This window comes from Dryobates pubescens, chromosome 11 (genome assembly GCF_014839835.1).
Source record: "Dryobates pubescens isolate bDryPub1 chromosome 11, bDryPub1.pri, whole genome shotgun sequence".
In the NCBI taxonomy this organism is placed as follows: Eukaryota; Metazoa; Chordata; class Aves; order Piciformes; family Picidae; genus Dryobates; species Dryobates pubescens.
The window spans coordinates 9,629,706-9,770,633 of record NC_071622.1 but is presented as its reverse complement, the minus strand read 5'-3'; the positions used below and the strand labels follow the sequence as shown (position 1 = coordinate 9,770,633).

General features: G+C 45.9%; 7 protein-coding genes across 7 annotated transcripts; 3 read left to right on the top strand and 4 right to left on the bottom strand.

The window, feature by feature from the left end:
- Window positions 1-2,894: 2,894 nt before the first annotated feature.
- RXRG (retinoid X receptor gamma) lies at window positions 2,895-16,080 on the bottom strand. Its single transcript, XM_009901928.2, has 9 exons — window positions 15,763-16,080; window positions 11,991-12,135; window positions 11,096-11,275; window positions 7,726-7,886; window positions 6,829-6,958; window positions 5,995-6,127; window positions 5,147-5,238; window positions 4,331-4,436; window positions 2,895-3,279 (listed from the first exon to the last, which is right to left on the bottom strand). The coding sequence occupies exons 1-9, from the start codon at window positions 16,078-16,080 to the stop codon at window positions 3,132-3,134; spliced, it is 1,413 nt and encodes a 470-aa protein (XP_009900230.2). The 3' UTR covers window positions 2,895-3,131.
- A 38,960-nt stretch (window positions 16,081-55,040) lies between these two features.
- SELE (selectin E) lies at window positions 55,041-61,488 on the bottom strand. The gene is made up of 12 exons (XM_054165414.1): window positions 61,410-61,488; window positions 60,578-60,964; window positions 59,675-59,782; window positions 59,363-59,548; window positions 58,541-58,726; window positions 58,248-58,433; window positions 57,507-57,692; window positions 57,214-57,399; window positions 56,746-56,931; window positions 55,700-55,807; window positions 55,209-55,230; window positions 55,041-55,098 (listed from the first exon to the last, which is right to left on the bottom strand). The coding sequence occupies exons 1-12, from the start codon at window positions 61,444-61,446 to the stop codon at window positions 55,041-55,043; spliced, it is 1,836 nt and encodes a 611-aa protein (XP_054021389.1). The 5' UTR covers window positions 61,447-61,488.
- A 17,846-nt stretch (window positions 61,489-79,334) lies between these two features.
- LOC104301606 (actin-related protein 2/3 complex subunit 5) lies at window positions 79,335-85,151 on the top strand. Its single transcript, XM_054165494.1, has 4 exons — window positions 79,335-79,507; window positions 80,278-80,349; window positions 82,804-82,980; window positions 83,901-85,151. Exons 1-4 carry the CDS (start codon window positions 79,364-79,366, stop codon window positions 83,961-83,963), a joined length of 456 nt encoding a protein of 151 aa, XP_054021469.1. The 5' UTR covers window positions 79,335-79,363; the 3' UTR covers window positions 83,964-85,151.
- Window positions 85,152-87,911: 2,760 nt separating this feature from the next.
- LOC104301607 (14 kDa phosphohistidine phosphatase) lies at window positions 87,912-92,542 on the top strand. The gene is made up of 3 exons (XM_054165266.1): window positions 87,912-88,107; window positions 88,862-88,986; window positions 91,552-92,542. Exons 1-3 carry the CDS (start codon window positions 87,978-87,980, stop codon window positions 91,642-91,644), a joined length of 348 nt encoding a protein of 115 aa, XP_054021241.1. The 5' UTR covers window positions 87,912-87,977; the 3' UTR covers window positions 91,645-92,542.
- Window positions 92,543-96,315: 3,773 nt separating this feature from the next.
- Window positions 96,316-97,786, bottom strand: METTL18 (methyltransferase like 18). The gene has a single exon (XM_009909314.2). It carries the CDS (start codon window positions 97,674-97,676, stop codon window positions 96,669-96,671), a length of 1,008 nt encoding a protein of 335 aa, XP_009907616.2. The 5' UTR covers window positions 97,677-97,786; the 3' UTR covers window positions 96,316-96,668.
- Window positions 97,787-98,882: 1,096 nt separating this feature from the next.
- Window positions 98,883-117,628, top strand: FIRRM (FIGNL1 interacting regulator of recombination and mitosis). The gene is made up of 23 exons (XM_009902014.2): window positions 98,883-98,922; window positions 99,541-99,629; window positions 100,332-100,436; window positions 100,970-101,110; window positions 102,311-102,473; window positions 103,041-103,125; window positions 103,641-103,779; window positions 104,613-104,693; window positions 105,639-105,703; window positions 107,384-107,532; window positions 108,390-108,498; window positions 109,008-109,194; window positions 110,190-110,272; window positions 110,848-110,899; window positions 111,217-111,306; window positions 111,900-112,085; window positions 112,946-113,068; window positions 113,914-114,009; window positions 115,104-115,217; window positions 115,653-115,757; window positions 116,052-116,132; window positions 116,897-117,007; window positions 117,303-117,628. The coding sequence occupies exons 2-23, from the start codon at window positions 99,564-99,566 to the stop codon at window positions 117,486-117,488; spliced, it is 2,517 nt and encodes an 838-aa protein (XP_009900316.2). The 5' UTR covers window positions 98,883-98,922; window positions 99,541-99,563; the 3' UTR covers window positions 117,489-117,628.
- A 603-nt stretch (window positions 117,629-118,231) lies between these two features.
- SCYL3 (SCY1 like pseudokinase 3) lies at window positions 118,232-136,978 on the bottom strand. Its single transcript, XM_054165151.1, has 14 exons — window positions 136,916-136,978; window positions 133,040-133,330; window positions 132,370-132,555; window positions 131,572-131,685; window positions 130,091-130,147; window positions 129,299-129,401; window positions 128,627-128,738; window positions 127,910-127,987; window positions 125,641-125,780; window positions 124,537-124,724; window positions 123,577-123,748; window positions 121,602-121,745; window positions 120,294-121,024; window positions 118,232-118,681 (listed from the first exon to the last, which is right to left on the bottom strand). The coding sequence occupies exons 2-14, from the start codon at window positions 133,202-133,204 to the stop codon at window positions 118,619-118,621; spliced, it is 2,253 nt and encodes a 750-aa protein (XP_054021126.1). The 5' UTR covers window positions 133,205-133,330; window positions 136,916-136,978; the 3' UTR covers window positions 118,232-118,618.
- Between the last annotated feature and the right edge of the window lie 3,950 nt (window positions 136,979-140,928).

Genomic DNA, 140,928 nt, shown 5'->3' with positions numbered 1-140,928 from the left:
AGCATTTTGTTGCTGTTGTTTAAAGGTCCACAACATGAATGAGGAATGTGAGGGTTAGCACCAAATCTGGGAGAGTACATCAAGCCTCAGGTCCTCAACGACTGCAGACAGAGCTCCTTTATTTAAAACACTAAACCTGAGAGCAGGCAAGTCAAGAGAGAAACTCAAGGTTTTACAACCAGTAAAGAGCTCAGCTGCTCAATGACTTCTTACCTCTGCATAGGACAGCTGTCCACTACTGACATTTTCAGATGATAAGTAGTTTCTTAATTACAGAAGCCATACTCTGTGTCTCATGGTCTCACTGCCCTACTAAACAGAGGGTGGGGACTGTGTGGTGGGGCAGATGTTAAGCAGATGATTGAGCACACACAGTTTTTAAAAAGCCCACTAGTCATCTGGAGAAAGAGGACAAGCCCTTCTTAAAGTGCAACCTGGAGACCTCATGGCCCAGAACCCAGAGACCACCTTCCTGGGTCTCAAGAAAAGCTGCTAAGAGTAGGGGTGTCCAGGAGCTGTAAGGGGCTACTTTGTGACTTCCTGCCCCAGTCCTGATTATTATAACCAATTACTTCCAACTTCAAAAAGTGACTGTTGATGCAGTCAGTTTTGGATTAGTGGTTTGGATCTGCCTGAAGTCAGTAGAGATCAGCATCAAGACAGTCAAGATGAATCACTCATGGGACTTAGCAAGCTCTGCCTGCATGCACATGTGCTGGATCCCACTCTTCTGCCCAGTTTGTTTTTCTCTGTTGCCCACAGGTCAAGCTGTTCTGCCAATGTGGAGTATCAGGGACTCTGATTGTGGACTCAAATTAAGCCACCAAGAAGCATCACACTGTCTCCTTTAAAACCTTATCAGAGAGGCTTGGCTGTTGCCCAAAACTCCTCTGGATGTCTTGGCCAAACTAAACTCCAACCTTGCAGCTCCATGCACTTAGGATCACAGCTGCAACAACTCTGCTGAGGACATCTTCAGAGCTCCTGAAAGAGACAGCTCTTGGAGGGGGAAGCCTGCAGTGGCCCAGGCTGGAGGCAACCTGATGCATGGTATGGGTACCATCCCAGCACAGTCTGCCTGCAGTGACTCAGACTCTAGCAAAGGTTTTATGGTGAGCAGACTGAACATTTTTTGCCTTTATGTATTTCTCTTTTAATGGGAAAAAGAAATAAATACATCACCTTTTCAATTAAAAACCTTGGCCACTGCTTTTCATCTCTCTTGAAATTCTCTGGGGCTTTTTCAAGGTCACCAGAAGGGAGGGGGGGAATAATAAAAAGGAATATTAGTTTTCGTAATTTTGGGTTGTTTTTTGTTTCCTCCTCTTTTGATTCCCTTTCTCCTCCTCACAGTGAAACACTGGAGAATGAATCTTGTGTCCCCATGTGGGAGTTTTAACAAAATGTTTCGATTTTTACCCTTCTTTCTTTGCCGTTGTCACTGCTCCTCTCCCTCGAACTTCGCCGAGTCACAGCGTTGCAATCTGTCACGCGGACAGACGAAGCACGGCTGCATCTCACCGCTCTGTCTGCTGAGAGGGTCAGAAGGGGCAGATCACTTAACACTACACCTGTTTTATGAATAATAATACAGACAGTTTTGCTGGGTTCCTGGGAGGACATTTTCCCACCAGGATAAGCTCCACATATTGAACAAATTAATGTCTTTAACTCGTTTGACTCTGGTTAGCTTGGTTGCGACGGGAAGCTCCAGCAGTGCCATGTGAGCAGGGGGAAGACCAGGCAGACTTTTGAGACAGGCATGTTAGAGTGTTTTCTGCTTTCCTTCTCTGCAAGTTTCACTTACGAAGGTATGAGATTATAAATTTGGGGTTGGAGAGCTGGCTTCCAGTGCAAAAACACAGAGAGGGGAAAAAAAGAAAAAACAAGAGAGAGAGAGAGAGAGAATTTAATAAAGCTTCAGAAAAAATGAAAATTATCCACGAGCATGCCAGGTTTGGGTCACCCAAAAAATACTCCACCTGGATCAAATGGAAGCACTTTGGTTCTTCCCTAAGTGTCTGGACTAACCACAGGGAAAAAAAAAAAAGGGGGGGGGGGGTGGTTAAAAAAAATGGGGGGGGGGGGGGGGGGAAGGAATGAAAGAAAAGAAAAAAAAGATTAGAAAGCCAGTCTTTAAATTACTTTAAGAAGGACATTGAGACACTTGAACATGTCCAGAGAAGGGTAACGAGGCTGGGGAGAGGCCTTGAGCACAAGCCCTACGAGGAGAGGCTGAGGGAGCTGGGATTGTTTAGCCTGGAGAAGAGGAGGCTCAGGGGAGACTTTATTGCTGTCTACAACTACCTGAAGGGAGGTTGTAGCCAGGAGGGAGTTGGTCTCTTCTCTCAAGCAACCAGCAGCAGAACGAGAGGACACAGTCTCAAGCTGCACCAGGGGAAGTTTAGGCTCGAGGTGAGGAGAAAGTTCTTCACTGAGAGAGTCATTCACCATTGGAATGTGCTGCCCAGGGAGGTGGTGGAATCACCATCGCTGGAGGTGTTCAAGAGGGGATTGGACGTGGCACTTGGTGCCATGATTTAGTCATGAGGTCTGTGGTGACAGGTTGGACTCCAGCAGGTTTCTCCACATCTCTCCTTAGCAGGATCAAGAAGTAACAATACCAGAAAACCAAGAGGACTCTGCCCATCAGCACAAGCAGCACTACCCCAAGTGATGTCTCTGCCCTGATTTGTGCTGCCCAAGGGTCTCAGGAGGGTCCCTCAGGCCCATCCCAAGCTGGACCTGTGACCACAGCAAAAGAGGACACTGCTCTGCCAGCTCCAGTCAGTGCCTCTCTCATATATAATTTTATTTGTTTTGTTGACTTTTATTGAGAGTGAAAAAATAATTTAAAGCAATTATCTGTACAGGGGGGAAGGGGCGGGGGGGGGGGGGGGGGGGGGGGGCAGGGGTATGGTTAGCTGGTCAGAGGATCTGTGACCCCCCCACGGCCAGGCCAGGGAGGGTTAGAGGGAGTGATTTACAGCTGTACAAAAACACGACAATCCCACCAAGGAGGAGGGGAGGGTGGAGGACAGTTCTTGAGCTCTCTCAGGCTCAATGAGAGGTGGGAGATTGTGCAGGGGCGTGGGGAGGGGGCAGACTCTGGCCAGAAAGGGGCCAGATCCTCAAGTGACCTGCAGGGGTGTCTCCAGCATCTCCATCAGGAAGGTATCAATAGGGGTGTCCCCAATCAACTTGAAGAAGAAGAGGTGCTCCAGGCACTTCAGCCCGATGGACCTCAGTGCTGGCAGACGCAGGAGGAGTTTGGCGAACCTGGAAAAGAGCAGAGTCAGAGGCACACGGGAAGCACTGGCTGCTTTCTCCCACCTGTTTCCAAGCCTGCCCCAGGAGCTCAGGACAGCAGAGTCCAAATTCTCCCCAAAAATGCCTTAGAGATTTCAGTGTCTCAAATTTCTCTATGCTTTCAAAAGAGGCATTTCTCTCCATGTGGGGGAGGCAATGTGCATGTCTTCAAAACAGGATCGAGCACTTTTAAAAACTTGCCCCCACCACCACCCCAATAAAAAATGGGAAACATTAAATCACAAACGAAAAACATACATCCAAATTCTCTCCAAGACTGGGACTAGTGACTTACATCTCCATGGTGCCATTTAAATCCTTCTTGAAACTGCCTTTGAAAATGCCCATCCTCTCGAGGGGGTGCAGAATCCCTCAGCAGGGCCTCTGCCAGCCAGTACCTCCTGTTCTGAGGTGCAGCTGCACGGGGGGGCAGCAGGCAGATGCCTCCCCCACTGCCCTCTCCTATGTCCCGCATCCAGCGCTCACACCCACAAATAGCAGATGCCGTGGGTGAGTATCGCACGGCTGCCGGCGATGGGGACAGACCCAGCCGCCGGCGTTTCGAGAGCTCGGCCAGCAGAGGGTAGGATTGGATTGAAATGCGTGGCAATTGCATCTCACCGGCACCCTGGCTCAGGATTACAGAGCCATGCAGAATCTCAGTATGGTGGGGTTGGGAAAGGACCTCTGAAGATCACCTAGTCCAACCCCCCTGCTAGAGCAGGATCACCCAGAGACGTGTCCAGGTGGGTCCTGAATGCCTCCAGAGATGGAGACTCTACAACCTCTCTGGGCAGCCTGTTCCAGTGCCCTGGCACCCTTGAAGAATATCGCTTACAGCGCTAAAAGGACAGGCCAGTCTGCAGCAGCTGGGCTGCTCAGGCTGTATTGGCTAGTGTCTTGCCCTTGCTTTGAGGGTGGCTCAAGCAGAAGTAGCACAGAGACTCCAGCCTCTGTCTCCTCTTTCCAAGATGGGTGTTGTGCTGCCCTGAGCCATCTGCCTTGCTTGGGAACAACTCACCGCCCTGGCTGCTCAGGGTACTTCTGCTTCGTGTAGGCTTCCAGTGTGGCGTAGACCTTCTCCCTCAGCGATTCCACTTCTGAGGGGCTGGACAAACCCTTGGCATCTGGACAAGGAAGAGAATACAAGTAGAATTATAATATGCTTTGGGTTGAAAAGGACCTTTAAAGGTCACCTAGACCAATCCCCGCCCCTGCAGTGACTAGGGGCATCAGAGCCCTGTCTAACCTCACTTTGAATGCTCCCAGGGTTGGGGCTATCTACCACCTCTCTGGGCAACTTGGGCCAGTGTTTCACCACCATCATTATACAAAACATCTTCCTTCTACCTAGTTTAAATCTCCCTCTTTTAGTTTAAAACCATCACCCCTTGTCCTGTCACAATAGACCATCTTTCTTATAGGTCTTCTTTAAGTATTAACAGGCACAATAAGGTCTTCCTGAGCCTTCTCTTTTCCGGGCTGAACAACCTCAACTCTCTCAGCCTTTCTCCATAGAAGAGGTGTTGCAGCCCTCTGATTATTTTCATGGCTTCCTTTGGATTCACTCCAACAGGTCCATGTCTTTCTTGTGCTGAGGACTCCAGAGCTGCACACATCACTGCAGGTGGGGTCTCCCTCTTCTAGGTAGGCAAGGAATTACTGCAGTGGAGACCTTTACCCTTCCAGCAGAGTGACTTTGAGCATGGGCAGGACAGGACTTGGGCTCTCTTTAATCATGGACCCTGTGGCTGGGACAAATCTCTCTGTAGCCCTGCTGCCTGTGACCTGCCATGGCCTAGATGGTGTGCACCTCAGTCCCAGGTCTCAGACTTACCTGGGTTAAACAGGACAATGGCTCGCAGGCATCCCAGCTCTGACTTATCCATCTGCATGTCTTTCATTTTGGACACCAGCTCTGTCAAAACCCTGCATGTGGGGACATTGGCAGGCAGATGATCAGAGACAGGTATAGAGAACAAGGCTAGGGGCTGAAAAGCATCTGGGACAGGCACTGGAAATACCTCCAATACCTCTCTGCAGGAAGAGGCATCTTTGAGGGACAGCCATGCCATATACTGCTCTTCCACGTGTGTATTAGTTGCATCCAAGGACTGGAGCATCACATTTGCTCCTGTTCTCACTTTGCTCAGCACACAACCTCTCTGCTCAGTGGGGACTATGGAGAACAATTTGCACTCACTTGAGGAAAGCTTCATGGATTCTTCCCACATTTCACTGTGCAAAGCTTGGGCACTGCCATTACATGTGCCAGCTGTGACAGAGTGGTGATGCAGTGTCCTACCAGGCAGGGAGCAGGCATGGCACAGCACATGTGCGGTTGTATGAGCAAGCTCAGCTTTAAGGCTTTGCCAGCTAAGGCTCTTGGTGATGAGTATTAGCTCTAGATCCAGTTACAGCAAACTCTTGAGAAGACAGAGAAGCATTCCTCCTCTGGCATATCCAGCCAAAGATCTACAGCTACAAATCCCCTTCCAAAGAGCTTTCAGCCTGTTCTTGGTTTCTAAGCCAGTCATATGTCCCCTCCTCATTCTAATCTACTTCTGCCCCAAATCACCATGGATTTGCTCTGCTTCTTGTTAAGGACATGTTTCTCATTCAGAGGGGAAAGACAGAGCCAGCCTGGCCAGCACTGCTGGGAGATGGCAGAAACAGGCTATGTACCTGTCAAAGATGGAGCCCACGCCAGCACTGTGAGCACTGCTGCGGTGCACATGCAAGCCCGTGGCCAGAAGGATGCCGTCTTGCACCGATACGGAGCGATGGGAGAAAGAGGCAATGAGCAGCTCATTCCAACCTGTGAGAGGAGGCATGCAGGACACAACAGGAAACTAAGAAAAAAACCCCAAACAGCAAACAAACAAACCCCAGCAACTCCCCACTCCCAACTGAAAAAAAAACCCAACCAAACACAAGCCATTAAAAAGTAAAACTAAACCAGTGGAGCAGGAAGCTGATTTGTCCCTTCTGGCTTCAAACTCAGCTTACAGGACAGATAGGATCCTAAATGCCAACTGCACCCTTGCCAATACTGCAAGGGCTGGCAAACCCTGGCCAGCAGAAAGGTGAAGAAAGAGACCCAAAGGGTGGGGGGTGGAAAGAATAAGAAAAAGAGAGAAATTACTGGTTTTCCTCCTAGGAAAACTTATTCCTTCCATCAGCAACCCCTTTACATTATTTTGCATGTTACACACTGTGTATCCCACACATCCTAAGTTCTGTAGTTATGGGAATTGTATTAACAAGGCACATTTATTCCCTTTGCTCTCCTACACATCTGTGTGAAGAGGGGACCAAACAGCAGATTCCACTGCCCCATCCACAGCCTCTGCCAAGTGCACGTCATGGCTCAGGATAGGCAGTTTGCCCTGGGGCAGCAGAGATGGATCAGCTCAGGATGTCCCATTCACCATCCAGTCTGGGTGGCACAGCACACAGGCCAGAGAAAGGACAGGAGTACTGAGAATAGCCCCAGAGGCCATAGGCAGGGGACATTACCTGCCCGAAGGAGAATGACTTGGTCTTCCAGGGTCAGGTCAGAGAAGTGGGGGATTCGCTTGGCCCACTCGACGAGTGTGAAGAGCTGCTTGTCAGCAGCATGGCATATGTTGGTGACAGGGTCATTTGTCTGATTAAGAGCAATATCAAAAGGAAAATCACAGAGGAAAAGGGAATTTGTCATTGAAAAAAATCTTTGACAATCACCACCTGCACTGAAAGCAGCTAACTATACTAAGTTAACTATACTAAGAGTATACAAGTTAACTATACTAAGAACAAGTAAACTATACTAAGAGCCACTATGAAAATGATCAAGCTGCCAATAATCTCACCTGTGCATTGATGGGAAGAGAGTTATTATTACTATCCCCTCTACAACCAGCCAAATCCACTGGTTGCTCAACTTTTCTATTTGCTTGCTGCTCTTTCCAAACCATGTCCTGCATGGCAGGCTGCAGTCCTGCTCCCAGGGGCACATCTCAAAGCCATCAATAGCTTCTACATGAGCATGAGCACCAGTTTTATCCAAACCAGTAAAACCACAGCAGTAGCCCTGCTATGTCCAGGTCCATTCTAGTCCTGGGCACTGGGGCAGACAAGCATTGCTCTAGGCTGTGCAAATATGGAAGCCAACACAGGGCTCAGACTCTCTGGCATCTGGCTGTTACCCATCTGCTCAGGAACTGGAAAAAATGCTAGGAAAATAATGCCTGGACTGCTTTCTTGTTGTCATTCAGAGGAGATTCAGAAGAATCATTGTTGGTGATTCTCAGGCAGTGAGAAGCAAAAACTTCCCTTGCAAAATGCTAGCCTTTCATGTGGGGTTTATCTTTCTTTTCAGATCACACCCCAAAGGTACTCATCTCAAGCTGCAGGTGATGTAGGGCCCCTTACCGAGCTCTCTGTGTTCATGTCACTGTATGCCTCTGTCTTGGGTTCCACTGCCAGCTCAGCTTCCAGGATCCTCTCCACAGGCATGTCCTCACTGCCGTTGCTTGTGGATTCAGCCTCATTGTCATTTCGCTCCCTGCTCCTCTGCCTCTCCTCCTGCACAGCTGCAGGACAGAAATGTGGCTCTTTACACCCACACAAACACTCACCTGCCTGCCATGGGTCTCCCTTCCCTCTGGAAAGAGCGATGAGAAACCTGCTTAGAAGAGGGAGAACACACAACAAATGGATATTTCAGATGTGCCCCCATTCAAATGGCTGCCCCTGCTGCTTCTCAGTAATTTTGAGGCTGCTGTAGACTAGTGACATTCAACTTTGACACAAGGTTGTGATTTCCAAGGCACGAAGCTCCAGACAGAGGAAACAGCAGTTGATACCTCCAGGTGGCAGCCTGGACTCGGTTGTCACTAGATGCTGGGAGGAAGCAGGAGGGACCCAGAACCCAGATATTGAGGTTTTCTGTGCTCATAGTGTGCTTCAGAGTACCACACTGGACAGAGCATCCAGCAGCAGGGCTAGATAGTCCTTTACCCCAATCTAGATCAACACATGCTGCCTACCTGAGCAAAAGCTTACCCAGCCTAGCCCAGCCCTGGTGTCACCTCTCCTTCTGCCACCTCTCTTCCCAATCCTCTCCACCAGAAAGCATTTCCTCTGAATGCTCCAAGGCCTTCAGTCTTTTCTTATGCACATTTTCCAAAATACCCACTGTCTGGAAGAAGAGAATCACTGACATTCTCTCCAGATCACACCTAGCAACTCCCAGAGCTGCTGGATATTTGGAGGACAGGCTGCTGTAGGATGTGTACGTGGCATGCCAAGACCTGTGCTCAATAGAAGTCCTGGGTGCACATTTTTGTTGGTGAAATCCCAAAGGGAAATCAGAAAATCCTGCTAAAAAAAAAAACAGTGAGCAGCAAGTATTATATGGCTTTAGCTCACTTCTGGGAAGAAGTGTTCCAAACCTACAGTCCCCAAATATTCCACAACCCCTATGGGACAGGTAGCAGCTGGCCTGCTCTCAAAGTACAGCCTGTACTGAGCAACAGGCAGTTATACATCTGAAATGGAAGGTTCAGTGGGGAAGAAACTGGCTGCAAAGCTGGCCCCTGCCACACTGACATTGGTGCTTCTCTATTCAACAGCTCAATGGCTTTGCCACCCATTAGCCAAGCACCAGCCAGTCAGTATCCAGAGGAGTGGGAAAACCATCAAGGTTGAGGGATAAAAAAAAGTCCTTTAAGAGGTGAGTGGACCTGCATAAACCCCAGGGACAGAAAGCCCACAGCTCATGCAAGCCTGTACAAGAATGTGCTCCCCTTTTCTCAGTTAGGTAAGTGCTGCTGGAAGAAGGGTGTGACAGGCTTTTGTGTCAAATGCTTGGATCAAGAGATTTCTTTTCCATTTGTCATTACTCCTCTGCTGTTTGCAGTGATGTCAGGAAACAATCCCCCACATCATCCTTGTCTTACCTGGCTTAAGTTAGGGTGATTTCATGAGAAGGGCCAAACCATGGCAGGTTCCTCAGTACTGACATTCATGACCACTTTGCAATGCCCACTACTTCACTGCTTTTCTCCCATCTGGGAGGTTGTGCTTCCCAGCACTGCCCAGCTGCTAGGGAAGTGGCAGCACCCAAGGAGATGGCTCAATGGAGCATCCAGTCCAGTGCTGGTGAGGGAGGGCCACATGGGATGCACATATGTGCCAGCCAGCTGGGGGAAACATTTGTTCTCCTTAGGGTAATGGACAGGAAGAAGCCAGGGAAGTGTTTCTAAAGTCATCAAAATCTTAGTGGAAGAAAGAACGTGTCAGGAAAATATCAGTCCCATCACTCAGCCCCCAAACTCATCCAGGATTCCTTGTTCAAGCTACAATCTGTCCCCAGTTCCTGCAGCTCCCAGAAAGCCCCTGTGATTATTTTAGAGCCAAACCCCTGCAGGGTCGACCAGGATCCTAGGGTTTAAATTTTCACGCTCTGCAAAGGGAAGATGCTTGACACCCCGGTCCCCTGAACCACTTTGCACCCAGCTGGAAAGGAAAGATGTGCCTGGGATTAGATTTTTGAATCAAGCTTGACATGTTGCAGCACCCTGCTGCCCCAAGCAGTTGAGGCAACACAGCACTGAGGATGGAACAGGACGAGGCTTAGCCTGTGCCCAATGAAGGAGCAGAGGCTCCTTCCCCAGCCTCTGCCCTGCAAGTCTAAGCTCTTTCACAGGGAGAAGCTTGTGTGCTTCATACGGGCAGTGTGGCCTCCGAGAAGGGAGAGCGACACTGCCTGCTAGCATTCAGCTCTGGAGGTGACAGTTATTCCATCTTGGGCAAAAGCAGGTTAAATGCTGGCTGGTTGTCTCTACTTGTCAGCTTCATTTGGAAGACAAGGCAGCTGAGGGGTATTTGCTCCACCGAGGGGGAGCAGCTAACTGCAGGGGGCAGACTTGGACAGATTAACACTATGGGCTTGCCTTCCACTGTAGCAGACAGAAGAAACTCACTTGGTGGTGGCTTATACAAAGACTTCCATACTCCAGAGTTGCGTGGGAGAGAGGCAGGGGTGCAGGATCTGTTGCAGATGCACGCCACCCTTAGCAGCTCTTGGGGACTTCCTTCAAGACAGTGCAAAGTCCCTCTAAGTCCAACTACCTCAGGTCAAATCCTTGCTCCAGTTCAACACCTTAGGTGGCTTAGGTCAGAAACATAGTCCTTTGGGGGCTGCAGTGAGTACAGGTGAAGTGTGGAAGAGACTGTATCAACTGATTCCATACAGCTCTCTCCTGCAGCAGCAAAATACCACAGGATGTCAGCTGTGCCAGAGCTCACCTCCAAAGGTGGGGTTGAGTAGAAATGGCAGAGAGCTACAGAATAAAAAGTGAAAATAAATAATCCACTCTCCTCTTCCAGTGCAAGAATTAGGTGATGAGAAATGAAGCCAGCAGGCTGAGGTTGCTCTTCACACAAGAAACAAGCACACTGCAGGACTCCTCACTGCCAGGTGCTGTCCACAGCAGAAGTTTACAGGGGTCCAAGCAGTCCAGATCATTAAAGACCACTAACTAAAAGCAAACTTGTGTCAAAATCACTTGACAGATGTGACAGTCACCAGTATGTGTGTTTAGGTGGAATGGGAAGAAAAATACAGTGTACTAAGTTCCCCATCAGCCTCACTTCCATTATGAAATGAGATCAAACACACTCTGAATCTCTCTCAGTGTGGGGTTTTATCATTGTGGGCTCACCAAGAGCCAGATTTACCCTAATAAATGTAAGGGAAATTTCTGTAAGTGCATTCCTTCCAGCAGCCCACACATACCTTCCCTCTTCATGCCCATTGCGAGGCACTTCTGATAGCGGCAGTACTGGCAGCGGTTGCGTTGGCGCTTGTCTATGAGGCAGTCTTTGTTGTCACGGCAGGTGTAGATCAGGTCCTTCCTGATCGTCCTCTTGAAGAAGCCTTTGCAGCCCTCACAGCTGTACACCCCATAGTGCTTCCCTGGGGAGCAAGGGGAGGCCATCAGTTGCCAGGCAGGCATCTGCCCTTCCCTTCAGCATGGAAGAGCTTGAACCCAACTCAAAGGTGGGAAAAAAAAGGCTGCAGTTAACATCTTGGAAAACCTGACTAGGCTTTAGTGGCTTTGCACAGGAATAGTGACCAGTGGCAAAGTATAGGACCACTGCTTTCCTGGAGGGACTTTATCCCAGGGGAAGGATATGGAGCCACATCTCTGCTGCAGTGCAAGTGCAGAAAAGCCATAGGTAGCAGGGCCACACTGATATGGAGGGGGTCTGCAAGGCACAGCCAAGGCTGCCAGTCTTTGGAGCAGGAGGGAAAACACAGGTCCAGCTAACACAAAGCACAGGGAAATAAGAACTCAGCAGTTTTGATCTATTTACCTTTGATAAACAAGGACAAAATATAAAATGAGGTTTTACATGTAAGGGAGAAGAGCATGGCTTTTAGGTTTGCTCTCTCTTGGGCACAACACAAATAATCTGTAAAACAGACAGCCTGCCCTTGGGTAAGCCAGACCCAGCTGTGGGTCTGGCTGCAATGCCAGGAAGGCTCCAGCAAGCCTCTGCACTGCTCTTCCCATATAAGCCTTGCCTCAGAGCAGCGGGATGGGGTGGGGGGTCGGGGGTGGGGGAGGGCTGTTTGTTGCACAAAACCTTCCCCAGGAAGAAAAAGCAACCAACCAAACACCTCCTACCTGAGGACCTGTCCCCACAGATGGCACAGATGTGTTTGGCTAAGGATCCTGGGCTTGTAGATGGATAATTCATGTTCCCAATCCCTGGGAGACCTGGCAAGGGCTTGACGTCCTCCAAGCTGCTGACATTGTTCAGGACATTGAGCTGCAGAAGCAGAAGCCACAAGACAGGTTAGAGGGTTGAGACTTAATGAAACCATCCCCAAATTGAGCTGACCCCGCCCTTGCTGCTCCTGCTGGGCTCGTCCCACAAGCTTATCCCCATCAGCTCCATGGAGCTGCCATGGGCAGAGAGACATCCTCTGGTGAATCCAGCTGGAGGGATTTAAGCAGATGCCTGGTAAGCAGATATCGTCTCTTACCCTGCCCGGATGTTGTGACCAAAGCCAGAACTAAGCAGAGCTGGAAAAGGGCAGGCAGCAGCTCTCAGCTGCTCAGTTACAGCCTCCCAGCGACAAGGCTGGTGGGATCCTGCCTCCTTCATTAGAGGGTGCTGATCTCTGGCTGCTTGTGGCCTCAAGCACTAACAGCTTAGTAAGGAAGGGCTTCGCAACCAGGCAATTTGCTGCAATTAAGCCTGCACTGCTGCATGGCTAGGGAAGCTGTAATGATGTTTTAAAGCAAGAAAAAAAAGAAGTGTTAAGTTTGTGAGTTTCCCTGCCTTAGGATAAGCAAATCTGCGTAAATACACAAAAACATGGTCAGCTTGGACACTCCCTGTGATTTCTGTTCCCAAACACTATCACAGGCTCGAGAATGGAGCAAATTCAGGGTTAACAGATTTAAAAAGCAGAGGAGCAGGCTGAGCATCTAAAAATCAGCTACTGTGAGATGCAGGCAAACGGCCCAGAGCCCCCAGCTGAGATCCCCGGAAGCTGCTCACGGCTGCTGCAAGTTAAAGGTTACAAACCCACATCGATTAGAGACCAAAGCCTGATGTTGCCCAGGGCTTCCTTTTGTTGCTGTTTGCTTTCGAGTTGTTGTTGGCAGGGCAGCAAGGATTAGGGACCATTGAGAGCATCCTGTCAAAAGCTGTCTGGACAGAGCAACCTCTCTCCAAAACCACTATTGTGTCTTCTTTCTCACCATCAAGCTTTGAGGGCTGGGGATGGTTTCTTCATCATTGAGCTTGTTTTTAACAGTCACCCCAGCCTATCAGCTGAAGTTATTCTTGCCAGCAAAAGGGCAGGAACAGGGACAGAAGACAAGGCTTGGGATGAAAATCCAGCTACAGTCTCCACAACACCTAAACCACTACATTTCATGCATACTGTTGCAAGTGCTCCACTTGCCCTAATAATTTGCTCATTTTCCATGAAAAAGTATAATAATTTCCACAGGGAATTTCAGCAAACCATAGGAAGGGTTCATTCCATGTCATTAGAAAAATTAAAAGGTGAAGCTTGTTTTCACCTTCTCTCCTCCGCTGTCCCTTCAGTGATCTGATAGCATTGAAAATACAAATTGTCTAGCAAAAAAATTACCACATTTGGGGTCAAGTTGTTTTGTCCCACTGGAAAACTAAAGTGTATAGGGAAAAACTTCCCAGAGGAAGCAGAGACCCAGCCCAGGTGCTGGCAGATCTAAATCCTAATGCTTCAAAATCTGAACCTAGCCCAAGGAAAGGAGAAATCAACCTCATCCTCCCCACAAGTGGTCCAGCCACCTTTTTTACCCTGGAAACTTCTTGGAAAGATGCTGAGCCAAGAGGAAATTTTTATGGTTTGAAATGTTACTCAGAGGTCAGGTGCCACCTTTTCTTTCTGGCTGCACTTTGAGACAGTAACAGGGAGAGAGGGTGTATGGGCCGCCAGTGGGGCAGTTTTAGTCATCGCTGTCCTTGGAGCTTGACTCCTTCAGGTTAAGTGCAATCATGTATGATATCTGGGACAACTGCTTGAACCCAAATCCATTAGCTGCCTCCTTGCTGAATCCCCAAGGCCCAACTGTCTCCTTGCATTAGAGGCAACACAAATGAAACCTGCTCCTTGGAGCCAGGAATTTGGCACAGTGCCTGGATTAGGAAAACTGCTTCCCAGAGCATCTCCAACCCCAAAGGAAAGGTTTTCATGCAGCCAATGCTGCCACCAGCTCTACCCCCACAAAGTACATAGAATCACAGCGTGGCAGATGTTGGAAGGGACCTCTGGAGATTGTCTAGTCCAACTCCCCTGCTAATGCAGGTACGTCTAGGTCAGACTGCACAGGAATGCATCCAGGCGGGTTTTGAAAGTCTCCAGAGAAGAAGACTCCACAACCTCTCTGGGCAGCCTATTCCAACACTTGGGCATCCTTGGCGTAACAGTTTCTCCTTAAGTTCAAATGAAACCTCCTGTGTTCTAGTTTGTACCCATTGTCCCTTGTCCTATCACTGACCACCAGGGAAAAAGGCCCAGCTCCATCCTCCTGACTTCCACCTTTTAGATATTTATATGCGTTGTTAAGATCCCCTCTAAATCTGCTCTCTTCTGGGCTAAAGAGCTCCAGGTTTCTGTCTTCCCCTCATAAGAGAGATGTTTGTCCCCTGATCATCCTCATGGCTGGTCACTGCACTCTCTCTGGTAGTTCCCTGTCTTTCCTGAACTGGGAAGCCCAGAACTAGACACAGTATTCCAGGTGCAGCTTCACCAGGGCAGAGCAGAGGGAGAAGAGAACCTCTCTCAACCTACTGGGCATAGTCTTTGCAATGCACCCTGAATACTGTGAATACATGCCCTGAATGCCATAGGCACAAACATTATCAGGTCGATGGAGGACAACTGGATGGTGCAAAGGAAGAAGGATGCCCAGCACACACACTGCTGACAGCCCAGACCCATGCAGGAGTTGAGGATGGTGGTAAGAGTTAAGTCAAACCTGCCAAACCACCCTTACACTCTTCTCAGAGCTCTTCAGGGGCTCCTCCATACCATACTCTCCCAGCTTCAGTGGCAAGTGCTAGGAAGAACTTCAGATAGTCCATCAAGAAGCAACAGGGTATGGGGTAGAGAGGGTTCAGGGATCTTCAGAAGAAGCAATGAGACTCTTGAGTATGCCCTACCCTGAAGTCCCACTAATAAAATGCAAGTCTTGTTAATAAAAGGCACTATCAAATTCCACACTGCCACCTTGGCCCCAGCCATATCAGAGGGGTTGTCAGGCTCCTGGGGCAGCATGTCCCTGTCCCTGCTCCACAGAGCTCTCCTGGAAGGCTCCTATCTCACAGTTCTAGGGAGGAACTGACTCTAATGTCTGTATATTAGAGTGGAAGCCTCAGGACCTGAGTGAGCCCAGGCAGTAAGGATGGGAGTGCTTCGTTTTCCTGCAGGCAAAGTTTATACATACCACAGAATACATGGCTGGCATTTAGCATGAATGTTTGTCCCTCTCTGGAAAGACTGTCTCCTTTACAATTAAGGACACAAAGCAGATACCCTCTTGCAGGAAGAAGTGGTGTGCCTCACATGCTGCACCCTTTGGCTTGCTCCACACACAGCAGTGACACACTGCAATGGACGCAGCAGAGGGGAATTGGATTGCACCCATGGTGCAAGCAGACATAGGAATTGGCTTTCTCCCCTTATCAAAGCATACACAGGTGACTTCTCTGTGTCTGTGCCAGGAGAATTTGTGCAGAAAGATTCACATGCTGGAAAACGCTCTCTATAGCTGATCTCCCTATGTGGCCAGGTGCACCAGACTCCCTGCCAGCCAACCCACTCCTCAAACACTGGGACCTTACCCGCTCTGAGCACCAGGAACTGTAGCAAAGCAATCATGCACGTCTGCCTACCTGCGGGCTGGCATGTGTCACGAAGTTCATGCCCGGGGCTGAGGACAGAGTGACAGGGTGTGAGCCAATGGAGGAGGCAATGACTCTGTAGGGTGAGCCCAGCGTGTTCACCGGAGTCCCGATGGCGTTCATGGGGGACGGCAGCGCCCGGGAGGTGTTTGCGGGGGCCTCGAGGTAGTTGTGGTGCCCGTCCACCGAGTTCCCTGTGGAAAGGCTTGATGATGGGCTCACGGATGTGGAGCTGGCATGAGCAGGGGAATCTACAAGGAGAAGCAGAAAGATTAAGTACACTATGAGCAAGGCTGGCTGTACAGCCATCAGCTGCCCAGCCTTGGTTGCGCCAGCTTAGATGCTGGCCAAGGCTTGAAGACAACCAGCAAGCGTGACTTATGCTATGAAGGGAAAGAGTGAAACACTGGTTATAGTATGGGAAATGGAGCTATCTGTAGCAATAAAACACATTATGAAGACAAGTACTTTATAATTAAATCTTCATTCATTGCTTCAGTGCTTCAGCTGACATGGAAGAAGTCACCACTGGCTTCCTGCCTCAAAATAGTCTTCTCTGAACTATTTCCCAATATCTTGTTTCTTTTGTCCAAGCTGGTTCTAGAGACAGAGCACATCTGAAACCAACCAGGCTGGATGCTCCCTACATTTTATGAAGCACCTTTGCTCCCTGTGATGGCTCTGGCATTGTCTTCAGCAGGCTTTTCTTCCTCTTCCCATGGTTCAGTTCTTTCCCTTCTCACCCACACAGTTCCCCACCATGCCATTTCACATATTCTTGCAGCTCTCAAAACTTGATGGCAGCATCTTCAGGAGGAGCTGGAGTAGCGCAGGACAGTAACTGCCCATGACATGCTAGCAATGCAGATGACAAGATAAGGCACTTACAAAATATGTTGCCCATTACTTTTCCTCACACAGTATGTGACAGAACAGAGACTGGCCACACAAATGTGCCACGGCCACAAGGAAAGAGCATTTTCTCCTTCCACACCAGAGCTCTATTGCACATTGACAAACTGAGCCTCACACATAACCCCATGAGACCAGTCTGCTCCTGAACCCCACTAGGGAAGGAGTGGCCTAGAAAAGCAATCTAACTTTGATCATTGCCACTTCAGGGCAGTCTCTGATGCAGAACATCTCACCCAAGGCCTAATTGCTGTCTTCTATAAGCCCAGTTTCAAATATTCAGAGGGTATCTGGGCATCAAATGCCCACTCATCTTGATGGGTTATGTATCTGGCTGTATTTTAAGGATTTATATGACCTTTTCTCCCTCCCCTAGAATTTACCAACCCCAGCTAACATTATCTGTCATTAACATTTCAATGAACCATTGTTTCCCTGGTGTTTTTTTTCTAACACAGGAGATCATTCCCTGGAGTAGCAGGGCAAAGACATTGTGTGGGAAGGTCACACAGTTGGTTTTCCATGGCTGGCACAGAGGATGATTGTTTCCGTCGCATTTGCAAGCATGGCAGTGCTTTGGTGGTTTGTTTGTTTGTTTTTCTCCTCCTTTTAACATTATTGCAAAGTTATTTACGTGACAGTGTTTGTTATTTTACCTGAAGTAACAATCAAATCTGATTCAAAGGGAAGATGCACAATAAAGACAGGAAAAGGTCAGCTTGCTGAATAACATTAAAGACATTTGTCAGAGTCAAGGAGGACTCGATCCGCTGTTATCAACCCACTTCAGACTTAATTCTGCAGAGGGAGGGGGAGAAAAGGTCTTTGTCAATTCTTGCTTTGGCTTTTTGGATCAATTCTCCCAGTGGGAAAGCGATGTGCAGCAAGAGCAAGTCGGCTCAATGACAACAGCAGAAGCCTTGGAGGCAGCGAGGCAATCTGGAGGCAGGGCCAGGGCTCCTGTGTGCTGCTGGAAAGAGTTACCCCACGTACCCCTGCTGCCACCATGGGACACACAGCCTGTTTCCTGTTGGTCAACAGCAAAATGCATACCTTGTAATGGCTTCCAAGTGCAAAAGCCTTTCACCCCAGAGACAGCTGCCAGGAGAGCCTTGAGCAGCAGGAAGATGTGCCACTTGCCTGGCCCCCACCTCACCTAAGTGCTCAGCTGTCACGGGTTAAGAGGCACCTCAGTTGTTTCCTGGGACTTAAAAGGACCATCCTGACTTGTGCCATTATCAGCTTCAGAGAAGAGTAAATGCATATTTCATCACCTGTGAGCAGTCTGGTACCATAGCATGCAGTTCTCCCCATCATCTGCAGCATAGGCTTGGAAGGAAATTGGTTTTATGCCTCTTTAAACAACTAGATGAAAACATTGCCTTTGAGGATTCTTCAGCTTGGAAAATGAGCCACTGAAGGGGAGATTGGGCAGAAATCTATCATACTAGGACAGTCAAGGAGAAGAAAGATTCTTCATTCTTTTCCATTAACAGAGAAAAGGGCATATTTTGAAAGTGTCATGCAGAAGATTTAAACCAATAAGACTCCCAGGAGAGAGTTATTTAACTGTTTCTATTTATACCAGACTTTACAGAAAGAGCCAACGCTAAGATTCTCCATTAGAAAGGCTCCAAGTTTCATAAGGACCCAGAGCAAGGCTTTCACCCAAGAAAACTGCTAACCAGAGCAAGCCCCATGGCACTCTTCTGTTCATGCCAAGAGGTGACTGTCCAAGGGCTATGGCCAGGGGAATCCCCTGCGTCCCCAGGATAGGATCAAAGGTTGAAGCCAGGAAACCTGAAAGGCTTGTGCTTACCTTTTACCCCAACAATGAAACACCAAAGTGGAAGCATGAATGCACAAAGGAGTGTTTACTAAGCGGAAGTGGATGGATAAATGAAAATATCTACTGGAGAGCACACAGGCGTAAATCCAGGCTCTGTCAGAGCCAGATGGCAAACACAAGTTAACAAGCTTGTTTCCACAGCACAGTATCTGCCCATGCTGTCCTGCTTGGGCTGTGACAAAACAGTTAGTCAAAATCATCAGCATTAACTTTTCCTTTACCAATGAACAATTTTATCCTTCTGTTATAAACTGCACTACAAACCCCACTCAGAAAAGCAAAACCAGAACAGAAGTATCAAAAGCAAAGCAATCCTGCAAGGTGGTCCAGACTCTGACTTCTAGTCCCTCCTTGGGATAAGTTTGCTGAGCTGATCCTTGAGGGAGCAGAAATGCAACCTCCCACACCTGAGGAAATGCTCCTCTCAGCTTCTCATTTTCAGGCTGAGAGGGATAGAAGATGTGTCAGCTACCAGGTTATCAGATTGTGTGAGGAATAATTTGGATGGCTGACAGAAGGTGTGTGCAGGAAGAGCCATGTCAAAGCATCCTTGACACCAGTGTTAACTACTCACTAGCTGAGTATCCTCAAAATCGTTTCGGTCCACAGAAGTCAGGGTGTACAAAGTAAACAGTAGAGGTTGCATGCCTGATTAATTTTGGTTCCAAATTATTAAATTTAATGTTCTGCAGGAAAATATGTCTATGTCCTGCATCTCCCAGCAGAAATTAACCAGAAAGGCCCTGGGTTTGCTGGGATGGTATAGCTTCCCTAGAGGTATTTTCTCCCATCATTTGGGCGACCAACACAAACAGCAGCAGAGCTAGGCCATCAGGGAGCTGCTCTGCAGCAGGGCAGCAGCTCTAGGACAGAGCAGGGAGGACTGGAGAGATGACACTCGGTCCTGCATGCCAGCTACAGCTGGCCACCTCTGCCCCTCCACCAGCATTTGGCACAGGTGACATTTACGGAGGCCAAAGCGGGCCCGGAGTCTGTCCATCAGGTAATGCGAGGTGACAAGCGATGCCGGGGCTCAGCCCGCTGCGGCGGGGCCCCGCGGAGCAGAGGGCAGCCCTGCATCAGGAGGCGAGGGCTCTGTGGCTGGTGCAGCCCCTGCCTGCAAGCTCCAAACACAGCTCCCACACTGGCCAGATCCCCCATGTCTGCTGAGATGTACCAGACCTGAGGCTGAGGCTCTCCGTTAAGCATCAGGGCTTGCTACTGCATTTAACCACCTACTCCAGACTCAAGGCTAGCTGATTTCTGATCCACAAGTGGGGCTGTTTGTGGCTTTATCCTGTCTCCCTCCTCCTAATAATGCTTAGACAGGTAGTTTCCTGAAGAAAGGTACAGGGAACCCTAATATTGGATCTTTTTTTTCTCCTGGAGGAGAAGAGAAAGAAGGGTCAGGAGGGAACAGCCCTGTATGAATTAGAATCAAAGAATCACAGAACTGCTGAGGTTGGAATGGACCTTTGAGGTCATCATGTCCAACTGCTTGCCTTAAGCTTGCAGTCCCACCACTACTTCTAAACCACTATCACTAAACCACATCCCTAACTGCCACATCCACTCATCTTATAAATAACCTCCAGGGATGGTGACTACACCACCTCCCTGGGCATCCTGTTCCAATGTTTGATAACCCTTTCTGTCGATCCTCTGATGTCTCCATTGCAAACATGCGGTGTCCAGAGAGCCCACTGCCTCAATGAACCTCTCAATGAAGCGTTCTCCAGCCTTCTCCTTGGAGAAAGCACATTTTAAAAAGAGGAAACTTCCTTCTGGGTGCTTCACTGTTTCAAACTGCCTCTGTTAAGAGCCACTGTGTTCCCTGCATGTCAAAAAGAGTGCCCTTGAGGACATGAGTAACCCATCAGCCACTGAAGCTGAGCAAGCACAGAAAGCTTCCACCTCCACTGGAGCAAAATTCTAGTTCAGGGATGGGAAACTTGGATGAACAGCCTTATAAAATCAGGGATAGAAGAACACTGTCTACAGCAGAGCAAATGTGTGGGTGTCCAGCAGATGTACTTGCAGAGCACACAAGTCCAGGTCCACCACACCAATGCTAAACAGCCGGGTCTGGGCTAACACAGATAAACTGGTCCAGGATGAATGTTAGCTCAATAAAGCCAGCTTAGATACCTCTCTGCTTCATAAATAGAACTAAGGCAGGTATGGAAGCAAAGACCACCTGCAAGAGTATGCAACTGACCCCAAATGCCTTGTCAAAGGCAGTGAGGAGAGAAGCGTCCAGGCTGCAAGGTGCAAGTACAGCTGTCTTGATTTTCACCTAACTAATGGCAGAAACCAGCAGTCTGAGCAACTGCATTTGAGTAGAAAGTGGAGCAAGAATAAAGACCAGAAGCATTCAAGTCCTATGCACACTATTTAACCAAGACAGGTTGCAAGTTTGTTTTGGTTAATGCTCCTTCAGCTCTAACACCAAGCAAAGCCCTCAGAAGAAAGGTGTCTGTGTTAAATGCTGGAGTCATCCTCCAACTAAGGCCTGAAGCAACCCTACCTTCTGAGACCTGCAAATCTCTAGCAAACCTAAAGATGATGATACTTCCAACCTTCCAAATACTGAGAAGCACACTTGTTCTTTTGAGGGCTCAGATACACACAGTGAGGATTCATTCCATCAGCATGAACACTTAGAGGTGCAGGTTGACCTGCCTGACATGACTAGCAAAACTTTGCAGATACTTCATCCTCCGCAGATCAGAGAGCACCAAGAAGTGGGAAGAGACATGCAGAGAAGGACTGATTACAGCAGAGGAGCACGGGTGTGCGTGGGAAGCACAACTTGGCAGGCAGCTTGTCCTTGGGGACGACCTTCAAGGGGAGATACCTGTGAGAAATGCTCTTGAAACTGGATGCATTATGTAGCAGGGAACCCACGTTAACTGGAATCAAACAAAGTTTTGTTGCTATGACTGCAGAAGTAGTTTTTATTTAATACATGGAAGCTAAATTGAAACGCTGCTCCCTTTCTGATGATATTTTTACCTGTCCAAGCAAATTTCCACAGGCAGTACAGACTGCCAGACGGAAAGGTTACGGGTTCTGCCTTGTTTTTAAGGTCCAGTAACCTTTGTGCTTCCATCTTCCTGCTCAGCTCCAAGTCAATAAATAATGCAGTCCTCCCCTGACAGCTAACATCATGGAGGAACAAGAGTTTTGGAGGTGTACTGGCACATATGTGAGCAGGGGCTTCTGCAACGAGGATCTGCGCAGGAAAGGAGAAATATTCCCTCAGTTCTCCAGGTGGCAGGAAAAGCTGCTCCCTCACCTATCAGGTAAAGCTCCCATGTCATCTTTGCAAATAGGGGACACTCATAACCTGGCCTACAAGAAGCCACGGACTGGAAGCAAACAACAGCTTCACCTGCCCTGGTGCACGCTCAGCATCAGATGCTATTTTGAGATCTTGGTCTGCTTTGACTGAAATTGGGCAGTGGGTCAATAGCTTAATATGTCCAAGGACATTTGGAGACACATACCTGCAGTACAACCACATATTCACCTCCCCAAGAAGCCAAGCTAAGGAAGAGGGAAGGACAAAGCAAAATCTACAGAAACTACACAAGCTTTGCCATGACTTTGACAGGAGCCATGCATTATAGGGTAACTCTATGGCTACAATGATCTTGCCAACCAAAGATGTTAGCAACAGCTTGTCAGAAAATTAGGACCACAAGCCACATTTACTCACCCTAACAAGGCATCACATCCCCCTGGTGACCACAGCAACACACCTGAGCTGGATAGTTTCTCATCTCCAAAGAAATCAAAGCTGTTGAGTTTGAGGCCTGAAGGGGTTTTCCCATGATTGCCTGGTCAGATTCCCCACCAGACCAGTGGGATTTCCAGCACAGCATCCATCAGGAAAAAACATGCACTAATTCCTATAGTGGTCTTCAAACTCCTGCAGAGGCCACAAGTCCCCATCAGAAAGCAACCCAACAGCTGCAGGGTTTGTGGCTGCACCAGGCAGTTTAAGGCAACTGTCTCCTGCTTTAAAAATAATAATAATTTAGACATTAAATATCTGCACTTATCTAGCTGCAGAAATTGCCCAGTCACTGAATTTTCTCACACCTTTGCTGGGTCATAGAGCCCTCTTCCAACTTCACGTGCTCAGTTACAGACCTGGCAAACCAAGCCATGACATGTATCCTGCAGGTCACGAGATCTGGGACCATCACAGGTGAAAAAGGTGCCAGGCAGCAGCTCCCCTCCAGGCACAACCCAGGTTTTCCTCTCTCTATCCCCCAAATGACCTGGCCTAACCCCACTTTGCCTGGGAGAGCTGACAAGATTGCAGCCGGAGGTGGCGTGGCTGCAGGCCAGGTTACATGAGTACTAATAAAAGAGACTCTGTGGAGGAGCCAAGTTAGTTCTTGTCCCCAACCAACTGTGCCAGAGAGTGCTCAGGGAGAGAGGACAGCCAGCACAGCATCTTTCCTTGCCCTGCAAGCTGGGCTCTGGATGAAATGCATCCTTCTGGAGCATGAAAAACATTTTCCTTGCATTGCATCCTGGGCAGTGTGTTCTGCCCTGTGCTCAGAGCTGGGCACAGAATACAGAATTTTGAAGCCCTTTCTTTATTCCTATAGCCCAGGCTGTGAAGACACATCCATTTGCCTTTATCTCCTGCTTTAGATGTCTAAGGGTGACTCATCTGAATGCTTTCTCTGCTACTCTAGAAACTCATCTGAAACATTTTATAGTGGGATTGTCACAAACCATGTGCTTATGACCAGTTTGTGTGGGGACATTCTCAGATAAGTATGATGGTGTTATATTCAGACATTCAAGACAAGAGTGACAGTCATACACACCACCAAACACCCCAACCTTGTTTCTAATCTGAGCACAGAGAAAAATCAAATTAAAGCACATGTAACTGTTCTCTGAATGGAAAAAAATAAAAAGGAAAGCAAATACATGTTTGGGCTTTTTTTTGCTGCTATGCTCAAAACAAAGCCCAGAATTTCAGAGCTAATGGATATGTGAATGCAGTAAGATCTAAAGATGCCAAACAGCAGCAGCCACATTACTTTAACTCTGCTCTCCAGCAGCAAGGTGCAAGAACAATGAATGCAACAAGCTGACAGCCTAGTGTGGACACTGCCCTCTTCCCCCATCCTCTTCCCCTTCATGGTGCCAGTGAAGGCAGAACCAGTTTTATAGCTAGGTGGAAGAAGCTGCAAAGACTGTGAACGTACTACAGGCCTGATGGAGATGAAGGTTGCCTGCACAGGCTTTGTGGTGAGGACACCAAGGCAGGCAGGAGCCTCTACATACTGCCTTCATCAGTGGTCCCCATCATACATCCTGTTTCATCCCTCTCAAAGCCTGACTTTCCTCACAGAGCCCATGAGCCCTAAAGTAGTCTGGACAGAGAAGCAATTTCCTTCTCAGCCAGATAAAAATCCCTCTCTGCAGACTAAACAACTCAAGGAGGGGCAGTGATCAGCGCCACTCACAGACCCCACTGAAATGCCTCAGGCGCATAGAAACCCTCTGGCTTTGAGGGGAGTGTAGATGTGAATGGCAGCCTGCAAGCTTAAAGCATTTGGGGAGCATAGGACAGGCCAGAGTGACTGTTTCAGAGCGGCCCAAACAAAACTTGGCCAATACTTTTGCACCTCCACCAGCAAACAGAAAACACCTCTGCTTTTCCAAGCCAAGTTAGCAGCAGGTTAAAACACCAGTTAAATACACTTTGAAATGAATGTTGGTGGGCTGGAGAATAGTCACTTTGCCTTTACTACCAACTTCTTTTCTTAGAAATACCCCAGAGGTTCTGCTGACTGCTGTGACCCCTGTCTCTACAGGGATCTGTGCCTGCTTCCTACGAAGATCAGTACGAATGTCTCTTCATTTTCTCTTCCTTGCAGATTTGTAATTCTCAAACAGAAGTAACACTTTCACTGTTTCACTGTTATTGCAGCAATAAGAGAGGGTTTGGCTTGTCTTTGCCTGCTCCTTAAAAACACCAGTAAGCATGAGATCCTTCCAACAAATTCTCTTTTCGCAGAAACTGCTTAAAAAGGTATTATGGTAAGTCAGGGACTTGTGAAACTTGGGAATGACTTGATGCAATACCAATGACTTTTCTGGAGTTGGAGAATTACCAGAGGTGGGCATCTGGTGAAAGAGAGAAAAAAAACCAAAGCTACACAGATAGCAGGAATATTCCATATGCAATTCAATGTCTCCACAAACCTCTGCCCTAGCAGAGAAATAACAGGCTGATGTACACAGCCTGGGGGCCTCCAGAGCAAGTCCTGGAGGCATTTACTCACCCTAAAGGGCTGGCAACAACTTAAGGATTTTTCCAGAGATACTAAGACTTTGCACATCCTTAAAAAACCATGCACTTCAGCCTCCTTGGAGAAGCATCAATATTTTGTCAGTAGTTGATACCTGGGCCCCCTCAGCCCCTTACAGCCAAGCATTCCAACCTGCCCGCTCCCTGCTGTGGTTGGGTATCCACCTACAGCTCCTCTACCCACTCCCCATGTTAGGACAAAAGGAATAACTTCAGACAAAAATAACATGTGGCCCTAGCAATTGCAAAGCCTGTTTCCCAAGAGCAGTTCTGGTTTCTGCAACCAAGGCTCCTTCATGGCTGGCCTGCTTGGGGATATTGCAGCTCACGGCCACAGCCCTTCACAGCCTCGCCATGGCTGTCTCACCATGCAGCCTCATTTGGCTAATCCGGCACAGCTTCACACATTTATGGTGGTATCTGTGTCACAAGGGCAGCAGACAGCCAGTGAGCAAGGAAGGAGCCCTCTTCAAATTTCCTTGGTGGGTGGTTTATGTTTTTAATGTAATTTCTTCCTTCAACAACTTAACAAAAATGCAATTGGAAAGACATCTGCTTGGTTTGTTCCTGTTCTTTCAACAGACAGACTCAGCCCATCGCACACAAACACACACATGCACCTCTCAAATGCCATACACTAAACTTCAGGGCAAGGAGTCACAGTTTGGTTCAAGGCTGCATGATTTCAGGCAGCTTCGTTTGGCTGTGCTGAAGTTCACAGCACATATAATCACAGGGCAACTTCAGTCATACCAGGAAACATCTTCACTGAAAAGGTTCTCAAATACTGGAATAGGCCCCCCAGGGGGGTGGCTGAGTCCCCACTCCTGGAGGTGTTTCAAAGACACAGAGATGTGGTGCTGAGGGACATGGTTTAGCACCAGACTTGGCAGACTTGGACTCAATGACCCTGAAGGTCTTTTCTGTGGTTCTGTAAGTAAGTACACAGGCACCACAGGTCACAGCTACATACGAGTTCGGTTAAACACGCTTTAAAATCCTCTTTACTCCTGCCCTACCACCACCACCTCCTACACCTCCTGTGAGATCAGTTCCTCTGCCTAACCCAGAAGGCACAGATTGCAAACACAAGTAAAATACTTACTGCCAAAGCCCGCAGGAAACTTAATGAAGTGAGGATAATTCCCATACATGTTTAATCTTCAGTTCATCTCTTGCCTTTCTAAACACAACTGCTTCCTCTAACTTCAAAGCTGCCCGGAGCGCCGCGCAGCCCGCTGGGGTCGGGACATCGCTCTGCAGGAGCAGGGGCTCTCGGAGGGTGCCGGGGCAGCTGCCTTCTCCCGTGGGCTCATCCTCGCTTCACGCCGGCAGCAGCTGCTGGCCGGGATGAGACATGCTCTTGTTCTCCAGCGCTCAGGGCTGGCTCCCGCGCTCAGCTGTCTCGGTTCCCCGCGGATCCACGGCCGACAGTCCCAGCGGCATAATCGCCCGGGTAAGAGACGCCGATCAATGCACAGCGGCTCCGGTATAGATCAGAAATTGGGAGGAGGTGGGGAGGTTAAGTTGTTTAGGGGAGGAGCATCGTGGGGAAGGAGGGGGGTGCTTTGCTTTTCAACCAGTGAAGACTCGGTGCAGTTTATTAAGTTATCCTAGCCCCAGCCATGTGCAGGGGGGTTATGAACACGCGAAGGATCAGCCCTCAGGACAGACTGGCTGACACAGGGTACAGCAGCACACCTGCAACCGTCCCAGCATTTGAGGGCTAGGGTTGTGTGGGGCACGGAGCTCCATGCTCCCATCCCACACCAAGCCTTGCCTCAGCTGCATCCTGTCCTGGTTCCTGCAGTGTCCCTGATGCCTCATAGCACCAAGTCATGGTCCCTGTGGCAATAGACTTGTCATTCCTGGGAAATACTGAGACCGAGGTGGACTAGGACCTTCCTGGGGCTAGAAGAGCTGGAATTCAACTCCCCTCCCTAACCCCATCCAAATGAGTCAAAAAAACACCCTAGCCACCTCAAATCAGCATCATTATCTGATTACTAAAGCTGTGTGGAATGAGAAGAGATGGGGACATGGGACAGAGCCCAGAGGGCTCAATCTGTGCCACATAAAGTAGGTAAAATGGTCACAGCCATTTCAGCAGAGTGCAGGAGACTCCACAAACAGTTCCATATGTATATCCACATCTTCAGTTTAATTCCCACCCACCCTGACAATGCTCTACTGCAGGAAATAGGCAGAAACAGCCAGCCAGTTGCCAGACTGAGGCAAAACCACTGCCTCTCTCCAGTGACTGGTACTCTGAAGGGGCACCAATCCCAGTTCCCTGCCCAGAAAGCCCCCTACCTGTCTATTGCAGTTTGGGGGAGAGGCAGGGATGCAAACAATAGCACAACCCACTGCTTCTGGTTTCTGATCTGGGTGACCTTGGATGAAGTCATCTCAAAGGAATGGAGGAAAGAGGAATTTTGCCTGAGGTCATAAATCGAGCAGAGCGAGGTCTGCACTGACTTACTTGTGTGTTGGAAAAGGCGGGCTGCAGTCCTGACATTGGCACCAGCCACGTGGCAGAAAAGGGAGGTACAGAGCCAGCAAGGGGGCTTGCCTTCACAGGGAGATCATAAACCACCCCTGTTTACAGGATGGAGACCATGCCATGCAAGTAGCAAGACAAAACAATAGCAGAACAGCATCCTTTAAGGGCCTGTTGGTGCTTGGTCCCCTCCAGGTCACCCAAGAGCCCATGGTACCCCTTGACACTAAGCATGCTACAAGGGGAAGGAATGCAATGTGCAGCATGGAGTTGTGCACAGCATCCAGCCACAGCTCAGGTGGATTCTGACTGAGGTGCTGTCAGCCTCGAGGTGTATGCAGGGGAAGGAAAGGTTACTTTTGTTGGCTGTTTCTTCTTTCCCTCCCAGACATTGCCATACCTATTTCTCTCTAGCCAGAGCATTTAAGGAAAGCTTTTTCCTTCCTCATATTAACAACTTTTAAGTTATTTTTTAAAAGTGATGTAGTACCATGAATTTTTACTGACCACACAGGATCTCAGCAGTTTAAATTCCATGATAATGAATTATTTTCATCTCTTCAGAGCAAAGACCCTGATTTTAGTTCAGCTCCTCTGCTTCCTTGTTTCTACTCTGCATCTGTGCACAAGGACCTGGTAAGGTGCAATATCAGGAGGATACCACCACATGGACACACAGCACTTTATGGGTAAGAGGCACATCAGATCAGCACCAGGACTTGGTGTTTACCTGGGCACAGGAACCTACCATTTGAGAGAGCATCTCCAAGTAGCAGAACAAATGGATAACCAGACTGCTGTCAGGAGCCAGGAATTTTGCAGGCAATAGTATCAGCACTCAGCGTAGCCCATTAGCTGTAATCTATGTATACATGTGCTGGCTTTTCTCACATTTAAAAAAAAATCCAAAAGATCAGTATTCAGAGTAGGTTCTTGTAGTCTTTTAGGGGGGAAACAAGCAGAAGAGATCACCCTGGTATTTTCTATCCAGCCATCCTTCAAATCCCATTTGCTTTATTGCACAAACAGAAATGGCACTGCAGAACTTTCAGAGGAGGAGAGGAACCAAGCAGCATCCTCACACACCCTGCTCACAGGCCACAGATTTTGAGCTCCAAGGAAGTGAGATTAGAGGGGCTGAGAACCAGCATAAGAGCATAGCACAGCAGCATCTGACTGTGGTGCTGCGTCCATTCCTCTCTCTGTGCAGCTGAGCTTGTGTATTCCCCTGCCACCACCACAACATATGAGGATGTCCCAAATGAGCATCCTCAGCCAGGGCCAGTCCTCCTCCAAGTGTTTACAACTGCATCCAGGTGCAGGAGCCGTAGGCACAGCTCCTGAAGCACAGGAGCCATGCTCTTAACCACCCATGGGACTTTCCAAAACCATCCCTACCCTGCACTAATCCAGCTGGCATCAACTCACTGGCAACTGTAGGGATTTCTAACCTGTAGGCAAAGTTTGCTGTTTCAGGATAATGCTGGCTTTGCCTCTGGTGTTGTCCTTTAACAGCCACACTGGGGATTCTTGCTAGGGGGAGGATGCAAGAGCAAGGTGTGCAGCAGGGATGTCCCAAGGCTCCACATGCAGAGACCCAGGGCACTGCAGAGGATCCAGCTGCAGGATGACTTTCTTTTTTTCAGTCTTTGGATAGAAAATTGGATTTCTCAGCAGGGCAGATTTTTTTATCTCTGCAACAAGACTGAAAGAAACACTTTTCAATCAAAAATGCCAACAAAAAAATCTACTTGCAAAAAAAAGTGTTTTCCACACTCAAACCCCCAGTACAATCCAAGACTTCCACAGAAGAGAGGGACTTGGTGCAGCCCCACATACAGCCTGCCAGAGGGATATTTCTCTGATCCAGTGTCAGAGAAAAGTTCTGGCATGATGGGAAGTCTGCCTGTCCAGCATTCCCCTTGAGATCTTTCATCTGTCCATCACCCCACAGAGATGTATCAAGGCCACCTACCCTCAGTGCCCAAATGCCCACCTGCACTCAGAAATGAGCCACTGCTTTGAAGCAAATCCACTCTTGCGTAACAGTTTTGCTTCCACCTGCTTGAGCCACACCTCACTGCCATTCCAGCCTGGCTTGTCCCTTGCCTGCAGGCTGGATGAAAGGCTTGTGGCCTTGACAAACAGCCATGGGGCAGAGCAGGAGCAAGGCCACTTCAGCCCCAGCAGCACTGGGATGGGAAGGTGTGAGCAACAAAGCAGCTTTGTGTTTTAAACACTAACCATGCCAAGATTTAGTAGTGCCATTAATTCTTACTGACCACACAGGATCTCAGCAGCTTTAATTCCATGCTAATGAAGTTTTAATGGGGTATTATTTTTATTGATCTGTTCAGAGCAAAGAGCCTGATTTTAGTTCAGCTCTGCCTGCACCCCCTTCCCCATCCCTCTTTTCTTCTTCCAGCTTAGAAGAAAGGAGAGAGCAAAGAAGACAAAACAGCCCTGAGCTCCTTAAAAAATGTTTGCAGTCCCAAGCAGTAAGTGGATTACTTTATTGATTTTTAGCAGATCTGGGTTAGTGAGTGCTTAGTGCTGCAGAACACATGCACACACTGAGCAACTCTAATGAAGCCTCTCCAGGCCCTTTCCTCAGGCAAAGCAAACATCAGGCAATTCAGTTAGGGGACCATCATGGGGTTTGGGGTATGGAGAAGCTCCAGCCTCCGTACCCAAGTCAGTCTGTGCAGACTTTAGGAATCAGCTCAGTCTCTCTTAAGAAGTAGTGCCAGATCATACAGAAGCAGCCCTTCAAGTTTTGCTACAAAGTAGCACAAGTTGCTGCTTCAAATTTTTGGATGCTTTTTATGCCACTCGCCCTTGCTATGTAAAAGAAGATATGATGACTGCCAAGGTTATTTTATGAAGGAAAACCATTGCCATGCTGCCCCCAGATGGGACTTAGTGCTGATTCCAGCAGCCATACCATAGGGGTGTCAGAGCAGGACCCTTGAGACAGCAGCTGATTCCAGCCAAGTGAGATGCTAACATTGTGTTGCGGTTCCTGACTCGCTCGCATCCCAGCTAGCTTTCCAAGGACACTGTACCTCAGCAAATACCTCAGCAAAAGGTTGGAATATACCTCCCAGTACTACTCCACCAAGCCTTTTGAGATGCTGGTCAGTGGAGCCAGATCCTAAATGAGTAAAGGCCTAAAATGGAATAATCTTATCCCACCCAGGCCTAGAACCAGGAAAAACAGAGATTAAACACGGTCCTTTTTCCTTGTACATTGGATTGAACCAGGAAAACCCCAAACATTACCAAGAATCCCATCAGTCCCTCATTCCATCTCTGTTTAAATGCAGAAGCATTCTGTGGTCCTGCATGTGGCAACAGCATATGCAAATAAAAAGGTTGTGGTGCTTGTAACCCTACAGCTGTAAGTGCATCTTCCTCCTGATGCACTGCTTCAGAGCTGCAGAGTCTGAGAGAAACCTCACTGCCCACAGGGTGCTGGCATTAGAGCCCCTTGGGCCCAGGAGCCAAAATGCTCATTCCCTCCCTTCTTGCCTCCTAAGGGAGGACACACGAACAACATGCTCAGGGGTAAAGAGCGGGGACTTGAAACTAGGTTTCTCCAGGCTGATGGACAAATCCAGCCCCATCTATCTGCTGTACTGGTTGGCATTGTCCTGGGACAGACAAAAGTCACCAAAAGCAAGGTACATCCACTGGAAATGGCAAAGGAGAGCTATGGCATCAGCCCTTCTTCATCCAGCCCTGCCCTTTCTCACCACTATTCCCTGTAAAGCAATAACCACAGACACCAAGCTAATGAAATTAGCCCCAGAGCCCCACTGGGCTAATGCAATTACCAGCAGCAGCACATTCAAACAGCAGCACCACAAATACACCTGCAGTAACGCAGCCTGCCCTCTTCTTCTTCCCAGGCCTTCCCCATCTCTCCCTGAGCCCCACAGCTGCCACCCAATGTGGGTCCCCTCCCCAGGGTCTGAAAGGCATAGGTCACCATGCCCAGAGTGAGGCTGCTCCAAGGAGGGCACTGCCTACCTTGCAGAAAGCACCGTCCCATGCAGCCAAGAGCAGCCTCTGAGGACAGATAATTCCCAGCCTGTTTAAACCTTGGGAGACCTTCAATTACCAGCACAGTAATGAGGTCCTCAACACTAATCAGCAGTGTCACCGAATCCTCTTATGCCTGCCTAAGCGCCTCCAGCAGCTTTGCTGTTTGTAGGGCCCAGCTGCCCACTCCTCCAGGGAATTACCTCCTCAGGCAGGCACCGGTGGTGGCACAAGCACAGTTTGACACCCATGCAGGTGAGATGCTCTCAGGCACCAGTGCCAGATGGCAGAGTGACAAAGATACCTGAGCAAGATCTCTGCCTATCCCAGAGGGCATCTGGCACTAAGCTCACACTGAAGATGCACTGGAGTAAACCGAAAGAAAATTAATAATACTAGAGGAGGTATTTTAATGCCAGTGGTTCCTGTTTGAGACGCAAAGGGCTGGTTTGCATCTGTCCATTTCTGCATAAGAAGTGTCATGTCTACCAAGCTCATTCGCTGGGATGCTCCCAGCAACTTCTCCTCCCCTAGTTGCGGGTGGCAGGTGACCCCGTCCCGCTCGGCTCCTCTGCGCTGGCCCTCGTTCACGGGGCGGCAGGCAGCTCCCTCCGCACATCCGTTCTGACTCACGCTTTCTGCTCCAACAATGCACTTTTTAATATCACTCGAGGAGCAAAAACAACAGGTCCACTATAATGCCGAGATATCCTGAGGCAGAAAATCCATTTGGAGCCCAGCTAGAGAGAGTCAAGTCAATTAGACACTTTCTGGGGCGTCAAGCTGCCAACAATCCCAGCCTTTGTAACAGCGAAGAATCGCTGCCTATGTGCTTCCCCACAACTCCCCCTTGCCAGAGCAGAAAGGTCAGCAGCAGTAGCGTCATGGAAAACCATGCAGCAAAGTATTCCTGGGAAGGTGGGTCCAGAAGAATAGCCATTTGGACCCTCTGGAGAATATTTTTTGTCCAAAGCATCTGCTGCTTTAGGTTGGCTTTGCAGGGGAATAAGCAAACCTGTAATACAGGAGATTTGTACTACACCATGCAGAGGTTTGGAAATGCATCGTATTGAGAAGGAATGGCTGGGCCGACACACTGCTGGCTCAGGGTTTGGGAGACTGTGGTTTCCTTGCTGTCAGACAAGTTGCTCCACCTTTTTGGCTTTGGAATTAAGATCACAGATGAAAAAGGAACTACAGTACTACGAGTGGGAGATCCACACATCCCTCTGCACTTCAAGGTAAGCACAAGACTTCTCTTGTGAGTGGTGGAAGGCAGCAGAGTGGGCTGTAAGACCACAACTCCAGGTTGGATGAAGACCAAATGGAGCCATGATTTCAACTGGCAAGTGCTACAGTCACTCAGATCCAAAGGCAAGTTTCTGACTAAAAGGCCTTCATGTCCAGAGAAGATTTTGCCTGGAAACAAACACTCAGCTCTTAAAGTCCACTTTGATGTGTCATTTGGTGTCCAGCAAAGGGTTTTCAAAGGCAAAGAAAAGGTTTGCTTGATACCTCCTTCATACCACCATGCAAGCAGTCTTTCCAGTCAGAATGCCAGAGGACCTACAGGTTGTCATTTAAATGCAAGCTCCTCTTTAACCCAGCAGCAGTACAGGGATGTGAAACTGGGGTTTCTGCAAAACACTGACAATAGCTAGATCACCTTCCTTCAAAGAAAGCTTCACCAAGAAGGCTTCACCCTGAAGACCAAGGTTTCCTCATCTCAGAGAAACCTCAGAAAACATAGCCCATGCAACTGCCTGCAATGTTGCTGTTTTCCCACAACAACCATTTCTCAGAGGAAACAATTCCAAAGAAGATGGTTCCTTGACCAGGTTAACCTTTCACTATTGCTTGACTCTAAAAGCCTAACGACTCTCAATAAGAAAAACCCTACAGATTTCAGGACTTCTCTGACTGCCCAGAAACAAACCACTTAAGTGAAACTCAGTCCCTTCACCTGCCCCTGCAGAACTCCCAGAAAAGTTCCCCAACCCTTTTTTTATGGTGTTTGTTTTGGTTTGGGTTTTTTGGTGGTGGTGGTTTTGTTTGGTTGGGTTTGCTGTTCTTGGTTGTTTTGGTTTTTACCTGGATCCTATTCCATTCCTTATTCTCTTTTGCTGGCAAACCTGGATTTTTGTGAGCAGACTGTGTTCTTCTCCTTGGCAAGGGCCTGACCTGGGTGGTACACAGCTGACTGGGGAGAGCCCAGCCACACAAGGTGTCCGCTGGACCTTACATGTGTGGATGGCCCCTGCAGCTCAGCATAGGGTGGGGAGGGTCTTGTCACTGCACTGCTCCATATCAGGCCACAAAAGGCTCCCACCTGCATCCCTCATGGCAGACGCCAGAGCCTGCTGTGCATCTGGGAGCTTTGCCTGCTACTCTCACTCTGTGCATCCCCACATTCATGCATTTACATTTCCTCCTGCTTCAGCAAGTGCAAAACTCCAGAGACAACCTGTCAATCTCCATCACATCTGGCTGCCTCGGATGGTCTATTTATACCAGACAGGCAAATGTGGATATCTTGGAGTTCAAGGTAACAGGGGTTATTTCTGCTCTGAGTAACTCCTTTCTCAGGGGAGGAAGGCTTGAAGGCATCCAAGAGGAACAGCTTCACATCAAGAGCCAGTACCAATACCTTCATGGCTGAAGGCACAGTAGCCATCACCAGCCACAGCCCAGTCCCCAAGGTCCCAGCCACAGCAGCCAGGCCCTGAAAACCTAGAGGGTTGATATCTATTGTAAGATGCCTCATCCCAGGCCCCTCTGTATTCTGTCATGGGAAAGGAGAAAGCAGCACCTTTGGATTTCTAACTCATGCTCTCTCCAAGCCAGCAAGACCACAGCTTCAAGATTGCTCTCACTGGGTTTCTCTTGAGCCTGGATCAGGTGCAAGCATCTGACTGCACTGTCACATTAATGCCACCATGAGGGCTCCAGCTTTCACTGAATCTCTCCTGTGCTTTTATGCCTACAGTATAATCTGCTCTCAAGCAGCCAGTGTTTCTGAACCAGGATAAAGCCTGCCTTATCAAGTTGGCCCATTACTATCCCTTAAAAAGATCTGAAGAAGGAGAAGGCATTTACACCAGATTAGCACTTTGCGTCTCATGGCCACAGAGCTTTTGATGTGGATCAAGGGTCCAAAAGCCACATCTACCACATCACCCAGGCACAGCTTCAGTCAGCACTACTCAGCCAGCTGTCTTTGTGGTTTGGTCCTTGCTCCAGTCAATGAGGCGTTTTCTACAAGCCATGGTGGGGCTGCTGCCCCTTTCATAGGATACTTGCAGGAGCGAGGCAGCTCACCTGGATCCCACCTCCACTTCACTTCTGCAGATGTCACTGGCCCATTAACCTTTTTACAAGTGGATTTCAGCCTGTCCAGTGGGTTTCCTGAGAGCAGGGAAGGAAATCAAATACTGCTAAACCCCAGGTGTGTCTGCAGGAAGGAGGGAGAGGCAGGTTTCTCAATGCTTTGATGTCTTCTCTAATGCACAACGATCTCATCTGTTTCTGTAATGACATAAGATTCCTAGGGATGGCTCTCCTGATATCCACTGAGTTTCAAGGAAGTCTTGGAACAAGTTTCCATCTCTCCAAATACTCTGACCTAGCAACCCTGGCCTAACACTATTAGCACAGCAGCCCTACACACTTCAAGCCCCCAGCTCACATCTATAATGCCTCTAAGTCACCAGGGAAAAAAACCCAACACACAGCCACCCCCCAAACAATAACCCAGACCACATCTTTGTCGAGAGACACCCACTACTAGATGATGTGCTGCAGGCACATGCCTATGCAGCCTCTCCACAAATACCAGATCCAGAGACACAGCCTAAGCAAGTGGAAGAAATGAAGCACAACCAAGTCTTGCTGCCCAAGCACATGAGGCACAAAATGTGTTTCAGATGAGCTGAAGCACAGAGATATCCCTCATTAATTGGCAGTAAATACAAACAAACAAAAAACCCCACAGGAGGAGTGGGATACATAGACCTGCTTCCACTAGCTGCACTTTTGACAGCCTGGTTCTGTTTCCTAAGTCATGCAGACTTCCACTTCCCAGAAGAACAATGGGTTTGTTTTGCAATCATCTCTATATAGATCCAACTAACATCAGTTCAAGACTCTGCCAGTCCGGTCTGTTTGACATGCAGGGGATTGAGCCATCTCTTTGCCTTGCCTGGACAGATACACACATCTCTCATCTGTTTTAGCAGCTGTCCTTCCCCTGGGACTCACCTTCCAGTGGTAGCCAAAGGGAGACAAACACAACATGAAACTCAGCCAAAGTGTTCTCCCATGAGATCCATTCCTCTCAATGTTTCCATGAAGAAACTGTTAAAAACTCTTCACTCCCCTGTGCAGCCAAGGGGCAGGTAAGGAGTTAGCTACAGTGAGCATCCCTTTCCTCATCCATGCTCTCCATTGCCTTTCAAACATATTATCCTCTTAAAAACCACATGCTCCCCTGTACCAAATGGAAAATCCACTGGTGTTTAAAGCCACAGGAATCCAACAAAATTCCCTGTGCCTCAAAGAAAGGATGGTCCTGAATCAAGCCAAGCACAGACCACACCACACAGAACCAAGACAGCACAGGAGCAAAAAGTAAGCACAGGAAGAGTCTGCAGAGCCAGCAATAAGAAAAAGGTTATTTATGTCCATCATTGTGTATGTGGCAGTGAAAGGGGCCAGGGTTGCTGGAGAACATTCAAACCCCAACATCACTTTTCTGGCCTGATGAGGAAGGCAGTAAGGATTCAAGGCCACTTGTGAGATGTGATTGCTCCCTGCCATCCCAGGCTCTAAAGGGCACTTGGCTCCACAGCCACCTGCTCCACCCCCAGCTGCGCAGGCACTGCCACCCCTGGGGCACCAGCAGCCCTGTGCGTGCAGCCAGAGATGATCGCAGCACATCAGCTCTCCCCACCAGCTGACCCTCCACACGAGCTATCTGTCAGGGACTGGAATCATTGCCCAGCACAGAAACAGGGCTGAGCTCTTCTCAGCTTCCTCTGCACCATGGGTCAGTAGGACTCAACCCCTTGTGTGTGCTGTGGAGGCAAAGCTGGCCAGGGCTGGCTGGTGGAAGAGCATCTTGAGCGCTCAAGGTGTTGGTGCCACTACAGAAGAGCCTGCGCTGCCCAGCTGGTGACATGCCAGGGGATGGATCCACAAATATACCCATTTCTGCCTCAGCAGGACTCAGTGCCCACCCAGAGCATTTGGAGAGGGGAATATTCACCTGCTGCAGTCACCCTTTATCTCCATGGCCATATGTTCCTGAGAAAACTCATCCTAAGGCATGTGCCAGTCCTAGCCTGCTTACAAGCTGCCATCCCCTAAACGCAGCCCCATTGCCTGGCTTGAAAACCTACGCCAAGGGCCCTGCTGTCCCCTCCTGGCCTCGTGTATGTCTTTAACAGTTTGTTGGGTTACCCATTGCAACTAAAATAACAAAGCTACAAAAGAAGAAGGCAAACAAACACAATATTCTGCAGCAATTAGGGCTAAACAGGGGGAAGGGGAGCAGGGAATGAATGGACAATGAGGAGGGCAGGGACGTGGCAACCCAGGCCCTGACAAGCTGGGCACAAACTGTCCTCGGGAGGCCGGGTCTGAGCCAGGGAGCAGTGAGCTGGATGTAAGGAAATGCAGGGAGATGAAAAGGGTTATTTAAACAAGCACTGGGCAGTCCCCACAAGGCCTCCCTGTCCCCTGATCTTCATCACAGAGTGTCCAGAGAAGAGCAGCTCCTGCTTTCCCCCCTCACTGGGTCCTTTCAGCTGGTGAGGGGATGCTGGCAAGCTGTGGTGGGGTCCACTTAGAAAGGAAGGAATCCATTAATCTCCCTGGTAATTACTGCCACATATGGATTTGCACAATTACACTCCATTAATTGGTTATTATAGGCAAGCCAGACTTATTGGGCAGAACTGCTGGGCTTTAACCCCTTCACTGCCCCCAGGGCCAGCCAGGAGGCAGCCTTCCTCCTGAAACACTACTGTATCCTCTTGTAACCTTGCTGGATCTTATGCCAAGGGCTAGACACCCACCCCGAGGCATCTTTGCCCTGACGCCTTCCTTTTAGCTGGGGATCCTGAGGAGACAGACCCAAAGGGAAGGAGTGAGCCTGCTCCTCAAAACAGCCAAACTCCCCAGCTGATTTCATCTGCTCTGGGTTTGCAGCAGACACACCACATACTCCCCAGGGTGCTGAGGGACTGCAAACGCAGATCTTGTTTGTTTTGAGAAGGAGACTCATTCCCTGTGCACTTTGACTTTGTGCCCTTAAGCCCAACAGGGTGGGTGCCAACAAGAGGAGAATCCAACCCTAAGTCTCTCTCTGTCTCTGAACGAGATTTGGATTGTAATTCTTCTCTTCCTCAAAGCACTGAAAACAGAGACTTTACTCTGGTAATAAATAAATATCTATAACCTCAGCAATATAAGCTATGCCAAAAAAGTACAGATAAAGACCTCATGAAGCTCCAGACAGCATATGACTCCTGCCAGTTGAGTGTGGAGGTACCCTGGCCTCCTCATACTGCAGCCACCAGCTCTAATGCCCCTCACAGGTAATGGTTTCTCCAAGACCTGGCCCCAAGATGTCTCACTCAGAATCCCATAATGTTTCTGGAGAACACTCAGAAGCAGCAGGCCAAGGTGAGAGCAATTTCTGCCAGAACCATGTTAAAGGCTTCCTGTTAAAAAGCTGTAACAAGAAAGAAAACAGGAATGTTACAGAAAACCCACAGGGCATCAGGGGCCAGCTGAGGAGAACTGTGCTCAACAGCCACCAACATCAAGGATAGAGAAGGCATTAGCAACGTGGCCCATCAGAGCTGCTACATTGCTGCTTGGCTTTCTCAAGCCCATGTCTATGTGATCATACTCTGTGGGAGAGGGCACAGAGAAACCTACTCCAGGCAGCTCATGTTACCCAGAGAAAATCTTACTCTAGCTTGTAAGAAGCAGCACCACACTGTCCCTCCCTACTCTGGCACATTCAGTCCTCCTCTCATTTATTGCATTATTGCATTTTCCCGGAGATTTCCTCTCTGCCCTCATTGTCACACATGTGGATGAGCCTTGAGATAGCTGCCTCATCCTCTCCTTTTCCCAAGGGCAATCCAGAACCCTCCCCAGGGAGGCAGCACCTGCTTGACAGTAGGGTATTGCTCAGCACAGCAAGAGACTTACAGGAAGAGCAGAGCTGAGCCAGGCATCACACAAGGCACATGATGAGAACTTTCAATTCAACTGCTGAATCACCCCAGCAAGCTACTGCAGGAAGAGCAAGGAGAGAAACTAAGCAGAATAACACAAATCCAACTCCAAACCACTCTCTACCTTCATCCTCTGGGTGAAAAATAAACCAGTCCTTGAGCAACTCTCCCTTGGGTTTTCAAATGAAGCAGATCAAGAGGGGACCCAAAACACCTGTAACAAACACCCACCCTCTCCCCTACTGCTCTCCTGCAATAATGCCACTACAAGACAATAGGTCTAGCCTAGGAGGAACCTCTTTCTCAGCAGCTAACTAAAGGGCTTTTACTGTCCCTTCCCTGCTGCAAGGATACACCCAGCAATAAAAGTCTTCTCCCTAGAAGGTCACTGGAGTTACATGAAAGTTGCAGTGGATTTGTTCTGGTTATTTCAAGTCATCTGTGATTTACCAGCTCTGTAACTTCAACACAGAAATTCCTTTCTTGTGCAAAAGCCAGCTCCAAGATCACTGTCTGAAGGGGACCATCTTGTCTGCCAGCATTTACAGCCATGTGTGCACTTGACTTTGAGGAAGACCACGAAAGGTTGCTGAACCTTCCTGTAAACCAATTGCCTCTGCAAAGTTCGGAATGAATCTTCAGAGCTGTCAAAGGGAAGACCGGGCAGAACCTGCAACCAAGCTTAAAAAGGTCAGCTGGGAAGAGCCAGGATGGGAAGGATGCTTGCTTTATTGACAGGTGAGGAGTGGAAGGGGCTAATCCAGCAGTACCTCCAAGCAGGTTTTGGCAGCGCACGCTAGGCTTCAGCTCTGAGCTCTGTTGGCTGCAGCTGGTGACAAATCCTGTGTGGATCACTCCCAGACCACAGAATCTGGGGACAAAGTCTCAAACTGCAGCTTTCTTTTGTCCTGAGGGATGAGAGCAGGCTGGTGGGATGGATGCCTTTCTAATTCTTGAGAGCCAGATCAGCTTTTCTAGACTGTGGAGACTAGAACATCATTTCCCCTGTCCATTGCTTATAAGCACACTTGTTTGTCCAGTTTCTGAAGGAAATAGAGTTGTCAACATCCAGGCATTTACTGACAGTTTCTCATGTTATAAAGAGAATCACCCCAATAAAAAGGCAGGGATGGAATGGAATGGATGGAATTTGACCCAAACTGCCTTCACCCTGGGAGCTCTTTAGGACTCAGATATGTTGAGGATTTGGAGTACTTGTAGAAAATAAATAAGTATACTTTTACAATATTACACTGATTCCTCAGCGTCCCTGTAGTTACAGCAGGGATTCTGCTCACACAGCAATGTACCAGGGATGTCTTACAGCCCTGCATTGCCTCCCCATTTGTGTGGCACTACAGACACCCTGCTGGAATCACAGAGTGGTCATGTGGGGGGCTGCATGTCAGTGCTATCAGCAGGAACAAACATCAGTGGCTTTTCCAAAATCCTTTAAAGTTCCTGCCTAGCTCACAGTCCTGTCTTTCGCCAAAGTTTCCTTCCCCTTGGCCTGCCTCAGGGGAAGGATTTATACTCACAGGCTCTTGGTGTGCCTCACAGGTGGTCTGCGCCCAGATTGTGGGAGGGATTTGCTAGCCCCTTGCCATGCTCAGAGCTGGTATCAGCTCAGTGATACCAGCAAATGTGCCTCTGGGACAGCATTAGCAATGGTAGGTGATAATGGGCCCTGCTGTGCCAGCACACACTAAGAACAGCCATGGTCTGGGCAGCTGAGGGAAGGGAGGCATAAAGGGAAAGCAATTTCACTGCAAGCCCAAGCCACAGGCAGTGAATGCCTACCCACTGCCTGCCACCCTGTCACCTCAGTTTGCTGCTTGCCTGTCTGCACTCAGCATCTCCTGGCCTTTTGTGAGCAACCCCTGCCCTCTCTGCAGTCCCTCCAGCCTTCTGATCTGCCCAAGACAAGTGGGTTTCCATTCCCATATTTTAGACCCTGGCACAAAGGTTACTTTGCCTCTGACTGGATCAATACCAGCATTGTGGCACTGGTTTACCTGGCATACAGGAATCAAACAAACAGTGTATCTGCTGATGCCAACTAAACTGGAATATTGATACAAACCTGTGACATATTTAAGTGAGGGAAAGAAATACATGAAGGCAAATAAGCATAGTCCTTTTGATCACAATATTGTTGTACATGTATTGCAAAGAGCTCATATGCAGCACAGGTAGTGAAACACACCGGGTCAGGACAAAACACAAACCAGGTTCAAAGGGATCTGAAGTTAATTAGACCATGACAGCAATTTTTTCTGGTGGAATTCTCTCTCTGTACACACACACATATTAAATACATTTGTCATAATCAGTATTTATACAGGGAGAGCTTCTGTTTCTGGAGAAAAATCTCTTTGTTAAAAGTATTGTTCTCATGGAAAATTCTGGTCTAGCTCTACAGGTAGCTTCCACCTGTCTTTTAGTAACCTTCATGAGCTCATTCCCAGAAATCCTGTAGTGCAGCCCACAGCCACCCTCACCCATAAACACTTTCCTCTCCCTCCATTGTAAGTGGAAAGCACAGACTCACAGAAAACAGTCTTGGATGAGGCCTGGCAAGCTCATGTCACCCATCTTTCTGCCCCAAATCAGACCAGAGACTGTTGGGGACAGAGCTGCCACCTCCTTCCCCAGCCCATCTGTCCCATCACGTCTCCAATACTCCTATTAAATAGCTTTTCCCAGTGTCTAAACTGAGCCTTCCCTCCTGCAAAAGAGAGCACAGCACAGTGCTCCATGGGTTTCTCTCTAAAACCGGTGCCTGAATTAAAGTCTCATGAAGACTCTGTTCAGTCAGCACCTCCTGCTGCAGTACTATGTGGGCAAACACCATGGCTCTTGGCAATGGTTGCAGCGGTGTTCCCCCACCCTTCTATGGGGCTGCCCAGCCCACAGCTGAGCCTATGCTGCTGCTCAGCACAGCCAGCTGGTGTGGGGTCAGGGCAAGGACTTACAGAAGTGCGGGAAGGAGCCAGTTTCCAGGGAATAAGGAGCCTGCATGCCGGGCTGCATTTCCAACCTGTGTCCTGTCTCTTCAGCAGACTCAACCATGAAGAGAGCTTTGGGATCAGCTCTCAGCTGTGCTGGGCTGTTTGAGAAAGAAGGGAGTGTTTACATACTACAGAGCAGCATCCTCAGGATCTATCCTGAGTTACAAATTTACCTCCCAGACCTTGACCGGGGCTGGGGTTTCCTGTGTTTGCTCTCTGGGCTCCTGCCTCTTTGGAAAGCGGGAGGTGTTGCAATGCCAGGGGAGGGCTGGTTGCACAGGCTGCCTGGGAAAGGGCCTGCAAGGCAAAGGAGTTGGTCTGAAGCACCTCTGCTGAGAAACTGTTTCCTGGAAGTGATTTCTTTTCTATCCCCAGCTCCTAAAGGAATGAACCCAAGCAAAGTGCTGCCATCCTGTCTGAGCATGTGTCTCGGTTCTGCTTTCCTCCTCTTTGCAAGTTGGTCATTTTTCTCTCATCTGCCAGCCTAGCCACTCTATTTGCTAACAAATTTTGTCATTGAGAAGGTGGTAGTGCTGGCCAGGTCACCACTGGACTCCAGTGGAGAGCAGGCTTAGCTGGCTATTGCCTTACCAAAACTGTCTGAGGACCATGGGGGCAGCTGACAAGGGAGCAAGGTTCTATATGCATATTTGGGTACCAGCAGTAGCTGCTCGCAGGTGAATTGGACAGAACATTGTCTCCAGAAGGCTTTCAGAAGACAGCTGGCCTGTGCAGTGACCAGTTTTTCTTGTGCAGAAGTTAAAGCCTCTGGCTCTGTCTCTCAGCTTGCTTATCTCTCTTGCAGTTTCACACCATGTATGGGCGTCAGCTTGCATCTTCCCTCTGTGTTTGGATTTTGCCAGTCCTGATGGAGGAGACCTACAAGCAAACAACATTCCTCTCCCCTGTCTGCACCAATAATCTCAGGATCTCATCTCCTCTGTGCTCCCCTTCAGGCTGTGTCAACACTGCTGGGGTTGTACAGGGCAGGACTGCTCTGACTTCACTGTCCCATCCCGTACACTGTGTCCTGCCCGGCCCAGCACAACCACACAATGAATATTCCTCTGGGATGTGAGTCAGACCTGCTGGGGGGTTTAAAACCACTTCCCTCTCCTAGATTTCTCCACATTTACAGCAATAAAACATGCAGGTCCCAGAGTACAGAATGATCTCTAGACTTCTTCCAGAGAAATTTCAGAAACTGGAGCCTCTGTGTTGCTGTAATCCCCTCAGAGCAATGAATCAGAGATGCATTGCTAAAGCCAAGGTGGGCCACACAGCCCCTTTCACATCAGTGCCAACCACTGGGACAGCTTCCACAGGAGAATTAGCCACAGGGAGTCCAGGCAGGCAGAGCTATCATGGGCACTCAATTGCTGGCTTAACTTTGCTTGCACTTTCAGGAAATTCTTTGTCTGAAATTGTAACAAATCCCTCAAATTCAAGTTCTCATGGAACTGAAGCCCTGCAGAGTCGTCTGGATTGGACCCAGAGTGTGAGAAAAGAGACATGGAAAGCATCAGCTCTGAGTCTCTTTAGGAGCCACAGAAATATAGGGTGCTCTGTCTGCTGTCTCTTCTGCCCGTGATCGTTGCCTCTCTTGCATCCTTACCTGCTGTGGGTAAGATGGATCTAAACTCCTTCCAGGAAGGGCTGCCTTGCAGTCAGATCACTAGTCAGGGGCTCCAGATCCTCTCAAACCTGTCACTGACCTTTCACATCCACTCAGGCTTGCCTCCCCAGTCCCCACAGGAGCAAGATTTCTGTGACCTGACCTGCTGCAGTGCTTGGATGCCTCTTGCTGTCCCTTTCCCTTTCTCAGACCAAACGTATCGCAGCAGATGCCAGAGCGTGGAGCTATTCCAGAAACAAATCTGCATTAGGTGGCACAGCTCTAATTACGTGGCAGGGGCCAAAAGAAAGATTCTGAAACCCTGCTCTTTCCAAATCTTAAACCTCCACTCCAAGCACTTCACGCGGCTGCAAGCAGAAGTGGCAGGACATGAACTCTGCAAGCACACAAAGGAGCCAAATCAATGTCCTGTTGATAGAGCCCAGCAAAATAAGCTAATGATGGACAGGACTGTGGGTTTTCATGTGTGTGGGAAGGATTTACAGTGATACCAAAGGAATTATTTCAGCCCCACTGTGACAACACCCACCCGCTTCCTTATTATATCTTATTGATCTTGCCCTAAATACATGTGGCTGGAGGAAATGATGCATAAATTACTAACGAGTTAATTTCTTGCTCCGACACAGACTCACAACAGCCCTTTGAAGGGGAACCAGGAAAGACAATGTGTGAAAGGATAAAGGCAATGAGACAAGCTTGGATGTAATAATCCCATGTGAATGATTATTGCTGCAACTAATGTAATCTAATAATGAAGAATTTACGCCAGATGTCCCCCAGAATATGCCAGGCAGAGTCAGGATTCAGCAGTGGATCCATTTCTAAGGAAACCTTGTTAGGAGGGGGGAAAAAAAAGAATGCTGTTGTCTGTTCATTAAATGAGAGGCTATGGACCTTTATAGTCAGTCACCACAAAAGCATGCCTTGCAAAGCTTCCTGGGAGTGTGTGTGTTGGGTCTGACTGACAGTGTGTTTTCAGGTGAAGTTTAAGATGTTGAGTTTGGCCTATAAAGCTCCAGACCAGCCCATTTCAGGAGCTGCCACCAGGATTTCCCCTGTGTCTCCCTAGGGCTGAGGGGGAGCTGCTGGAAGGGCAGCCTTCAGCACAGGTGAATAAAGAGCCTCCCTTTGCTCATTTTGAGCTTGCATCCTTTCAACTCCCACAAGGAGATTCTAGACCAGAGCTCTATGCCCACTCTGAGGCATGACACACCCCATACACCCCCTTCCTTCTCACAAGCTACAGCATATGAGGACACCATGTAGCAGGGAAAAGGAAAACAGAGAGCTCTGCACCAGAGGAGTATCACAGATGTAGCCAGGCTGCTGCAAAATGAGATCAGCTTCACCTTGGTTGGTGACATTTAAAAGCCCACTTTGCAGCAGGCAGATTGAGCATGAGCCTGGCAGAGAGTCACTGGTTGCCAAGGTCTTCATGAGGACCAAACTTGTTAACCAAAGAGCAGATCAGAGTGGGAATGACTTGCTATTTCAGATCCAACACCAGGTGAAAGTTCTTCTAGGTCAGGTATGAGGATGACTCTACCAATGGACACTGATTTCCACAGCATGTTAGGCAATCAGCCAAACCAGAGACCTGACATCAATACTTTTAATTCAAAAACCCACATGAGCTAAGTGTAAAAATAGGCATAAACCACACCTTTTGCTTTCCCTCCTTGCTTCTGCTGCTTATGCATCACCTCTTTGAAAGTATTTCATACAGCCATGCCAAACAGCTATTCTGGCATTACTTTGGGGTTTAAACTGCTGTTCATAATTCATTCCTGTTAGCCACTTTTACTTAAGCAGTTCTGGTGGGGAAGAATGGGGAAGGGAAGCTTTAGCAAGATCCAGATCCACTAAAACACAAACCACTACGTTCAACCTGAAAGATTTGTTTAAGCCCCATTAACTTAATTGGGACTTCACATCTTGTTCCTTTGTTGCTTTCACAGAAGACGCAGAGGTCTCCACGGTGAACCTGTGTGACTCCAGCACTGACTCATGGGGCCTCTACCAACATGGCTTGATTCTGTCAGAATTGCAAGCACGGTGCCTCTCCTGTGATCCTCCTTTGCCAGCCAGTTTGACAGTGTAGGCTGTTTGTCTGTGGTGAGGACTGTTTCACTGGGGCTCTTTGATCTGAGCTGGTTTGTTCTAACAGGCATGCAGCTGCTCCAAAGGACTTTGCAAACAATAATACAAACATAGCTGCACTTAGGACTTGCAAACCCTGATTTTAGCCAGTTTGTATGTCAGATGTCACCATGCCTAGAAACAACTTACAAACAGGACCAAAGATCAGGCCTAATTTTAGTAAGCCTCTGGGCTCTGCATCCCCTGACCGTGCTTGCTTTGATGAAACATGATCAGAGGATGAAAGAAAGCAAAAACCCAGCTGGCACCTGCTGGGAGGGCAGGGAGAGAGAATCTGGCGGACAGGAGGTTCCTACAGAGATTGCCAACACTACTACACGTCTGTTTTGCTTTGTGGGCAGCATGGTGAATCCAAAGGTGATAAACATTTGGCTTGGCTGGCTAGACAAGATGTGCCCACATCAGACACTGCACTCTCCCTCTTCACTCACTAGCATCTCTGCACCTAGGCAGCTCCTTCTGCTGTGCTTCACATGTCCAGCCCCTTAGCTTCAGAGAGAATCCAGATTCTGCTGGAGGGAAACACATAGGTGGGAATAGCTGCTCTCTTACAAAGGGTGAGCTGGCTGGCTGGACTGCTCTATAGCAGACATCTGGAGAACTGACTTTAAATTTCTGTTTGAAGCACAACACAGGAATTGTTGTTAGAGGACATCTTTGAATCTCAGGAAACTTTGAGGTATCTGTAGTGTCTTTAGGACAAGAGCTTTATTTACAATCCAGTGACACAAAGAGACAAATGTTTAAATGTTTAACTAAACTGGGGGTGACTTGTTTTCCAAATACTGTCAGTGTGGAAGAATGAGTGACTCTGAAGTGAAAAAAACTTGCTGTTGTTTGAGCACCAAAAGAAGTTAGTAAAGATTCTTGACTATCCTTTCTCTTCTTCTTCACAGAAGAAAGGACTACAGCCCAGTTGTGCTCTTTCACCAAAGAGCATTTAGAGTACTCTTTTCACCCATCAGGATGTAATTTCTTTCTATAAATATCTGGTGGTTTCACTGTGCCATTGAACATGCAGGTGAGCTGGCTCAATACATTTATAATCATACCACCTGCAGCCTGAATGACTCATTGCCCCTGCAGCAGTGACAACCAGCAACCACCAGTCCTTGAGGACAGACAGACAAGCCAGACCAATGGGCTAGGCAGTAATAACTTTTGTTATCTTCAAAATCCATTCCTCCCCTCTACTTTCTCTCCAGAGAAGCCTACAGCACCTCTCCAAAGGGGTGGGCTATGCATCCAGGTGTGATGACCTGCACCCTAGGACCACCAGCCGGATTTTATGGAGGTGGTCTGGCCTGCTGGGCCCCATCTGGGAAGGAAGAGGCTTGCTGATAACATTACCATGTCTGGACACTATCACAGGGCCTGGTGCTTGCCTGCACCGGAAACAACACGCTAGGCAAGCATGCAGACCTTGGTGGAAGCTACAGCAATTAGGTTAATTAAGATCTGGGGCAGTCCCATATGTTTTCTGATTTGTTGTTTTTGAGGTTCCTATTGCACCTGTTCCCACAGCATCCAAACACCCTGAAGGCTTAGGTTTTCCTGCTCCAGACATGGGGACAGAAGGATGTCTGTCCCTGATCAAAGGCCTGTTTGGCCTTACATCCAGCAGCAGATAGAGAGGGCAGGATAAGAGCAAGACGTGTTGTCATCCCCCTGGTGCAGGTGGTGCTTTTCCTAGGAAATCCCAGAGCTTTTCTCTAAAGGGTTCAGGATCATAATGCTCAATACCATGAAGGTATTTAAAAGATGTGTGGACATGGCACTTTGTGATGCAGTTTAGTGGGACTTGGCAGAACTGAGTTAGCAACTGGACTCGACTCTGTAATTCTGTTTTAGACGCAAAACTAGAGGCATGAATTTCTGAGACTGAGCCATCAGCAGTGTTGGGAATTTAAACCAAGTGCTCATTTTTCCAGGCCACAACCTCAATGACAGAAGAGCTAACAGACTAGGATTTCTGCAACAGAAAAGGGAATCAGACACCAAATCAACCCTGTTGTCTGAGACCTGCGCAGCCAAATCCCTGCTTTTCAGCACACAGTGCACAGCACCACCTTCCATCCGCAGTATTACTTACAGCCTGAGACAGAGGACTCCTCAAATCCTATTTCCTATGATCCCCTCACAAGTTCTTCTCTCAGATGGAAGCACAGGAAAAAACCTGCTCTTCAGAGTTCTCTCTGCCTATTACAAATTTGTGGGGAGTCCATGTTCCCAAAACTCCTCCAAGGCAGTTCACCCTTGCACAGTGCATTTCTCTGAGGCAGAGAACCACTTTATGGAGCAACACTTCAATACCAACATGAGAGCAAAGATTACGTAGCTGCTCTTTGCATCCATCTCTGTTTCCCCTGCTCATGCAGGGACATGATTGGAAGGCTTTAAAAGGCTGCAGAGTCTCCATCACCCATTCCTGTCACCAATGGGCTGACCTGCAAGACTTTCTTCTGCTTAGCAGTCAGGGAAGAATGTCACAAAGAGTTATGCACCATTTAATGGGCTGAGAACCAGAATCTGCCCTGTGTGTGCACACAAGGAAAGAGGAAGCAAAAGTGACAAAACAGAAGTGCTGACTGACCCTTTGTGCGTGTGGGCACCTGTGTGTGTTAATAGCTTTGTCTGGCAGCGTTTGTCAGCACCTACAGGAACCACTTCTGAACTTAGTGTGGCCAAAGAGAATGAACTGCAGCCTGGAGAAAAGGCTGATTGGTGCCTGACTTCTTTTCAGCACTTACTTGACTTCAGTGAGCCAGATGCTTGTTTTTAAGTTATTGCAGTTACTTTACAAGAAACTTTTTACATACAGTATGGTTTTTTAATCCATATTTAAATGCAGTCTTAGGAAAGGCATAAATTTTGCAGTGTCCTAAGTGCTCTCCTCCTGGCACATTAATTGAGATTTTACCTCAGAAACAAGCCCCTCTACTCAGGCAGGGCAAATTAAACAGGGCACTAAATAATCCTGAAGAAAGAGCTAATAGAGGGAAAAGAAAATTAACCAGATCGATCTGTACTGATCTCAGCAGGACGATCCAGCTGCCCCAGTTCAGAGAAGCAGAGTGACAAATGTGTTCAGGTGAATGGCTGGCCTGTCCTTAGTGCAAATAAACCACCAGCCTGAATAAACTCTGCTTGTTTGAGTAGAACATGCAAAATTCACTGTGTCTTTACCAATTGCCCACACAGTGCAAAATGCCACTCTTCCCTCCAAGGGCACGTGGCTGAGGGTCTCTCACCTCTACTGCAAGCCCGGAACCCAGCAAAAAATCCAGGGAGAAGAGCACAAGTGGCAGGTGAAAAGGGTCTTGCAAAACAGAGATGGAGCTATTCTCTCCAGAAAAGCAGGAAGAGCAGTGTAGAACGTGGGCTGTCTCCCTGCTCCCTCCTGCATGACACCATGATGACTGTTTCATCACTGTCAAGTGCTTCAACCAAATCCTCTGCCTTTAATTCCAAGAGGTTACTGACATGGGTGAATTTTGCTTCAGAGGTGCCTTTGATGGAATAGAAAAACCTCTGCTGGTTTCAGGTGGTGTGTTGTTCAAACGTGATTAGCTTTTATGGCAAAGGTCCTTTCCATTCTCTGACGATAACCCAAAAGTTCCTAACTTGTTTGCAGAGCTTTCCTCTGCTGCCTTCAAGGGCCACACAGATGAGACTCCAGTCTGAGAAGAGACCCATGACAAAAGCATCATACCCTGCTCTCCACTCAGGGACCAACTTGGGGTCCTTGGTGCCAACTGAGGTGAGAGAGAAGGAGGAAATAGAGTGAGGACTGGAAAGGGCCTTTCTCTCCATCTCAGGATAGAGCCATCTGGGACTACTCTGACCATCTTTCTGCTCAGATTGTATTACCTCCACGTGGGATATATTGGTTGTTCATGTGAAGGCAGCATTTCATTGTGTGTGATTTATATGTTACCTGGATTGTTCAAGCTCGCATGAGATAAGGTGAAGCATGGATGAAGCACGTTTTGTGTAGTGTGGGCTGTGCTCTATTTTCCTCTTAGTTTAGGCCAGGTTGGTCTTGATTTCTCAAGATCCCAAAATGAATACATCCTGCCTGATTGCAGCCCATCCTTTCCCAGAAATTTTCTTGTGGAATAAGCTCTGAATAAAATGTTTCCTGTTTCCCTTTTAACCCTTTTCCTTCCACCCAAGAGCTCTATGACCCAAGACCTGCTCCAGAAGGCATGGACTGAGTGCAATTCCCTCTTCCTGCCCACTCAGAGGCTGTCAAAAGCCCAAAATGACAGCACTGGTGTGCCAGAAACAAGTAAGTCACCTGAAATTTCACACCTGCCATCGCTGCTTTCATGGCAGCTGGCAAGGCGAGAAGCTGATGAAGGTCCCACTTGGCCCAGGCTGAAAGTCAAAGCAACTGTTGAGCTTTTCAGGGAATGTCCTTCCCTGAAGTAGGAAAGCAGGTAGAAAACCTGCTGGCAGCTGCACAGGGGCATCTGCTGCTTTGCCAAGGAGGCATTTGTGCTTTTTGCACGCTGTCCTGTTCTTGGCAGCAACTTTCCTGAGATGGGAAAAGCATCAGCCTTCACCAGCTGTGGAAACACTTTTCTGGGCTGTGAATTTCTCTCTCACCACTGGAGCCAGTGCTGAACTGCGCTGGCCAAGTCTGCCTCCCTTCTAGGTGAGACTGAATAGTGCTGGGTGAGTAGTGATAACCATCCCACAGGTTTTTGCTCCACTGGTCAAATCTAACCTGCAGTTCTGCTTGTTCTTCCCTAAAGGCATGCGTGAGAGATGCCATAGACCAGTCTAGGGAGCTCTGTAGTACAACTGTGCAAATGCTATGACAGGCTGGGCTCCAATGCCTGCTTTTCTGCCCTCCAACAAGCTTCTGCTGCTACTACCCACAGAAGGATGGGCCTTCCAGTCCATGAGCTAACCTCTGCTGTATTTCTCATTGATGTGAGCAGTGGCCTTGTGAAACCTTTCTGCTCCTGACCACAAGCTCACCACAGCAATTTGCTCCTCTAGGTCTAAGGACTGAAGACCCTTCACCAAATATCCACCACCAGCCACACATTAGCAGCATACTCTAGCAAAAAGGAGGTAGCCAGCCAGCTCTCTGCAACAACCAGAGGAATCCAAACAGGAGCAAGACTCAGGACAAAAACCAGACCCACAGAGGCTTGAGTGTGTTGCATTGCACAGACTTTGTACATTGCAGTCTGGCCTCCTGGCCATAATATCCTCTGACAGTTCCCGGAGCAGGCACTGAGCACATTAGTGATTTGATCACGACACCAACTCCTATGGGAGCTGCTGCTTCAGAGTCCCTGCTGCCAGTCCTCAGCAAAACACACAAGGAGCTGCAAAGTTGTGCTGTCTCCAGCGCCTGTAGCAGTGACTTATCTCTGCAAGTGAAGAGCTGCTGGCCAAATGCTGGATGTAGTCCAGCCCTTGAAAACTGGAGCTCTGGAAGGCAACTGGAGCTCTGGAAGGCAACTTCAGCCAGGCCCTGGTAAATGACTGCTTGTTTGATAGCTACCTGCTTATGAAAACAAAAGGCACAAACATAGTTTGGTCATGTCTTCTACTGTCCATATCACCAAGGGCCAAAGAAGCACCCACCCCAATTCAAGCACTACCCGTCTCTTGGAGGCTCAAGCAAAATCTGGTTTCTAAGTCTCCTTTTGTCAGTCTGCAAGTATAAAAAGCTAAAGCCACCTGGGCAGCTCTGTTCATCAGGAATGTGTTATGTTACACCACAAAACCCATCCCTTTGCCAAGCAGCAAACACACAGAGCTGTGAAAGGACATGCGTGCCTCCCAGTTAATGTCACCTTCACAGCTTCCATAGGTCACAGCACAAGCAGATATCCGCTCCAAAAGAAGATGCCAGGCAAAAAACGGATCCCCTTCTGAACAATGCCACAGGCCCGGAGAGAGATGAGGAATTCAAGGGAAATTGAACAACAGGAAATAAGGAAAGTCCCTCCAGCAAAGCCCCTTTGGCCCTTTGGTTGTCAGCACTGCACCATGTAAGGGAGTGACACAATGGAGTCACTGAATGACCTCCAAGAAGCAAGCATTCCCATGGCCATTCTCACCAGCACAGGAACTACACAGGTAACAAACAATAGCAGAGCTGTGCCCACAGACACTGGGACAGAGACACAAGCACTGCAAGCAAAACAACATCCTGAAGAACCTCAAGGCCTGAAGACTCCATGCCATTGTTACTGGCAATTCATATCCTGAAGCAGGGAGAAACAGTGCCAGGAGAGGACCAAGAATCAAGCATCCTGGACAAGTACAGGCTGGTGTTTTGCCCTGGACTAACATTAATTATGAGGATAGGTATAACCTCAGTCATTGCAAGGAAGAAGATCCCTTTCAAGAAGTCTGGTCTAGGGGATATATGTGGTCTTACTCCTGCTGCCTCTAGAAGTCAAAAGGAATGAAGGCTTGGAGAAAGAGAGGGGATAATTGTACAGTCTTTTTCCTGGCAACAAACCACTGTTAAGATCCCAGGAAAATCTGCTAGAAGCACTAGCTCTGGGCAGGAAAGGAAAAGCTGGGCTGCCTAGATTGCAGCAGAGTGGGAACCATGCTGGCCTGAGTAGCTCTCTCCAGAGAATGCTACAGCCATGCATGTAGAGGACAACAACAAGGACAGGCTGAGGGACCCATGTGGTGGTTTAGCTCTCAAAACAGCTCCTGCAGGGATTCAGAGCAGGGCGTTTCGGGCTAATCTCTGTGTCCCCTCAGGGAACCTGAAGGATTACTGCTCTACATCTGCTCACATGGTTGGGCCCCACCTTATCAAGGCGGGGGAAGCGCTGACAGCCGCTCGCAGTTATTTAATCGGTTTTGGATAAACGGCAATGGGCCCTGTCCACTGTGGCACAGTACCTCTTAATTGACTCCCTTGCTCACAGGGAGTTGAGAGGCCTGATGACTTCTCTTCAGCCTTGCCTAAGGCAGGAATGTATCTCATGGTTTAACATCAAGGGTTGACTCTGGGCATCAGCTTCAGAGAACCACGGTGCAGCTTTCTTGGCAAGGTCAGGGGTTGGGGATGGTTGGCCACTGGAGTGTCTGGCCATCACCATTCCTTAGCCAGCACCAGTCCATGGCAGAGTCTTCAGCTACAGTCCAAGCCAGGGTGGGTGCAGAGGTCCCTAGAGAGCAGTCACCACTACTCACATAGCCCATAGGGTCCTGCACTCAGCTAACTTCCCAGAAGAAAGGGCTGCAAAAAGAGCTGCATGGGCTGAGGTTTGTGCTGTTAACCATGCACCAAGATCACCTACTTGCTTCCCTTTTTGTGCTCCTCTCACTCCTGAGCATGCTTTTTGCTAAGATCATGGTCGGTCCAAGCACCTGTTTTCCAGGACACATTCCTCCTTCCTTCCAGGACTGGAGATGCTGGCTTGGGATCCTGCTCTGTCTGCGCTAGCCTGTAGCTAGCTAGCTGCTCCCAGGCAGTCAGCGCCATCTGCTGGCTACTCTTTCGCCGACTGCTACGAAAACATGGGAAGCTAAAAAAGGGAAAGCCTTGCTGTTTAGCCAGCCTTCTTCCCCAAGCTCTCACATTCTGCTGCTGAAGCCACATCCACAGGACTGACCTAAACCATTCAAATGACGTACACTTCCAAAAAGGGAGCATTATATGCAAAACATTTTATTAAGTTCTTTGTTAAATGTTACAAATAGGATAATACATATCAAATTTAGTCAGAGGTTTATAATTTATTATTATAACTTAAATATAACTTAAGAAATAACCCTCACTCAAAGTCTTTTAACAGATTAATAAAACATGCTTACATTGTATAAATCCATATACATACACACACAGGTCCCAGGCTTCCATTTTATCCATTAAGAATACACAAGCATGAAATCCTTACACTCACCTCTCCATTACCTTAAATTTACCTGGGCCCAGATCAACTGCCACAGACCTACTCAAGAACAAGTATCTTACAAGACATTTACAGTCAACAGTACAAAAATATCCACAGTGAAAACTGCAGAATTAAATATTTATGTATTCACCTCCATTACAGTGCATAGTCCCACAGGGATGAGATTGTTTCAGATCTACTTGCTGGATTCAGAAACCAGAGTACCTCATATAAGCACCATTATTCCTAGTGCTATTACCCCCACTCCCCCTCCCCAAAAAAGAAGAGTTTAAAGTCCCTAAACTTTCTGGGAAATGCAGCAGAAACCCAAATAATTTCCCATATCATTACAGGCATATTTATTGTCTGGGATGTACTCTTAAAATAAACTGACTTCAACAACAACAGAACAATGTTTTCCAAGATATTCAGGATGAATATTTTTTCATCCTGCTTATTCCATTTCTACAATTATAACCCAGAGGCCTCAAGTACAAGCCCTGCAAGGAGAGGCTAAGGGAGCTGGGATTGTTCAGCCTGGAGAAGAGAAGGCTCAAGGGAGACCTTATTGCTCTCTACAACTACCTGAAGGGAGGTTGTAGCCAGGAGGGGCTTGGTCTCTTGTCCCAGGCAACCAGCACCAGAACAAGAGGACACAGTCTCAAACTGTGCCAGGGGAAGTTCAGGCTGGAGGTGAGGAGAAAGTCCTTCACAGAGTTGTTAGCCATTGGAATGGGCTGCCCAGGGAGGCGATGGAGTCACCGTCCCTGATGGTGTTCAAGAGGGGACTGGATGTGGCACTTGGTGCCATGGTTTAGTAGTCATGAGGTCTTGGGTGACAGGTTGGACTTGATGATATTTGAGGTCTTTTCCAACCTTATTGATTCTATGATTCTATGATATTGTCTCCAGAGAAGACATCTCTGGCAGTGTAGTAAGTGATGCGAACTAATGTATGTCTTCACCTCACCTAGGTACCTTTGAGTAGACCGGAGGAGAAACCAGCCTCCTCTTTAGGCAGCAGCTTACTATTTGCTCACCATCTGGATAAGAGATTGCAAGATTCCAGTTATGGTAACTACATGACTGAATGTAGACAGTCTTTTACCAGATGGCCAGAGGTTTACTCTCTGCTTGTTTTCAGTGGAAATACTAGACAGCTTGAGCTCAACATTTCTGAACAATGCAAGAGGTCAATCATCTTGTCAGCAAGAGGTAAAAACATCTGGACAGTAACTGATTTGCATCCAGTTTCATTCTCCAGAAATCTCTGAGATGTACAAAAGAGATGGCTTCAGTTCCTGCAAAGAGAATAAACTTCCTCTGTAAGTGGGAAAATCAACATGGATTGTATTTGCTGTCATTTCAGAAGAATTTTGTATGCAGCAGGTAGCAAAATGACACAAAAAAGCATTCTGAACACTGCACATGGCTGGACAGAATGCTAAGCACAATCATCCTTAAGGAGATGAGTAACCATTTCTACAGCAATAAATCCATCAGTCTTGTTAGGAACTTCTATGCCATGCCAAGATGCATATCAGGTACCCCAAAGCACATTCTGCCATTTCAGCAATTGCATGCAATTAGCAGCTCCGATTGCTTTGTGCCATCAAAAGGGCAAGAACTTGTGAGTGCAGCTATCTCATGTGCTCACCTGAAATACCCAGAGTTAGACATTCTGGACAGCACTTTGGAAACTACCTTCAGTGGTTAGGCTCTGGCAGCTGCTGTAAGAAACAAAACGGAAAAGTACTTTAATGACAACCAGCTTATACCAAATGGATTTTAGCAAAGTGATTGCAGTCTTTTTTATGCTGCTTTGCGAGACTCAACTTACCTGGAAGGAATAAATTTCTTTACTGCAAAAAAGAATAAGAAAAGGTATTAGTATTTCAAGATGAAAGTCCCCTCATGCAAACTTTTTCTTCTACTAACCCCCCTCTTATTTCTGAATATATTCTTTAAAAAACATTTCCTAGCAACAAATCTCACAGGCAGATATTATTGTGTTGTCATTATCTCCATCTCACATTCCCATTCACTGTCCCTGGTAGTAATTACAGATACATAAAATGGTTTTTTCCCTTCTAATCCTTGTTTTCTGAACATTGGGGCTTTGATGTCTTCCATCTTCAAATGTTCAGCCAAAAGCCAAACACAGCATGCATGCATGCTTCTTGAAGATACTTTTGGAATGTAAGTATTGGGATTTTCACATTTCTTGCCAAACAAAGTATTGGGGTTTGGAAGTTTTAAGAGTTTTTTTTCCTCCACTGAAAGTTTTTCAGGTAGATAAAAAAAAACAGTGGTTCCAGTACAGTTGCTCACCTTTTCTTTGGAAACGTCTTGCAAGCCAAAAGAGAAATGATGCTGTGGACACCAGAGAGGCACTGGTGGCTGCTATGCCCACAGAGACATAGCTGATTTGTTCAGAAGCTGAAAGGATAAAAAAGTTTCAGTGAGATCAAGAGGCATGTGCAGTCTTTAAAGCCCTCTCTACCTCTTCTTTTCCCTTGTGCTCTTCAAGAACCAGAATTGCAGCTTGTAACACTTAGGTTTTCTCTTGCTGTTACAGGACACATCCTGTACACACAAGCTATGCACTAAACATTACCTCACCCATTGCCAAAGCAATGGGAAGGCAACATGCTAGCTGCATCAGGGTCTGTCTAACCTCCTGCCTCACATGGCAATTTATGCTCCCATTTTTCATGTTTCAGATCATGCTTTAAATTCCCACTGTGTTGTCTTCCTCTTTGAGCAATCTAGTTGAGATCAGTCAAATCACTCAACGATCTAAATTCTGCTCAGGCAAATAAAGTGGAGCTGAGCTTTTAGGGTCTGAGTAGAGCTCTTACTGTGTGGAATGGGAACACATGGCTGAGACTTCTGTCCTTCACCATTACAGCTTTTGACAGAGAAGCTCTGTGAGAACTCTTGGTTGATGAGGTCACCCAAGAAACTATGGCAACTATTTTCTATAAAGTTCTACCTATTCATTTTTCCACCAAAAACCAGACTTATGAATATAGCTTTCCTCACAAGATCCTGTTTCTTTAGAAAAGCTTTTTCCTAATTCATATGGGAAAATCTCAGCATCAAAAATATTTTAATTAAAACCCAAAACAGCATGAAATCAGGCTGCAGCTTTTGGTTTTAGAGAAGAAATCAACATTTTTTTTTCACCAAGGCCTTTTACAAATCTTGCCCTCTTCTCTTTGCAAAAAAAAAATACTCAGAGATTTTGGGCTATTTAATCCATGGACTTCTCTAGAAGTTCTATCTCACTGGTTGGCATTACCTCCTCCACCCTTCCACCTCATTTGACTAGAAACCCAGAGCCACTTCTCTGTGGCTAGTCACAGGTAAAATACCTTCACATGTGGGCAGACTGGCACTCCAGTTTCCTGACTGACTGCACTCAAGAACATGAGAACCATTGAGCTTCCATCCTTCTAGACAGCTGAAGAGGCAGGCTGTGTTGTACGTGAAGTTCCCAGCACCGTGTGAGCAGTCCATGGAGCCTTTCTCAGGAGACCTCAGTGGTTCACACTGTACAACTGAAATACACAAGCAACTCGTTAGGAGTCATTAAAGACTGTCCCATCTTTGACCTTATTTTTTGCACTAGTAGATATACACTGTGCTTTCAATTTCATTTGACTTTGGAGTGGAAGCAGTTCACAGAGCCATAAGGAGGCAGTATTAAGGCAGGGCAAGTCAAAATTGACAACATGAGACAGCACAGAGTTTAGTTTGGAACCAGGACCATATAGGAATATAGATTTCTGTGTGCTGTCCAGTGACAAGAAAACTCTGTTTGCCCACCCAGTAAATCTTACCTTTGCATTTTGGTGCTGGCTCTGACCACTGTCCCTGTGCTGTGCACTCAGTGCTGGAGGAGCCATCCAGAGCATAGCCCTCACTGCAGCGGAAATTGCAACGTGAACGGTAGGTGAGATCTGCAGCATCATGGTCACAGGTCACAAAGCCTCCTGCTGGCCTGGCTACAGCCTCACATCTCACAGCTGCAACACACAGACCACACCAGAGATTAGCACAGATACCTCAGGAATGCAACATGCTAACGCTGACAGCCCCAACACCCAGCTGGTGCAGGGGTAAGGAAACGTACCTGCACAGGATGGCTGCTGCTTGTCCCAGGCCCCAGAAGACCCACACTGCAGTGTGGCTGGTCCGGTCAGGCTGAACCCTTCCTCACAAGTGTACTCACAGGTGGTACCCCAGGGGAGTTCTGCAGAGGAGTGGGAGCAGTTCACAGCTCCATGAGCAGGCTTGCCTAAGGCAGGACAGGTCACAGCTGAAAAGCACAAGAGACAGCACAGAGCTCAGCTTGGCGCAGGTCAAAATTAACATTCTTCTTTGAGCTGATAAGACAGCTCCATGATCTGCTTGGAGCTGTCCCCTACAGAGCCATAGTACTTCAGACTTAGCAGTGTCTCAGGACACAGTGATTTCAGCATGTTGCACAGCACAACCATAACTCCTAAATAGGCTCCTAAATCAAGCAAGCTGTCCTGAGACTGGCTCCAGATTATACTTCACAAGTGGACTGTACAAACAGACACTGGCTCCCATTTGAGATGTAGGAAACAGTTATTGTTGGAACACTCCACTTTAAAACCCTGTTAACATATGTGTTGGACAAACAGCTCCTAAAGTGTTGCTTGTCGCCCTGTACTGGTTTTTCCCTCTTTGATACAGCAGGTTAAGTGATCCCTCTCTGGAGATCTGCTTATGAAAAGTGCTATAAGCACACTGGGATGACTGTTAGTCCTTGACTATACTTGAATGGGAAGGACTGTTCGAGCTAATCTACGCTTTAAATGATGATTTCTAACCCAGTAAATCTTACCTTTGCATTTTGGTGCTGGCTCTGACCACTGTCCCTGTGCTGTGCACTCAGTGCTGGAGGGGCCATCCAGAGCATAGCCCTCACTGCAGCGGAAATCGCAACGTGAACGGTAGGTGAGATCTGCAGCATCACGGTCACAGGTCACAAAGCCTCCTGCTGGCCTGGCTATAGCCTCACATCTCACAGCTGCAACACACAGACCACACCAGAGATTAGCACAGATACCTCAGGAATGCAACATGCTAATGCTGACAGCCCCAACACCCAGGTGGTGCAGGGGTAAGGAAACGTACCTGCACAGGATGGCTGCTGCTTGTCCCAGGCCCCAGAAGACCCACACTGCAGTGTGGCTGGTCCGGTCAGGCTGAACCCTTCCTCACAAGTGTACTCACAGGTGGTACCCCAGGTGAGCTCTGCAGAGGTATGGGAGCAATTCACAGCTCCATGAGCAGGCTTTCCTAAGGCAGGACAGGTCACAGCTGAAAAGCACAAGAGACAGCACAGAGCTCAGCTTGGAATAAGCCATTAAAAGTTGAGTATTTTTTCCTGAAACCTAACAACATATTCACTAAACAGAAGCAGCTTTAGAGAGCAAAGCTACTGTGCTGCTATTTCAGACAGCAGATAAGAGTGGAAATATCTCAAAATAGAAGACTGACTCTTAAGGCAAGGCTGAAAATTCAGTTCATGACAGTAACTAGTTACAATGCAAAAAAATTCCCATTTTGACTGCTGCTTCGTGGTGGTTGATGTTTTTATTCACTTCAAAAAGTAGCTAATTCTAAGCAGAATATCCCAAAAAATAATTCCTAAGTAACTTGTCTGTGGTGAGCAGTCACACAGCTAGATCATCTCCATTCTCTGATCCCCACTAAGAGGTGGAAAAGTCTTTCCCTACAAGGAAATCTAGACCAAGACCAGAGCACTCATCCTGCCCATTTAATCTCTTAAACAGAGAGACCTGTGCACTGCAGTAAAATAGCACCTTCACCGTGTAACTAAGTACAAAGGCACGGGGCAGAACTTCAACTTATTCCTACTAGCAGAGCAACACTAGAGTTAACTGAGCTACATATAACATAGAAAGCTCATCTATGATTGCTTGAGAAGCTCACCTTTGCATGCTGCAAGGGGGGCAGACCAGACCCCAGAAGAGGTACAGTATACAGATGCCAACGCAGTCAGTTCATATCCTTCCTCACACTGCACTGTGCAGGATGAGTTGTAGCTGAAGCTCTCCAATGGATGGCTGCACTCAAGGCTCCCGTGGTCAGGTTTCTCTAGTGGATCACAGGTCTCGACTTCAGAGAAACAGAAGAAGATTCACAGTCAGTCTCATTGGCTGAGCAGGTAGATCAACAAAGCAAGCAAACTGCTAGCAGGCATGAACTTGGCCCTGGCTGATAAGCTGGATGGAGTAACCTTACCAAATTCACATTCAGGCCCATAGAATCCAGGGTTACAATGGCAGCTGTGGTTGTTAATAGTCTCTATGCATTCTCCATGGCCACTGCAGAGAGATGGGTTGCAAGAAGCTGGAGAAAAGAGAAAAAAAAATTACATCAAATTATAAAAGACTTAGCAAAGGCTGCTACTGCAACCTAGGTGGTGCTATGTCCTTCTGGCACTAAACAAACCACCTTTAACAGCCTAGCTCACAGTGAGAGGATTCTACTGGCTGGAAACTCCATGACAATTTGTTTTCAGGTAGATATTAGCAGTATTTAAAATGCAAAAGGAACACTCTGCTATGAGGTAGGCAGAAATCCTCAACAGGTACACTTTTCATTAACTCACCACAGCTCTTTGGGCTGATAAATATTTGACTTGGATTTTTTTTTTTTACCCAGACTTAGCCACATCAAAGTTTGACCAAAATCATAGAATCAAGAATCAATAAGGTTGCAAAAGACCTCAAAGATCATCAAGTCCAACCTGTCACCCAAGACCTCATGACTACTAAACCATGGCTTCCTGTGCCACATCCAATCCCTTTTTGAAAATCCACTGGTCAAACTGATGCCTCTGAAAGGGTAATTCTTATCTAGCTGAGACACCCACTAGTGAGTGGGATGAAAACTGCCATCTGGAAGAGCCTGTTTCTCTCCACTGATTATAGAGGACTTCTCATAATTTGCTCATAAAAGATGTATAAAGTTTGGGAGCTAAGAAGTGAGACCAGTCCAGTTCTTAGAAGAACAACTTAGAACATAGTGCACAAGTGCTGAGAGAGTTGGGGAGTTAGTATGTAATACTAGGCTGAACAACTCATCCCACCCACCATCTCACCCCCAAAGCTGCACACTAGAATAGATTTTATCACTCCATACCTGTGTAGCACAAGGCAACCTTCTTTTTCTCACACTTTTCATCATTCCATTTGCCATCATCCTTTCCTCTTTTGATGTAGATTTCAACGCAGTCCTCATTGTTGCCCTTTCCATTTGGCTCACCAGAAGCCCAGTTTTCTGCCTCTTCTGTCAGTTCTTTGTTAGTTCCAATCCAGGTCCACACCTCATTGATTTTTCTGATGCCAATCCAGTAGTAACCCGGGTTGAAGGGTAAGAAGTTATTGAGATAGTTGATTTCCTCCTTATTCTGAATGGCAACCATGTGAGTATACCTCTCTTTGCACCACAGCTCTGCTTCACTGTAGGTCATGTTTGTGTCTGAATAATGGTATGTCCAACAATTCACCCCCTGCAGTCTTGTAAGGCCTAGAATGAAAAGATGTCAAAAAGTTGGCGTCTGACTTTTCCCCCCTCCTCTCTCTCCAGAAGAGCAAGCTCTGCAAAGCCTTACAAAAATTGCAAACTTATCAACATATCTGAAACAGCATAAAAAGTAGTGGCAATTGTTTTATAAACAAGCAACTGGCAAGCTTCAAAACAGGCACCTCAGCATCAAGTAGGGAGACTTCAGCCTGAGGAACTGTCTGATCACAGAAAGCTTTGCAGACTTCAGAGCACACTACAGGAGCAAATTGTGCATTTGACAGGCAAGCAGGAAAACATGCCCCTGCAGCTAGAGGTTCTTCTGTGTGAACCTAGCCCCAACTTAATCAGGTGAGGTTTCAAACTTGTTTGATTCTGAGCTCAAACAGAACAGTCACACTAATGCTACCACCCAACTAGTTTTCTGCGCAGAGAAATACACACTTACCATAAGTAAGAAGGGGTAAGAGCCATAAGCAAATCATGTTTCTGAGAGTTTTCTCTTCTCTTTATCTTCTAAGCAGATGGCTATGAGAGATGAAAGGAGCACATTTGTAAAGAACAATACTGACTTTTTACAATTCAATATCAAATGCTGTCTGTGCAAGCTTTTTGACATGAACTACTATTCTAAAGACTTTAAAAAACCATTTCCATTTTTCATTTTAAAAGAGTTCTTAATATCAAGACAGCTTTTACATGTAAACAGCTTTTGAAGAACACCACCACGGGATCCCATCTGTCCAGTTTTCCTCTAGCTGAGCAATGAAACAGAACCACACACCCAATTTTTACTCACAGGTTGTAGTTGCTGTGGCCAGGTGGCTATGTCCTCTGTGGTATCTCTTGGTGACTGCTCTCCGTTGCTGAATATGGACCTGAAGTTGAGTTTCAGCTCCAAGTGTCTGGTCTGTATCATCCCCTGCCTTTGCTCCAGTCTTTTATATTCTCAACTGGGAAATCCCGTGTGGAAAAAAAAATTCCTGGAAAATCCCAGGATCTGGCTCTCCCCACACATTAAACTTAACGTTTCCCCTTGCCAAATCAACCCTCCCACAAAGTCGCACTGTGCTGACAAGCTGCCAAGTGCTACATCGCTTAGCTTTACTGACAGACACACACAATTCCAGGATATCAGGAAGGAAGAAGACAGTTAAAGTTAGTTGAATGAATAAGCAGATTCCAACTTCTCACCTAGCATAATGTTTTGTCACAAGGAGCTGCTGGTTCTTCTGGGATCTCATTAAGAAAGGCACCAATACCCAAAGCTGGTTAACTAAGTCTGAGTAAAAGAAACTGCAGCACTGGACAAGCTCTACCTTGTGGATCACAGCACACTGTGCAGTTTTCATCTGTGGCAAGATTTGCCAGCCCTAGGATTGCTAGTACTTTTCTAGAGTCTTGCTCACAATACAGATTCATCAGTCACTTGTAGCAGATAAGCTTGGAATGTAGACTTAGGTTTGAAGAGTCCCTTGGACCATATAATCCAATATCCTTCCCTCAACAGTTACAATTCCTGAACAGGTGCATATAATAATTCAGGTAGACAAGACAATGCAGCAGTCTCATACTGCATCCATGCCCATTCATTGTGGACACACTGATTAATGACACTGCTGCACAGAGCAGCTGCAGGGAGTCCACAGTGCAGAGACACATGCCCAAGCAATCCTGGACACTGTGATATAGTGGGTTGGTAAGTGGCCACAGGCTATTCAGAGCACACCTGTGAGCACGAGAAGGCAGAAAGCATGAGGATCAGTGATTCCTTGCAAAAATGTCTTCTGGCTGCACCATTACACTCTGCTCCTTGATCCTCATACATACTTTCACACACAGGGTGCTTCAGTGATGAGGCAGGGGGCTTGCTATGCTATGTACAGAAGTAGTTTTGAATGTTCTCACTTAAGTATCCACCAACAAGTACAGCCCTTGTTCCACATCCACTCAGGCACTTATCGTGGAAGCTCCATCAGGCAGTCCAGCTGTCAAACTGGTATTCCAGGCGTAAAGTTCACCATCATGGGTGAGGTTTAATGAGGCTTGACATGCTGACAGCCCTTGCTGAGTCTTTGCAACAGAAACACACAGGGTAGCACCCTCCCGTATCTGTAAAGCACAGTGAGAGTTTATGCAGTGCATGTTGGAGCTGTTGAGCCAGTCTAAGCCTGGATTCCAAGCTAAAATCTCAGCTGGCATGAATTTCCAAATTGTGTCAGGTTTACAGACTTTAATAGATCTCTGGCCGTCAAAGGAATCTACCACAGAAAAGAAAACACAATAAAGACTGTGTGCTAAACTAAGACTCAGAAACAAAGCCTTAGAAAGCATGGCAAAGTCAGTTACTGACTACAGTGAGTATTAAAAACAACATACTTAATATTTGTTGGGAGAAGAACACCTTCTGGAAGGTATGAACTAGCAAAGCTAGAAACACAAACAAACCATCAGAACCTCTGGAAAGTTGAAGTTAACTTTTGGCTTTGTCAAAGATTCACTCTGCAAGCCTAGGCCTGGACCAGCCTTGCTGACAACAACCAGACTGCCAGAGGCTTACAGGTAGCATCAGGTCAGGTCTGCTATTTCTTCATCCTCAGCTGCTCATCTGTAAATCAGGAGTGAAAACATTTCTTGTCTCCTTGCTTCAGATTATGACTCCCCCCCCAACATAGGCTGGTACTTTCAATGCACATTATGTATATCATGCAGCAGGGCCTAATTTCACAGGGGTTTTGTAAATTATATACCAGTAAAACTAATGATAATGAGCTTTGATAGAGGACCTTGTATTTTTTTCCCTTAAGACATTGATCAGCAACTCTAATTGTATACACAGAAAAATTATAGACAGCTCCATAAACAGTTTATATCCCTTCTGGAGCTAAGAGGCAGAGAATCCTACATCTCTTCCTGGAGATTCACTTTTTCAAGTCATTTTATGAGCTTCCTGCTGGTAAGTGTTCAGCCTTGTCCTGGCAGAAGCTCTGAAGCTGAGTGGAGGAAACTTTGTCAGAATGGCTTTGCCACTGGAATCTCCGGAGGAAGGAAGAAGACGTTTCACAGTTTACAATACCCTTCCTGCTCAGGGTCTGTCCGAGACCTCTTGTCTGCAGGAGATAAAAAAAACAAACCAACCACCACAGCCAAAAAGTAATATGCTTGTAAAAACTCCAGCCTAAAAAAAGACTGTCTCTGTTTGCTAGCAGTGTTCCCTTATGCATCACTGACATGGGGTTCTTCTTGTGTTTTCCCCGGGAATTCTACCACTGACCAATTGTATTTTTATCTCCCTATAATGTAATGGATAATGAACACAAAGACAGCATAGAAAGAAAGAGAGAGAGAAAGAGAGAAAGAGCGAAGGAAGGAAAGAAAGAAAGGAAGAAAGGAAGAAAGGCAGAAAGGAAGAAAGGAAGACAGGAAGAAAGGAAGAAAGGAAGAAAGAAAGAAAGAAAGAAAGAAAGAAAGAAAGAAAGAAAGAAGGAAAGAAAGAAAGAAAGAAAGAAAGAAAGAAAGAAAGAAAGAAAGAAAGAAAGAAAGAAAGAAAGAAAGAAAGAAAGAAAGAAAGAAAGAAAGAAAGAAAGAAGGAAAGAAGGAAAGAAAGAAAGAAAGAAAGAAAGAAAGAAAGAAAGAAAGAAAGAAAGAAAGAAAGAAAGAAAGAAAGAAAGAAAGAAAGAAAGAAAGAAAGAAAGAAAGAAAGAAAGAAAGAAAGAAAGAAAGAAAGAAAGAAAAAAGAAAGAAAGAAAGAAAGAAAGGAGAAGAAAAGAAAAGAGAGGAGAAGAGAGGAGAAGGGAAGGGGAGGGGAGGGGAGGGAAGGGGAAAGGGAAAGGGAAAGGGAAAGGGAAAGGGAAAGGGAAAGGGAAAGGGAAAGGGAAAGGGAAAGGGAAAGGGAAAGGGAAAGGGAAAGGGAAAGGGAAAGGGAAAGGGAAAGGGAAAGGGAAAGGGAAAGGGAAAGGGAAAGGGAAAGGGAAAGGGAAAGGGAAAAAAGAAAAGCTAGAACTGCCTCTTAGCTGGCTTCCATGTTACTGATTTATTCTCTTCTCACTATTTATTGTTATTTCACACTTGTGTGAGTTCTTAAAAATTATTCTTTCATTGCCAATTAATTTGAAGATGTATTTCATTTTGTGTGATCTTGAGCTGGGTGCTGTTGTCTACTCTCATCTGAACACAGACACAATTCCTTCAAATGAATCTAATTCCTCTGTGCCAAAAAACCAGAAGACTCTAAACTGAAATCAAGTCACATTTTGCTGAACACTTCTTGTTCCTATAGACTCCAGACCCTCATTTCCACAAGTAAAAGTCCAGCTTTTTTCTTTTTTTAAACAAGTGAATGAGAATATCCCAGATCACCTCCCCTATGAAGAGAGACTGAGAGACCTGGGGCTGTTTAGTCTTGAGAAGCCTGAGAGGGGATCTCAGCAATGTGTATAAATATCTGAGGGGTGGGTGGCAAGTGGAGGGGGCCAATCTTTTTCAGTAGTGCACAATAATAAGACAAGAAACAATGGGTACAAGCTTCAACATAGAAGATTTCACCTCAACATGAGGAGAAACTTCTTTACAGTGAGGGTGATGGAGCACTGGAACAGGCTGCCCAGAGAAGTTGTGGAGTCTCCTTCCCTGCACACATTAAAAATCCATCTGGATGCATTCCTGTGCAGACTACCCTAGGTGATCCTGCTTTGGCAGGGGGGTTTGACCCAATGAGGTCCCTTCCAACCTCTAATGTACTGTGATACCTCTTTTTCCTTACAAAGGTGCCTAACAAGGATTATCTAGTTTTCCAGTTGGAAGGTTTACACAATAGGTCATTATGACACACAACAGGTAAGAAAAGCTATATAAATATACTCGGAGTAAGAATAACAAAGACCAGTCATGTCTGCTCTTTAAAGAGGGACAGCAATTGACAGATGACATGCCAAATATTATCTCTTTCTATACAGAAAAAAGTTAACACACACTCACTAGGAAGAAAGAACATGTCAGCGTACAGATGGACTGAAGACTATTCAGATTACTTACAGCCAATCAAGTTGCTGTTTAAGGATCCAAACCCTCAGTAATTACCTTTGAGAGCATGGGGAAAGGTGTCAGAGGGCTGACAAAATGCAAATACTGCCAATTTAGCTAGGAAAGGAAGATCAAGGTAATTAGAGGCCAGGCCTTCCATGCCAACACCTAGAAAAAATACCAGGTGATTAAAAGATATGTCAACCATGTTAAAGAAAACAACTGAAAAACCAGCAGAAGGCTACTAAGCTGTCAAGAACGGCTGCCATTGATGTGATTGATTTACTCTTGGCAGAACAATCTAGCTTGTACTTCAAGGCTGAATGAGTAACAAAGAAACAATAGCTTGCTAGAGTTTGCTGTAATTAAGGCTGTTAATACTGTCCCATGAGACGTTCTTATAAGCAAACAAGTGAAATAGCATTTAGCTGGAATCGCCATTAAATGAGCACACAAGAGACATAACCACTGCTCAAAGGGCAGCTTTCCAAACATCACCATCAGCCTGAGAGGACTATATAGATGAGCCCTCCAAGGGCTTATCCTGAGCTAACTTGAACTAATTTAAGGTAAAATACTGGAACAGGTTTCTCAGGGATGTGGTGGAGGCTCCATCCCTGGAGATACTCAAGATCAGACTTGATGTAGCCCTGGGCAGCCTGATCTAGTTGGAGGTGTCCCTGCTCACTGCAGGGGTGGTTGGACAAGATAACCTTTAAGGGTCCCTTCCAATCTAATGCAAACTGTGAATCTGTGTAAGGCAGAGGGTAAATTATCATCTAAAATGCTTAAGACAATTTGGAGATGACACCAGGCTTTGTGGAATTGCAAGAGTTCCAAAGTAGGACAACGGTCAGGCTTTGGAACAGGCTGCACAGGGAGGTGGTGGAATCAGCATCCCTGGAGCAGTTAAAAAAACACATAGACAAGGCATTTCAGGACATGGTTTAATGGCCATGGTGGTGTTAGGATGACAGCTGGACTCAATCTTAGAGGCCTTTTCCAAATGAAACAATTCTATGACTCAAATATTTGGATGACTTAGAGACGTGACCCAAAAGAAATGAGGACAAATCAATAAAAACAAGCACGATGGTCTTAATCTAAAAAAACACCCCTCCAAATACCAAACAAACAAGCAAAAAACACAAAGTGTGAAACTGCTGGCTAGGCAGAACTGTAGAAAAGGAACCAGGAGTTAAAGCAGATCATGAGTGCAATACGAGTTGTCATTTTTAAATAGGAAATACTGTTCTGACATATTATCAGCAATGCTTTATTTAAGACAGAATTTGCAACTGTTCCATCCATCTGCCACTGCCAAATCCCCTCTGGTGTGCTGCACCTAATCTTAAGTGTCACAATTTTAGAAAGCTACAGCAGATAAAATACATTCAAATCCCAAGCAACAGTTGATACAGCATTTAGAGCGAGATCAAAGTTTTATTCTCCTTTGGAGAAGAAACTGGGACCATTTTATACCATCCTGAAACCCACAACTAGTGGTTGGACTGATTTGTAATGACAAAGTTTTAATGGAAATTTGTCTAAATGCAGAGGCCATGAAGTGGTAGACAGGAATTGTGTTGAGTCTCGCTCTCTGTGGGAGATTTTTAGGTCTTGGCTCGAGAAACATTGATCAATATCTTTATCACAGTATCACTAAGGTTGGAAGAGACCCCAAAGATCATCGAGTCCAACCTGTCACCACAGACCTCATGACTAAATCATGGCACCAAGTGCCACATCCAATCTCCTCTTGAACACCTCCAGGGACGGTGACTCCACCACCTCCCTCGGCAGCCCATTCCAATGATGAATTACTCTCTCAGTGAAGAATTTTCTCCTCACCTCAAGCCTAAACTTCCCCTGGCACAGCTTGAGACTGTGTCCTCTTGTTCTGGTGCTGGTTGCCTAGGAGAAGACACCAACCCCTTCCTGGCTACAACCACCTTTCAGGTAGGGGTAGAGAGCAATGAGGTCACCCCTGACCCTCCTCTTTTCCAGGCTAAACAATCCCAGCTCACTCAGCCTCTCCTCACAGGGCTTGTGCTCAAGGCCTCTCAGTAGCTTGTGAAAATGGAAGGCAGTCGGGATATTGTTTTAGATTATCTGAAATTCTTTGTGGAACTTGCTGTAATCACAAAAATTAGACAAACATGGGATTATGGTGGTATTTCAGGTAACCAGAACAGATAGAGGTATGTACATCCAGAAAGAGACAGACTAACTTCCCATGGCTTTTTTAAAGAACAGTTCTTTACCTACATTAAAAGCTTACATCTGCATGTACATATTTCCAAGTCTTCCTTTTTAACCATGTTAATGATGCTTTTATGTCAACAGACAAAAATTAAGTACCTCTGAGCAATCCAGTTCCACCTCTCTTCTAGGAGCTATATTTGTCATTCCCAAATTAAAACACTTCCTAAGAATTTATGTCAAAACAGTTTGCACAACAGACATTTACACCATGGCAAAGAGCTGTAAAACTACTTGAAATTTTGAAGTCATGGAACAAACTCCAGCTTTACCCACAGCAACATTAAGTAGAGGAGGAAGAGTAAGAGCTTTAGCCAGCCTTGAAGGGAAAGGAGTTCTGGTGCCAGTAGTGAAGGTGTTTCCTGTTTGGGGAGGAGCTTGAATTATTAATCCTTTCACAATTCAGAGACAAAAGGTTTAAGGCACAAGTTTTCCCCAGAGTCTAGGTGGGAAGAAGAGATAATTTCCAAAAACATACTCATCCCTTAATGAGACTGTATCTCAGTAAGTGTGAATAAGGCAGGCAATACAACTGCAACCAAGAAGCTGGAATTTCTCAGGCCGTCTAAACCAGTCTCCACTTTGTCTGGAGTTAAACCCCAGGAAGCCAGAAAATCTTATCTCCATTTCTCTTTTCGGGAACTCTCTGATGTGACTCACACTGCTCAATTTCCTCCAAACAGGCAAAAATACACATTCAAGAACCTAACTTCAGGCCAGGAATCACTTGCATGGGCAAGGTGTGGTTCAGAGCATTGAAACACAAAACAGAACAAAGGAGTGGAGAAAACAAATGGCACCTTGAATTAAGATAAAAGCAGGGCTGGCCTTAACATCACACAAACTTGGCTGCCTACAGCTGCAGATGGAACTGGTGCCATGCAGAACTTAATTATTTCTAATTCTGCTGGAGGAAATTATGGCAGAGGAGCTTTTGAAGCTTTGCCACCCTTCATGTACATGTGAGAAAGAGTAACTATATAAGCCATGTATAGAGCCAACACTATTGATTTTACTGCCCAGGTTATGTTTCATAGTCCCATACTCTCAGCAGGTGACACGTCACAGATGTGACATTGATGGGGATACTGGCTCTGAGGAATGGAAGAGTTACGGCTTTTGGCAAATGAGAAGAGCACGATGAAGTTTCAAGACTAGAAGATTAAGTAGGACAGTGTTTGATAATCCTTTCAGGGGAGAAATTTCTTCTAATGTAAACCTCCCCTGGTGCAGCTTGAGGCCATTTCACAGGATCACAGAATCCTCTCATCCTATCACTTGCTACCAGGGAGAAGAGGCTGACACCCACCTGGCTACAACCTGCTTTCAGGTAGCTCCACCACAAGTTTGCCACACCCGTACCATCTTCTATTTCTATCAGATATATAAGAAACTGCTTTTTAGGACAGGCATGCTTAACATGAGATCATTAGTGGTGGGTACTTCAACTGATAGATATAGTAGTTGTTTGAAGAACAAAGACGTTCATCACTAGCATTGAAAGAAATGGTGTCAAATTGCTCAGTTTCATATTTTCTTGGACAAAGTCTAGCACCACAAGGCTTTTAAAAATTCCAGTTAACTGGCGTCAAAAGTATGAAGACTTCCCTTTTTTCCTGGGCCTGAAAACAATGCTTTAACTTTCCAATGAAGATTTTGCTCTCCTGCTACTTTCACATTTCTTGACTCACCAGGAAGAGCAATTCTTTGTCTTCTACCCAGGAATGTCTGCACTTTTGTAAGCCTAGAAAGTGACAGGCATTCTTCTCAAGTGCAAAGCACATACCATACTCCACACATCCCATAGATAGCCCTTTGCCAAAGAGATTGTCAAGCACTGGAACAGGCTCCTCAGGGAAGTGGTCAAGTCACCACCCAGGGATGGGTATTTAGGTGCTGAGGGACACGGTTTAGTGGTGGACTTAGTAGTGTTAGGTTTACAGTTGGACTCTGTGATTTTAAGGGTCTTTTCCAACCTAAATGATTGATTCTATATTTATCCTTCCTGAGGCATATTGGTTGGGCTTTTTCTGCTCACGTATTTTGTAGTCATGCATGACTGCAATCAGCAGCAAAATCTAACTATACAGACCTCAGATGTAGTAATCAGCTCAGATTACATTCATAATAGGTATTGGGTCTGCAGAAAGTGAAGGGATTGTCCTTTATCATCTATAAAATAATACTGGATCTACATGAAACATTTTCATTTGAAGCAGTTAAGAGCTCAGATTATTGGTGCATTTTCCTAAACAAAATCCCTGTGATGTTAGACTGGGTAAAGGAGAAAGGAGAAGCTACCCTAATGTCAAAACAGACTACAAGATCCAGGTTTATGCCTACCTGAAGATAAGTAAATTAGGAATACAGTTGCTCCATACCCTCTAGAGTTAAACAGGGACAAAGGTTTGTCTAAAGATTAAGTTGACAGAGTTCCATTCCCTCTCTATTAACAGAAATGAGGGCAAATGCATTTGCTTAGATCCTTAAAGCAGGTGGGAAAATAGAATGAAATTAACAGCATGGTAATGTTTCATCTCTTGTTCAGGTTGTGTCATTAGCTACTGAAAATACAAAATAACAGTTCAGCCACTGGCTCTGTGGATTTGCTTCTGTCCTCTAAGGCAGGATTCCATTTTCTTCCCCTGAAATAAACAGATCACATGTCCTTTTAAAGGCATTTCCTTCATTTACTAGGGGATGTAATTCTGTAACATGAAGTAACAAGAAATAGATTCCTGTGTGTACCAAACACTGCTCTCTGATGTTGGCACTCACTGAAAGCTTTTGGGAAAGCAGCTTTTCATTCTTTGCTCCACATGCAATATCCTCTAGCTCCACCAGCCCATAGAACTGAATATCAGTAGATCACCACAAAAAAATAAAAGTAATCCACCTTTTTCCTTCGTTTTGTATCCAGAACCCTGGAAGTAAGCCTTCACACATTCACATTTCCCATTCAGCTTTTCTTCTTTATTCTGACTTTTTTCCTGGGGAACTGCAACTGCAACACTGTGACTAAGGAAGGAAAGAGCTTCTCTCCTGGGTATCTCTAGTCCTACAACCACCATTCGAAGTACCCTCCTATCTGCTTCATAAATGCAACTGCATGAGTTTGTCTTGAAGAAAAGCAGCTGCAGCTGAAAGCTCTTATATTCATTATGTCAAACATCCCACATAAATGAACTCTGATCAATTAAACAACTCATTCACACTGTTTGTCTCTACAGACCACAAAGTAACAGCTGGAATCATCACCTGCACACCACACTTTTGTCATGCCCCCAACATATGCTGTAAGGCACAGACACCAAAGGCAGGGAAGGACAACCAAAGGACAGTAGAGCCCTGAAAACCACCCTAGCAGACAGGTTTCACTGACCAGGGGGACTCTAGAGGGAGAGCATGTGCTTAGTAGTTTTAAGATTAGCAATCCTGTGACAGGTAGGTGATAGCTATGGTCACTCAGAAGAAGAGCTAGGAGAGTGACACCTCCTGCATGGAACTCTAGACAAAGAATAGAATTATCCCATGAAATGTATTTCCAGGTGCCTATTAGAAATTTGTTTTTAAGTCTGGGGAAGAAGAAGCCATTAAGAAGGCTCAGAAAGGATGGGAGGACCTCTTTATAAATTAAGGAATGTAGGCTGGAAATTAGGAGGGAGTTTCTAGCCAGCAGAGCAATGAGGTTATAAAACTGCCTTCTATGAGTAGCAGAACAAAAAAAAACTGGTTTTCATAAAGATCTTGCTAAGGGATCATATGCAAGCACTACTCAAGAAAGCAAGGTAGAGAGCACCCAGCAGAGGTTTTATACACTCTTGCATGCTGAAGGTTGGCTTGGATTCCTAATCTTCACTGCACAAACCACATCTCTGCCTTCTGAACTAACTATACACACACAAATCCAAAAAATGTTAATGAGAGATAATGTTATCATCCTGCATTTGTTCTGGGTTCTTTGCTAGTCTGAAGAGCTGCTAATCAAGAGCTGTTGAAACAAAATCTTTGCTCAAAGCCTATTAAAATGAGTGGGTCCAGCAGCAAAGCAGACCTGTGATCTTTGATGTCCCTGATAGCCATAACTTACAAGAGTGTCTTTCATTTGCACCAGTGTATTAGGCATTCTTCCTCAGCTCAGGGAGGTACTCTCACTCTGGGATAAAAAGAAAAATAGTAATTGCAAGTACTGCTGAAAGCTAACCCTCACTTCCTTGTCTCTCTTGTGCAAGAGCTACATGCAACAGAAATTACCTACTTCAGAATTCTTTTCTTAATATTTTCCTGTAACGCAATAATTTGCCAAACACATCCTTAAATCTTGTGCTCTGCTGTCAAAGAGTTCAATAAAAGGAAAAATTTATAAAGCTGGAGTTCAAACTGATTGTTTCCCTTTTCCTGACTCTGCTAACCTGGATGGGCCTAATGGCTTGAGAGAATCCCATGAGGAGCTTCCCTGCAGCACAACATATATTTAATGCACTTGCATAACACTAATATTGCTGTTCTAGACACTTGCTGTTCAGAGGCTAAACAGCAAAATAAATTTGAGGATATTTTGAAGTTAAGATACTCCCAGCTCCCAGGTTTTTTGCCTGTTCTCAAATTAAATGTTAACATTTGATCTTGAACTACAATCCAGTTTCTTCCTTTAAGATATCACACAAGTTAACTAGTTTACTTGTGGCACTGAAAACAAGCTAGAAAGAGCAGGCTGGAGACCCACACAGTAACATGCTCCTGGATTTTGGCAGGATAAGCCAGTTTCATCTGCTCACTGTGTTTCTGCAGCCAGATGACTTCTGCTGCCTCAACTTGTTCAACCACAACTGGCTTTGATACTTCCACATAGAGCTGCAGTACAGCCTCACCTTCTTCCCTTCCCTCATTTCAATCCAAATGGATAAAACAAGCTACTGAGCAGTATAAGGCTAGAGGATATAAAGTCTTAAACAGCAGTAGTTTGATGTGTCAAGCTACTGCTTACATGTAGTAAACACTCCAGAGATAATGTTTAAGGGCACTGCAAAGTGGAAATCTCCTCCAAGATTATTTGAAAGTCATTTATCCACCTCAGTAGCCAAAAAAAATCCCTATAAAAAAACCAACTCTGGGAAAGAGACTGAAAAAGAATGCTCAGTATCCACACACTTCTTGAAAAGAACAATTTTTCTTGAGAGTTGGGGGCTCATAATAGGGAAGAAAAACATTTCTAGAAAGTTACCATAAAAAGATACAAACAGCACAGCTTTAACACTACCAAAAAGCCCAGTAGAAATGTAGTGAAATGTGACAACAGGAATGCAGTTGTCCCCTATAAGCAGTTTCCATCTCCCAAATATCTTGCTCGACAACAGGAACTCATTCCCTCAGCATGAACACTCTCCCCTCCACCTATTTTCATCAAACCTCTAGGAATATGTAACACTGAGATCTCCAACAGGATCTCAAATTGGTTTGATGTTTAGTAACACTTTCAACAGTTATTAAACAGAAAAAGCATAGTCACAGGGTCCTCTTGTAAGGGATGCAGTATAAAACACAAGGCTATTCTCAGCTTTATTACCCTGAAGACACTCAGGAAGTACTTTTTTCAAGTACAACTATAACATATTCCAGGACATCTCATACCTTTATGAAAACGAACTGAGGAAGCTACAATAGTTGCAGCCCACTATCACACCCCATCATGCAAACCACAGGGTTTTGCCTTTTTTTAAATCCCTCTAATTGCTGGAATATGTAGAAAAGTGTGACCAAGTTCAGGTGCATTAGCTCAGACAGGAACTTAGTTGAAGTATTCCAGATTCAGCCTAACAGCAGCCTAACCACACATCTGTTACACCAACAAACAAATGCTGTTACACCAGCAGTTTGATCCACTCCGACATACATTGCAACACTGGCACAACCCAAGGCAGTGTAAGGACAGATGAATTTTACAACATCATGTGGAATAAAACAATCTGATGATAGAAAAGGCATTAAGCAATGATGTCGTTTGAGTTCAGAACAAAGCCTGCAAAATGTAGTGGAAAACTAGCCCTGTTTGTAACACAGAACAGGAAAGAGCGTTGGCAAACACTTTCCATTATGATCTGGCCATGACTACTCAAGACAAATATCCACTATCCTATCCTAATTGTCATCACATCAGTTCACTGTCACCTAAACTGAGATATTGACAATGGTTTTCCTCAGAACAATGGTTTTCAGTAGATCATTATGAAGAGACAAGAGGTCACTTGGCCAAACAAATTAAAAAAAAAACATAATTTTTCAGAAATGAGTGGCAAAATTACTGCTATAGTTACAAAAGGAAAGTCCCTGCATGCAGTTCTATTGGAGGCAGGCTGTCTGTGTTTTGAGATCCCTTGTTGCCATCCGCTTCATACCCTTGAGGCCCACAAAATGGCACATTAACAGTTACCGCCAACAGCAGGGGATTTCTGTCTTCAGCCTAAAAGCCAAGAGGAAGCTCCTGTACTTCAGTGTGGTGTAGGAAACTACTTTTGGATGAAAGGGGTGCTTGGGCAGAAAAGCATTAAGAACATTACAAAATAATTCTTTGCCTATTGCTAACTCACAAACTTATATGTTGAAACTCATGTCAGGTCAATCCAGATACCTCTCCTTGTTGAGAACAAATTCCTTTAAAGCGAGCTTCTGAGGTATGGCCTAAGCATTTCCTCTACCATCCTTCGCCTTGCTTATCAGCATTACCATTGTTTGCTGCCAGTTCCTTCCGTACATCATAACTGAAATGGACTAATAAAGTTTTCCACAGGTATAGACATGCTACAGACATTCTTCTATACCCAAGGAAACAAAGCATCCTTTTCCAGCTGAAAATCAACAGGCAAGGATCACGCAAACAAGCAAGCTCCAAAAAACCTTCCTAATGCTAGAGCTTCAAGGAGACATAATTAAGGCTAAACTAGAATAAAAAACAATCAACGTATAAGCTATAATACAAAACTTATTGAAACAAACATAGACCCTCTGGATTGCTTGAGAGAAACTTGAAAGAACAAACACTACAATGACTCTGCAGGTCTTTAACTACTGAACATGCTTGAGCAACCCCATCAACTCCACAGGGGTCTCAGCCCTATGATGCTAAAGGGCACCTCACTCAGAGAGAGATTCTATCACTTTCCCTGCCTGCCTTGGCAGATCCAGCACACCTCAGCTGGTAGGCTTGCATTCTAGTTAAAGCCCTCCTCACCTTTTCAATTCCTTACTTTATTTGGCCTCTGGTTGTTTGTCTTGCAGTGACAGTGATGTTCTGTGCCCAAGAAGGCAACTGACAACAGTATCTAAAATAGCAAAATAGCAGAAATGTTTGTTAAGGCTTGGGACTGCTAACAAAGCTTTTTAGTAAGCAACTTCAATTATGAAGTACTAAATGGCAAAACAAGTTTCAATTAAAAATTTCCAATTACTTAGTTAAGCACCACTAAATGTTTTGCTTAGATGATAATGTGCTGTTTCTCTAACTTACTAAAGCTTTTAACACATCTTAATTTATTCAGCACACTGTCTGTGTATTCAGGCACTGGTTTTGTACTCAAAAACTATTCTAGATGGAAAAACTAATGTCAACAATTATTTGCTACTTGCATGCACTAATAATTCATTTGAAAGTGACCCACAATGTAGCACTTCAAAGAAGCAGCTGTGTTGAACCTCAGCTGTAGAGATATTCTGGAACTCTTGGGAAAATTTAACTCTTTAAAATGCAAATACTCCCAATTTTTGGAGTAAACACTTGATACAGGACCATGCTCTTACTGCAGTGCTACAAGGGAATAATTCTTTTTTTCCTCCCAAGAGGAAAATGAGACAAATGTGAAATATCTCCTAGAGACTACTAGAATACTAGAGACAAATGTGAAATACCCTCTGTGGCTGTTTGAAAGCAACCCACTTGAACATACTTGTGTCAACATCTATTAAAGACTACCAACTTTGGGGAGCAGCATGCCTTAGCTAAAGAGAAATCCCTCTGACTACTTCTCTCTTGCTGCTTGGCTGTTGTTGTAGTCTCTGTATCACTTCCTTGAAGAAGTGCTGTTAGTGACCAGAGCTGTCATTTTTTTGTCTCTCTTCATTGGGTTAAAAGAAATAATTCAAGTGAAGCAAGAAATCAGCTTATCTATGGGTCCCTTGCTTTCTTTAATGCTACATTCATTTTAACTGATTTCACCAAATACTACAAGGATTTTATTATTCTCTTCTAGCCCTGCTGCAGAGCAAAGGAAGCACCACCAGATCAGACTCCTCCTGCAGCTTTCTTTCAAGTGCTGTTTAGATTTGCAGAGAGGAAAATTGAAAATAAACAGGGGACAACCTTAGAAATGCATCAACTGGTCCTCACATTATGTTTTTAAATCATAAATTCCACTGAAACAGTTAACATTTCAGGGCTTTACTAACTACCACAGCAACCTCTACATGAGATTTCTATCTTTCGAATTAAATGATGAAGCTGGGATTTTTGGGGGGGGGGGGGGGGGGGGAGTGGAGTTGAGTTATATTTGTGATGGTTTGACTTGTTTTTACTACTTCTACTTCTGAAATATCCCATACTCCAATAGAGCCGTCTGTACAATGGTGACTTGCCTTCTCCAGCCTGGCTGGACTCTCTTCATCCTGCTTAGGTCCTGGTGTGATCTCATTCTTTCGTCCTCTACAAGGTCTCCAAGAGAGTATCTTCCGTGGCTGTTTGAAAGCAATTATGAAATGTAATTAGCAATACATTGCCTTTTCATGTCCATTATGTCTCTCTATTGTGAAGCACAACATCAGTATAAGACTGTTACACAAACAAGGAAGATGGTCAGGCAGGTTCATTAGATGCAGTGCCAGCCCCTCACAACCAATGGCATGGTGTTATACACCCAAGCCCCTTCCTAGCTCATTTGAGTTTTCTGTTTTCTCTGACATTAGAGCTATAGCAGTGTGCTAAACTAGTAATCTAGACAGCATGCCTACTTCTCCTGCTTGACTACACTGCATATCTAAGGCTTCCTCAATGAGGATGCCTCTAGATTAAGAAAATGGGCATTGAACATGTTCTACACCTTTCAAATCTAAACCCCTAGGAAGTAAAATTAAAACCTCATCATCTTCCAATTACTTCCTATGATTAATTTATTTGTTGCACTTAAGCCAGTTTCTACCAGTAAATATAAACAGTAGACAAGCTACAACCACAGCTACAGCTGTATTGTAGCTTCTCAGCTGAGGCAACTGTGATGGAACGAGTTACCTTAAATTCCTCCTATGTCAGGAAGGTGGCTCTGCAGTTAATGCTGATACATGACTAAAGTTTTGCCACCAGCCATTTCCTTAATAATACAGGAGGTTATACACACATATATGTGTGTGTATATATGCTGTGTGTATTTTTTTTTCTGGGGCTATTGCCCTCCATTAAGAGAAATCCCACAGAGCTTTGTAATTTTCTGATGAGTAAGAAATACCTAATGGGGTAGCATTGGTTACACAGGCCTACACAGCCCAAAAGTAACTTGAAAAAGAAGTTCCTATCATTTAAAGGAGCATTTTGGTTTTCACTTTGTAATTCAACAGAGAACCACAGACTGGCTTGGGTTGGAAGGGACCTTTAAAGGTCATCTAGTCCAATCTCCCTGCAGTCAGCAGGGACACCTGCAACTAGAGGAGGTTACTTACAACCCTGTCCAACCTGACAGGGTTCCAGGGATAAGGTATCTACCACCTGGGGCCAAGCAGCCCCACAAGTGTCAGGAGAGTCCCCAAAATCTGTACACAAAAATTGTGAGATTTCTAAATCATATGTAAAGTCACTTAAGGGCTTGAGTTGGACACTTTGGACCCCCTTGAGACTGCTTGTTACAAGATAAAAGGAAACTTCTATAATGATTCTATGTTAGCAAGGGGGTAGGACTAAATGAGCTCCCTTCTAACCCCTATGGTCCTATGATTCTGTAATCTTCCTCAGCACAACTTGAAGTCATTTCCCCTTGTCCTATCACTGTTACCTAATATGTTCACAGGAAGCTTTCTAAGCTGAAATGGGGTTGTAGTGAAGTGTATGTTGGTCTCTCCTCCCGACTCTGAAGTGATAGAAGGATAGGAAATTACCTCAAGTTGCACCAGGGTAAGTTTAGGTTGGGTATTAGGAAACATGTCTTTACTGAAAGAGTGGTCAAGGCCTGGAACAGGTTGCCCACGGAGGTGGTGGAATCACCATTCCTGGAGGTTTTCAAAGAATGTGTAGACATGGCACTTTGGGACATTGCTTATTGGGCATGGTGGTGTTGGGCTCATGGTTGGACTTGATGATTTTAGAGGTCTTTTAGCAACCATAATGATCCTGTGATTCTTTATTACTTAATTTGGCAAAAAGCATAGAACCAATGATGTGATTTATTATTTATTTTTTAACAATCTCATAGCAATAAAGTGGTATTCAGTCCTCCAAATCCAGGACTAAACTGTACTTATTAACCATGAGGGACACGTGTTGTGTTGACACTGTGTTGGGTGATCTGTGAGCACTTTGTGCCCACGAAAATCTGGGAGGGGTTGGCAGCATCCTGCCTTGTTCATACCTGTCTGAAATATAGGCCAAAGCTGAAGCACGTCATCGAGGCTTGTCAGTGGTTCCGCAGAAATAGCTGGTAGGAGAAGCTGGACACTCAAGAGATGAAGGTGGACACCGGCACACAGACAGCACACGGTGAGGCTGCACAGCCATAGACGGGGCTGCACACCGTCAGGTGAAGCTGGCCAGGGGCCAAACAGGCCACCACAAGTCCCACAATCCAGCAAACCCCACAACAAACACCACGCCACACACCCCCAGACACTAGCGCAAACCGTGCAACAAAAACCACCGAAAAAAAGGCCACCCAGAAACACCGAAAACCAAGACCGAACACCACCACACCGCCAGGGACGCTCGCAAGCAGCAACCCACACGGCTGACGCGTTAACGGCCTCGCCCGCCGCAGTGGCCCCGCTCCCGGCCCGTGACGCACCTCGCGGCCCACCAATGGCAGCTGCCGCCGTTCCCGTGAGCGCGCCTGCCCTGCGCGCGCGTCCGCGGCAGACGCGAGCGCGGCGGCCATGGCGAAGCACACGGTGTCGTCGGCGCGGTTCCGCCGGGTGGATGTGGATGAGTACGACGAGAACAAGTTTGTGGATGAGGAGGATGGAGGCGACGGGCAAGCGGGGCCCGATGAGGGCGAGGTGGATTCGTGTCTGCGGCAATATCCTTCCGCCCGCGCGGAGGGAAAGAGTCTCGTCAGAAGCGGGCGCGGCGATTGTGGGAGGAGGGTGCGCAGCCTTGCGGGCAGGGAACGGGCGCTACGGCTGCTGCCGGAGCTGCCTTGTATGGGAACACCCGTGCCTGGAGCGGGGCGACCCGGCCGTGGCCTGACAGGAGGGCAGGAAGCGGCTGAGGGGAAGGGCTGCCGAGGCTGGCAGGAGGAAAGGCTGCAAGGCTGACAAGGGGAAGCGACCGGGACTGCGAGAAGGAAGCCAGCCTCGCTTCCTCCCCATCACGGCAGAGGCGGCGGCTCAGGGCTGCCGTATCTGGGAGGGGTGAGAAGGATGGAGGAATGGGTTTTCCTGTGGAGGAGAGGAGCGCTCCGTGTGCTCGCCGCCGGCTTCCCTGCCTGGCCACCTTACGGACTAGCTCTTGCCACCAGCCACTGCTAAGTTGCTATCCCCGAGGCCTGCTATGAATTGCAGATGTGGGTAATGATTCATTTTACTGGGATTCTGGTGCGGTGAAGAACCAAAGAAGTATGCTCCAGTGCTGAAGTGTGCAGCTTCTTTTCGGTGCTGTGCCTTCCTCAAATGGCCTGATGATTGCAATCTCGCAACGTAGTCTGTGCTGGCTGTTGAGGGAATCATTGTAGCCACTGAACCGTTAAGTAATTTCGGCCATACACAACCCAGCTACAGGTCTCGGGACCCTGTAGCTGGTTCTGTTGCTTCCTAAATACTTGGTATCTGGTCCTTAACCATCTGGCACAGGGAACATGATGGCTGCACTACAGGCAGCTCTGAAGAACCCTCCCATCAACACAAAGAACCAGGCGGTGAAGGTGAATAGGAACCAATTCACTCATGGCTTACTCTTTGTCCTGCTTTGAACTAGAACAAAACCAGTTCTCACTTCAGTGATATTTTTTACAGGCTTAACCCCTGACACTCCTTAGAAATCCTTTTTTGTTTCTATAACCCCCAAAAGCCCTGCCAGGTGCACTTTAGGAAGCCAAGGTTTAGGGTATTGCCTGATGTCAAAGCATCTGTGTCCTCTGTTCAAAACACCACAGCTTTGTCACATGTGCTTTAACTTGGTGCTAGATCAGGTTTTGTGTGTTCTCCTACCTGGGCTGCTGGTGTGTTGTGTGCCCTGGGTAACTCCACACATCATCAGGTACCCCATGTCTGATCCAGAGCTGGCAGCATGTAGGTGTAGTTGGCACCAAACAACTGAGGAACCAAAAGTGCAGTTGTCACCTCTGACTAAGAAAGTTGCTAGCACAGCCAGAGCCTGAACCTGTAAAAAAGGAAGAACTGGTGGTTATTTCATCTGATCAAAACTGAGCTGTTCAGTGCATGCAAGCACTCCCCCTGTGACTGAATGTAGGAACGTGCTGCATGGCTGTATTTCTGAGTCTTCCCAGAATAACCATGAATGGCTCCTGATAGCAGTGGCAGGAGGAACAGGCAAAGGAAACATGGAACTGGTCAGATGGCAAGCACCTACAGAGCTCTCTTCTCCCTGTTTGAGAGTCCCACAGGAATGTGTCTTGTGCTGCTCACCAAGATGGCCATGGAATCTTTTTCACCTTTCCCAAGGATTTTCACAGAGTTTTGAGATCCAGCTGTTCATAAGAAGTGTGACCAGCAGCAGGATGAGGGAGGTTCACCTCTTCCTCTACTCTGCCCCAGTGAGGCCACATCTGGAGTAACTGTGTCCAGTTCTGGGTTTCCCAGTTCAAGAGAGACAGGGAACTGCTGGAGAGAGCCCAGTGGAGGCCACAAAGAGGCTGAGGGATCTGGAGCATCTCTGTGAGGAGGAAAGGCTGAGAGACCTGGGCCTGTTGAGCCTGGAGAAGAACAGCCCAAGAGGGGAGCTGCTTACTGATATCTAAAGGGGAATGGAGGTAGGGTCAAGAGGGTGAGGAGAGGATCTTTCCACTGGTGCCCAGTGACAGGACAAGGGGCAGCAGGCACAAATTGGAACCTAGGAGGTTCCACCTGAACAGGAGAAGAAACTTTTTAGCTGTGAGGGTGCTGGAGCCCCAGAGCAGGCTGCCCAGAGAGGTTGTGGAGTCCTCTGAAGAGATTCCAAACCTGCCTGGAGACAGTGATCCTGTGCAAGCTGCTCTGGATGACCCTACTTTAGGAGTGGGATGAGACTAAATGATCTCCAGAGATCACTTCCAACCACCACCATGCTTGGATTCTGTTAGGACAGCGCTTTATGGAAGGCTTAAAAACTTTGTCCTCACATCAACCAACTTGTTTCCATTACAGCCATATTGATGTACACACTGTGAAGGCAGTAGAATTGAAGAGGGCAGAACAACTGAATGTTAATGTTTGGCTTCATTTTCAGTTGTTCTCGTGGAACTTTTAAGTTTTTACCTATAGTTTTTCACATGAGGTCTTGCTGAGCTGAGTAGCTATGGGATATTAAGCTGAGCAAACTAACATCCCTAATTTCAAAAGAATGAAACTGCTTGAAATATTTGTATAATGGAACTATTCAAAAGTCCAACATGCATGAGACCTTTTTCTTTCATCTACCCTCAGTGATGAACAGGAAGAACTGCTGTAATCATGCCATGCACATTCCTGGACCTGAAATGACATCCAGCCAGACTTGCAAATGGTTATTAATACAAAATATTAGTGCTGCAAGTTTGCAGGGACAGAAGCTGACTTTTGAAAACATGCCTTCAAGCTGGCAGCTCTTCCAGGCTGGGCAAGGGCATTTCTATGGAATAGAATCATAGAGTCGGACTGGGTTGGAAGGGAACTTTAAAAGGTCACCTAGTCTAACTCCACTGCAGTCAGCAGGGACATCTGCAACTAGAACAGGTTGCTCAGAGCCCCAGACAACCCGACCTAGAATGGGTTCCAGGGATGGGGCATCCACCACCTTTCTGGGCAACCTGGGCCACCGTAACATAACCTAGTATCTCATAAAATGGTGCAGGTGACAAGGGAAGGCAACTCTTAGAATTATTTTGGAATTTGCCAGACCTTGAGTTTCAAAATTAAATTAGTTAGCCATAACCTGAATTTATAGGTGGAGAACTACAAACACAAGCGGGGGGGGGGTGTGGAAAAAGCCTACAGCAGGACAAACACAATTCAACTCTGATGCTGTTTATCTGTTACGTGTTATTATCACAAGCTTTGAGCACAACCTGCCCTTTTCAAACAGCTTTTAGAATAATTTAAAAACTAACTTGGTTTGTTGGGAAGATGAAGGCACTTTCCATGGGAGTGAGCATATCTTTGCTTGCTTCATTTCTTGACAGGACCGTGCAGAAAGCATTGTCCTGAAGGTCCTCATCTCCTTCAAAGCCAACGATATTGAGAAGGCAGTGCAGTCACTGGACAAGAATGGGGTTGACCTGCTGATGAAGTACATCTACAAAGGTTTTGAGAGCCCCTCTGACAACAGCAGCGCCGTGCTGCTGCAGTGGCATGAGAAGGTGAGTTCACAGGGTGTGCTCTTGTAGGGGTTATCTGTGAGAGCAGGTTCTTGGGTCTAGGGCATGCTTACCAAGCCTGGTAAGAACGACCTTGCTGCCTGGTAAAAACTGAAATGTCACATTTCATGCTGCAAGGAGGTCCTGCCTTTGATTCTGTGGGTAAAGATTCTGCAGTTAAAGTTTGGGACTGAGGGAAACAAAATCCTTCGATGATTCACATGGGTGGAAGTAGAATATCCTTCCCTAAGGGACATAAAATTTGCAACTTAGACATAAAAGCTTATTAAATACCTGTCTTGAAATCAAACATGATCGTTGTTCCCTGGCACCCTGCCTTTGAGTGTAGTTTTGGACCCCGCAGTACAAAACAGATGCAGACAGGCTGGAAAGCGGCAGCTGGCAGCTCTGCTGTGTGAGGAAAGGCTGAGAGAGCTGGGTTTGTTCAGCATTGAGAAGGCTTAGGGTGGACCTTATTACCATGGACTAGTACAGAAAGGGTGGCTACCGGGAGGATGGAGACTCCCTCTTTAGAAGGAATCCCATGGGAAAAACAAGACAAAGGGTTGGTGGGTATAAATTACTCATGGGGAGATTCCGATTGGATTCCAGAAGAAAACATTTCCCCAGGGGAACAATTAAACTGTGGAATCATCTCCCAGGGGAAGTAGTGGATTCCTCTACATTGGTCAGTTTGAAGACTCAGCTTGACAGGGTGCTGGGCCATCTCATTTCAACTGATCACCTAGAAAGGTTGGACCAGATGATCTTTGGGGTCCCTTACAACTTGGTTCTCTGTGATTCTGTGTGATTTGTAAAAGGTGGAGAGATGCTCATTTGAAATGGTCAGGAAGGCTTTCTGATCAGTGGTTTCAGCCTGTAGTTACCCTGACCTGGGGTAATTCCTATGTTTCTGTTCCCAGGCGCTGGCTGCTGGAGGAGTGGGGTCCATCGTGCGCGTTCTGACTGCTAGGAAAACGGTTTAAATCCAGCAACAAGCAGCTGTCTGCCCTCCAGGGCCTGGGAAGTGCTGGTGCAAACCCCAGACCACCAAATGCCGTTGCTGCCTCATGGGCAGTGCCTGTCTCTCAGCTTGCCTTCTCACTGCTGCTTTCATACCTGACCAGTAATGCATATCGTGATGTCTTTTTGATGGTTGTTTTTTTTGGTTAAACTCTGGAAAACGATGAAGGTGCAATTTTGTTTCTAACAGGAATATTTGGTACTGATGAACGTTTCAGTGACAGCATCTAGTGATGTGTACAGCTTTGTCTTTAGGGTGACTGGCATTTGTGTGTAATTATGGCTGATTTCAACCTGACTTTCCAAGCAAGTGCTGAGGGACTGAGGGCAATGTCTTAATTCTTTCTGCTAGCCAGCAGTGTTTTGCCCTAAGATCTGCTTTTGAGAAGTGAGGCAGCTATTAATACAGGTAACGGGACCATGCTTCCTTTGGTCAGCCTCTGAACCTACAACCTTGAACAAGACAGCAAGCAAAAATTCCTTTCTGACACCAATTATCATTCCTGAGAGCTGAGTACTTTTCTTACCCTCACATCATAAAGCCTGCACAGGTTCCTCATGATCAGCCAGGTTCCGGGTCCACAGCAGGAAGGTCATAAAGTTGTCCATCATGCAGTTGGGATGATGGAAGGTTGATGGTCCATTTATGCTGGAGCCCAGCCCAGTGGGAGCAGCAATCCTGAAAAGAAGGAAAAGCAGCTTTTACACAGCAAATAATCCTTCAGCAGCTTGAAGGTGGTTTAATTTTGTCAAGCACAACAAAGTGGCTCCTTGGGGTGATCTGAGAAACACTTAGTGGTGTCCATTCTATGGTTGCAGAGCTCTCCCATGTTTTGTTTTCTGGTGTCTTAAGGGACACCAGAGAGCTGACATTCCTGTTGGGTTGAGCCACAATGTGTTTAGCTAATGGGCAAATCAGGTTCCAAAATATGGAGGAATACCTCACCAAGAACTGGGAAAAGCCAGGACATCCCAGACCTCAGGTGACTGTTGATGGTTTAGGGCCAGGACTGAAACACATATTTTCCATTCACCATTTTACTGTAGTACACTTGTGTAAAACTGTGGGGGAACGTGGGAAATCTTTCCTGTTTTTTGATATCTGCCTTTTTGTTTTTGTAAAAATAACAAAGACCAGACAATAAATCATTGCTGAATATTTACTTGGTGTCTGAAGTGCCTTCAAGTTAACTGTGGGACTGACCATTTTCAGCAGGCTGCTATTCCAGAACAGATAACACTAAAAACCAAAGCCCTAAAACATATCCTGTTATTTTTCTTGATATTTCTGGTTTCTAGCTGCTACTTGTTTATGTATGTATCTCTGGATTGAGATCCCTGTTGTCCCAAGCCATCCGCTTCATACCCTTGAGGCCCACAAAATGGGACATTAACTGGTACTCCCAACAGCAGGGGATTTCTGTCTTCAGCCTAAAAGCCAAGAGGAAGCTCCTGTACTTCAGTGTGGTGTAGGAAACTACTTTTGGATGAAAGGGGTGCTTGGGCAGAAAAGCATTAAGAACATTACAAAATTCTTCTTTGCCTATTGTTAAGTCACAAACTTATATGTTGAAACTCATGTCAGGTCAATCCAGATACCTCTCCTTGTTGAGAACAAATTCCTTTAAAGTGAGCTTCTGAGGTATGGCCTAAGCATTTCCTCTACCATCCTTGCCCTTGCTTATCAGCATTACCATTGTTTGCTGCCAGTTCCTTCCATACATCATAACTGAAATGGACTAATAAAGTTTTCCACAGGTATAGACATGCTACAGACATTCTTCTATACCCAAGGAAACAAAGCATCCTTTTCCAGCTGAAAATCAACAGGCAAGGATCACACAAACAAGCAAGCTCCAAAAAGCCTTCCTAATGCTAGAGCTTCAAGGAGACATAATTAAGGCTAAACTAGAATAAAAAACAATCAAAGTATAAGCTATAATACAAAACTTATTGAAACAAACATAGACCCTCTGGATTGCTTGAGAGAAACTTGAAAGAACAAACACTACAATGACTCTGCAGGTCTTTAACTACTGAACATGCTTGAGCAACCCCATCAACTCCACAGGGGTCTCAGCCCTGTGATCCTAAAGGGCATCTCACCCAGAGAGAGATTTTTATCACTTTCCCTGCCTGCCTTGGCAGATCCAGCACACCTCAGCTGGTAGGCTTGCATTCTAGTTAAAGCCCTCCTCACCTTTTCAATTCCTTATTTGGCCTCTGGCTGTTTGTCTTGCAGTGACAGTGATGTTCTGTGCCCAAGAAGGCAACTGACAACAGTATCTGAAATAGCAAAATAGTAGAAATATTTATTAAGGCTTGGGACTGCTAATAAAAGTTTTTTAGTAAGCAACTTCAATTATGAAGTACTAAATGACAAAACAAGTTTCAATTAAAAATTTCCAATTACTTAAACACCTCTAAATACTTTATTTAGATGATAATATGCTGTTTCTCTAACTTAATAATGCTTTTAATGCATCCTTATATAGCATTGATGGGATTAAAAGGAGGTAGTGCCTTTACAAAGGAAGAATTGTCTTGAGAGTTGGAATAGAAAGGGAGGAACCAGACAGTTCCCCTTATCTGTGTGTGTAAATCACAAAAGGGCCTCTGCTAAGTACCTTACCTTGAATCTTGTAAATCAGTAGGGGTCTGTCTGAAGATAGCAGACACTGAACACAGCCTGAACTTCTGAACTTTTAGGACAGAGCACAGGCTTAGTAGGCTACTGAATATTAACTTCTCCACCCAGAGAACCTAATATAATGGAACATACGATGTATGATGCAAGGGGGTTACAAGGGAAGGGGGACACGCAATAGGCATTTGGGGAAGACTGTAAATCCTGAGTACCTCAGCCAAGGAGGAAAGGGAGAGGGAAATTTGCATCCAGGGATTTAGGATAAAAGGGAAGCTGTGTCTTCCAGCAATTTGAGAGATCCAACAAGGAATTGTCCTGTGGACTCTCCCTTTATTTGAATGAAGTTTTACAAGACTCCTCTGTCTCCATTGTGAACAGGCACATCTAGATCAGAATTTTTTTTTTCCTTACAGCATGCTGTGTATCCAGGCACTGGTTTTGTACTGTAAAACTATTCCAGATGGAAAAATTAATGTCAACAATTATTTGCTACTTGTATGCACTAATAGCTTATTTGAAAGTGACCCACATGTAGCACTTCAAAGATGCAGCTGTGTTGAACCTCAGCTGTAGAGATATTCTTGAACTCTTGGAAAAACTTAACTCTTCAAAATGCAAATACTCCCAACTTTTGGAGTAAACACTTGACACAAGACCATGCTCTTACTGCAGCGCAAGGCAATAATTCTCTTTTTCCTCCCAAGAGCAGTTTACTAGAGACTGGCACTTCTCTAGATCCTGCTGCGTTTACGATTGCTGGTGTATCTTCCTCATTCTAGGTGTGTGTCTTTGTGATGAATGTGTGTGAAGCTTGCCTAACTCATTGTGGAGAACCCATAAAACATAGTGACTGGGCGGTAAATTTGTGTCTTATTTAGTATTTATAAGTACTTTATGTCTCTCACTTAACATATGTAAAGAGTAAGCTATATATTCTCAGTGCATTAGGCTCTTCCTGGCGTGCCCCCCCTCCTCTCCCCCCGAACCCCTTAGCTCTGCACTCGATCTGTGACGGTGAGCACCGGTAGGGCCCTGCTCTGGTCAGCCGGGGAGAGGAGGCGGCCCAGCGGCTGAAGAAGTGGGCCATGGAACCGAGCACCCCGAGGCCTCCCCCGGCAAATGGAAGCAGTAACGCTTTGCTTTTCCCTTACGCCTTCACACAAAGCCGGTGAGCAGAGACCGCCACCTCCGCCAGCCCTCACCCTGCTCGCCTCACCACGAGCCGCCGAGCGGCCGCGACGGCCCCGCCCCGGGAGCGTGTGGCGCCTTCCCGCCCACCGCGGAGGACGGCGGTGGCGGCCCGGTCACCTCACAGGCGGGTGACAGCGCCATGGCGGCCGTGCGAGACGTCGAGATCGACCCCGAGGGAACCTTCAAGTACATCCTGGTGCGCCTGCAGCGCCCGGGCGGCGGGGAGCAGCGGGACATAGTCCGCGGCACCAAGGCGGCCGAATTTCACAGTGCGTGACAGGCCGAGGGAGCGGGGTTCGGGAAGCGACAGTCGGCGGCCCCCCTCCGATAGCTTCTCCCTCAGGGGCGGGGCGGCCGATTTCCCCGGGAAGCTGAGGCGGAGGGGAGCCCCTGGCCTGCGGGGTCTGGCGCTTAGAAGCGCGTTTTGTACCCCCTTCATAGGTGTCGCATGCAAATGCGCCAAGTGGGCCCGTGTCTCTGTCACATGAAATTCCCCAACTTGATAAAGCTCATCTAGGAGAATGAGGTGTGCTAACCGAGCGAACTGGGAGGACAGGAAAGCTGGGGAGAGGCTTTTTATAGGGAGTGTAGGGTTAGGATGAAGAAAATGGTTTCCAGCTAAGAGAGGGTAGGTTTAGACAGACTATTAAGAAGAAAATTTTGACGGTGAGGGTGGTGAGGCACTGCAGCATGTTGCCTGGAGAAGCTGTGGATGCCCTATCCCTGGAGCTGTTCAAGGCCACGTTAGCTGGGGGTTTGAACAACCTGATCTAGTGGAAGGTGTAAATGCCCATAGCATGGGGGTTTGGAACTAGATGATCTTTAAGGTCCCTTCCAATCCAAACCATTCCGTGATTTCGAGTAAAAAATCTGAAACAGATAACCTTAATTACAGCCTTGCTGTATCTGTCAAGAGAAACCTCCCGCCCTTGCAGCTGAAAGAGGAAAATGAATGGACAATAACTGAAGATTATTTGTTGCCTAGTGTGTATTCTAATGTCTCTAACCATTTTTCTTGAGCAGATCACATATTTGAAAAACTAAATCCTGAGATGGAAAAGCTGGGATATGAGTGCAAGTGCCTTGGAGGAGGGAAAATTGATCACAATAGCAAAGACAAGAAAATAAGGGTATTTGGGCTCTCTACAGTAAGTGTCCCTTCTCATCTCATGTGTCCCTTCAATTTCTTTTGTCTCTATTCTGAGGTTTCTGTTTTGTAGTGTGGTGGTTCTTGGCCATTTGAATCACAGTGCACATATTAACTAGAAAACTTGCCTGGCTTACTTATGAGATAGATTAGAAAATCACTAGTTCTAAGATCAGGAGTCCAAACCAAAAATAATTGGATAACTTAATGCTGATTTTAGTCTATGTTAACTTGTAATCAAGACTAAAATCAGAAGTTAGCACCTCTTGACTCAGAATCTGTTCTTGCTGCCTGAGCCCATTTGTAGATACAGAGTCCTGCTCCAGCTATATTGTGATCTTTATTTGCCAGTAAAAATGCTGGTTGATAGTGACCAGCTAAATTGTGAATGTTCTGTGTGTATACTGAGTGAGAGGAGTAGACCCAGTTTGAGTGTGGTGAATTTTTAATGAAGGTGTAGTGTCACATTTTCTGGGAATAAAAGTATCTTTCATGAAGAGAGAAACAATTTTTGTTACCTATTATTATGGGTAAGTTCAGTTTCCTTGTGAAAGACTCAATAAAGGGTAATGATTTCTTGAATTTAGGGGATATGCTGTAGCTGGTTTCTGGTGTTGCCCTGTGTTGAAGCATAGCTGCTTCTGTAGTAATAGTGGAAGCAAATATTGGAGGCTTCTAATGTAGTCAAGAAGAAAAATTTCAGTTAATTTTTTTATACAAAATGATGGTTACTTCAACTCATCTTACCTTAGAAAAGCAATGAAGGCTGGCCCTTGAGTATGTTAAGCTTTTTTTAAGCACTAATGCTGCTTTTGTTCCAAAGTGACTCTTGCCACCTGGAATATTAAAAAAACCTCCAGATCTCTTTAGGATTTGTATGGAGGGAGAAGGCAGTGTATTCTTCTACTAAATTCTTGTGATTGTAGGTCCTCATCATAACTGTATTTTTAGATGAGGCTTGACACCTGTGTTATTAATTCATCTGTCAATGTAGCATTAGAGGTAGCAGACAACTTTTGCTCTTGTAATGTAATGTCTATGGACAATACTTTTTTCTCTGTTTTTGCCACCTTGCTGTTTACAGATGGGCACCATATAAAATCAGAAGTTTTATTACCAGGAGACCTGGAGGTTCAGAAGACCTCAGTAGTAGGCCAGAAGTTAGTATATTGATTACACTGGTTTAATGCTTCTCTTCACTAGTAGATTTATTGTCAGGCGGAACTACTACCTTGATACATTAAAAAAAACCATGAAAGTAGTCACTGCCTTCTTTTGAAGTAGATGCTGTGCTATTTGCAAAGCCAGATAGTCTTCAAAGTGGTTACCAAGGCAAGAGTGCTTTAACAGACAGTATAAACCTGCAGTATTTCTGACATAACTATGGTGTTTTTCTAAAGTTTACATTTTATAGTGCATCAATATTTTTAACCTGGGCAGTTTAAATGCTGGTTTACTTAAGTTGTTCCTCTTGAGGATGAGTCAGTCAGGAATAACAGTACATGTTGTGTTTAATAATGCAATCTAGAGCACTTTTTTCAGTCTGCCAAGTTAAGTTCCCTGTGAAATATTCCTAGGGGGAAAAAAAAAGTAATCTGTAAATCACAGGCTTTTATCAATTAACTGCACTGATGTGCAGTAAAAGGTTTTTTTCACAAGGAAAAACTTACATGTAGTTGTGAACTAACAAATTAAGATAACTCCAGTTAGAAGGTAAATGCACAACTCCAGGCACCTCTACCACAGCTGTCTTAAATTTCAGTTAAAGAGTGACAGTGATTTAAATGAGTTTAAAAATCACAGGGGTCATCTGACACTGCCTTAGTTCAAAGGTGCAGGTATTTAAAATGATGCCATTACCAGGAAAGGCAAAATTGCAAATAAATCATGCAGACTGATTTTTTTAGTGGCTGGGATACTACTCAAATGTTTACCCATGTGGTAGCTTTTCCCCTTTTCCATCATCTGAGCCAATGTGTGCTCATACATTAAGGTGGGCAACATGCAATGTCTGTAGTTTAAAACAACATTCAATAAGTATGGTGGATGAGAGAGTGATTGCCCATTGGAATGGGCTGCCTGAGGAGGTGGTGGGGTCGCCGACGCTGGGGGTGTTCAGGGCGAGGCTTGACAGGATGCTTGGTTGTATGGTTTAGTTGATTAGGTGGTGTTGGATGATAGGTTGGACACGATGATCTCGAAGGTCTCTTCCAACCTGGTTAATTCTATTCTATTCTATTCTATTCTATTCTATGAGGGGTTTGGAATATTTTAGAACAAGCTTTCTGCTGGAGAAACCATGTGAAAAATGCAACCTCTATTACCTGAGATTGCTTGACCCAGTCTCATTCATTTTCTACAACTCAAGCTGGGAAAGGAGTTGGAGAAACAGGAAAAATAAAACGTGATACTGCAAGAGTAACTCTAATAGAACCTGTATTTGATTTTTACATTAATTACTTGCAGAATCAAATTGTAACTGGATAATTTTGTGTTGACAGGAACCGAATGGTTCTGTGGACTGACTTTCTGTACATGTCTAAGGAGCACTTGTTCTTTCCTGTAGGGCTATGGAAAAGCAGATCACTCTGTGACTGTGGAGATCCTGAAGAAAGCATACACAGATTATGAAATCACTTGGTCAGACGACAAGAAATAAATCAGCTACTTAAGAACACAACCAGCTCAAACCTGGTAACTGTGTGAGCTCTACTTTGATAAATTAAACTGAATGTGTCTATGTATGCTACCACAAATCTGGAGTAACTGGACTCTGGTGTAATTTACAATACAGTTGGTAACCCCCAGATCAATTTCAGATCTTTTTTTGGTGCAGAATCTGAAGTTCTAAGCATTTTTTCTTTCCTTTTGATATGCCATCTAACTAAACACACTCATATCTTACCTTCAGGTTGTTTTCATCCAGTCCTGTCTCACTGGTGTACTGTAGGAGACACCAGGATTTTGCCATCAGCTTAAATACCACAGGCTCAAATCTGTTCCTTCATCATTTGACTGTAATACTTTTGGTTTCCTTTATTGCTCTTTTGGATTTTCAGCTTTCCTGTCTACATTTAGAAATACTGGGAGGGAGGGGAAGGTTGACTGTTACAGATATTCATCAAGGATCTAAATGTTCAATTTACTCCATGGATTTGAAAATTCAGTCATGTTCCACACAAATAACGATCAAGATCACTTGTGTTCTGGAAGACTCTTCCCTAGAGCAGACTGATATCAATGTCAAACTCTGACAATACTTGTTTCATTCTGATTTCCCTGTACTACTTTTATTCCCTATGAAGACAATGATGCTTTCCCCTTTTTTTCATAGCAATAATTATCTTAGCTAACTACCTCCCAGCCAGACCCAGTACATCTAGGCAGTGCCTGAATTAACTTAGAGCACCTGCTTCATCCCATTGTTGTGGAATGTTGCCCTTCATTTATTGCTGAACTATTTGCTACATTTGACACCGGTTTGTTTCCCGCCAACCTTCTGAATGCTGTTGTGGATTTCAAGATTGGTACCATTTGTTCTTATGCTTACATTGCTGACTTGCAGTCTTCCAAGATGTATATAAAACCTGTTGTTCTCTTTCCCACGACTTCTACGGCACTTACCTACCAGTATCTGGTGCTCTATAGTGCCTTTTTCTTTTCAGTGTGCCTGTGACTCTTAAAGTACACAGTGCAAACTTTAAGAGGCTTTAGTCCAGTTTCTGCCTGTTGTAACTGCCTTATTACACTAATAATCCATTTTACATCACCCTTTTGTGCCTGTTTTGATTGCCTGGGGCAAAAAGGGATTTTCTCTTCTCATCCTTGGATCATGCAGTCTATTCGTGATTAGAATCCATCTCAGTAATCACCTGGGAGCAGGATCTCTTGACCCGTGTACTGCAGGTCTCTTCATTGATACCTGCTTCCTCTCATGCAGGTTGGAATTTACCCTCCAGCGTTGCATTTGCTGTTGGTGCTTCTCTTCATACTCTTGTGCAATGATCATCTGGCTGCACCACTTCAAATACTGTAACATGGATGGCAGGTTTAATTTTTATTTTCTTAAGAAGGGCTTGATTTCAGAACTTGATTGAATGTCTATGTACTGAGTAACCAAGAAGAGCAGACAAGTTGATAATTGGGAAATTGGGCACTTCCCACTTCAGTTTTCCTCATGGGCTTTTCCCCCCACACTTAAGTAAACTAACAGTAAGGGATACCATTTAACTGGTGCCAGTATACAAAACTGATATAGCCTCATTTCCCAAAACTAGAAAATAGTGTTTAAAGGGAAGTCAACAGTTAAGACAGTGCCAGTTAAAACAAGAAGCTTTTAAATTTAGTTTCCTGAGATGTTTAATGACTAATTTTAAAGTTTCTCTCCACAATGCTTACAGGAAAGACATAGATTAAACAGGATTTCTTGATGTGATGACTTTCAGAAAGTGAGGGGAGAGAAGGGATGATGAGTTGGAACGAGCTGATAAATTGAGTTACCATAGCTATTAATTAACATGTGAAAGCATTACAAGTGAGTGAAACATTTTTATTCCAGACCATGAAGAGAAGCAGGAAACTCGTCACTAGGGTGGTGGTGATTTGGCAGGTAGAGAAAGCCTTGATGTAGATTAGGGAAACTCGTATTAATGCTGAAAACACCAACAGAACAACAAGCTTACAAACTTAATGTTGATTTCTGCTTCCTCTCAGCATTTATCTGCTGTGTTTTAAGAACAGAACTCATCTGGAATTCTGAAAATCCCTGTGCTAACTTTATTGATTTCACCTGAGAAAAACATCCCATTTCAGAATGAATAAAAGAACGCGACCTACACAGTCTGATCCTGTATTTGCACAAACCCAGATCTATCTTTAAGCAGTCCAAGAATAAAAGGAGTATGCAGAGCAAAGGAATAGTATATTAAACTCAAGACAGTGAGTTTGATTGTGGGATATTTTCAAGAGGAAGCATTAGGGTGGAAGATTAAGTGACTTCTTTACTCATTAAAAAATACATGAGATCCTTGTTCTTAACTACATTAATTATCATAGCATTAACATTTATTATTGCAGGTACTGCCCTCTGAAACAGCACTAGAACAGAAGCTATTCAGTCACTGTGTGCAAGCCACCATTTGTCTTACCATTAAGGTTTGAAAAATGGTAAATGGCTGTCATTTTCATAGACTCAGAATGGTAAGGGTTAGAAGGGACCTCTGGAGATCTAGACTAACACTCCAGCTAATGCAGGTATGCCTAGATCTATCCCCAGTTCCGTTTAAAACCTTCTTCCACAGTTTAAATGAACATTACCATCCAATTTTACTTTGTTTCCAGCTTTCCAGTTTTGACAGGGAAAAAACATTAACAATTGTTTATTGATCTGTCAAAGCTAAAACTTCCTTTTGTTCCACAATCTATAGTCAGCAGTTGTCTATCATCACTAAGTGTCAGAGCTGATGCAGAAAAATTCCAAAGCGCAATCACAGTCCTGGCACACCTGCCTGATTTTTCCTTTACCCTCCTAGAAGACAGCAGGTTAAATAGTTTCCAATGCATCCCTTTAAAATAGTGTACTTACAGTTGTTTTTGAAACAACAGGCTCTCCTGTTAAGTACAGGAAATCCTCTATGACTCTGTCCTTATAACAGCATGGTTAAAATAGGAGTCTTGCAGTTGACTTTCACAGCCTTCAGTGACGGGAACTTTACGCAATAAAGTGGTTTGGATCACTACTGTACTTAAGTGTCTTTCCATCCCATTGGACTATTGTCCTTTCTTCCCTACACTGATTATCCCTACATCCCTACATCTACTACAGTGGTTTACTGTCTTGACTTTTCTATTTCTGTGAAGGCATGCAGTGAATGACAGCTGCAGTGATGATGAGTTGTACCTCTTAAGAGTTGTCTGCTTTTTGTCCAGTTGTAGTTAACAGAAAATATGCATTTAATTTTTTTGTGTGTGTGAATTATAGCATTACAGATTGATAGGGATAAGAAGGGACCTCTGGAGAGCTAATCCAATCCATCCACCTAGAGCAGGTTGCACAGTAAGGTGTCCAGGTGGGTTTTGAATGACTCCAGTGACAGAGACTTCACCACCTCTCCAGGCAGCTCATTCCACTGCATCACCACCCTCAAAGTAAAGAAGTTCCTCCTCATGTTTAGATGGAACTTCTTTGTTCAGGTTTGTCCATTAACTCTAGTGCTGCCACTGGATACCACTGGAAAAAAGACTGGTCTCATCCTCCTGACACCCATCCTTTAAGTATTTACAAGCATTGGTAAGATCCCCCCACTTAGTCTTCTCTTAGCTAAAAAAGCCCCAGGTCCTCAGCCCATTTTCATGAGAGATATTCTAGTCCCCTAATCACCTTTGTAGCCCTTTGTTGTATCCTCTCAAGCAGTTCCCTGTCCTTGAATCAGGGAGCCCAGAACTTGATACAGTACTCCAGTACTCCAGATGAGGCCTCATCAGGGCACAGTAAACGGGGTAAGATAACCTCCTTTAACCTGCTTGTTTGTTGGTGATATTCAGCACTTGGGAGCAGGTTTTGAAGTTCTTTTGCTTTGTCTGCATTTTTGGAAATAGAATTTCTTGAGCAATATCACTATCTTCAGCCTAGAACACAGGAGTGCCTGGTCCACAGGTGTTGCTCAACTCTTGCTGCCCTGTCCAACTGCTGGCAAGACTGAAAAGGTGTGAGCATTCAGAAATACTACCAGCAAGTTTTGAAAATGGGTCTCAGTGCATGGGCAGCTAATTGCTGGAAAAATCTTGCTAAAAAGCCATTCAGCAATCTAATTAGCAGCCTGCTATAATCATGCACTGTACCTCCCTTCCCAGCTGCCTTTGCCTTAAACTCTATTTCCATTCAACTAAGCCTTGAAGGTACCCAGAGTTCAGTTCTGTCATCCCCTGGTTTCTTGGCCTGCACTTGTAGATTTATTTGGAACTTCTCTAATGCAGAGTCTTCTATCAACTCAGCTTTTGAAACAAATTAATTTCTAAAATAATTTTGGCTTTTCGCAATTACTTGCTAAAATTTTGAGTGATAGGTCAACATCTGAATGTGAACATTCACAGACCACACCAGTAAATATTCCCTGGTACACTTTTTCAAAGGCTTCACCAAGTCATGTGGATGTTACACATGCAAACGTTAGAAAGATCTGCGAGATGGTGAGCAGAACAGAACGCAGTTAAGTACACTCACATCTCCCTCTGGTGGCAGAGCAGCAGACCACACAACTTGTGTTTCCAGTCCAGTCTGGTATCTGCTGCTGCAGTTAAACTGCATGTGAGCTGAGAGCCCAACCCTTCAGGCCTGCTTCCTGCACACTATTAAGAGTGCTGAATGATTTTGTTCAGGCTGTGCTAGGGACAGTTTCAGCACTGCCAAAGAATGAGAGAGGGGAACTGGGGACAGCAACTTACTTAACTTTTAAATCCATACCAATGACAATTAATTGGCATAAACAGGTGCTGGTTTAGGCAAAAAGCCTTCTTTTAATGGAAAACCAGAATCAGAGACATCCTCCTAGTCAGATATCAGGATCTGTCAAATACTTCAACAGCAAGCATCCTTAATCTGTCAAACCAGAGTAACTCAGCAGAGGAAAATGCAGAGATATGAGGATTATAACATTTTAAGATATTTTTGAAGGACCACTGGCTTTAACTGGAACCTTTAAAGGCCATTTCCAGAATACATCGCTGCAGTCCTTTATCAATCGTTTTAACCACGCTGCTCCTAAAGACATTTCTTTCTTCAACAAACTTCTCAAAGAGGTAGATACCTCCACCAACCCCAAAGTAATGCACTTTGCTTGCCAAATACACGCGGCCATTTGTATCCAGGAGCTGAGACAGCATGTCATGCAAAGCACTGTAGTAGTCAGGATTATAGATGGTCTCAGATGTGAGGATTAGATCATACTTTGAAAAGGGTTTGCTGCTGCTTAACAGAAGCTGGGTGACTGCAGACCACTCTCCAGAAAAAAATCTGCATTTGGTGAGCGCATCAGGTAAGCACTCCGCTGCCTTGGGCCTCTTTGAAGGAGGCTTGCTGGTTTTTCTGTCATCTCCATGGCACTCACTCATACAGTTAGCCACTGCATTAGGCAAGGTTATTTTGTCAATCACTGTGCTGTTGTAGTCCTGAAAATGGACTTTTTCAGCTTTACCCCTTAAAGCAGCAATTCCCAGCAGCCCAGCCCCGCAGCCAAGGTCCAATATGGTCTTGCCAGCTACCTGTATTTCAGCCTCAGAAAGGTAGTCCATGAGATCAAAGGTGCATTCCCAGATCTTTAGTCCTCCTTCATAGACTCCTGGGATGAGATCAGAATGAGAAGAAACACTTTTAGACACAATGCCTTCTTCATCAGCACCATTCAAACATGTAATTTCCACTGCAGACATCTTTACATAATACAGGTCTGATACAGTTTCCAGGACTTTATCTTCCAATAGTTTGTTAAGATCTTCAGGAATATCATGCTCCTTGGCAGCTTTAAGGCAGAACTTTTTCTTTGGTGGCTCATCTTGATGGTTTCCAGTGGCAGTTTGCTTGCTCTTCTCTGTGGATGCCTGCTTGTGTTTTGCAGAGCTCAGCTCTGTCTCATCATGAGTGTCTGCTTCATTGTTCTCATTTTCATCAGTAAAAAAATTAAATCGAAAATCCATTTTCAGGAGTAACAGTAGGAAAAAAAGAAGTCACCTTATTTTTTTACAGACAGAACCACTCATCTATCTCATCTATGGGCTAAAATGACGCTTTTTGTTGTTGGGTGTGTGGGTTTGGTTTTTGTTTTTTTAAATGTTTTTCTTTAGTTTTCCTTCGGGGGAATTTCCTGGCGGGTAGACTATCAGACGTTCTGCCAACGAGTCAGGTGAATTACTCCTGGAAATAGAGCAAATAATTTTAGGTATCGTTAACCTGCCAAATATTAGCACAAACAAACTGATTGTAGCACTCTAATTTTTAATTTAAAAATCCCCAAGCAAACCCCTAACACATAAATTTATGAAAGGACAAGTGTTAGGAGTGACCACGCTTCTCACGGAAGGTGGATGTAGGCAGGGAAATGAGGACAGCTTCATATTCCGGTGAACTCACATTTCAGACGCCCAGTGACGTGCCCAGAGGCTGCTAAAGCTTTCCCTTCCCTGCACCTCGGCTGAAGCACGGGGACCAGGCACGGCCATCCGCCGCGTTACCCGTCCCGGTTATGCCCGTACCGACCCTCAGCAGCCGGCCACCGCAGCCCCGCTTCACCGCACGCAGCGGCGGCTCCTTCCGCTTCCTGCCGCGGGGGCTGCTGGGAGAGCGGAGCTGAATTTTTCCCGCCACTGCCCATCCCTGAGGCGAGCGGAGTCGGCGCCATGTCCCAAACAGATCCCGAGCTGCTCCTCCAAGAGCTGGGAGGCTGGGACTTCGATCTTTGCCGCCGCGAATTGCCCGCCGTCCTGCCCCGACTCATTATATCCTTCCTGGGAGGGCGGTTCGGCTTGGGTGGCAGTGGGGACGGGGGAGGGCTCCGAGATGGGGGGCGGGGGGCGTTTCTTTTTCAGCAGGGCTGACACAGGACCGAAAAGCTGGTATTTCACTAGAAATGAGTACAGCCTGTCGCTGAAAGTAAAGGTTCATGATAGAGAACCGCGTGTGGTTCATCTTTCTGTGTCGGTAACGCCCCTCCCCAGCTCCCTCAAGTAGTACCCGTGCGGGTACCGAGTTACATCTGCCTGCACTGGTCATTTCAGAGCATCCCTGCACATTTCACATGATAGATGAGGTCTCAATGGGACGCTGAGAGAAAAGCGGCTGCGATTTCTGCAGATGCTTTAAAGTCAGAACCTTAGAACGAGTTGGAGTTTCTTTAACGTTTTTACTCTCTGTATCAAGAGTCTGAAGACTGGACTGAGCATCTTCGTAAGTGGTGACCAAGAAGTGCCTTTTCTTCCTACCGGTTGTATTGCGATTGCATTATAAATTCAGCATTGTTTAAAAGCACTTAAGCAATAACTAGTGACTTCTACAGTCTTCTGCAATCCTGCTGCACTCAGCATGTTACAGCAATTGCATGCTGAATGACCTTTATAGAAACCCTTAAAGAATCTATATGTGTAAAGATGCTTTTTCCTTCCCACTACTGATTTTTAGATACTCGAAAGACTATGGAGGGTTTTTGGCAGTTATCTTACATGTAGCAAAACTCTGGTAGTGATAAGAAAATGAGGCTGATAAGTAACTGTAAGAAGTCTTGCTAGCATTCACTGTTATGTTGCATATTCATTGCAATCAGAATATTAAATGTACAACTATTTTCAGTTTGGAAAATCTTAATTCCATGGGTGAACAATGGTGCTCAGCCTTCAACGAAGTGTAATGGTTTTATGCTTGTTGGAGCTGTTCCTTGCTTTTTCCGGTAATGCTTAAGTGTCAGATCAAATACCTGATCTGTTTCTGTTTGCATTTATTATGGTAGGTTGCTACATCTATTTGATCATCATATGTTTTTGTGTAATGCTTAAATGTTTTGCTTTGTAGGTGTTTTGAGGATCCTGACTGAAATGTTTTTGCCCCATATCAGCCTCACAGATTTAGAACAAACTTTTTTCTCAAAAGTATTACCTAAGGTATGGCAGCTTCTATTGAATATGGAATTTGCAGTCAGTCCAGTGCTAAAACCTGCTTAGAATGCAATGATTCTTTTCTTGAGGTCTCTTGATAAAATTATTGTCTTGGATACAAAACTTGCTATTTAAATTTTACCCTTCAAAAGGTTTAAGAGTTTTGTATCGGATTGTTTCTGTGATTATTGCCCTTCTTTATAGTAGGGAAAGAGTTGGACATAAGATGTTCTGCCTGCAAGTACCTCGCTGCCTTTGCACTCTCAGCAGTAACACTCATCAAATATCCAAAGGCCTCTGCCAAAGTCAAATGACTGTGGCTTGCAGGTCTTTATGTATTCAAACTGTTAACAATCATTCTTAACAAAAAAGCCTAAACAAACATTCTTAGTTTTTCTGACACAAAATGAAAATACTTTTGAAAGTGTGGTTTTAACTAAGTGAAAAATGTTTGGTAGTATGAAGCACATATTTGAAGCAAATTAGCTGGGAAGTTTGTTTTTCAAACAGATTTTAGCAAAAATAGGAGCTGCAGTAGCTTCTGTCTATACTTTATGATTTCAGTACTGAAAAGGGTTATTTTCTCCTCTAAGTTATCTCAGTAGCTCACAACTCTGTGACAAGAAAGTAAGCAGACTGAAAATGATGTTACTATTTGTGTGTGTACATGTATAAGTAACATGTTCAAGTTTTATAATGGTCTTACAGACTCTACAGATATTTGATAACTTGATGTATGAATTATCCAGTGAGGCCAAAGGATTAACCAAACAGAATACAGAGTTATGCAGCACCATAAGGAATCTTCTACAGGCAAGTCCCCTGAAATAAGCTGTTGGAGGAATATTTGCATTGTTGTTTGATTTTACTTAAACAATTAAGAGGGTTTTAGAATGTTTTTGTTAGCTGCTAGCTTACTGGTTAAAATTCCATTTGATATTCCTTTGCAGATGAAGGTCAATTAACATTTTGTGAATGATTTGATTACATTTAGTGTGTGATTCCAATCAGAATAAAAAATAAATAAATCTCAAGTTCTTAAGGATTTCATCCTCCATATTTACAGAACGAATCTGGCACCTATTTATGGAGTCACTTAGTTCAGAGTTTTAAAACTTCTGTACATTTGAGAACAGCAATCAAAAGAAATATGAAGCTCTGAAAGCCTCTGGAAATCTCTGGAATTGCCTGATATTATTTTACGGAGCTTCATTTATCTGTAGCAAACTACTTGAACTTTAAATGTCATAACAATGTAGGTGCAGTTCAGCTAAGAAAAGGTGCTTTTGAAATTACTGCAGAAGTGAAAAGTGTTGCTTATTGTTGCTGTTTATTCTTGCTTTAAGACTGTGGTGCAGCTGCTGGAAACTCTGACTGGCTGTGTCCGCTACATCTGCTCACTGCAGGAGTGTGTGTCCCTGGAGAGCATCCGCACCCTACCGTCCTCCGTGCTGTATGTAATAAAGAGCAGCTTCACACATTGCAAGGTAGGTCTGTGTTAGGAGAACAATTCTTACTCTGGTTGGTTGGCTTTTAGGAAACACTCACTTTGTAGGTAGATCCTGTTTTGAAGTAGTGTTATTGTCAAATTATTAATCTTCATTTTATTCTGTAAACTATTTAACAACTACATTTAAATTACTCCGTGCAGAAGCACAGGGAGGATTTTCCAGCTGCCTGCTCAGGAAATCTGGCCTGGTGGTGAGAGGAGCAGGATCTCCTGTTTCCATATTTGCACCAATGTAATTTGAACGTTCTGCTTGTGAATGTAGGCTTTCTGTGATAGCTGCTTCTGATAGCTGCTGTATTTCCAGAGCTATAAATTGTTACCAAAATCGTGCTACTTAACCTTATGTCTGTGAAGTTCCAAAGTAGATTGAAAACTGAGATCAGCGTTTTCACATTGGTTGTGATGAGTGTCTTACATCAGTTTCAGATGCAACAGCAATTCCCCCTAAAGCAGTGAAAATGAAACAAGGACACAACAGCTGGCCTTCCTTTTCATTTTTCAATTAGTCTTTCTTATGTGACCATTTATATCCCCCTGTGCCAGGGGAGGTTTAGACTGGATGTTAGGAAGAAATTCTTCACAGAGAGAGTGATTGGCCATTGGAATGTGTTGCCCAGGGAGGTGGTGGAGTCACCATCATTGGAGGTGTTTAGGAGGAGACTTGATGGGGTGCTTGGTTGCATGGTTTAGTTGATTGGGTGGTGTTGGATGATGGGTTGGACACGATGATCTTGAAGTTCTCTTCCAACCTGGTCTGGTCTATTCTATTCTGGTCTATTCTATTCGTTTTCCACATCAGGATTCAAACTCAGCTGCCGTAACATTTATCTAACAATTCTGATTTGGAAGTGTTGGGAAATACTTGGAATGCTTCTTCCTTTGGTACTAATACAGTCCTGTTTTGTTCAGAAATGTAATCTTAGGCTTGTACATAGAGACCTAATGCAAAGCCCACGAAACTTACTAGAGCCAGGCAGGGTTCATCAGTTGTTGAGGCTTCAGGTGAATAGCGTTTCATATTAGCAAACTGGGTGGCAGCAGAAGCTACAGGTCTGGCTGTGTGTTGAGTTTAAGTAGCTACAGCTGTGCCTTGTTCTTTTTTGGTGTTTTCAGCGTGTGAAAAATCAGGTTGTGATTCCTGAACTTTTTATTTGAACCTCCATTTTTTTTCCTAAAGGACAGTGAATCAGTGTACTGTGGGCACCTGCACTTGATTTCAGACCTCCTTCAAGCTGTGTTCAAGGCAACTTACTCTCTTCAGAAGCAGTTGATGGAATTACTTGATAACATTTCCATGGACTCTGCTTCTACTGAAGATAACATCACAGATATGGTCTCAGGTATATATGGATTGAACACTTTTCTAAGTCTTGTACAATCTTTTTTTTTTTTTTTTCCTATGGAGACTATATCTGAATTTTAAAAACAAGGTTGTGAGCATGCTGAGTTCCTGCTGTCCTTACCAGCCTTTCTGAAGAAAGTATAATTTCTTCCCCAAAAGGGTTGTCAAGCCTCAGAAACAGGCTGCCCAAGGCAGTGGCGGAGTTGCCATTCCTGGAGGGGTTTAAAAGCCATGTAGATGCAGTGCTGAGGGACATGGTTTAGTGGTAACCTGGCAGTGCTGGCTTCCTGATCTTAAAAGGCTTTTCCAGCCTAAACAATTTTATGATTCTGTGATTTTGAAGCTTGAAGTAATTCCATTTTTTTCCTCAAACTTCCTCTGTGGGCTGGGTTGTGTCATGCAGGTTTGTAGGAAAGAGGCAGCACTGACCCATTTTCCTGATTCGGTGTCAATGCAGTGGTATTCCCTTGTGCTTGTGATTGCAGCTATTTTCCTAGGAGGAGCATAGTTGTGAAGTCATGACCCTTATTTAACTGAATTGTTGCTCTTCTTATTTCCTCCTCAGTAATCCATACTGTGCTGGAGATCTCCTCTGTCATTGCCAATATGGACCATGCTCTTCATGCCAATACATGGAAGTTCATAATCAAGTATGTCAGTGGACTCTTTGGATTTTATTGCAATAGAAACAAACTGTTATTTTAAATGTTTCAATAGCTTTATGTTGAGAGTTTCAAATGAAACTGAAATTACAGAATTCAGTCTGGCTAGTAAGTAAATGTAGAGATTTATTTTAGCAATATAACTTGTAAGAGGTATTAAAGGCACTGTCACTGAAGGTAGGTAGAAATCATGCGTGAAAAGCAGTAGAAGCTTGAATTGTATCACAGTGCAGAAAGAAACTTGAAACACTGTTGTCTGAGTAAATAATCTTAAGAGGTCTGAGCTGCAGTTTTGTGGATGCTTTTGGCTTGAATTGTGCTGCCTTGCACTTGGGCCCCGCTGCTTCAATTGTGACTGCGAGGAGGGTTGTTCTCTCTCAGTTTCTGGGTTTGGTGCATGTGGATATTGCAGCAGGCAGGGTTGTGTAAAACCCTAAATAGAAAAATTACTTATTTGGATCACATCTGTCAAGTAAATATCTGGTGTTATTCTTGTCTTTTAGGCAAAGCCTGAAGCATCATTCTCTACTTCAGTGTCATCTGAAACACAGTGACATCCTCAGTGACCTCTGCAAGGACACTCTGTTTTCTTTTCACTCCTGTTTGCAACTGGCTGAGCAAATGAAGATGTCGCAGAGAGAGGTGAATGAAAAAGCTCCCAAAGCTGCCATTGCACTTGGGGAGGAGAAATGCTTTGTGGTTTGTTGCTTCCAGTGTTGTTTTGGGGTTGTTTTCTGTGTTGCGTTTTGTTTGTAGTTTTGGGTTTGTTTTTTTAACTTTGTGTGGTAAGCAGAATACCTTGTTCTTTTGGAACTGTGTGAAAGTGAAGCCCATAACTTTGTTTAGGTTGGGGATGTTTTCATGAAAATAAGATTCCAACATAGTCTGAGGAAATTTTTATTTTTAAAAATAATGTCCTGCATGGGAAATGTTTCCCAAGGTCAATCAAAAGATCACCTTTCAATTTTGAATATCACTATAAAAACAGAATAGAATAGGAGTAACCAGGTTGGAAGAGACTTTTGAGATCATTTGAGTCCAACCCATCATCCAACACTATCTAATCAACTAAACCATGGCACCAAGCCCCGCTTCAAGTCTCTTCCTAAACACCTCCAGCTCCCTGGGCAGCCCATTCCAATGGCAAATCACTCTTTCTATGAAGAACTTCTTCCTAACATCCAGCCTAAACCTCCCCTGGTGCAGCTTGAGACTGTGTCCTCTTGTTCTGGTGCTGGTTGCCTGGGAAAAGAGGCCAACCCCCACCTGGCTACAACCTTCCTTCAGGTACTTGTAGGCAGCAAAATGTTGAGGTATACTGAAGCTCTTTAGGTTTTCCCCCCTTATAGAGTCTGCAGAGGGTCAAGTTTAAAAATAGCACTTGAACAATGTTAGCAAACTAACTTCCCTTTTTTATTGTATTACTTTGCACATCAAGTTTTAGAACTGCCCCCTGTTTTTTTTCCTCTGGACAGGAGGGCACTGACCTTAGGCTGTTCCAGAAGACAGTCAAGCTGTGCCGGTTCTTTGCTAATTCCCTTGTACACTACACCAAGGTAGGTTTTAATGCTTGGATTCTATGTTAGTATTAAATCTAAGCCTCTGGAATAATTTTATACTGCATAATACCTTAGCAATCTATGACTACACTTCATGGGTGGTACAGTGAACATCCGTGTGCAACCTGCTTGTAGTTCTCCCCCCTACATATACTCACCAGCCTGAGTAGGATTACAGTTGCAATTTAACAGAGAAACAAACAAGAATGATAAACTGTTACAAGTGATGTCACTGAGGAGCTGGTAGGAGATGTCCAGGCTTTAAAAACAGTCTTGAGTCAGTGCAATAGTACCTTTTACCTGGAAGAATTAAGCAGATGAAACATGTTGTCGAGTCTTCAGAATTTCTATTTATTCCAACCATTGAAAATGACTTGGCAGCAATAGGAGGAAATGCTCCTGTGCTGCTGTTAGCTCTGATACCAACTTCCCCCACTTTTCCTAGCCCTTGAACTCCATTTCTGGGTCTTATTTTTCTCATTGTCAGAAGATAAGCTGTAAATCTACACATTTTAAGAATGCATATGCAAATTTTGCTCTTTAAGAACAGCAGTGGTGGTGTATTCTGCATCTGTTCTGTTGCATGGAGTAAAAGCAGGGGGAGGCTTTGGCTTTTGGGTTTTTCTGGGGACCCAAAATGACTATTATTATGTCAGGATAAAACAGCCTTACAGCATGTATGAGAGCACTTCATATTTTTGCAGCTCTCTGTGGCTGTTACAACTCTACTTACCAATGTTTTCTACATCAGCCTATGAATTTTTACCTACACTATGTATACATGTACTGTAATTGATCTTAGGAATCTGTTTAGGGTTTGGTTTGTGCTGTGGATGGTTAGGACTTCACCATTTTTTGCAGATACAGCAAGAACAGAAAGAAGGTGTCTTTAGTGATGTATTTTATGTTAAAAGTACCACTCAAAATTAATGGCTTTTGCAGGAATTTCTTTCTTTCTTCTCTGATTCGTGTTCTCAGTTACATCAGCTCTTTCTTCAGATACACAGGTGAGTGACGTACAGGAAACTGATTATTGGTAGTATCTTAATAATATCTCCATGTTGCATTCTTAAAGTCACAAGTGTTTTGAGATGTAAAAATACAGTTCTTTTTCTAGAGCTGGTGCCTTCCCCCCTCTCCCCAGGTACAGAAATCTATTTTTTTTTTTTTTTAATAAATTTGGCCTCTCTGTGTGATATTAATTCCCTTAACCCCATTCTTGACCAGTGCTGTCATGGCTTTTTTGAAATCATGTTAACATTTGCTAAGTTGTGTGCAATGTGCAGATTGATTGTCTGGGGCACTGGGTCTGCTGATGCAAGTTCATTTGAAGATTCTCATTCCTGAAGTCAAAATCTAGTTCCCGAGTCCTTCTTGAAGGTAGGATTTGCCCTGTGGTCACCTTGCAATGATAGTTAAACCGCAGCAACCCAGCAGGGTACCTGCCACTTTAAGACAAGCAGCAGTGTGAAGTTGGTCAAAGCATGCAGAGCCACAGCAATTCAGAATTGCCATTCCCTAGTAATCAAATTCCTCTCTATGTCATGTATAACTGAACTCCCAATACTTTCTTTCTATCCTAAATTCTAGTGAAAGAGAAAATCCAAGACTAAATGCAGGTATCAGCAGCAACACTTGACAGATTGCTTCTTCTTCAAGACAAAGTATGGAAACATTTGTCCTGAGGAGAGAGAGGATCAGAAACAGAATCCTCTTAGAAACAGTTTTCTCACAGCTGTTCTGTTGTGTTTATGATCTTGTGAAATTTCACAAAAGGACTCTGTGGTTCTTCTGGAAGCAAAAGCTTTTTTCAATGTTCTGCTTATAAAGCACAGCAGTCTGCAGGCAGCTTTTAATTTTTCTTTGAAAAGTTCTGTTCCATTGTTGCAGTAATGGTGAAGAGGCAGAGTTTATATCAGAGGGCTGATTTCAGTCCTCCTCTAGGAATTGAAACCAGGTTCTGTGGTGAGATGAGTTTGCTGCATGTTTCACTGCAGGAGTGGGCAAATACTTGTATTTACAAGTTTCCTCTTGTCACTTCAGCTACCTTGCAGATCTTCCTCAAGTGGAAGATTGTAAGCTTTTATTCACTCATCAAAGCTAAGCAGGATTTTTGTGTAGGAAGGTAGTATTTTTGCAGTCACTTCATAAGCTGTAAAGGTAGAAGGTTTTAATTTCTTGATCTCTTTTCCTTTGTTTTCATATCACTTTGTTGTTTTTTGTTGTTTCCCCCCCCCTTTCTCCTTTATGGTCCAGGGATTTTTTTTTCCCCTAAAAAAAATATGGTACCATTTTATTAGCATCATGTGTTGAATTAGTGTCGCCACATTTATGATTGTGTGTATACAGGTGTTTTAATGGCCTCTCATTGCTTGGCCTTTTTTGTGTGTGTGTGATTCAGTATATTCTTTCTCGTATCTGTTACATATTTTACACACACTTTCTGTGGAGCTTGTAAGGTTTTCTTTCAATATTCAGTAAAATATTGGATCGTGATGCTTTGTTCAAAGGCTGGAAGCACAGCTGTAACTCTCAGGCCACAATATATATTCTAACATGGGGGAGCATTTTCTGTCCTTTATTTCCCAACAAGAGGGAAATAATGAATTTGCCTTTTTTTTTTGCAGTTCTTTTGAAAAATAATGCTAAAGAGAATATTTAGTTTGTGGTTTTTTGTCCCTCCTCAGCAAATTTCCTCCCAGTCTTTATGCTCCAGAGATCTCTGAAGTCCATCGAGATGAAATATCCCGGGTTTTTCTTGTGGCTCTGGACCCTCTCATCAGCCAGCTCCTTCCTTCGAGCCCTTTAATGGAGCAGGTGTTAAGTGAGAAGTTAGGTGGGTTGAAAACACAGCTACCACTGCTATAATGCTATGTAAGCATCCCTAAGGGAACAAGATTGATACTCTTTTATGGGCCAAAGTAGTATTTTTGTCCTGGTTTGCTTGTCTCTAATTCTTTTGTAAGTTCTGTGGTACAGGTAGTTGCACCTTAACTCAGATGAATATTTTAATAACAGGTAGTTGGTGGTGGTGTTGAATGCATATTTTCCAAAGCACTCACAATCACCTCTATGTTAACCTGGTTAATGAAAATCCTGTCAGTTCTGCTGTTTTGCATAATTTCAATCCACTTTTGTCACAGACTTTCAAAGTAGGTTTAATGTTTTGCTGCTGTTCCATTGGTGGGGGAAGACAGCTGTGTTTTCCTGAATTAAGTCTTTTCTGTGTAAAGCAGAATGCCTCCAAACTGCAAAATTGTGAGCTTTTTCAGACATAGCACAATTTCTGCCTTGTCCAACATGTCAACAGTTCTGAGATAGCTGGCTGACTTCTCTCCCATGTGCATACTCTGACTTCATGATTATCCTCACACACTTAGAAGAAAAATTCCTATTTCCAGTGCTTCCAAGGAGACTGGAATCATGAGGCATCCAGATCATAACTCCTTTGCAGCAGCTTGTAGTGACAGTTCAGAACTGGAATCATTTATATTCTACCTGCTAGAGTATTTACTTTTTCTCTTCAAACAATGTTGATGAAGAAATGTTCATTTTTTTTTGCCCCAGCTGTGTCTCTGAATGATTTTTTTTTTTTTTACTGAGAACTTTTCTAACTTACCAGTTGTTCAGTTTGTCACTTGATATATTTACCAGGGCAAATGGCATCACATTTCAAAATAAAAACTTCTGCAGGTCTCCTTCCTGAGCAGCAGCTCCCCCAGTGTCTCCTCCTGATTACCATAATGGACAAGCTGTCCTCTCAGCCTGAAGATGTGCAAACTCTCTGGATCACAGGAAAAAGGTACTAGAAAGGTTTTCATTGTAGTTCTTCACCACAGCAACCAGTCTATACAGGCAAACAGAAGGACTTAGCTGCTGGGGGTTCTCCTGAAACCAAATAGTTAAATCCATCAGACTCAGTGGATTTACATCCTTATACTGGGCAGAGGGAGGACCAACCTCTGATATATTCAGGGCTGCAGGGATGAAGGCTACAGAGCCAGAGATGGCTTTGTTTTTTAAGAAAAGGAATATAATTTGAATGTTTCCAGGATAAGAAGAGAAAGATGTATGTAATTTGTTGATACTTCACTAAGTTAAAATCTTGTGTTTTTATGCCTGAAACCTGAATTTGTGAAAGAGGAGGGTAATCAGGAACATCAATACAGTGTAAAAGCACTGAAGTTACTGCCATCATTTCTGGTCAGAGATTCTGTAGCATGGATGTTGCTTGTGGGATTTGGGATTTGCATAACTGTAAGCCAACTGTTTTCCCCCCGCCACCTATCTTTTTCTCTTTTACCTTTGCAGCCAGTCCTTGTTTTCAGCTCTCTTCTTCAGTTTCCAGCACTGTTCTGCTGAGCTTTCTCTCCCTGTTTGTTTGCCAGAGGTGATCAGTACAGGACAGGCAGCAGTTCCCATCACTTTCTATCACTATGTCTGCATCCACCTGTGTTCCTTCATTGCTTCCATGCTCCCATCACACTTTCATCAGCTGGTAAGATTGAGTTTTGCTTATCATCTCTTCAGCTGCTGTGATGCCTTGTTTAAAAAGGGATGAATTCTTGCTCATGATCTAGCTCTAAAGAGGTGAAGTTCCATAGAGCACAGCTATGATACAGCCACTTAACTGGAGTTCAGTTTTACAGCAAATATCACTTCTGGGAAAGAGGAAAATAAAGCTTCATACACACTCTGAAGAACTTCAGTGGTAGTGGAAATTTTTGTTCTCCTTGGGAGAGGGCAGGTCCAGATGTTATGAAAGTGTAGTGCTTTCCTTTCTACAGCATTCAATGTGTATTAAATGTACCTGATTTTGTTAGTCTATACTGTCAAGTAATAAAATGGCATTTAATATTTAGAGTAGATGATATTGTTTAGGGTAGATTATATTGTGCTTTCAGCTAAGAAAAAAATTAAATGGCAAAAAACAAAATTTCTTTTTCAACTTCAAAGGAGTATTTTGGGCTTTGATTTTATGTTGTGTAATGCTTTTATAAGTTTCTGCATTTGTTACCATACATAGCAACAGAACCTTCAGATAAATGTAAAGCTTCATGAAGTTAAGAGCTGGGTTCTTTTTCTGAATGGTACATTCATCTTTCAGATATTTTCCCTAAAGAGAAAAAGGTTTTACTTGGTTTTGAGTAAGCTGCCAAGAAAGCTGGCAAGAAAATTTGCAGTACATTGGTTTAAAAAAATGAATACAATATTGTATTTATTATCCTTTATATGTATCAAAGAATGCATGTGATGAAGGGTTTTGACAAGCAAATGATCTTCAGCCCACTGAAAGAAAGTGCATTCAGCTGTGCACAACTAAATGTGGCCGCTTGGTGGTGTAGCTGAATATAGAGCGTGAAAGTGAGTTCTTAAAGCATTCTAAATTGGCTAAGCTGAAAATCTTACTAGGTGTTCTGGTAATTAGTGGAGTTAAAATAATAGGCCTACCATCTGCTTCTGCATGAATTCAGATATAGGTTTTCTCTTCAGGAGTATGCTCTGTTGGATGCTGTGCTGGGTTCTAGTATGATCACATCTCTACTAGCAATGGACTCATGGTGCTTCCTTGCCCGGTAAGATGCTTTTGTTACAGCTCAAACAGGACTTCCACAGGTCCAGTTTAGTTCTGTTGTTGTACATGATTCCTTGAGAGGGATTTTTTTTTTTTTTATAATGGGATTATTTTCAGATCTAGAGCATATTGTGAAAACTAGGAGCAGAAGTGGCTTAATCGTTTTTACACTGACTTAAGCAAGGGAAAGTACACCATTTCCTTTCCTGTTATTCAGTAATTTGGGTGTGGAATAGAATCAAAGAAAATACTAGGTTGGAAGGGATCTCTTGACATCATCTAGTCCCAACCCTCTGCAATAAGCAGGGACATTGCCAATTAGATCAGTTTGCTCAGAGCCCCATCAAGCCTGACTTTGAATGTCACCAGGGATGGGGCCTCCACCACCATCCTGGGCAACTTGTTCTAGTGTTCCACCCTCATAGTAAACTTCATGGTTGTCTGAAGTAAACTGTGGCTGTGCATACCACGTGTAAATATGATAGAGGAAACATCTGTCTCTCAGAAAAGATTAATAACATTTTGGCCTGAAAAAGAGTAGGAAGTGCAGGCTCAAAGCTTGTCTCTGCATTCCAGGTATGGAACATCTGAACTTTGTGCTCACCATGTCACTGTCATTGCCCACTTGGTAAGAACCACACCGACGTTTGCAATTTACTATCGGTTTCAATCCTAGGTCTGAAAAGACCAAAGTCAGGATTTTTTTTTTCTTTTCTTTTCACCAGATCCCAGTGGAGATGGTTTTAATTCTTCAAATCTGGTTAATAATTAGCAGAAGCAGTACTGTGAAAGCATAAACAGTATGCCTGGTGTTTCCAACATGTCTTGTTTAGTGTGTCACTTGCTCTGATCCCACGTAGTAACTCTCAGAGCATTCTGTAGAGAATTCACTTGCTGAGCAATTTTTTTCCTTAATGAGATTCATTATTCTTTACCCTAATTCAGGTAAAGTCTTGGCCCAGTGACTGTTACCAGGTCTCTGCCTTGGGTGTCCTGCTGAGGCGTATGCTGTTCTTGATGCCTCCAGATCATCAGGCAAGTTTAGCACCACTACCTTTAGCCTCGAATAGAAGAGATTTGACTCAGTGGCCTCTGTTAGAATATCCTCTTGCAGCTGAGTGCTCACTTGATGTACCCAGCACTGCTTTCTAATTACTTCATTGTAGTAGATCCCAATTTGTGCAGATGTGCTCCTTAGAACCAGACACAGACCTTTCTAAGGGAAGTCTTACTGGGTGGCAGTGAGATGCTGCTTCTTATTAAGCATGAAAACACATCTCACAGCTTCAGCAAATCAGGATCTCCTGTTCTTTCATCTGTGACTGGTTGTCCACAAATCTTCTCAAGTCACTGGATACAAGGAGTAGTAACATTTCTTGTCAGTACCTCTATATACCTTAGGGAGGCAAAAGCACTTCCTTCTACTTAATATGGCCATTGCTTCAAGCAGCTGAAAGAATAAGTTGCTTAATCGGTCTGATGGCCATGCATGTGACAAGGAAGGTGGCAGTTCTAGAAGGTTTATATAGAAAAAGTTGTATTTTTATTTAACAAAAGCTTTTATGCTTTCTGACAGATTATTAAGTTATTTGCTGGTCTGTTTAGTTCTTGTTAACTTTTGTTTGCAGGTAGAATTTGCTCACCGGTTTCATCCCCAAGAAGTGGAGAACTTGGCCGTGTGGCAGCACGTATCCCTCAAGGCCCTGCATCCCAGCCTGAGGAAACAAGTGGCTTGTCAGCTCTGTGTGGCTGGGCTCACACAATGCCAGCGGTGGCTGAGCAGCAGCTGTGCTCTGGGAGAGCTCCAGCCTGTGGTAAAGGGGCTTTGGCTCACTGTGTTAAAATGGGTGAACTCTAGATTTCCAAACTGTAAGAATTCTGTTGCCATCCCCTCAGTTCTATTTCTCTGGGGGTTGCAGAGATTTCTGTTTGTTGTTTTTTTGTTGTTTGTTTTTTTCCCCATGCCTACTTAGCATGTGCATCAGGAAGAATTCTCATTTTCATGTTCTCTTCTAGTACATAGCACCTTAGGACCCTCTGCTCTAAGGGTGGCAGCAGAGGTGATTGTTTGCTCTCTGGACGAGCAGGTGGATTTTTCTTCAGAATTCCCAATTTCTGCTCTGTTATGCAATTACTTCCAAGTTTTGAAGTCCTGGCTCGTGTTATGTGAGATCAAATCTGGACAATGCTCACTGGCCTCCTTGGTGAAGTGTGAAACCAGAGGCTTCCACATGAAGTATCTGCTGCCAGCTTTCACCTGCTGATGCAGCTCATGACTGTAGCACCATGTGAAACTCACAGAACTAAGGGATGCTTCCTTTGCTTTGGAAGCTCTTTTGGCCAGTGGCCTGGTGGATTAGCTGTATTCAGTATTCAGTATCACTAAGGTTGGAAGAGACCTCAAAGATCATCGAGTCCAACCTGTCACCACAGACCTCATGACTAGAGTAGGGAGGCCACTACTGGCCACTGCAGGCTTGAACTCACAACCTTCCCATTAAGGGTCTTATGTGCTACCAACTGAGCCACATTTCGCCACTGTACTGTACAGCTGGCACAGCACATTGGGCTCCATGCCATCTTGTATCATTTTAGATATTTAATATGAGCCTGGGTTTTGGTTTATTTTACATGTGGGTCTTTTTGTCTTTCTTACACATTTTTTTCCTGCTAGAATACTGCTCTTTCTGTCCTGCTGACTGCTTGCAGTTTTGCTGGTGACACCCTGGAGGCAGAACTTCAGGCATCTGTCTTGAGAGTGCTTGGTCAGTTCTGGACTTTTCTCCAGGCTAAACAGGTAAGAGAATTTGCTGCTCCAACACTGAAAGCACAGTGGTTGTGAGAGGCTGCTTTGTTGTGTATTTGTTGCTAAGCTGTGTTACTGAAAACTGGAGCTTTTCTGTTAAAGCACAGTGTAACTGCTGCCCATCTGCTCTCAGCTGGTTTTTGTATGAGGCATGTGTGTGCTCTGGGAGGTGAGGCTTGAATGTCCCCAAATGTATGGCTCCTTGTTACTCCATCTATCACTGTCAGATTCAGACCTGATTAACAAGAAGTCTGACATACCTCGCTCTGATTTATGCCAGTTAAAACTTGGCCATGTAAAATCTTCATTGTGAACAGAATTCCTGGTGATTTAATGGCATAGCACATGAAAACTCACAGAGCTAGTAACCCTCTTCCCACATTTGGGACAAAGGAGGTAAGGTGACTGTATACCTGTTTGTGTCTGCAGTTGCAGTAGAGAAAAAAAGAATTGCCATGGTTCATACTCCAGACAGTTTGAAAGTTGGGGGGGAAGAGCCACCATTGTGCCCCTTAGAGGTCTCTTCCAACCTCAGCCATTCTGAGAAGATGCCAAGTAAAAATAAATAGTTTCAATAACCTGTAGCTGTTAGTGAGTGGAAGAATGAGATGAGGGGTAGGAAATACTACTACTAATAAAGTGGTGTTATCAATATTTCTAGGCAGTGACGTTTTATGTGACTTCTAATATTTATCTTGCTGCTCACAATGTGATCTTGTGTGTGTGTGTGAAGTTAGCCCTAAGGATTTTGGAACACTTCTGTAACTTAAAGAATTTGAAGTAGTAACTCCACAAGCTAAACTGCAGCCATACTGATACCTTGTGATCTGTTGAAGGTCTCGGAGGAGCCATGTCTCCAGCAGACACTGTGTTTATTACTTCACCTGTCGGAATTTTTCATCCAAGCATTAGATGCTCAACTGATCACTCAGGTAAAAACAAAACAAAACCCATGAAAACAAATCAACCAAAAATCCAAAGCAAACAACCAACAAAACAAAACCAAAACAAACAACACAAAACTCCCCACAACCCCCCCACACCCCAAACTTTTGAATAATTTCCTTAATGAAAACCAACTTCTTTGTGATTTAATAAATTATTCCAGAGTTTGTCCTTCACTTAGCACATGGAAGTTCCTGGTTTTTTTTTTACTTTTTTTTTTTTCTTCTTTGATTACTTTTCTGGCCTTTAAACCAAGGATATGGCACTTTGGTTATTGTTTTGAGAATCCCCGTATGGTGTAAGGTAACAGAGGTCTGTGGCTATGCTATAGAGCATGCTTGTTTCTTTCTGAAATGAATGCTACAGCTTTATCCTAGCCAGTTTTCTATAATGTGTGGTACACCACCTTTTGTTTTCAGTTTTCTAAAAGCAGTGTTCCCAGATTTACAGATAGGATAGAATAGACCAGACCAGGTTGGAAGAGACCTTCAAGATCATCATGTCCAGATCATCCAACACCACCCAACCAACTAAACCATGCAACCAAGCACCCTGTCAAGTCTCCTCCTGAACACCTCCAGGGATGGTGACTCCACCACCTCCTCGGGCAGCCCATTCCAATGGGCAATCACTCTCTCTGTATAGAACTTCCTCCTAACCTCCAGCCTAAACCTCCCCTGGTGCAGCCTGAGACTGTGTCCTCTTGTTCTGGTACTAGTTGCCTGGGAGAAGAGACCAACCTTCGCCTGTCTACAACCCCCCTTCAGGTAGTTATAGACAGCAATAAGGTCACCCCTGAGTCTCCTCTTCTCCAGGCTAAGCAACCCCAGCTCCCTCAGCCTCTCCTTATAGGGCTTGTGTTCCAAGCCCCTCACCAACTTTGTTGCCCTTCTCTGGACACCCTCCAGCAACTCAACATCCTTCCTAAACTGAGGAGCCCAGAACTGGACACAGTACTCGAGGTGCAGCCTAACCAGTGCAGTGTACAGAGGCAGAATGACCTCCCTGTTCCTGCTGGCCACACTGTTCCTGATGCACCTGCACTGTCTGATGGTGCTTTGCTGGGGTTTGTTTTCTGCAGGTGTTTGTGCTGCAGTCTTCCCTCTTCCAGCTGGATCCACCCGATCATGTTCGTCTAGCGGTGGTGGATTTTCTCTCTTCAATGGGAAAGGTGTTTATACCACAAGAAGCACAGGTAAATGGCCTTAGTGAAATTCTCCAGTCTTGATGAAAAGTTCTATTTATATATAAAGTTAAAAAACCCAAGTTCACTAAATACCTACAAGAATGCCAGGACAGCATCATCTTGGAGACTTAGTAATGGTCTATGGGAGTTCTATTTTCCATTGAGACATGCAGAATGCATGCAAGATGCCTGGTTTGTTCATTTGCTTGTTGCTTCTCACCAGTTAGAAAGGGCTGGCATTTGAACCTCCAAGAAAGAACAGAACTTGTCACCTCCCTGACAGTGGTTTGTTTGGGTGGTAGCACTCTGGCATTTCATGAACCTGTCCCTTGACCTTAAAGTAATTCTTTTATCAATAAATTGCTTTTTATTTGTAATAAATCACGATTGTAATGTAGACACAACTCACTCTGTGGAACTGATAGGTATTTGTTCCACTTCCAGAGGCAAGTTGTACCCCAGCTATTGTGTTTGTTTGCTTCTCTGCTCACTGACCAGACCTGGCTGGTTCAGCAACATGCACTGGAGGCATTCACACGTTTTGCAGAGGTAAGCACAGCAGAACTCTGGCTGCAGGCTCTTTTAACATACAAGGGTTCTTCTGAATCTGTCTTAAATGTTTGCTGCTCTTCACTTATCAGTTTGGATCTTAGTGTTACAGATGCTGTTGTGCATCAGAAGTAATGAGGGCTGATGCAGTCTTAAGTGATTCAGGAGCTGGAAGTGGAGGAAGATAAAGCATTGGTTGCAACAGGGAAGGGACTGTCACAGAAACATTTTTTTTACCTTGTTGCTTTGTTAGTATTGATGTACTGAACAACTATCACTCGACATTTCTGACAGGAAACGAGCCATGTAGATGTTGTTCCTCAGTGCCTGAATTCTGAAGAAGCTAAGAACAAGGTCGTTAGTTTCCTGGCTAAGGTATGTGTCTTGGTGGACCCATTTACTGCTCTCATAGTTGATGTTCTACACAGCCATTATAAGCAGTACACACCCTTTGTCTACACCTGCATCATCTGCATGGTGATTAAATAAGTTTAAAACAAGTGATTTTTGTTAACTGGGATCTGGGTGAACTTTCCTACTTGCTTTAATCAGTAGATTTAACAACTACCCTTCCTATGCACACTGCTCTTCCAGTACTGGCTAATGTCAGTTGAAGTGCTTTACTATTCCCTCTTTAAATGACCAAAAAAATAATTTAAGCACAACACTAACTATGCTAGCAGAACAGTTACCTCTTCAAAAGTCAGGGATTTCATAATTTGGTTTGTGTGATTTCCTCCCCTGTTACTCCTGGATCAGTTTCTGAAAGCTAAATGAACTTGTGTGAAACATCTGAGTCCTTGCAGATGAGGAAAAACACCCTTAGGAAGTAGATGTCTCTTCATGCAGAATAGAGATGGGGGGTGCAGAGGGGGTGGTTATCATGTTGTAACCAAAGGCAGAGGGAACTGGGTGAGCAGCTTTTGACAAGTAGATAATTTGCTAATGAACTGATGGCTACCAGTGATGCTACACCAAAGCTGTAGATAACTTCAGTCTCTTGCTCAGAAGTTTGTGAGATGCTAGATTTGCCTAAGATCTCTCCTGCCCTCCCCTTTGTTCTGGCATATAAACAGAGCCTATGAAGGGGTGGTAATGCTGCCTTGGCTTAGTTACCTCCCCTGGGGCTTTCTCCCTAGATGAGGCAAGTGGAAGAGCCAAGGGAAGCACGAACAGAACGCCTGAAGCAGGAAAGGATTATCTGCAGTGCACAGCTGAAAATGGATGGAGAACTGGAGTCCACAGGAGAGGTAAGTGCCCTTCTTTAAATCATCTAGGCTCTACTGTCAGTTTCTGAAACATCTGAAGAGGTTTGAGATGGTCTTGCTGCCCTCCATGTCCTAAGAAAAAAGGTTTATGTGCCCTCCTGGCCCTTAGTATTATACCTGAATGCTCTGTACTGCCTGCCAGCTGGCAAGGACTCTCACAAGGCAGGGGAAGAATCTCTTGCAGCTCATCTCTAGCTAAAGGTTTTCTTGCATTTGGATGAACACTAATCATTTCTGTAGAACATTACAAATGTCTCATGTTTACTTAAATCTGCAGCCTCTGGCAAAAAGAGCATGTCATCCACCCTCTGAGGAGCAGTATAAGGCAGCAGTAGGCACGATGGAGAGAGCAGTGGAAGCCGTGAAGCTGCTGCTCCAGAAAGGTTCACCCCCTGCTTGGCTTGCAGTGAAACTGGAGGCTCTACATACAGCTGTAGCCACCCTCAGAGACAGTGTACGGTAAGGTGCTCAGCAGGTCTGAGACAGTAACACAGCTCAGCTCCCTCTTGTGAGGGATGAGATGCCTTTGCACATGACTGCTGGAGAAGAAAAAGCTGTGATGCAGGACCATGCTCTGCTGGGTCTTGGTTAATGTGCAAAAAGGACATGTTTACCTGGATTTCATAGCTACCTGGCTGGAAGGACTGATATGTTTTAATGGACACTGTTGTGCATCCAAGCTGTCATTTTGTATAGTGCTGGCGCAGAGCTCACTTTCCTAAGCTATTGTGTGCTGATAAACATTTCATGGGATTGTATTTTCAATACACAGATGTTTGAGTTGGTTCTAACAGTAACCTTTGTTTCTGTCCTGTACAGGTCACCAGGCAGTAGGTTTTTATCTTAATTTTACAATACATTCAATAACAATTTAAGGCTCTCTATAGCGGTCTCTGAATGTACCTCTGCTGCTTGTTCCTGTCCCCACTAGGGTCAGCTCATGACAATCTTTACTGGTCACAGGGAGCAGAAAGCAAGGGGCACTTAAGCAGTTTGCATGCAGTGGTCTTTCAGTGCACTGTTCCTCCCACCTCATGTGCCATCCACTCACAGAATTGTATCAACAGAAACAAATAAGTTGAGTAAAGTGTACATTCATCTTAAATTGATCTTGTAGCTAAAAAGTTAAAAGGAGCCATTTCTAAGGGCTTTAATTTGGGGGGAAGAAGTGTCGGGGGAAGGAAACCCAAGAAAAAGGCACATTAGTCAAGGACCTCAGTGTGACTTTCATTTATTGTCAGCAGTTTTTCAGAGCAGGGATGAGTTCTGGAACAATTGCTTACACCACACTCGGCCTCCAGCAGCACCTCGGCACCAGCACACCCATCACGCTGTTCCTCTGTCTGGTGGCAGTGGCACGCACCACAGCTGGGCATATTGCTTGAATACAGGCCTCATCCCTGCAGGTTTTGGCACAGACTGGAAAGGAGCATCCACTGCAGGATGTTGGGCCCCCTGGGGTCTTGTGGCTGCTGCAGCAGCAAGTGCCTGCCCTCTGGCCCAAGCAGCACTGAGGTACTTATCCATTGTATTAGGAAGCAGCAACTTCTTGTACAGAATCCAGCACACCACACACTGCCGCTTTCAGTCCTGTCACCAGTTAGTATCATCTTCCCAGTTCAACTCCTCCTCTTCACCCCAGCCTGCGGCTTCAGCCTAGAATCACATAGTTACCAACATTATACAATCAGAGAATTGTTTTGGGTAGAAAAGACCTCTAAGGCCCAGCTGTCAACCTAACACCACCATGGCCGTTAAACCATGTCCTGAAGGGCCATGGCCACATGTTTCTTGAATGCCTACAGGGATGGTGACTCCACTGTCCCTGGGCAACCTATTCCAGTGCCTGATGACTCTTTTGGTAAAGAAATTTTTCCCAATATCCACTGTAAACCTCCCTGGCACAATTTCATGCTATTTCCTCTCATGCTATTGCCTGATACTAGGCTGAAGAGACCAACCCCTACCCCACTACAACCTCCTTTCAGGTATTTGTAGAGAGCTTGGGTACTGTATTCCCATCCTGAGCATAGCCACAGGAGCCAGGCAGCTACAATGGTAGAGCAGGACTGATCCAGAATACTGCAAGTTCTTCATAAGACCAAAAGTAAAGTGCCAGCATTTGCACTTTTCTGTTTTAAAAGCTAACTACAAAAAGAAACACCTTAAAGACAGGGGCAAACTAACAAGGGAAGGTATTTTTTTTTGTTGTTCCTTAACATTGAAGCAAGAACTGTTTGTAACAAAATGACTTTGCATTAAGAACAGGATTCTATCAGCGAGATGCTTTCATTCCCCTGAGAAACAGCTGTTGTCCTGTTGTATGCTGCATTACAGTGAGTGACTCCCCCTCTAAATGGGGTTGATGCCAGAACAGCTTCTCAAAAATATCAAGTGTGCTATTTTTCCATGTTGTAAACAACTTCAGTGTGTATCTACAGCTCCTCTCCCTGTGCTGCTTGCTGTCCCTGTGGTGGCTCTCTTGAGGGTGAATTAGCAAAACAACTTGAAATCAACAGCTATTCCCTAGCTGAGTTTGGTGTGCAGGTGGCAGTGGTGGCAGTGCCATCTTCCCTCTGTGGAAACAAAAGCAAACTGGAGTCTCTGTGATGGGGCCAGAGGAAGTTCACTGCTTACTTAGATGCAATTTTAGAACACTTCTGGTTCTCTGAAATGAAGAAATGTCTGTATTCTTTCATGAAAACAAAGCACTAAAGTTTTTACTCTGTACTTGTGAGGTCCTGGTTTCCTGGCCAATGCTATCAGGTCTTCTTACAAGAGCCAGGAGCAGTGAGTCCTGAGTACCCTTCATGCCTGCAACCCCCCCCATTTGTGCATGGGGCTGTGCCTGTTCAGCAGACAGGATCCAGTCCTGTTTTACCTGTCCAGCAATCCAAGACTCTCTCTAACACAGTGTAGGGTCCTTGCACCCAAGATGCAGCAGCACAAATTGAGAGCTGGAGTTAGAACTTAAGTTGGTGCCTTTGGTAGTGCACAAGTTGTCCATTCCCTCACTGCCCCCTCCCACAGCTGTAGTAAGAGCCTGCTGAATTACCTGCTGCCTGATAAGATGCATCATTCAGAACTCAGCATCTTCTATTCACAGGTAAAGACTCAACCACACAGTTGTGTGCTGCTGACATTTCCTCAGATTTTCCATCCTCAGATTAAGGAGCTGCTGGTACTACCACAGTGTGTTGGGCTGTATGTGCATGCTTTAGGATCCTCTCAAGTGTGTGGTCCTTTAAACCCCACTATAGCCTCTTACCTCAACAACATCAGCTGCTGCAAATTTGGATGAAAACAGCACATTCTGGGAAGCACCTTCTCTGCTGGATGCCACACCAGAGTGACTGGGCACAACTGCTTCTGTCCTTGCTTCAGGTAAAATCAAGATAGATGAAGAAGGTTTAATGTCTGGGATCATGTCAGCAAACCAGTCCAGCTCAGGGTCTTGCACAGGTTTTCTCTTCACTTTGATCGTAAATTCTTCTCCTAGGCCAGACTCTGATGGCGACTTCCACCTTTCCTGAAAGGCTGGTTTTGGCAGCACAGTTTCTCCCAGCTGTTCCTGCTGGTCCCACTTGTTGTTGCTCCAGCTGTTTTCAGGGCAGGGTTCTGGGGGAGGATTCAGCCTGAGGTTTCTGAATTCTTTGCTCAGTTGATGGGTACCTGACAGAGGCCTTGGCATTTCAACTGCATCAGCTTGTGTCACAGTGAGGCAGTTTCCCGAGGACAGTTCAGGACTAGGGCTGCTGGGCTCAAAGTCTTCCCAGGGCTTTTCCTCTACATCATGTTCAGGAAAATAAGGTTCCACCCTCCCCTGCAGCTCTCGGGGCCGAATCTGAATGTTCACAGTTTTCTCAGTGTCTGTCTCCTCTGGCTCACTCCAGTCTGGCCACTCCTCTGTGGGCTTTTCAGAGGTAGTTAAGGAACTCCTGCTGTTCCCTAGCATATTAATGCTTCCAGGAATTCCATTCAGGGAGGACCGGTGCTCACCTGTGGAAGACAAAGGTATTATTACATACTCATTTCAGGAGAGCAACTGTAGAGACAGCTGTGCCTAGGACTCCTTCACATCACAGGTGGCACATGGCACAGAAATAAGCCAGTGAAGTCGACTGGAAAGAGGCCTCAGCACTAAACTCCTCTCAGGCCAGAAAGCATGGCCACCTCCCTGCCTACAAAGGAGGGTGTTAATCTCAGAGCCCTGTGGCAATAAAGGCTGACTACTGATAAGATACAGGTGACTGAAAATGGCCATGAAAGTAAACTGAAGCAGATTCTGAGGGCAGAGAACAACCTGACCTATAAATCTAGTGTGTGCCAAGCTGTGGCAGGGTGAAAGAACCAGAGAATCTGCTGTAGGGAAACAGAAAATGAAGTCTGGCCAGCTAGCAGTCTGTCAGCTTCCCAAGTTACTGTTCCCTGGGAAGTCACAGGTCATGCTCTTCCTTCCTCGGTTCACTGAAGCTCCTTCAGTTCAGCATTTAGGGAAAATTAACAACTTTTCCCCATAATGCTTCATTTGTAGGGCACTTGATTTCTAAAAAGAAGAGCCAGGACAAAGATTTACCTGTCCTTAAAGCCAGTGGATTGTCTTGTCGGACAGAAGGCTTCTTGGCAGGTGCATTGCCAGCAGCTGGGAACACACCAGAATGGTTCTTCAAGGGCTGAGAGGTTTGGTTCCTCTGATTGCTTACAACATGACTTGGGGAGCCTACAGGACAGAAGAGGAGAAAGGGACACCAGGTCCAGAAGGTGTGTTGTCAGTCTTAGCTGAAACAGCCCCCAGCACTGGAACGTTGTTACAGTGTTGACAAGCAATGCTGACTAAAGGCTGGAGCAACAGCTGCACCTCTCCTCACACAATACTCCTCTGTTCTTGCCCTCTGCAGCTCTGCCAGCACAGTTTGGGCAACTGCAAAGGGTCAGTTTCTGCTGATGTATTCTTTCAAGAAACACACAATGAACAAACTGATTGTGATCAGAACAGATGCTTAAAAATGCTGTCTGCCACCTAGCTAGATCCAACCCCCAGCTCCTGCCTCACACTCTGCTTCACCCAAAAGCACAGCACTGACTGTCCCAGTGGTTCACAGCACAAGCAAACTCGCACAACTACAGCAGCCCTCCTTTATGTCTGGACATGAGCAAGGCAGCTTACAGGAACAAGAGTCCTGTGATGCAGGTACTGTGACAGCTTCCCTTTCACCACTCCAAAGTGAGGGGGGTTTGGTAGTCACCACATTTGGAAGCTGCAGAAGGCTGGTTTGCTTCCCCAGGCCACTGATGACAGCTTGGCAAGCACCCAGTTGCTTGGAGGAAGCTGTGGTGGTGATTGACCAGCACTGGCCTCAGCGGTGTGAGGCCCTCTGGCCACCATCCCCAAACAGCATGGTGTGGGCCAGTAGCTCATCTCCATTGCCATCCAGCTATGCCTGCAGTTACCAGCACAGCCAAAGCTGCATGGCCTGTGGTACAGGGAAGGTCACACAGAACCTCACTCCTCCCCCTAGTGCCCCAATAAAGGGCCTTGCTTCAGTGTGGGGAGGGTGTGGACTCCATCTCTGGAAGTCCCTTCCAAACCCTAACATTCTGCACATCCTTTTAGAGGCTTCTTGAAACAGCTTATGAAGCCTTATGTGTCTGGCCTCCAGGACTGTTTGCTTCCGCAGGTCCTCTCACTGCTGAGGATAAAGGGTTTTTTTTCAGTTGTCTTTCAAGTTGTCTAATTTAAAATCTGTTCCTAAAAGTAAACTTGGGTTCAGCCTGTGATCCAAACACTAAAATAATGTGAAGAAAAATAATGCCATGAGCCATCCACAGATTTTAATCGAGGGTGGTAGCTGTCAGTACACACATCACCAACATTGACACTTCGACTGATCTCTATCACACATTTCATTTGGGGTCTCTATGCCTACAGTAGAGCAAAAGCCGACTCCTGCCTCCAGTCACAGCCATTCTAGGTTGGAATATCCAGCAAAGCTCTTAGTACTCTTGGTTCTGAGCGATCTGGCAGGTGCAGGGGCACCAAGTCTTCACTTGGATTAGCTGAAAAGCCTCCTGAGAGCTGATAAAATAGGGAAGTTTGTATTCCTTTTCCAATCTATGAATAGAAATCGGAGGGAAAGGATGAGATTCACTATTTTTACAAACAGGACAGAGGGAATATTAAAGAACTACCTGGATAGGTGCATAGGTGCTTTAGAAGGGCAGCAGAGGTTTTCCACAAACACATAATCTCCTTTACTTACAGAGATTCTTACATGAAGAAGCAGTTTAAATTTCCCCATATTTCCTACATTTAAAATATTTTATATAACTCTGCTATTATAATTCTGATGGTTGAACTCAATGATCTTAGAAGTTTTTTCCCAACCAAAACAATTCTCTGATTCTATGATCACTTCTGTATCTACAAACCACTTCATCTGGAACTGAAGTTTAGCTGCAAACCTGTCGAGTAAGCATCCAAGAAACTCTGCCCACACTGCTTGGGCAGGAGGGAAGAGAGCCCCGAGAGTACTCTTGAGTGTATCATTTACCTTCTGGGGAGAGATCAGCTGTTTTCATGAAGCTTGGTGCAGAGCTCTTGAAAATCTTTGTTCTTTCTCCACCTACAACAACTTCAGGTCCAAGCAAGGAGACAAGAACTGCTAAGCTGTGCAGCGTTATCGCAACGATAGAGTCACTGGTGTCCCGAAGGCCCAGCAGTACCTACACCAAGAACAGAATGTTACCAAGAACAGAGAATTCTGCTTCTTTACATTTTTTCCCCCTTTAAATGTTGTAGTTGCAGCACATTTCATTTCCATGATCTCCCATGGCTCTCAGTAGAGCCTGGACATTATTCTGTAGCATGAAATCAGCTTTCTCTTTAATGAGCTAAAAGAGGGTGGCTGACCAAGGCACCCTGAGCTCAGGCTGATTCCTCCTCCATTCTTGACAGCTGTGGTGTAAAACAAACACAACCTCCTACTGTGAGGCTGCCAGTCAAGGCTGACACTGACCTTGGGGTAAGACTTTTCAGTGGTGCCTAGTGATAGGAGAAGAGGCAACAGGCACAAGCTGGAACACAGGAGGCTTCGCTTAAGCAGCAGGAAAAACTTCCTTGACTCTGAGGGTGCTGGAGCACTGGACCAGGCTGCCCACAGAGGTTGTAGAGTCTCCTTCCTGGAGACTTTCAAAATCCACCTTGGCAACCTGCTCTGGATGAGCCTCCTTTATCAGAGGGATCTTTGGATGAGATGATCTCCAGAGATCCCTTCCAACCCCCATCATGCTTGGGTTCTGTATTGACACAAGCTGTGTGATGGAGGGCACCAGGTTTAACAGAACCAGTACTCCAGGCCAGGATGGGGAGTAAGGGTTAGGGCTTGCACAGAAAGGAGGTTGCAGGCTGTCTGGCCAGCAGTAGGAAATCCTAAGTTTAAGCTAAGGACCAAGCCAAGCAGCAGCAATTCTGTATTCCAGGCTACACCACGCGGTGCTTTGCCATCCCTGACCTGGGGCAAGATGATGTTTTTCAGCTCCTCCCGGGAGAACAGCTCTGCGTAGGCATGAATGTGAGACAGCAGCACCATTCGCACGTGCTCCTCGTGAACCTCAAACAGCTTCAGCAGCACAGGAATGACATGGGTCTGGAACACGGCTGGCGACAGGAGGCAGCTGGTCTGGCTCTCTCCAGTTTGCTCTAGAAAGGGAGGGGAAGATGGGAAAAGGCTGCTGCTTCAGTGATGACAGACAGCTCACCTAGGAGCTGCTCACTGAGAAACTTCTCCCAGGCAGCCAGCACCAGAACAAGAGGACACAGTCTCAAGCTGCACCAGGGGAGGTTTAGGCTGGATGTTAGGAAGAAGTTCTTCATAGAAAGTGATTGGCCATTGGAATGGGCTGCCCAGGGAGGTGGTTGAGTCACCATCACTGGCGGTGTTTAGGAAGAAACTGGATAGGGTGCTTGGTGCCATGGTTTAGTTGATTAGATGGTGTTGGATGATAGGTTGGACTCAATGATCTCAAAGGTCTTTTCCAACCTGGTCTGGTCTATTCTATTCTATTCTATACCATTGCAGCAGACTCATCAGCTGCCAACACAGCTTTTTAGGGATGTTAAGAGACAGGCAGAAGGAGAGGTGGCAGTGCCCACGTCCATTGCTGAGGCAGTCACAAAACACGTACTGCTCAGCTGGGACACCAGTGGCTATTTAGGAAACCTTTAAGAGAGGGGAGTCAAACAGCAGGGACAGAGATTGCTGAGCACCTCTGACAGGACAGGAGAGTAGACTGAGCACCTGTACAGGAATGCAGTTGTTGAAGAAAAGGGCAGGCAGAGGATAACTGAGAAAAGGGAAAGCCACTGGGAAAGCCTGAGGTGATACTTTATAAGCCTGGGAAAGAGCCCAGGCGATTCTCAATTCTCCTTTTGGCATCAGCAGAGAAGTGGAAAGTAGAGGGAAGCACACAACTGCCCTTTCCACTTCTGCATGTTACAGTATTTGTTCTGGTTAAATAAATGCCATTGTTCCCTTGATTCAATGGAACCACTGCTCTGAATTCATTCCAAACTTGTCAATAATAATTGTGGTGAGATTAAATATCTTAAAGCTCACCTTTCTTTGGACCCAGCAGATGAGGAAGAAAACTTTTGACAGCTACAGGTTCTGCAAACACAAGCTGATTGAGTAGAAGAGGCACCAGCCGTGATGCGATCAGCTCCTCTGACAAGCCAGCCACCCTGTCCAGCAGGAATCTGCAGTCCAGGAGAAAGCTATTAGTATGGAGGCAGCCTTCCATGCTTTCCTGGCTGTTTGCTTTCATGGTGCTTTCGCCTCTGTTTGTGTCTGCCTCATCTCCTAGAGGAAGTGTCCCACCACAGCCTTTGCCTCTGCATGTACTCTAACCCAGAAGGAGAAGGCTCTGGCATGCCTGAGGCTTTCAGTCGAAGGTAACATGGAACAGGGGACAGAGACACATCCTGTAAAGCCCCAAACCCGGGTCACAGGCTCTCAGGAACACATCCAGAAGCACCACTGCACCCGCAGCTGGCACACAAAGGCTCTCCACTCCAAGAAACTGCCCACTGCTGTGGCATCAAAACTACCTCACAGCTGTTGTCTCCCATGTAGTGCTACAGTGTTGCTACTACTGCAGGAGGGTTGTCCTCTCGCCCCACAGCCTGGTGCACTGAAAAAAATCATCCTCCTGCTTGAGAAAAGCCTGCTCTGCCCACCACAAGCTGCCCTTGCAAAAAGTGAATCCCACTTTGAAACTGCCATTGAACACATTTTAGGGATGGCCAACAGAGGACGGGTTGTGGTGACTTCAGTCACGGAGTTTGCTTTGTGCAACTGCTCTTGTAGGATTTTGATTTTTACAATAGCAGCAGCAGTTACTGTTGCTCTCTAGGCCTGAAGGAGACTAAGAGCAAGACTGCACATGCTGTGAAGGCCCCTCTGCCTAATAAAGGGGCAACTGCAGTATCTTGAAGGGTAGTATTTATTCCCTCCCTTGGTAAATACTGCTGCTACAGAGATAGTGGGAACTCTTCTGAACACTCCTGATGGTGACTACAGGAGTACCAAACAGGCAGGAAAAGAGCTCTGTAAGAATTCTCTGGCTCCTTTGTAGGGCAAAAAATAAAGAACAATTCAGGTTCTCCTTTTTTCAGGCCCAGATAAAGCCATGGCTACAGGGCATTTACAGAACACTTCTTAGGGACCACAACAATAGGATTTCCTGCAGATGCTGCACTGCTGCAGCCAAGACATTCGGAACAGACAGCAGCTTTACCCAGACTAGGCTGGCTCCACAGCATCAATTCACCCAACGTGCCTTGCTGAAAACCTTCTCATTGGCAGCTTACAAGATCTGCCTAAAAGGAAAAAAACTGCAGCCTCAAGAGATGGCTGGTGCTGGATTTCCCTTTCTCGCAAAGTCACATCTAAAATAGAGCTACTTCTACGAACGAGGCAGGGGAAAGGTCGGGGGCTTCGCAGCACGTTAAAAGCAGCTCTCATCTTTTAGAGCACACTGAAGCGAAGCGAGCAGATGGCCTTTGTCTACAGCAGCAGGACCCTAGGACAGCTCCAGTGAGGACCTGCTCACCAGAGCTTAAGCAGATGAGCTGTTAGACCATGGTTTCTCCTCTACTGTATTGCTACAGCACACAGATGGGATTTTCAAATGATTCCTGCTGACCCTGGTGCAGCAGAGATGGGACAGTGCTGCTGGAGCGCGTGGAAGAGAACCTGAACAATCTAACTCTGTTGGCAACAGCAGCATTACACCCCCCTCAACGTGCATTAGCTCAGTTAGGACATGGACAAGGCAAAAAATGCTTTCCTTTTCATGTCTATCCCTGTGGCCCTGGGACAGCTTCTCTTCTTGGCCCTACAGATGCTCCACCCAGCTGTTAGCAAGCAGGCAGGACTCAGAGAAGAACCCCTGAAGTGACACATGCCACTACAGGCCCATTTCTAACCACATCTCCAGCAACACTGGCGGGGCTGTAGCAGGTCAAACACTGCTGCCTGTACAGCTGTGCACAGTGGCACTCTTGAGGCCAGAGAGTGTAGAACAACGCAGAGCCCAGCGAGTGTAGAACAACGCAGAGCCCAGCAGGTACTGCTGCTCCCAAACACCAAACCATGCCTGAGAAACTGGGGAAGGAGGGAGTGAAGAGTCTCCTCTCTGATGTGATCTTGTGTGGCTGGAGTACCCAAAATATTAGAGAGCTAACAGTGTTCTGCCAAAGCAGTCAAAGTCTGCCACCTGAGGAACCACCTCTCTGGCCACCAGCCTTCCCAGGTTCCCTCACAATCCCATTTGGCAGAAGTATTTCTGAAGTGAGAAGCTTCCCGATGATACTCCTTCACTTACTTGAAAAACTCTGTCTTTTCCTCCTCAGACTTTACTGTTAAGGTCTTCAGAAAATTCACAACTTCCAGAAAATCATTCCTAAGCACAAAAACACAGGCTGTCAAGTGTGATCCTTATTGATGCTAGAACCTCCCACAACTAAAGAGATGGCAAATCCCCATCCTTCATTTAGCAGAGAATGCTAGACAGAGGAACACAAGTCAGGTGCTGGTGGACCATCAACACCAGCATGGTGGTATGACTAAGAAACCCAAAAGCTGCACTTTGAAGCCAGCATTCCCAGGGAGATTTCACCAATGCATCATAAGCCACCTTTGTCCATCTGACTAGGGCAACAAGGAGAGCAAAGTACCACCCTACACTAATGCCACCACCCAGAGCAGCACTGAGGTGACAGCTGACAGCTCTGTGTGGCTATCTGAGAGCCTGCTTTGCTCCAGCAGCATCTCTAGTGATGTTCTTTCCCAGAGCATTTCCCCCCAACTCCCAAAAGCTTGGGGAAATCCAGCTGGTTGTGTGTGACTACAGGACACGTTTCTGTCATCACCTCGTTTGGAGGGCTGCTAATGCTTTTTTAATTTGAGTGTCCTTGTCAAAGATCCCTGAAAGAGGGCAGGATTAAGTCTGTGCTCCCCTTCACAAAGGTCACACAGCTGCTGCACAGCAACAGGCAGTATCAAGACATACCCAGACAGGCAAGGATATTCCTTTCCTTACCTGAAGAACTCGTGAGACAATAAGCTGGACAGTGGTGGACGAGACTTTGGGTCTGGATTCAGCAGTGTACTGTGCAAGGTTTGCTGAAAGCTGGAGAGAGTATCTGCTGAAACTGAAATCCAGAGCACCCACAGTTAGATTTCTCCCTCAATGCTGAATAAACTACGTTCAGGAGCCCTCCACCCTCCCATAACCTTACTTTAGCTCTCTTTGATAGCAAAATTGTTCTTGTCTGTCCCTAAAGGAAAAGAAACAGAATTTCCATTTCTCCTCCTAAGCTGCTTGGCTATCAGGGCACCAAGGAATGCTGCTGCTCTCCCACAAAGCTTCTTGCTCTGCTAGGAGACAGCAGCCCCAGCCCAGCTGTGGTACACAACACCCTTGATGGAGCAGCTGCTGGGGCAGGACCAAGCAAACCTCTGACTGCTGCACTCATGTTGCACAGGCTGGTGACCTCCAGCCACATCTGAGCACATTCAGATGCAGGAAAAGGGGAACTCAGCAGAAGCCAAAGCCTGTGTTTTAATTTGAGAAACACAAAGAACAGCAACGGCCGCTGAATCTGCGCCACATCTGCCAGCTGCAGCGAAAGGCAGATGGTTTGGCACACACACACAAGGAAGAAGCTAGAGAGTCCTGCTGACAGCAAGCCAGACAGGTGTCATTCCTCACCCTGATCATTTAGGACTGTCAGGAGGTTTTCGACCATTGCTCCAAAGGCGTAGGCGTCCCTCGCGTGCCCACAGCCGTTGGGCAGAATTTTGAACTCTGCAGACTGAAAATAAACCCAAAAAGATCAGCAAGAAAGGAGTTAACAAAACACTTGGGAGTTTCCAGAAGTCTTTATCCCTCCCTGTCCCCACCATATACACTCTCCAATTCCTTTTGTAACACCAAAGCTCCACTAAGTAGCCTACAGGTACTTGCTAAAAACACCACCACTGACTGGGGAATTTATAACCCAAAGGCGAAACTACCTAATGATGGAACAGCTCCCTGATGAATGCACACAGCAACTGCACCTTCCAGCATTTCTATGGAAACAGGATCATTACAAGGAGAAAGAGCTCCTCCAGCAATTCATAGGATGCTTAATGGATAGGAGGTGCCTAACTGGCTGCGACATAGAGCTTCACAACCATGGGACCACAGTGCTCTGGACCATCTCAGCAACTACTCTAATTTTTGCAAAGCTTTGGTGATGTAGAAGCATTGAAGACTGAAAAAAATATTGAGAACCTGCTGTTCCATCACTTCTCACTCAGAATTTCACTTCCCTGTGCACAACACCATTCCCAGATCAGGGATGGGATGGAAGGAGAGTAAACCTCAGATTTTATCCAACAGCCACTTCCTCCCATTCAGGCATAAGGAAATAAAATGTGTGAATGAAAACTATTTCCTAAGCATCACACTTTCACTCACTGGCAGTAAGAAGTTCCTCCAGCAAGGGATGTTACTCACCAGCTCCTCGCAGGGGATGCACGACTGGTCTCGTACTGACTTGACCTGAGAGAGGAACTGGAAGGAGAGAAGGGGAGACATGAGTTGCCTCAGTCGCTTCTCTGTGCCCTGTGGAGCAGGGCAGGTGCTGGGCAGGTGGCAGAAGTCTGCCCCTGCACCTTGAGCTGGCAAACAGGGCAAGCTGTTTTCATAGAATCATAGAATCAATAAGGTTGGAAGAGACCTCAAGGATCATCAAATCCAACCTGTCACCACAGACCTCATGACTACTAAACTGTGGCACCAAGTGCCATGTCCAATCCCCTCTTGAACACCTCCAGGGATAGTGACTCCACCACCTCCCTGGGCAGCACATTCCAATGGCTAACAACTCTCTCTGTGAAGAACTTTCTCCTCACCTTGAGCCCAAACTTCCCCTGGCACAGCTTGAGACTGTGTCCTCTTGTTCTGGTGCTGGTTGCCTGGGAGAAGAGACCAACTCCCTCCTGGCTACAACCTCTCTTCAGGTAGTTGTAGACAGCAGTAAGGCCTCCCCTGAGCCTCCTCTTCTCCAGGCTAAACAGCCCCAGCTCCCTCAGCCTCTCCTCACAGGGCTGTGCTCAAGGCCTCTCCCCAGCCTCATTGCCCTTCTCTGGACACGTTCAAGTGTCTCAATGTCCTTCTTAAATTGAGGGGCCCAGAACTGGACACAGCCCTGCCTGGAGAAGCAGCATAAATGGGCCAGGCGTGAAGCACCAAGCTGGCAGTGCATCACAAACAACTCATCTCTTTGGTCCTCAGTCCGACTGTCCTGCGTGAGCCACGCCAACAGGCGGAGGATTTAACGAGCAGGTTTTACTGCCATGCTGTTGGCATTGTTGTGCAGCACCAGGCATGTCTGCCTGATCCCTTCTGAAAGGTGACACATGGCAGTGACATTCAGTACAGTTCCTGAAGAATTTGTGGGTCCTCTGGGAGATGAGGCAATACACATTCACGGCAGTGCCAGGCTGCAGCAATGACTGCACAGCATGCAGCAGAAAGCAAACCAGGATTTTTTCTGCTCAGACCAGTAAGAAGCAATGAAGATGCCAGAAAAGCTAAGAAGTCATTTACCTTTCTTATTGATTAGTTCCAACCCAGATCCTTCTGCTCCACACTAAAGCTTTTTTCATTTAGTTTGTTTTTAAATCAGACCAGAGGAGCACTTACTCTGCAGATTCTTGAACAATCTTCTCCCTCCAGCCAGCCATCTCCCTAGGCAAAGTAGCTGCTTTCTGGGGAATTAGTTTCTGTTTGTGCAGCCATTGTAGTTTATAGTTACGGTGTCCTCAGAGCAAAGATGCAGGTCAGAGCTGGATGTGAGCCAACACACTCAGCAGTAAGGGACTGGGCCTTTAGTAGTGGAAAGACTTGGGCCTTTACACCCATAGCTGGCCAGCTTCTGCAGGCCAGGAGCCCACTCCTGGGCATCAAGTGGGTGGCCTTTGCTTGGCTCTTACCTCTGGGGTGGCTTCAGTGAAGTTACAGACTGTTTCCATTCCTCCCAGCTTCCAGTGCCCATCCTCACTTACAAACACGGATGATAAACAGACATTGTTATGTGTTAGGTTTCCCTAAAACATACCAAAGGATAAAAAGAGAAAAAGAAGATAACAGGCTTGGGGATAGATAAAGATATAAGATCTTAATCATCACTAATGAGATCCTGTGAGGAGCTGAAGGAAAGCTGCCCAAAAGCACAGAGCTCTACAGGTCCTTCAGGATTTGCTAGGTGACTAGCAGGTACCAGGCAAATGGGCTGGGGCTCTCGAGGGGACAAAGCTCTAATTGGCACAGCCCTTGCAATGCAACTGTAAATCCAGAGAAGATCTCCAGCTATGAACACCAAAGCTACAGTCTGAGCTGGGATTTATCTGCAGTCCTGGACAAACACATGGTGCCAAAACAGGGGAGCAGTGACAGCAATGTCTGACACATGGCAACAACTGTAAATGAATGCCAAGGCCGAGGAAACCCATTCCCCTGAAGTAAGCAGCACTGCAAGCAGTTGGCAGTTCATGAAGGGAGAAGTGCTCCCTTTCATCCAAACCCCACAGCATTTTCAACCACCCTCCCTCCTACCAAGTAGCCAATGATTTGAGCAGTTTCAGCCTAAAAGAACTGTCAAGTGTGGATCTGTCTTGTCGTAAGGAATCAGGATTGAGGTGGTCATCCAGCCAAGCCCAGGGACAAGCTTCTCCTGTTACATTTTACCTGACTTCTACAAAAGCCTGATGACTCTTGCCAGTGGTACCTACCCTGTCATGGAGGAAGATGAGTGCCAGCAACACATCATAGATGCCTGCACAGATTTCTGCAGAAGAGAGTGTCTCCAGGACCATCTCCAGAGGCTTCACACGTTCTGTAACCAGGTGGATCCCATTTGCTTCCACAGTACAGGAGAGGAAGCGCAGAAGGCAAGGGTGGCGCAAGGTCTTCAGGTGCTTCCAGAAACAAAAACACCTGTTAGATCTCCTCCAAGCCATCTCTCATGGCTGCAGAGCTTAGCCTTGTACAGTTTCTGCTTGGATTTAGACAGCCCAATCCTGCTCTTCACCACACATTTAGCACACTCACCCACTCATTGTGGAACCCTTTGTAACACGGCTAGATAAAGTCTTACACTAAATAAACACAGTTTTTTGGGTAGGATCCACCCAAGACTGGCTGACTGAGACATGAAGGAGAGGACCAGCACTCTGTGAAGTCATGCAGGTATTGCTTCCTGAACCCCGCTTCTCCCATCAATGAGCTCTGCAGCTGCCACCCCACCCTGCACAGCAGCTGTTTGCAGACAGGCTCACCTTCAACCTTTTCTCCTGCCCTCACTCCCCAAGGGTTTTGACCCTCTTGAACTGTATCCCACCTCTCCAAGGAAAAGGAGGGCCAGCTCTGAGCAGTGTGTCCCAGGCAGTGTGTCTGCAGTACCTTGGCAGCTTTGTGAACCTTATCTTCGTTCTCCCGCTTGTACACAAAGACGGAGGCGAGTTTGCCATCCTGCAGCACGGCCGGGTAGATGGCGTGTCCTGTCGGCAGGGTGGACGGCGGCTCCTCCAGCGTGTAGCTCTTTAAAGCGCTGTTCTCCGAGCCCATCACTTGCACACTTCAGCTGTTGTAGAGGTCCCCTCTTGATGACAAACTGGCCTTGGGGTGAAGGAAGACTTTTTCAGGCAGACTTACTTCCAGCACACACTGTCCACTCCACCTTCAGAGCATTTTCTGCAATGCATAAGAGAGCCATCAAGAACCTCCTGCTGCCACTATCCTCTCCTTCAGCTGAAGGACAAGAATAAAAGCTCCACCCACTGTAATGGAAATCCACTGTCCATGAACAGGTTCAGGTCAGCAGGTGAGCAGCATTATAGCTGTGGAATCATAGAATAGGGTGGGTTGGAAGGGACCTTAAAGATCATCTGTAGCGTTCCAACCTCCCTGCCATGGGCAGGGACACCTTCCACTAGACAAGGCCCCATCCAGCATGGCCTTGAACAACTTTCCTGGGCAACCTGTTCCACTGTCTCACCATCCTCACTGTAAAGAATTTCCTCCTAAGAAGAGCTAGGACTCTCCTGGCCTCTGTGTCAGCATCACCACCAGATATAACCAGCTCTGACAGATGAACAGACAGTATGGCATCCACTAGTCCTTGATGTGACTACCAAAGCCAAGATCCACCAAAAGACCCCAGTCATGCAGACAGCTACTCCAGAGACTGTGCTGGGATTAAGCCCAGTCAGCAGTTAGGAACTGTGACTGCCATGGCCTCAGTGCACAAGCAGCACCTGTTTGCAGCTTTGAACACAGTCATTCCTCAGCTCTCCAAGCCAAAGAGGATTTCAGTGAAGCTAGAGTCAGGTAAGCTCCTCCAGCAGCATGCTCTTCCCTCTTACTTCCAGTTTACCTTCTCCCCACCTGACAAATGTTCCATCTGCCTACCAGCCCTTCCTTCCTCTCACAGCCTCTGTCAGGAAGAGGCTGACCCATATTTTTGTGCTGCTTCCTCGCACACAAAACCAGCAAAACAAACATGCTGATTGCAGAGGCGCTCTCAGAAATCACTGACCAAGCAGATGCTCTGTAACCAGGCTTGTGATCAGTCCATAGGCCAGACCCCAAGCACTGCTCTGCACACAGGCTAGCAAACAATCTTTGGTGGGAGGAGAGAGAAAAACCTCAGTTGTCAGGGGAAGCAGAGCACCCCCAAGCATTTTTTGCAATTAGACAATATTGTTGTGGTGATTGTTTCCAACCACAACTTGAGGCTTCAGGAGGGCAGCAACACAGGAGTCTCTCAGCTCCCTGATCAAGCTGTTCCAGCAAAGCTGCTGCTCTGGCCCCATGCTGCACCTCTAGATCAGGCTCTCCCAGGAGCTCCAAGGTCAGCAGCACCAGGAGCTCTTAGAAGAGAGCTGGTCTGTTATGGTTCCCTGGATTCTTTTCACTGCTTCTGTTAAGAATTAGTTACCTAAATCATTTCTCCTCTTTCCCCCAAAATAGCCCATGTTTAAACATGTTAGGATCTGATGGTTTTATTAAATGTAAACATACCAACTGCACAGCTCCACTAGCCAACAGGAGCACCAGGAAGGAGCAGACTGCTGCCTCTTTAATAGGCTTCATACACCCCCCTGCTCATGCATCCTTTTAATGACCTTTGTTAGCTAACTGCTCTGTAACAAACAGGTCCCTATAACTCCAAGTGTGCTTCTTGCTGTGGGGAATGGACCCTAGAAACACATGAGACAGGGGAACCAGAACACCTCACAGCTCTTAACTGTTTGATATGAGCTGATCTTAACCCTCCAGAGTGTACAACCACCACTATGGTCTGAAATGATGTTTGCTTTTTATTAAATTGAGTTTGTGTGTCCTGACCCACCTAAAAATCTAACACTAAACTAACTACAGAACACTCAACTTCCCATTGTTCTTTCCCCTCTAGTGTCAGTTTCTTTTAGTGTGACCTTTAAGTAGTAAGGAAAAAAAACTACAGAAGCCTAAACTACAGCTCCCCAGCGCTACACAGAGTGGAGAGCAGGGGGAAAGCAAGGACCACACAGCCATTAAACACATTCCTTAAAAAAACCCCAACTTTCTACTGAACTCTTTGGCATAGGGGGACTCACACTGCCCCAGGATGGTGAGCTTCCCCTCAGCCAGTCCTTGGAGCTCTCCTCTGGTTCACCACAGGTTAACATTCCACACCTGTGTACAACAGCACCAGCTGCCCTCCTGGGCACAGCTGAGTGCACTCACCTGCATTCCCTGCACTTTCCAGTGCTGCCTTGTTCCCTGACTCAACTGCAGTTATTTCTCAGTCAGATTTTGCCCAAAACAGCTGAAAGTGTCTGAGCTGACCTAGTGCCTCATGCTTTCCAAATACGTATGGACACGCTCACCGGTGACAAATTTGGCTTCGGAGACACCCATGGTACAGAAATATTCTAACAGAGTCATTCCAGTAACAGTGATCTACTCCAGCACCACTACACAACCACCAGCTCCAAATAAGCACCCCTTGCTCCAGGGAACCACCTCTCAGGAGGAGCCCAGTCCCTCATTATCAGGCACTGAGCACCTTCAAGTGAGCAGGTTCTACCAACCAAGCAGCAACAGCAGCCTGCAGAGACACAAGCTGTTTTCCAGTAACACTTCAGCTTTGAAAAAGCTGCAGTTGGTTTCTTTTGCTTTTCACACCACTCCAAAATACTTTGGCTACTGAGAGTCCAGCAGGCAAACCATTTGCAAAGGTGTTCACCCAGGTGTGGCTAAAACCCATGGAAGAACTCTTCTGATGCTAAGATAAACAGTGGCACAACTCCAGTGTGCAAGGACTGTGTGTGCTTTGTGGGCTAAGTGCATTACCCACATTAGAATCCTTTAATATCTTGATCTATGATCTTATTTTCTCTAAGTTGAAAACATGAACATTAGATGTAACACACAACACACACTGAGACGGAGAGGAGCCCAGCAGGGAAAGCCAGAGGGAATGGTAGTTCAGAACAATTTACATTTGCCACTACAGTGCTAGCTGGAATCTCAGTTTAGCTTCTTTGCTGACTGCTAGCCCCCCACCTAAGGAGGTATCCACCCAAAACACACGCGAAGCCCTGCTGCTCCACAGCTAAAAGTGAGGTAGTTTCCAGCTCTCCCTCGCCCTGCACGCCGCTTCCTGTGCCAGCAGAGCCTCCTGGAAGCCGCTGTCAGAGGCGACAGGAGTTCTGCTCCCAAAGGCAGAGAGCTTTCCAACTCAGCAGCTCACACGTCCAGCGGGCACCCTGCGCAAGCAGCGCCACGAAGGCGGGCAGGTGGGCGATCGGTAGGCAACGGCCTCAGGGAAAGGATGTGATTTACTGCACCTTCCGATGGGCAGCACAAGGCCGGACACCAGGCAGGGGTCCGGAGCAGGCATTTTAACGGAGGGCCTCCCGAGGAACACCAGCGGCCGGGAATAACGCCGCTGCCTACAGCGGCACTGAAAACGACGACAGTCGCCGGTGGGGCGATTACTTTTCCCTCAGAAAAGCCAGCTTTCGGCCCCGCCGCAGGCCACACCTGCGCGCAACAGATGCCCGCACCAAGGGAGGACAGTGTCACCACTGCGTGAGCCGGGCTGCCAGGGCCCTCCTCAGCCAGACCCGAGGCACTGACCGCTGCCCGGGCGCCAGGGGAGCGGGGCCGCCGGGTCCCCGGGCGACCTGCGGCGGGTGGAGTAGCAGAGCCCTGGTTACCCCGGCCGTCACCCCCATTCCCCTCAGCCCCTCATCAGCAGTCACCCCCCCGTCTCGGCCCGCTCCCCACCTGCTCCCCGCCGCCTCGGCCCCGCCGGCCGCTCTTCCCTCACAGCGCGGCCGCCGACTCGCGCTTCCGGCAAGAGCTGCATCAGAGAGGCAGGGAAGTAGAGCGTCGCCGAGAGCCTTGAGCGCCCCCTGGCGGCGGGCGGGACGCGGCGAAGCCTCGGTGGGGGTGATCGCTTTGCTTGAAGGCGTGGCCCGCGAAGCGTGGTGGCCATTTTTGTTGTGGGCAGTCTTGCCCGTCCCTCGGTGATTCGGAGCCGGCAGCGATGGTCTGGGAGCGCTCCCGAGCCCTGCACCTCAAGCATCTCGGGAATGGTAGCAGCAGCAAAACACCGGCGTGAACCGCGAACCCAGCCCTGTAGGCAGCCTGGGCACGGGTCAGCCCCGCGGCTCCCGTCTGCGCTGCAGACTGCGTCTGTCGTGCCTGTTGCGCGATGCCGCCGGCGCGGTGGGCTGGCCAAACGCGCCGCCTGAGCCCCTTTGTGGAAAGGAGCTGTGCTGCCTGTGAGCTGTGGACCTCGGGTGCTTGGGGAGTAAGTGTCTGCCTCCACGGAACGTACAGCAGCTTCTTGTCCTCAGATGCATTTAGAATTATGAAATTATTTGGATAGGAAGGGGCCTTTAGAGCTCATTTTGTCCACCCCCCACCCTCCTCCCCTTGCAGTGAGCAGGGACATCTTCAACCGGATCTGACTGCTCAGTCTGGTGCATCCTGACCTGGCATGTTCGCAGGGATGGGGCATCTACTACCTTTTTGGGCAGTCTCGCTTGGGCCAGTGTTTCACTACCCGCAGTGTAAAACATTTCTTCCTTAGTTTAAATCACCCCTTCTACATCTATCACCTTTATCGTGTCACAACAGGCCGTCTTCATTATAAGCCCCTAATGGCTGGACGCAGCACTGCAGAGGGGGTCTCACCAGAGCAGAGTGGCAGAATCACCTCCCTTGATCTGCTGGCCATGTTTCTTTTGATGCAGCCCAGGATGTGAGTGTCCTTCTGGGCTGCAACTGCGTATCAGTGGCTCATGTCCAGCTTTTCATCCACCAGCTTCCTTTTATCACCATTTAGGAAGCCAATTTCCTCCCACAGCTTCCCTGCTGAGCCCCCACACCACTGCTAGAGAGACTCAAGCAACGGCTTCCCCACTAGCCCAAACAAGGGGTGAGCGACAGGGTGAAAACGGCGCACGCGAGGCAGGTGGTCTGTCTCACACAACTCCTGCGCCACCGCCCCGAGCCCTGCGCCTTTGCTTTGGTGGTGTAACTCCTGCATCATAAGGAGATCTATTTAATGCCATTAAAACTAATTGCTCTCCGTGCTGCAGAGTAAAGGGACTCTGGGGAGGGATTTCACGTGAGTATTTTGGAGAGGAGGACGAAGGTTGAAAGGAATTACTCTGGTGCGGTGGGAGGTCTGGGCTTTTCACACGCTATTTTCATATCACCAGTGTTATTCCAGTTTCATGCAGCGCCAGGGCATTAGGATGTGGTTTGCTCAATCATTTTGAACCTAATGCTTAGAGCAAGCAGGGCCCAGCAGCACACCCCAGACCCGTGGCCTTGTCTAGACAAAGATTTAATGGCAATGGCAGCGTTTTAACAAAGGTGGTCTAAGCAGTGCTTTACTCCTTGGCTTGCTTTAGTAACTAAACTCCACCAGCTTAGCTTCCATTAAATTTTGTGCTGTCAAATCTGGCACAAACTCTGCAGAGCATATTCTTCACCAGTACACTTTCCCCTTCTTTCTAGTAGTGTTCCAGTCCATGCTCAGAATGTAGACAGTGCAGATACTCCCAGAGACACAGGTCTGCTGGCCACAGGCTCATTTATGCTAGAGTCCCTTTAGCACAACAGAGACAGATGGATCACGACCGAAGGGATGCCCTAAGCTACACACCCAAACTCCATTCAGCTGAGCTTTGTGAGCTGTTTAAGCAAGCACACTGGGAGGTCTATGAGCCAGCCTGTCAGGGTGACAAAGGGCAGAGTGCTAGGAGGAGTCCTCTGCTCTGACAGAGGGACATAGTGGCAGCTGGGTGATCTGGGTCTTTTAAAATTAAGTAGAAAGGTGATGGGAGTGGGAGGGTGCAGGAAAGGAGAATGGGTTGGTTGTCACATATTATGGGGCAACACAATATATACAGGGACAGGAACTAAAATAACTTCAGATATGCCACCTCCCTCTTTCTAAGGTAGGAAAGAGACAGGGTCTTGGGCCCAAATGGGACAGTCTCGCCAAAAGACCCTAGTCCCTAAGCACAAAATAAGGGGTACTGCAGACATTCCACTCCAGTTTATTCCAGGGCCAAAGCATGGATTTGTATGTTCTCTGTGTGTGTGTGTCTGTGGCAGGGGAAAGGCAGAAGAGTGGAAGACCTGAACAACTGCAGATAAAGACAAACAATTCTTAATAAGGAACAACTGCTTTCTGCTCACAGCGCTTGGCTCCAGCGTTAAGGCTCTAGTGTAACTGATGTGGCTCTCAGCAAACCTTGGCTGCTCTGCACCATTTGTGATGTACTTACTTTGCTGAATGGCCTCCTTCACCTCCTTCTCCTGAGTGAGTCCATTGTCCATCTCAAACTGAAGAGGTACTGGGGTACGTACTCTGACCAGGCCCCTGGTGTGCTTGGTGCTGTACAAACACAGCAGCTGGGCTTCTGTCCTTCAAATGCTGCAATTTGCCTTTCCTCAGCACAGCCCATGTAGAGTCTTTCAGAGAATAACTCAGGACCTAGTGAGGTAGGTGTGAAACCCCTTCTTTGTCTTTCAAGGGAAGAGATGGTAGAGAGGGAACTTACAGGATCACAGAGCTCTTAGCAAGTGTCTCGTTAGGTTGGTAAGTGGTTATTTAAGTCAGCTGGGCAAGAAAAGACTGGCCTAATGGAGAGACAGACAGCTAGTTTCTAGAAGAGAATGGGGCAAAAAGCACATCTATGGAATAGAGCCAGTAAGATCTAGAGGGACAGTTAGGAGTACTGTCACTATCTGCACTGTAGAACTGTTCTGAGCTCTTACTCTTGCAGGCCACAGGGTCTTTGGAAAGGGCAGAGGGAAGAAACAGGGCTGAGGTGGTGTTCCCAGCACCAACCTGAAGTGCAGCTGCTGTCTTTTCCAGTGATGTCCTCCTGCTGCATGGTTATGTTAGTTACAAATCATGACAGGAGCTTTTTGCTGCTGAGGATATTTCTGAAGTACTCCAATTTCTTAATAAACAGAAGGGAGTTTCTCATTTCTAGGGGGCAGAGACACCAACATACCAACTCCAGAGAAGTCACATTCTCATTTAAGCTCTCACTTCTTGACTGACTGGTTGCAAACATCACCTTCTACCTGTGAACTACTTGCCATGCAGTGCTGTCTTCCACTGCCTATGCAGGCACGCAGCTCCAATACCTCCCCGCTTGCTTCCAAGCTTTCTCCTTAACCTCACAAAGGAAAACCAAACAGACTGGAACAACTTTAAGGGTTGACAGCTGCAACCTAAGTTGTGCCAGTAAGTCAGCTCCACTGTATTTCATTTTTCTAGAGGATGATTGTGGAAGGAGTGAAAGTTGTAGGTATTCTCAGCCTTCTGCCATGAGGAGAGGACAGCTGAGCTTACCAGTGCTGTATCATGGAAATTCCATTAAAGAACCTGCCAGTGGAGCTTGAAATCTCTGCTATCTATACAGAGCTTGTCCTGCTTATTCCAGAATAAGATACATCTTGTTCCTGTTCCATTTAACCCATTGTGGATTAAATTAAACAGAATCATGGCAGTCTCGTTCCAGAATGAAATGCACATGGTTAAACTGCTACCAGACAGCTCCGTGCACACATCAGAATTTAAAAGACTGATTCAGGTCCTTCACAAGCTCTCCAGGACAAGGGTATTTGTTTACTTTTGTCTTTCTTCACCCTCTGTTGCCCCAGAAAGCTCCAAAGCTCCAGTATGGTACAGGTAATAATTTAAAACAAGATCTGGGGCTGCTGCATTAAGTAGATTGCTCACTGAAATTACACCAAACAGCTGC

Excerpts from the sequence above, each read along its gene's own strand:
- FIRRM (XM_009902014.2), top strand. The coding sequence starts at position 99,564 with ATGTTTTTGCCCCATATCAGCCTCACAGATTTAGAACAAACTTTTTTC. Across the intron at positions 102,474-103,040 it reads CATCACAGATATGGTCTCAG|TAATCCATACTGTGCTGGAG; the intron begins GTATATATGGAT and ends TTTCCTCCTCAG. Across the intron at positions 117,008-117,302 it reads AACTGGAGTCCACAGGAGAG|CCTCTGGCAAAAAGAGCATG; the intron begins GTAAGTGCCCTT and ends TTAAATCTGCAG.
- LOC104301606 (XM_054165494.1), top strand. The coding sequence starts at position 79,364 with ATGGCGAAGCACACGGTGTCGTCGGCGCGGTTCCGCCGGGTGGATGTG. Across the intron at positions 79,508-80,277 it reads TGGATTCGTGTCTGCGGCAA|GGGAACATGATGGCTGCACT; the intron begins TATCCTTCCGCC and ends CCATCTGGCACA. Across the intron at positions 82,981-83,900 it reads TGCTGCAGTGGCATGAGAAG|GCGCTGGCTGCTGGAGGAGT; the intron begins GTGAGTTCACAG and ends TTCTGTTCCCAG.
- SCYL3 (XM_054165151.1), bottom strand. The coding sequence starts at position 133,204 with ATGGGCTCGGAGAACAGCGCTTTAAAGAGCTACACGCTGGAGGAGCCG. Across the intron at positions 131,686-132,369 it reads TCATCTTCCTCCATGACAGG|GGAAACCTAACACATAACAA; the intron begins GTAGGTACCACT and ends GGTATGTTTTAG. Across the intron at positions 121,025-121,601 it reads TCCACTGGCTTTAAGGACAG|GTGAGCACCGGTCCTCCCTG; the intron begins GTAAATCTTTGT and ends TGTCTTCCACAG.
- SELE (XM_054165414.1), bottom strand. The coding sequence starts at position 61,446 with ATGATTTGCTTATGGCTCTTACCCCTTCTTACTTATG. Across the intron at positions 59,549-59,674 it reads TGGGCCTGAATGTGAATTTG|TCGAGACCTGTGATCCACTA; the intron begins GTAAGGTTACTC and ends GTTTCTCTGAAG. Across the intron at positions 57,693-58,247 it reads GCCAGCACCAAAATGCAAAG|CTGTGACCTGTCCTGCCTTA; the intron begins GTAAGATTTACT and ends TGTGCTTTTCAG.
- RXRG (XM_009901928.2), bottom strand. The coding sequence starts at position 16,080 with ATGGCTGTACAGCCAGCCTTGCTCATAGTGTACTTAATCTTTCTGCTT. Across the intron at positions 11,276-11,990 it reads CTGTGGGGACAGGTCCTCAG|GGAAGCACTATGGGGTGTAC; the intron begins GTAGGAGGTGTT and ends CTTGCTCCCCAG. Across the intron at positions 5,239-5,994 it reads GTGGGCTCCATCTTTGACAG|GGTTTTGACAGAGCTGGTGT; the intron begins GTACATAGCCTG and ends CCCCACATGCAG.
- METTL18 (XM_009909314.2), bottom strand. The coding sequence starts at position 97,676 with ATGGATTTTCGATTTAATTTTTTTACTGATGAAAATGAGAACAATGAA.
- LOC104301607 (XM_054165266.1), top strand. The coding sequence starts at position 87,978 with ATGGCGGCCGTGCGAGACGTCGAGATCGACCCCGAGGGAACCTTCAAG. Across the intron at positions 88,108-88,861 it reads CAAGGCGGCCGAATTTCACA|ATCACATATTTGAAAAACTA; the intron begins GTGCGTGACAGG and ends TTTCTTGAGCAG. Across the intron at positions 88,987-91,551 it reads GGGTATTTGGGCTCTCTACA|GGCTATGGAAAAGCAGATCA; the intron begins GTAAGTGTCCCT and ends TCTTTCCTGTAG.